Genomic DNA, 142,567 nt, shown 5'->3' with positions numbered 1-142,567 from the left:
GTGGTTGGTGGTATAGTGGTTAAATGAGTTACCTACCGCACACTGAGACCTGAGTTCAATTCCCAGCCCAGCCTGGGTTCAATTCCCAGCCACGGTATGTAAGCTGACTTTTGAAATACTACAATTTCCATCAGGGAGATTCCTGATCTCATAAAGCAATGTAGGCCTGCAATTGAATTCAATAAGATTTCTGACCTTAAAACACTGCTTTGTATTAAATCCAGATTTTTTCCTGGGACTTTTGATGTGTATATTACTCAACCATGTCTTCCTTCAGGTATTAGACACCATGAAACATCTTTTCTATCATTTTTCCAGTCAGCAGAAATTTTTTAAAGTTCGCCTCCCCATTGTAGTCTATTGCAGTTCGCGAAAGTTCGCGAACAGTGTTCGCAAACCGAAAATCGGAGGTTCGGCCCGTCTCTAATGAGGGGCAGTGATGATGCATGTGGCCAGTAATATATGAGGCATAATGTATGGGGTACTATAAGCTCTGCAGCACAGTCATAATACACCATCTGGTTTTGCAGCATTATTTGTTTGGCCCTGGCTCAGTGCGGATGTTGATGAATGTTTTAAATTAAGCAGGTTGGCGTTTCTTCACAGGATCCTTGGAGAGACGTACACACAGCCACAAGCTTTGTACACACACATGGCTTGCTGCTGTGCACACATGATCTGTCAGGAGCTATTACAGTAGATGCCTCACTGCAGCCACCAGTCCAGCAGGAGTGGCAAGACGTGGATGGGAGGGTGGGGAGATGCCACGTCGTGCATACGCGGTGTCAGAAAATTACTGTCTGAAACATGGGCGTCCGCAGAACATTTTCCAGGGGGGGGGGGGGGAGGAAAAAGGACCGAAAATTTGGGGTGGTGTTGTGGCGCCAAAAAATGGGGGTGTGGTCATGAACCAAAATGTGGGTGTGGTCGTGGGTGGAGACAAGTTTACATGAAGTAAGCAATGGTGGGACATTAGATTAGGACAGTGGTGGCGAACCTTTTGGAGGTCGAGTGTCCAAACTGCAAAGTCACTTTACTATCACAAAGTGCCAACAGCAATTTAAACTACGGTAAATATAAACGTTTTAACTCATACATGAACATTATGGAAAATCCAAGTTGAAAATAAACTGTGAAGATAAACAATTTCATACATCCTACTCCTGAAAAATGTATTCATTTTTTTAGAACCTCACAGTTTCATTTCCTGTTTTAAAAAGCGGAAAAAGTAGGTTTAATGCTATTGTCTCATATGATAAGGATTCAGCTTTTCCCATAGTCTCGCAGCTGGCAATCATGTGACCCCCAACAAGACAAATTCAGCAAACATGAGCCCCCCCCCCCCCCCCCCCCCCATCAAGACAAATTCAGCAATCATGAGGCCCCCAACATGACCAACTCAGCAATCATGAGGCCCCCAACAAGACAAATTCAGCAATTATGAGGCCCCCAATAAGACAAATTCAGCAATCATGAGGCCCCCCATCAAGACAAATTCAGCAATCATGAGGCCCCCAACATGACCAATTTAGCAATCATGGGGCCCCCAACAAGACAAATTCAACAATCATGAGGCCCCCAACAAGGCAAATTCAGCAATCTTGAGGCCCCCAACAAATCATGAGGCCCCCAACAAGACAAATTCAGCAGTCATGAGGCACATAAATAGACAGTATTTCACATAAATAGGCAGAATGCCCCCTTAATATGGTAGCACAATACCATAATAACACTCAATCTGACAGCAGTGGTTCCCCAAAAATAGGTAGCCCCAGGTCTATAGGTGTCCCCATAATAGGTGGCACTGGCCAGGGGTATAGATGTCCCCAGAACTGGTAGCCAGGGGTATATGTGCCCAGTATATGTAGCCAGAGGTATATGTGCCCAGTATATGTAGGCAGGGGTATATGTGCCCAGTATATGTAGGCAGGGGTATATGTGCTCAGTATATGTAGTCAGGGGTATATCTGCCCAGTATATGTAGTCAGGGGTATATGTGCCCAGTATATGTAGTCAGGGGTATATGTGCCCAGTATATGTAGTCAGGGGTATATGTGCCCAGTATATGTAGTCAGGGGTATATGTGCCCAGTATATGTAGTCAGGGGTATATGTGCCCAGTATATGTAGTCAGGGGTATATGTCCCCAGTATATGTAGCCAGGGGTATATGTCCCCAGTATATGTAGCCAGGGGTATATGTCCCCAGTATATGTAGCCAGAGGTATAGATGACCCCAGTATATGTAGTCAGGGGTATATGTGCCCAGTATATGTAGCCAGGGGTATATGTGCCCAGTATATGTAGTCAAGGGTATATGTGCCCAGTATATGTAGTCAAGGGTATATGTGCCCAGTATATGTAGCCAGAGGTATATGTGCCCAGTATATGTAGGCAGGGGTATATGTGCCCAGTATATATAGTCAGGGGTATATGTGCCCAGTATATGTAGTCAGGGGGGATATGTGCCCAGTTTATGTAGCCAGGTGTATATGTCCCAGTATATGTAGGCAGGTGTATATGTCCCCAGTATATGTAGGCAGGTGTATATGTCCCAGTATATGTAGGCAGGTGTATATGTCCCAGTATATGTAGGCAGGTGTATATGTCCCAGTATATGTAGGCAGGGGAATATATCCCAGTATATATAGCCAGGGGTATATGTGCCCAGTACATGTGGTCAGGAGTATATGTGCCCAGTATATGTAGGCAGGGGTATATGTGCCAGTATATGTAGGCAGGGGTATATGTGCCCAGTATATGTAGGCAGGGGTATATGTTCCCAGTATATGTAGCCAGGGGTATATGTTCCCAGTATATGTAGCCAGGGGTATATGTGCCCAGTATATGTAGGCAGGGGTATATGTGCCCAGTATATGTAGGCAGGGGTATATGTGCACAGTATATGTAGTCAAGAGTATATGTGCCCAGTATATGCAGTCAAGGGTATATGTGCCCAGTATATGTAGCCAGAGGTATATGTGCCCAGTATATGTAGGCAGGGGTATATGTGCCCAGTATATATAGCCAGGGGTATATGTGCCCAGTATATGTAGGCAGGGGTATATGTGCCCAGTATATGTAGGCAGGGGTATATGTGCCCAGTATATGTAGGCAGGGGTATATGTGCCCAGTATATGTAGGCAGGGGTATATGTGCCCAGTATATGTAGTCAAGAGTATATGTGCCCAGTATATGCAGTCAAGGGTATATGTGCCCAGTATATGTAGCCAGAGGTATATGTGCCCAGTATATGTAGCCAGAGGTATATGTGCCCAGTATATGTAGGCAGGGGTATATGTGCCCAGTATATATAGTCAGGGGTATATGTGCCCAGTATATGTAGTCAGGGGTATATGTCCCCAGTATATGTAGCCAGGGGTATATGTCCCCATTATATGTAGCCAGAGGTATAGATAACCCCAGTATATGTAGTCAGGGGTATATGTGCCCAGTATATGTAGCCAGGGGTATATGTGCCCAGTATATGTAGTCAAGGGTATATGTGCCCAGTATATGTAGTCAAGGGTATATGTGCCCAGTATATGTAGCCAGAGGTATATGTGCCCAGTATATGTAGGCAGAGGTATATGTGCCAAGTATATATAGTCAGGGGTATATGTGCCCAGTATATGTAGTCAGGGGGGATATGTGCCCAGTTTATGTAGCCAGGTGTATATGTCCCAGTATATGTAGGCAGGTGTATATGTCCCCAGTACATGTAGGCAGGTGTATATGTCCCAGTATATGTAGGCAGGTGTATATGTCCCAGTATATGTAGGCAGGGGAATATATCCCAGTATATATAGCCAGGGGTATATGTGCCCAGTATATGTGGTCAGGAGTATATGTGCCCAGTATATGTAGGCAGGGGTATATGTGCCAGTATATGTAGGCCGGGGTATATGTGGCCAGTATATGTAGGCAGAGGTATATGTGCCCAGTATATATAGCCAGGGGTATATGTGCCCAGTATATGTAGTCAGGAGTATATGTGCCCAGTATATGTAGTCAGGGGTATATGTCCCCAGTATATGTAGCCAGGGGTATATGTCCCCAGTATATGTAGCCAGAGGTATAGATAACCCCAGTATATGTAGTCAGGGGTATATGTGCCCAGTATATGTAGCCAGGGGTATATGTGCCCAGTATATGTAGTCAAGGGTATATGTGCCCAGTATATGTAGTCAAGGGTATATGTGCCCAGTATATGTAGCCAGAGGTATATGTGCCCAGTATATGTAGGCAGAGGTATATGTGCCAAGTATATATAGTCAGGGGTATATGTGCCCAGTATATGTAGTCAGGGGGGATATGTGCCCAGTTTATGTAGCCAGGTGTATATGTCCCAGTATATGTAGGCAGGTGTATATGTCCCCAGTATATGTAGGCAGGTGTATATGTCCCAGTATATGTAGGCAGGTGTATATGTCCCAGTATATGTAGGCAGGGGAATATATCCCAGTATATATAGCCAGGGGTATATGTGCCCAGTATATGTGGTCAGGAGTATATGTGCCCAGTATATGTAGGCAGGGGTATATGTGGCCAGTATATGTAGGCAGGGGTATATGTGCCCAGTATATGTAGGCAGGGGTATATGTGCCCAGTATATGTAGCCAGGGGTATATGTGCCCAGTATATGTAGGCAGGAGTATATGTGCCCAGTATATGTAGGCAGGGGTATATGTGCCCAGTATATGTAGTCAGGGGTATATGTGCCCAGTATATGTAGTCAGGGGTATATGTGCCCAGTATATGTAGTCAGGGGTATATGTGCCCAGAATATGTAGCCAGGGGTATATGTGCCCAGTATATGTAGTCAAGGGTATATGTGCCCAGTATATGTAGCCAGAGGTATATGTGCCCAGTATATGTAGGCAGGGGTATGTGTGCCCAGTATATATAGTCAGGGGTATGTGTGCCCAGTATATGTAGTCAGGGGGGATATGTGCCCAGTTTATGTAGCCAGGTGTATATGTCCCAGTATATGTAGGCAGGTGTATATGTCCCAGTATATGTAGGCAGGTGTATATGTCCCCAGTATATGTAGGCAGGTGTATATGTCCCAGTATGCAGGTGTATTTGTCCCAGTATATGTAGGCAGGTGTATATGTCCCAGTATATGTAGGCAAGGGAATATATCCCAGTATATATAGCCAGGGGTATATGTGCCCAGTATATGTGGTCAGGGGTATATGTGCCCAGTATATGTAGGCAGAGGTATATGTGCCAGTATATGTAGGCAGGGGTATATGTGGCCAGTATATGTAGGCAGGGGTATATGTGGCCAGTATATGTAGGCAGGGGTATATGTGCCCAGTATATATAGCCAGGGGTATATGTGCCCAGTATATGTAGGCAGGGGTATATGTGCCTAGTATATGTAGGCAGGGGTATATGTGCCCAGTATATGTAGGCAGGGGTATATGTGCCCAGTATATGTAGGCAGGGGTATATGTGCCCAGTATATGTAGGCAGGGGTATATGTGCCCAGTATATGTAGGCAGGGGTATATGTGCCCAGAATAAGTAGCCAGGTGTATATGTCCCAGTATATGTAGGCAGGGGTATATGTCCCCAGAATAAGTAGCCAGGTGTGCCCCAGCAGGAGGGGAGCAGCGCAGAGAAGAGGGAAAGCTATGTGCGGACAGCGGGGAAGGGTGGACGTCTCCCCCCCCCCCCCTTCCCTCACCTTAGGGGGCTTTCCCTCCCTCGCTCTCCCCTCCGGAGTCCAGAACGAAGTGTGCAGCTGCTGGGCAGCGGGCGGAACTTACCTCGTCTCGCTCCTGCGCCGGAAGTTCTGGTGCCGCACTCTGGTCTGGATCAGACCAGAGTAGCGGCTAATCCATCCGGCGCCTGCGACGAGATGAGGTAAGTTCCGCCCGCTGCCCAGCAGCTGCACACTTCGTTCTGGACTCCGGAGGGGAGAGCCAGGGAGGGAAAGCCCCCTAAGGTGAGGGAAGGGGGGGGGGGAGACGTCCGCCCTTCCCCACTGTGCCCATAGCTTTCCCTCTTCTCTGTGCTGTTCCCCTCCTGCTGGCTGCACGGGCATGTGGCCAGGGGGGGTAGCGGGCGGCTAGGGTCGGGCAGATGCCCGGTTTTGCCATATGTGCGGACGCCCATGGTCTGAAATGGAGAACTCTAACAATCCACTAAATAAAATTAGCCACGTGTGTTTGTATTGCTGGATGTCCTGATTGTACAGAGTTCTGAACCTCTCAAGTATCTATGCTCCCCACTAATTGTGTTGTATTTTGTGCCGCGCACCAGTGATAAGCGAAAAATGCCAATATTCTTTTTTGCATTAATTTTCACAAAAATAATGTAAAATCTGATTTTCAAGCAAAAAATTCCATTGAAAAAAGTTTTTATTTTTTGCGTTTTTCACGGTAAAATATAGTTTTCGCTGAAAAATAGCCATGGCCAGGGCTGGGTTTACCATAAGGCACTAGAGGCACGTGCCTACAGGCGCCTGATGAGGGAAAGGCGGCTCACTCCCTCCTTCCCTATGCAGAGTCCTGATGAGAGTGTAAATGAGAGGTTACTCTACCTGCTCTCAGCATTCCACTGATGAGGTCTTTCTTCAGTCAGGGGCACCTCTAGCTACTTAATACTGAGGTTCCTCTAGCTACCTTTGGGGACACCTGTAGCTACGTATGACAGACAAGAGAATTAACGAAGAAGTGACAGATGGGCCAGCCAGCACACTTGCGGTATGGTTCAGCATCAGCAGGGGGTTTGCAGGTTCATGGAGGGGGAAGTCTAGGGTGCCAGGACATCTGTGCCTATAGGCTCCTGTGATGTAAATCCGGGCTTAGAGTTGTCTCGAACCTCCAATTTTGGTTCGCGAACCTCAAAAGCCAACATGCGAAAAAGGGTCACAAACCAGCGAAATTTTGAACCGCCATAGACTTCAATGGGCAGGCGAACTTTCAAAACTACAAACACTAATTCTGTCCACTAAAGTGATGGAAAAGATGTTTCAAGGGGTCTAACACCTAGAGTGGGAAAGACGCCAAAAGTCCAGGGAAAAAAATCCGGATCTGACACAAAGCAGCGTTTAAGGGCAGACATCACATTTTATTGCTAAATTGGAGGCCTAAAGTGCTTTAAAACATCTTGCATGGTATGCATCAATCAGGGAGTGTAATTAGAATACTGCTTCACACTGACAGACTAAACTCCCTGTGTAACGCACCGCAAACAGCTGTTTGCGTAGTGATGGCCGTGCTGGACTGGTGCGCACCGTGGCGAGAGTGCAGGTGATGGCGGTTTTCAAGCCCATATGGTCGAGGTGAGGTAGCTGAATGACAGAACAGTGACTGAGTGTCCAGCTGATCGAATTTGGTCTGTCCACAATGAAGCAACGACTTTATTATCTTCTTTGATCAGATGTGCCCCCCAACCCCAACACACTCATATAGCCGGCGGTCATTGCTTCATTGTGATACGCAAGCCCCTTCACCGCGGCAAGATAATGATCACGAAGGGGAATTGGCACATGTACATGCCTTTTGTTTTGTTGTTGCAGCCGCAGTGCAGCCAGAAAAATTAGGCAGGCATGTGCACGCACCAGAAAAATTATTGTAGCGGCCGCTGCTAGCAGCGGCCTTAAAAATTCAGGAATCCACATGAAGTCCTGGACCCTGTTGGTGGTGGCGGAGAAGGCAGTCAAGCGGCCTGCAGGCAGAGATGCTGTGTGGGGATTAGTCTTGGGGCAGGCAGTCACACGGTGTGCAGGCAGAGATGCTGTGTGTGGGGACTGTCTTGGGGCAGGCCTGACCGTGCTTTTCAGACCAGGCATCCGTGGTCAGATGGACCCTTGGCCCAACGCTGTGTGCCAGAGATGACACCACTTGCCTTTCAACATCATGGTACAGTTTGGGTATCTCCTTTTTGATAAAAAAATTGTGTGATGGTATCTTACACTGCAGTGTGTGGCTTTGCTTTTGTGTGCTGCTTTTCCTCAGGTGGTCATCCCATTGCAGTTTGTACTTTGTAATCATGTGCCTTCGTAAGGTAGTTGTCCCTACGCGGGTCTTGGTCTTTCCACGGCTCAATTTTCGGTGACAGAGAGTACAGATGGCATTGCTCTCATCTGAGGCAGACACCCAAAAAAATTTCCACACCGCTGAGCCCCAGGATGATGGCACTTTGGTGATGGCTCCTGACGAAGTGCTAAGTGAGGTGCCAAAATCGGAGGAGGAAGATATGTCATGTTTCCGTGCGGAAGCTGAGGTGTTCTGTGTTAAATAGTCAACTACGTCCTGACAATATTGGAGGTTGATGGCACGTGCCTTCTTCTGAACACTGTACTTTGGTTGAGATCCGCACGAAATCACGACAGTGCGACCTCGAACAGACCTGCCGGGTGGCCTGCCTCTGGCTCTGCCACTTGTTTTGTCCATATTGGGGGGATGAAGTGAAAGGTATGCACTGACTTGACTAATATGATGTGCGGTTACACAGTTGCAGTGAAAAGGTTGCAGTGACTGCTGGTACAACAATGTGTGGTCACACAGGTGCAGTGAAAAGGTGACTGCTGGTACAACAATGTGCGAATACACAGATGCAGTGAACAGTTATGCAGTGACTGGTATATAACACTGCGTGCAGTCACACAGGTGCAGTGAACATGAACAGGTATGCATGGTCGGACTGGTATTACAAATGTGCAGCTGTCACACACAGGTGCAGTGAAAAGGTATACACTGAATGTGTTGGGCCTGGCACAGTATAGCAGCAATTAGCAAGGGCCAGCTGTGACACACAGGGCTGTATAATACACTGTCAGTGACACACACACACACACACACACACACACACACACACACACACACACACACACACACACACACACACACACACACACACACACACACACACACACACACACACACACACACACACACACACACACACACACACACACACACACACACACACACACACACACACACACACACACACACACACACACACACACACACACACACACACACACACACACACACACAACACTTCACAAGAACATTAGATCTGAAAAGAGCTCTTTTTGTAGCGCTTTTCAAAAACAAATATTAGGTAGGAGCAATCTAACAAGACCTAACTAAGCTTTCCCTATCTCTGCAGCAGGTTCCTCTCCCTTCTCTCACTACTGCAGCCAGGGTCGGACTGGGACACTGGGGGCCCACCAAAGAAATTTCAACCTGGGGCCCACACATCCCATGATTGTGGTGAAAAAAGGGCGTGACCATGCACCGGAAGGTGGGCGTGGTCATGATGTAGTATGGACAGGGCCAAATGTACATGATCTTAGCAGCATTGTAATTCAGAGACACTGCTGCCCAGCAAAACTTTGCATAGAGTCCCCTCCTTCAATATAAAGTAATGGCCTACTTTGCAGAGGTTGCGACCACAGAGGTTGTAGAGGTTGCGACCGCATCGGGCCCCTTGGGCCAAAGGGGCCCTCCCCCAACTACAGTATTACCTCTCTATTGGTCCTTTGCTCATAATAATCACTTCTATAGATACTTTGAACTGTGGTAATCATTAACGAGCTATTTCCCATCCCCTTCTTGCACCTCTGACACGGTAGTTGCCATTGGCAGGTTTTGGTGCGTCGTATCAATTGTTATGTATAGAGTGCTTGGGGGGCCCCATTGTAAAATTTACTTCGGGGCGCCCAGATCCTTCGCTACGCAACTGCTCTCAGCATGAGTGATTACAGCACTGAGAAGAGTATTTTTGTGCTGCAGGCAGCAATTGGAGCTCTGTCAGACAAGGAGAGGGGGCCCACCAGTGACCTGGAGGCGGGCCCACCGAGGGAAAAAACTGTACTACTGTGGCCCAGAGCCGGATTAAGGCCAAATGGGGCCCTAAGCAAAATGGCAGATCTGGGCCCCCCTCAAACCACCTCATGTTCCCCTCTTTTCCCCCATGCCATCTCTTGTCCCCATGTCCCCTCTGTGCATCCCCTTGTGCCCCTCTGTTCTCGCTGTGCCACCTCTTGTGCCTCTCTGTTCCACTTGTGCCACTCTGTTCCCCTCATTTCCCCTCATGTCCCCTCTGTACCACCTTGTAGCCCCTGTGTCACACCGCCACAACACACAGAGACACTGTGTAAGGATCGGTGTCAGCAAACAGAGAGAATCTGATTATTGGTGATCTGCAGTATCGCCAATAATACAGATGTCACCTGATTATGGATGATCTGCAGAATCACCAATAATACAAGTGTAACTAACCTCCGGACACCTAATACAGTAAATGACAATAACGACAGTAATAATACACAAGATCGTGGAAATATCCACCACACGGCAATTCCTCAGAAGTGTGGTTACCTCTGAATGGGAACCCCGTGTGTGAGATCCTCAAACCAGGCAAAGAGAGGAATCTCAGCCCCAGGCAGTAATCGTCTGCTAGGGCAGGCGTCTCGGAGAGGCAAGCCTCAGAGATAACCCTACAGTGGGAGACGTTCCACTGAAGGGAGAAAGGTCAGACAAGCAGAGGTTCGGCAACAGAGAAGGCGGCAGCAGTACAGAGACGGAGGGCTGATTCAGAGTCGGTAAACAGGCAGGGTCGGCAACTTGAATCAGATAGGCAGAAGTACAAGAGCGATTAGAGTAAAGAGTAGTCAGGGATAGCCAGAGTCAAAACACAGGTAAGTATACAAATACAATCCTAATCTAAGATGTGACGTCCTTGGTATCAACACCTAGGAAACTGGACTAAGGTCTGAGCACTAACACGAATGTATTCACGACAGCAGACAAGGAGCAACTGACATCCAGCTCCTTATATGCTGAGAGTCACTCAGCCAGCCCGCCCAGAAGCCCAGCCAATCCGGAGACCTCCTGAGGTCAGCTGACTGGAGAGTCAGCTGACCTTCCTACGTAGGAGGTAAAAGTCCTGCCGCCTCGCGCGCGCATGACCCTCTGCCTCTGTTTACCAGAGAGGCCAGGCCCCAGGTCAGCGCACGAACGCGCACTGAAGTCCGCAGGCTGGGTTGCGGGACCCACCGCCATGTCGCCAGCCACGGCGGCGGTTTCCCCTCTGCTCTGTGCCACCAGCTCCGCATGTGTGGCAGAAACCGCCGGCTGGGAAGCGGAGACCGCCGCCATGCTGCCCAGCGCGGCGGCGGTGCCTCCGCTAAACCTTAAACACTGCCTGTCCCACCACAACATGCAAAGACACTGCCTGTCTCACCACAACACACACAGACACTGCCTGTCACACCACAACGCACACAGACACTGCCTGTCCCACCACAACGCACACAGACACTGCCTGTTTCACCACAACGCACACAGACACTGCCTGTTTCACCACAACGCACACAGACACTGCCTGTCCCACCACAAGACACACAGACACTGCCTGTCCCACCACAACACACACACACAGACACTGCCTGTCCCACCACAACGCACACAGACACTGCCTGTCCCACCACAACGCACACAGACACTGCCTGTCCCACCACAACGCACACAGACACTGCCTGTCCCACCACAACACACACAGACACTGCCTGTCCCACCACAACACACACAGACACTGCCTGTCCCACCACAACACACACAGACACTGCCTGTCCCACCACAACACACATACAGACACTGCCTGTCCCACCACAACACACATACAGACACTGCCTGTCCCACCACAACACACACACACACACTGCCTGTCCCACCACAACACACACCGACACTGCCTGTCCCACCACAACACACACCGACACTGCCTTTCCCACCACAACACACACCGACACTGCCTGCCACACCACAACACACACCAACACATACAGACTGCAAGTTAGGTCAAGAGAAAAGCTTTGTGAAATAATCCAATCATATTTTCAGTGCTCTGAAACTGAAAGTCACAACTTTCTTTACCGCTGCCTGCTGTCCTTCTCACCATCTATGCCTTGCAGATGTCTGATGACTGGGAGCAGTGGGAGATCTCTGCCATCTAGCTGCCTGGGACTGATGATACAGGGAGGAGGTGGCTCATGCAGGGAGGGGTGACATGAGAGGGTGTCAGACGGCCCTTTGAAAAGACACTGGAAATGCCTGCTCTGGAAATGCCTGCTCACCTCTCCTGATTCTTCATGCTGAAGCTTATATTCCTGCTGGGATGGGAGGAGAGGGCATAAAGGGTGGGGAAACAGCCAGAGCAGACACAGACAATTCAATGCTGCAGGAAGCATGGGCTGCTTCCGTTAGAGCAGAACCCGGCTTCCTGCTGTTGCCTGGCAACATACAGCCACAGCTCAGCAGCGTCTGAGGGCTAAACTATTAACTGAAGGGGGGGGAGAGAAGAACTTTAGCAGTTAAAACTGTTAGCAGCTCTGTTCTCCAGCGTCCTCCCTCCCCTCTGCAGCAGGAGCACATGAGCCTTGCGGTTTTTATGAGACAGCAGCTAGGATACCAGGGCCAGATTACATGCTGATGGGACCCCTTAGACTCTGCTGGGGCCCCAATCAGGTGATTGGAATGATTAGTGTGATAATCCGGCCCTGCTGTGGCCCAGTCCGACCCTGACTGCAGCAACACCGAGTGAGATGATGGCCGTCGCAGCTGCCTAATATAGGGGGGGGGGGGGGGGAGGGGGGCTCCAGGAGGGAGTGCAGACTGATTGGCTGTCATGTGTCTGCTGACTGTGATGTAGAAGGTCAAAGTTTAGCCCAATGATGTAGTATAGGGTCGGGTCAAACTCGCCATAAAGTTCGCGTTTGGACGCGAACGCAAACCACCGATGTTCGTGCAAATAAGTTCGCGGCTGAACAGTTCGGGACAACTCTATCCGGGCTTGGTCACGGTAAAAATATTGGGGTTTTTGTGGTAAAATATTGATTTTCCGTGTATTTGCTGTAAACAATTCTGGTTTTCTATTCACAAGAACGCGAAAATTCAAGCACTTTTTGCAAAAATGTTCTTGAATCGAAAATATGATTTTCGATACAAAAATGACTGGTGAAAATTGGCAAGCAACATTGCCGCGCACCTGATCAAGCATGTCTGCCCTACACCGGATGAAGCATGTATTGATTTTCGTGCCGGGAAGTGGGGGGAGTGGCTCCAGGAGGGAGTGTAGCCTGATTGGCTACAATGTGCCTGCTGACTGTGATGTAGAGGGTCAAAGTTGACCCTAATGGTGCACTATGGGGGCGAACCGAACTTCCGGAAAAATTTGCGGTTCTCCGTGATCGCGAAAGCCGGGAAGTTCGCGGGAACAGTTCGCCGGCCAACCGTTCAGACCATCTCTAGCCACCAATCTTAGCCCAAAATTGGTCGCATTGATGATCAGGTATGCTCTAGGTGGCACCGATTTTTATACTATCCGAGTATAATGATTGAATCGGATGGTCGATCGGCCGCCTGGTGCATGGCCACCTTAATTCTGAGCTGGGTTAAAAACAAAAAAAAAGAAAAGGGAAGTGATGTCACTTTTGACTTCACAGAGAAACAGTAAAATGGAAACCAGCAGAAATATTATTTTCTTTTTCATATCACATTTCTCACTAATCTGACAGTAAACACTAAAAACAATATGATAGGCAAGCTATATAAGTCATTTCTTATTGGATGATTTATTTTAATTTTTTCAGTTAATATGGAGTTTCATTGCACTTTAAAGGAAACCAGAGATGAACGCTTTGGCACAAAATAAACATATCCCCTAATAGATTTTTCAAAATAAATACTATACCTGGTGTTTTCGCCGCTCTGGTGTGCTTCTTTTTGTGTTTTTTTTTGTTTTACTATAACTCCACGCAAAACACAGTTCATCAGAAAAGCATATTATTTAGCGGGATGTGTGCAAAATGAAAACAGCATTTCTAAAAACCTCTTATGACTAACGAATATAGATTAAAAAAAAAAAAAAACCTTTTTCAATATTCCCTTTACAGCTCCTCCCATCTCATCACTGCTCTCTGTGATGCTTTGAATATACAGAACAAGAAAGCAGAGCCAGAAGGGGGCAGGCTTGGGCTTGAAAAGACATCAGAGAAGACAGACTCAGCTATAATGATTCCTGAGCAAAGCCAGACTGAGTGCTCAGTCAGGGATTTTATCAGGGCTGATAACAAGCAGGCTGAGCAGTGAAGGATGAAACAGAGAGCAGGGTAGGTGTTTTCTCTAATGTTCCCACTGATCTATATGGTAAATACATGGTGGTGCTTCGTCTCTGGTTCACTTTAAGGTGCCCAATACAGTGTGATTTTAAGCAAGCAATCATATTTTTGATAAGATCGTTCAGATCAGAAGTAAAGATTGTATTTAATCGATCCACAGCATTAAAGAAAACCAAAGTGTCAGGTTCTATACTTGCCTGGGCTTCCTACAGCCCTCTTGAGGCTGCTCCTGTCCCCCACCGGATGGCTAGCTATTTGCGCTAATCGTGCTTTGTCATGCAGTACTGCGCAGGCGCAGATCACTCCCAGCGATGTGCGTACCTGGCCCATCCAATAGGGGAACAGGAGCGGCGAGACGGCAAGGGACGGAGCAGCCTCAAGAGGCTGGAGGAAGCCGAGGCAAGTACAAAACCTGACACTTCTTTTGTCTCAGGTGGACCTTAAAGGGGAACTGAAGTAAGAGGTATACGGAGGCTGCCATATTTATATCCTTTTAATCAATACCAGTTGCCTGGCAGCCCTGCTGGTCTATTTCTCTGCAGTAGTATCTGAATAACACCAGAAACAAGCATGCAGCTAGTCTTGTCAGATCTGACTTTAAAGTCTGAAACACCTGATCTGCTGCATGCTTGTTCAGGGGCTATGGCTAATCGTATTAGAGGCAGAGGATCAGCAGGACAGCCCGGCAACTGGTATTGCTTAAAAGAAAACAAACATGGCAGCCTCCATATACCTCTCTCTTCAGTTCCCCTTTAATGAATTCATCCTACAATCATATTTCTGATCGTATCTATTATTTATAAAGCGTCAACATCTTCTACAGCGCTGTACAGAGTATATGGTCTTGTCACTTAACTGTGCCTCAGAGGGGCTCACAATCTAATCCTACTATAGTCACATGTCTATGTATGTATCGTGTACACTGTATGTATTGTAGTCTAGGGCCAATTTAGGGGGAAGCCAATTAACCTATCTGTATATTTTTGGGATGTGGGAGGAAACCGGAGTGCCTGAAGGAAACCCACACAGAGAAAGGGGGAACATACAAACTCCTTGCAGATGATGCCCTGGCTGCGATTAGAGCCAGGGACCCAGTGCTGCAAGGCGAGAGCGCTATCCACAACACCACCCTGCTGCCATATGAAAAAAAAAAAAAAAACCCGCCATGCTAATTGACCATTTCATCCAGGCGGCCATTCACAATACCATTTTAGTGAACGTTCGACCTTCCAAACTGATAATTGTCATCGTAAGGAAACTAACAATTGGCTGTCCCATACATTAGATGACAAAAATCTAACCAATCCGATAAATTAAAATGGAATTGATCTGCAAAATGGAATGATGAAAAAAAAAAAAAAATCGATAAATCGGTCTTTTGTTGTCTATTGGCTTCATCAACACCATTCGATTTGATAGATTCAGAAAGGCTGTTAGTTTGCTAAATTGTATCTTTTTAAAGAGACACTTAAGCCAGAAAAAAAAATAGTTTTACTCACCTGGGGCTTCTACCAGCCCCCTGCAGCAGTCCTGTGCCCTCGCAGCCCCTCACTAATCCTCTGGTCCCCCGCTGCCAGCTAGTTTCGTTTTTGCTTACAGGCCCGTCAGGACTGGCCACGCGTAGCTTTTTCCGCATTCCCGACTGTAATTAGCGCTATTGCGGGCAAAAATACGCCTTGCTGCATTACGAACGCATAGATATGCGGCAACGTGTATTTTTGTACGCGTTACGGTCCGCAATAGCGCTAATTGCAGTCGGGAATGCGGAAAAAGCTACGCGCACGGCCGGCGCTACCATAGAGGCAAAGGGGGCAATTGTCCCAGGGCCCCAGAGCTTGTAGGGGCCCCCAGTGGCTACAAGAGGAAAAAATAATTTTTCAAATCGACCTTATAGTTTTTGAGAAAATCGAAAGGGGAAAAAAAAAATACACATTTAAAAACCCGCTGACTTTAATGGTTAATAGCAAATCCACCTTAAATGATAGAAACCCTAAATTTGCAGGATATGTTAAGAAGATCATTGGAAATAAGAGGAAACATTTTATTTTCAAAAAGACCTTATAGTTTTTGAGAAAATCGATTTTAAAGTTTCAAAGGAAAAAAGTATACTTTTAAATGCGGTAAATATCACTTTTAGTAGCAAACCTAACGGTAGTGTAATTTTACATGCATCAAACGAAAGCGCAATAAATTTCCTGACGGGGTTTCCAGGGGGTCCATATGCAGCCGCAGCGCTTTGGTCAGGGATTGCGATACAGCCGCAATATGGCTGCATGAAGATCCCTGGCATTTTTTTTTTTATGTTTAGAGTGTGGGAATTTTTTTTTTTTTTTTTTAATTATGTGGGGTCCCCCCTCCTGAAACTTTTTAACCGCTTGTCCCCCATGCAGGCTGGGGTAGCCAGAATGTGGAGCTCCAACCGATTGGGACTTCACACCCTGACTATACCAGCTGCAAAAAAAGGTCCCGTAATGCCGATTTTTGTTTCGGGGTATCTGTTGGGGGGCCCTATTGTTGCTTAAACCGGCCCTGGCTACGCGTGGCCAGTCCTGACGGGCCTGTCAGCAAAAACGAAACTAGCTGGCAGCGAGGGACCAGAGGATTAGTGAGTGGCTCCGAGGGCACAGGACTGCTGCAGGGGGATGGTAGAAGCCCCAGGTGAGTAAAACTCTTTTTTTTTCAGGACTTAAGGTTCACTTTAAGGAAACCATCAGTAATGGGATTATTCAGGATCGATTGGACAGACAAGCTTTGTTTTCATGCAATAATACAATCAGAATAATTTGATCGCAAATACAATTATTCATTAAAAACTGTACCGATAATGGGTACCTTTTAGATAGTAAGCTGGAAAGGGCAGAGCTCTTTCGTCTATTGAGATCTATATATCTATCTGCCCATAATTATTCATACCCCTGGCAAATTTTGACTTAAAGTTACTTTTATTCAACCAGCAAGTCATTTTTTGACAGGAAAGGAGACACGTGTCTTCCAAACGATAATAAGACGATGTACAACAAGAGGCATTATTGTGGGAAAAAAAAACAAAAAATGTCAGCTTTTATTTACATTTGAGAAAAAAGTATCCAGTCCAAAATTATTCATACCCTTCTCAATAATCATTAGAAAAGCCTTTATTGGCTATTACAGGCTACAGCAATCAAACACTTCCTATAATTGCAGACCAGCTTTTTGCATGTCTCCACAGACATTCATCTTTAGCAATGAGCTCCAAATCTTTCAGGTTGGAGGGTCTTCTTGCCGTCACCCTGATCTTTAGCTCCCTCCACAGATTCACAATTGGATTCAAGTCAGGACTCTGGATGGGCCACTCCAAAACGTTAATGTTATGGGTCCTTGCCATGCTGAAATGTCCACTGGTGCCCAAGGCCAAGTTTCTCTGCAGACTGCCTGATGCTGTCGTTGAGAATCCTCATGTATTGCTCTTTTTTCATGGTGCCATTTACTGTGGTTAGGTTCCCTGGTCCATTGGCTGAAAAACACCCCCAAAGCATTAGGTTTGATCTGTAATGCTTGGTACACACTATGCAATTTCCTGTCAGACGGGTCAAATTGATTATTTCCGACAGGTCAGATCTGATTTTGAATCATTTTTCTGGTCGATTTTGTATAGGCATGAACGGAAAATCGATCAGAAAGATGATTGGAAATCAGATTGGACCTGTCAGAAATAATTGATTCGACCCGCCTATCTTACGAGAAATTGCATGTTGTGTACCAGGCATTACAGCTATGTTTATCTGTCGCTGTGCATTATCTGTCGCTGCTAAGGCTCCTTTCACATCTAACAACGCGTGCAGGAGCCGTTCTCCTGCACGCATTGACTAGCCTGCGGCTGTCGTCGGGAATCTGCGGTGCGACGCTTAGTAGCGGCGGTAGTATTAATTAACCCGACGGGAAAACGCCGATTCCCGACAAGAAACAGCTCCCGGGTGCGTCATACCGCAACGCACAAAAACGCAGCGTTCTATGTGAAAGCTAAAATGAAAATCTATGGACTTTCATTTTACCTTGGGTAACGCAAACTTTAGCCGTTGCGTCAAAACTTTCAAAATCTGCGCAGATGTGAAAGAGCCCTAAGTGTTTATGTCTATTACACATCTCTGACAGATGTCGTCCGTCAGGGACCTGATCCCCGAGGGGTGATATGACTGGTTCTGGCTGAACAGACATGAGTCAGGTGTGCAGCTGATGATGCGTTGTGTTGCCATGCGGGGAGGCGGAGGGCGATGTCATGCAGCAGGCGGGGGAGCGGCGTAGACTAAGAAATTGCCCGTTGCGGGGGTGAGTTGATCCAGCGAGCGGATTGCCTGCGGGTTGGGGGTCGCTGCACACACACCTGATTATTGGCTATTATCGGCTGCCTCACCTGACTTTAGTTAAGTATATGTACAAGCCTTTATACAGCACCATGGACAATGCGGAAACTATATAACTCAATAATATTATTCACACAGCCAAGATGTAGAAAGAGAACATAACAAAAGCATAGAATTTCGTTGACCTGACCTGCCCTTCCTCTGATCCCAGCTCTTCCCTGGAACTCTGCTGCCATCTTGTGGTCAGACTGTGCACTGCAGCCTGTGGTTTCCCATTCCTGCAGTGTGTGATGAGTCACAGCTGTTGCTGGGCTGTTAATAAATGAGGGGCTGCTGAAGCATTTCTCTGGGATGGGGGGTCCCTGGAGGACGTCAGAGATGGGGCTGAGAAGCACAGGATTGGGGAACGTGGGAAAGTGAAGTGCGGGATGTGAGACAGTGCTGATCCCCTGAGACTGCAGGAACTCAGGGTTAACCCTTACCCCACCAGTGGCCTATGTAAAAACCCAGCGAGGTGATTGCAGGTCGGCAGAGTCGCTCGTCCCTCAAATCCGATATTTACTACCACAGTTATTTCATTACATTCTGAAACTTGTTTTCTAAGTCCTCTTCTATGAATGTCCCCCCCTTCCTCCTGCCTGACACTCATTTCTGCTATTGTCCTATCTGAAATGTCTTCTGAAAATGTACCCGAGATGGTACACTGGCCCTTATTTATACTTACCCGGGGCAGTTGTGGGCTTCTGCGCATGCTCGTCTTGGTCACGCGTGCTCCCGCAGCGCTCCAGTCCCTTGAAGCGTTCATCACCTGTGCAGAACTACAGTGCAGGTGCAGAACACTCCAGGCTGCAGGAGCACGATGAGGGGTATGTGCACACCCAAGCTGCACACGTGCAGAAGCCCACAACTGCCCAGCAGAACAGAGGGGCCGAAGAGGATGACGAGGGAGACCATGGTCCTCATGGGGCTGGAGGAAGTCCCAGGTGAGTATAAATAAGGGCCAGTGTACCATTTCAGGTACATTTTAACAGCAACCCTGACGTGAGAAATAGAAGTTACTTACCTTGGTGGAGGAAGCCTGTGAACAGTCCAGAGGCTTCCTGGAGCCTTATAGAGCCCACCGATCCAGTGCAGGGTCCATTATTCACACTCCTTTCTTCCCCTGTGCAGGAGTAGCTGCGCGCTACTGGGCATTCCTGGACCGTACTCGCACATGCCCAGAACGGATGCCTCTGAGTAGAATAGGCATAGAAGGATCCTGCGCTCATATGGTGGGCTGCAGGACCATCCACAGGCCACCTCCCCTTAGTCTTACATGTCCCTCAGTTTCCTCCTGATCCTCTGCATTAGGCCTGGTTCCCATTAGTGTTTCAAGCCAGGCGGATCCGATCTCCGCTTCACCGGATGCAGATGGCTCTGTGCACACTGCAAATTGGAAGGTGAAAACGGATCTGATCAATGCTTGGTCGGATCAGTTTTCACTCAGTTTCACCGGCAAATACATACCTAATGTTCTGTAGCAGCCAGTGGTAAAGGCTTCTTCTTCTTCCGCTTTAAATACACCGCGCGTCATGTGACTAGTCACATGGCACGTCATGTAGTCACATGACGCGGAAGAAGATGGAAGCCTCTACCGCTGGCTGCTATAGAACATTAGGTGTATTTTACTCTACCTCCCATCGCTCAGGTTCGCGTCGGCCCATGCCCCAACCCCCGTGAAACGGTCCGTTTCTTCACTGCTGTGAAGAAACGTTCCGTTTTCCATTGCCCCCAATGCTGCAGTATTTTTTGTCCGGATCTGTTCCGCTGGGCAGAACGATTAGGGCCTGCAGCAATATTTCGATCCGGAGATCGGAACGTATCCGTACCAACGGACGCATGTTAATGGATCCATAGGTTGTACAGTATACATTCCGTTTGCGTTCCGCAAAAAAACACTAATGTGAACCAGTCCTTAGGCTGCTGTCCCTCTCTAAACAATGGTTCGTCACAGGCTACTGCGCATACATGGCCCATGCCTCCTCGATCACGCTCCCATGGCGGTAATGTGAAGCATGCATCTGGCCAGAGCTGTGTGATTGAGGAGGCGTGCATGAGCAATAGCCAGTCACTGGTTTTGTAGGCCACAACGGCAAAACAAAGTGAAAACCGAGGAACTTACTGGTGGGGGGATGAAGCCCAGGTAAGTAAAATAGATCTTGTTCCCCCGTCTCAGGTACACTTTGACAGTAGACAGTGAAATTAAAGGGAACCTGAGTAGGACGCGGTAAATGAGATACAATTAATTTCAAGTTGTCACAGCATTATGCAGATTTTGTATGTAAATTTATGCAGCTATAAGTGTGACTGGATTAGCTGCATGCTTGTTTCTGGTGTGATTCAGACACTACTGCAGCCAAATAGATCAGCAGGACTGCCAGGCAACTGGTATGGTTTAAAAGAAAATAAATATGTGTCGTGTCACAGGAGGATCAGCGCCCTGTCTCAGGAGGATCAGCGCCCTGTCTCAGGAGGATCAGCGACCTGTCTCAGGAGGATCAGCGACCTGTCTCAGGAGGATCAGCGACCTGTCTCAGGAGGATCAGCGACCTGTCTCAGGAGGATCAGCGACCTGTCTCAGGAGGATCAGCGACCTGTCTCAGGAGGATCAGCGACCTGTCTCAGGAGGATCAGCGACCTGTCTCAGGAGGATCAGCGACCTGTCTCAGGAGGATCAGCGACCTGTCTCAGGAGGATCAGCGACCTGTCTCAGGAGGATCAGCGCCCTGCCTCAGGAGGATCAGCGCCCTGCCTCAGGAGGATCAGCGCCCTGTCTCAGGAGGATCAGCGACCTGTCTCAGGAGGATCAGCGACCTGTCTCAGGAGGATCAGCGACCTGTCTCAGGAGGATCAGCGACCTGTCTCAGGAGGATCAGCGACCTGTCTCAGGAGGATCAGCGACCTGTCTCAGGAGGATCAGCGACCTGTCTCAGGAGGATCAGCGACCTGTCTCAGGAGGATCAGCGACCTGTCTCAGGAGGATCAGCGACCTGTCTCAGGAGGATCAGCGACCTGTCTCAGGAGGATCAGCGCCCTGCCTCAGGAGGATCAGCGCCCTGCCTCAGGAGGATCAGCGCCCTGCCTCAGGAGGATCAGCGCCCTGCCTCAGGAGGATCAGCGCCCTGCCTCAGGAGGATCAGCGCCCTGCCTCAGGAGGATCAGCGCCCTGCCTCAGGAGGATCAGCGCCCTGCCTCAGGAGGATCAGCGCCCTGCCTCAGGAGGATCAGCGCCCTGCCTCAGGAGGATCAGCGCCCTGCCTCAGGAGGATCAGCGCCCTGCCTCAGGAGGATCAGCGCCCTGCCTCAGGAGGATCAGCGCCCTGCCTCAGGAGGATCAGCGTCCTGCCTCAGGAGGATCAGCGTCCTGCCTCAGGAGGATCAGCGTCCTGCCTCAGGAGGATCAGCGTCGTGTCACAGGAGGATCAGCGTCGTGTCTCAGGAGGATCAATGATGTGTCACAGGAGGATTAGCGTCATGTCACAGGAGGATCAATGATGTGTAACAGTAGGATCAGTGTCGTGTCACAGGAGGATCAGTGATGTGTCACAGGAGGATCAGTGTCGTGTCACAGGAGGATTAGTGTCGTGTCACGGGGATTAGTGTCGTGTCACAGGGGGATTAGTGTCGTGTCCCTGGAGGATCAGTGTCGTGTCCCTGGAGGATCAGTGTCATGTCACAGGAGGATCAATGATGTGTCACAGGAGGATCAGTGATGTGTCACAAGAGGATCCAGGCTGTGTCACAGGAGGATCGCTGTGACCAATTTGCCCATTTCTTCACAGACAAAGTCTCCACTATAACATACCTCCCAAATTTTTGAGATGAGAAAAAGGGACACTTAAGCCACGCCCCTGTCACACCCCTGACCACGCCCTCACCACGCCTCTAGTCACGCATACCATAAAGATTTCATAAGAAACCTATGTTGTTTTATAATTCAAACCACACTGATCCTTTCTATCCTGGTTCATTTTCCTTCATAGTAACATTTTAAAATTAGTAACATATCAATTTAAAGGTTGGGAATAAAGTTTAGAGTCAATCAAACACATTTTTAGTATTGAAATATATATATATTTACATAGCTAGAGGGACAAAGTCCTGAAAAAGGGACAAATGAGGGTGAAAGAGGGACAGAGGAACAGGGCTCCCAAAAAGGGACTGTCCCTCTGAAAAAGGGACAGTTGGGAGCTATGACTATAAGGTCCGCCATCCAACTTACAGCATCTGAGCCTAATATAGCGCCGAAGACCATTAGCAGAGACAACGTAACACCTTGGTCAAACTTCAAAGAAATTGATGAAGAAGTCACATCAAGCATCCTCCTTCACCTCCGCCTAACTACAGTCTTTCCGCTAAAGTAGGACATCCTCCTAAAGTAAGGCCTAGTACATATTTCCAGCTTGCTCGAAATATCAGACCTACTCTTAAAATAAGCCCTAGTGGCTGAGGACGTCCCGTCCGTCTGAAAGTCCCCCCACCAGTTTGGCCCGCTCCCACTGTACCTCCTGCCTACCCCTCCAGAAAGCTGCACTGCCCGCTGACGTACAGGTACCTCTACTGCAGATCAGCGATGTAAACTGCTGATTCCCCCGCTGCCGCTTCTGGCTCCGTTCTGCCCTGCCTGCAGGCATTATTTTCAAACCGCAGATCAGCGGTAAAGTTTGGTTACGAAAGCTAGTTACACTGTAACAGCGCTTCCGCGTACAGGAAGTGACATCTGTTTACTTCCTGTACACGGAAGCGCTGGTACAGTGTAACAAGCTCTTTTCCCCACACTTTACCGATGATCTGCGGTTTGAAAGTTATGCCGGCAGGCAGGGCAGAACGGGCCAGAAGCAGCGGTGGGGGAATCAGCAGTTTACATCGCTGATCTGCAGTAGAGGTATGTTGGTGGGCAGTGCGACTTTCTGTAGGAGGGGGTCGGCAGAAGGTAAAGTGGACGTGGGGGTATCGGGGAGCACAAGAGGCAAATATATTTAAGACCTCCCCGAAAATAAGACATAGGACAAGTTTTGAGGGAAAAAAAAGAATATAAGACAGTGTCTTATTTTCTGGGGAAAGACGGTACCTGTGACCTGGATCCTGGCCCAACACAGTTCATGTTGAACTGCCCCGACCTGTTCGTACCGGTATTCCTCAAAATTGTTAACTGTTCCTTACAATCAGGGATATTTCCTGATTTAGGCCTCGTTCACATCAGGGCCGTTTCTGTGCGCTTTTTACAGCGCACTGCCCTGTGCGATCAGCAAGGTATTTATTTTCCCATGTAACTAAATGTAGCTGGTTCACATCTATGCGCTGCGCTGAGCAACGTTACAGAAACGTAGGGTTGTATGCATTTCTGTGCGTTGAGCTGGAAAGCGCACATCAATGCAAGTGAATGGGTGCGCTTTTTTAGCGCATAGAAGCGCGTACAAGCGCATGCGTTTTTTACTCCTAATTGGAGAAAAAAATACATTTACATACAAAAACAAAGTTTTATTGACAACTGCTGCTGGTACAACAAACAAAACGTGTTTTAAAGAAGCGCAGCGCAGCGCACAGAAACGCACACTAAAGCATGCGCAAAAGCGCATGCGTTTTTTACCACGCACTTTCACACGTTTTTCAGAGCAGCAGATGTGAACAAGGCCTCACTGAAGGAAGCAATCATCAGGCCTCTCCTCAAAAAACCCTCCCTAGACCCAGATGCAATGACCAGCTACAGACCTGTCTCTAACCTCCCCTTTCTGGGCAAGCTAATTGAAAAAGCTGCTTACCTCCAGCTAGAAGTCCTACAAAACAACAGTTATGACCCATTCCAGTCTGGCTTCAGGAAACACCACAGCACTGAAACTGCCCTCATCCAAATATGCAACCACCTGCTCATGGCAAGAGACAGAGGAGAGTGCTCGATCCTCAAACTGCTAGACCTTTCTGCTGCCTTTGATACAGTTGACCATGACATCTTGATAAACAGGCTACAGGAATACTGCGGCATTGATGGCATAGTTCTTCAGTGGTTCCAATCCTTCTTGAGTGGCAGAACCCACAAAGTGTCTACGCGGCCCTTCCTGTCCACCCCTGTATCACTTAAGTATGGGGTGCCCCAGGGCTCAATCCTCTCTCCTCTGCTTTTCACAATTTACATGTTACTGCTTGGAAAACTACTCCAAAAACATGGCCTGACATACCACTGCTATGCAGACGACACCCAACTATATCTTTCCTTCAAGCCTGGTGTGACAGACCCAACTCTAACTATAAACGCCTGCTTACGTGAACTACAGCAATGGATGAATGACAACTGTCTGAAACTAAATGCAGACAAAACTGAAGTCCTTCTAATTGGAGGGCAGAGCATGATAACAAAACAACTCAACTTGCAGTCTTCACCACTGGGATTAGGAGGCACGGATCTACGCAGCTCTGATCATGTGCATAGCCTGGGAGTTCTAATTGATGGAGAGTTAAACTTCAGAACTCAAATCTCTGCTTTGGTGAAATCATCCTATTTTCACCTGAAGAACATTGCAAAAATCAAGCACCTCATCCCCCCAGAAGATCTGTCAACCTTAGTCCATGCCTTCATCACATCCCGACTGGACTACTGCAATGCTCTACACTGGCCTTCCAAAAAAGGTCTTGCACCGCCTACAGCTGATACAGAATACTGCTGCCAGACTGCTAACCAACTCCGTCATTGCCACATAACGCCAGTCCTGCACTCCCTTCACTGGCTACCTATAGAATGGAGGGTCCTATTCAAGATCGGCCTACTGACATTTAAATCCCTGAATAATCTAGGCCCTGGATACATGAAAGATATGTTGCAGCTACGTAGCAATCCCCGCATTCTCAGATCCACAGGTTCTAATAATCTAGTCATACCCAGAGTCCACTTGGAATCTTTTGGTCCCAGAGCCTTCTGTCATGCTGCCCCTACGTTTTGGAACTCCTTACCTCAACAGATCAGGACAGCTCCATCCCTGGACGTGTTTAAATCCAGACTAAAAACCCACCTGTTCAGTTTGGCATTTGCAGAAATATAACTTTTGTTGTGTGAATAATTCATCCTACTACCAATTACTGAATCTGAGAGAGCCTAAGCACTTTGAGTCCTATGGGAGAAAAGTGCTATAGAAATGTTATTGTATTGTATATTGTATATCGTGTCACAGGAGGATCACCGCAGTATCACAGGAGGATCAGTGATGTGTCACAAGAGGATCCAGGCTGTGTTACAGGAGGATCAGTGTCGTGTCACAGGAGGATCAGTGTCGTGTCACAGGAGGATCAGTGTCGTGTCACAGGAGGATCAGTGTCGTGTCACAGGAGGATCAGTGATGTGTCACAGGAGGATCAGTGATGTGTCACAGGAGGATCAGTGATGTGTCACAGGAGGATCAGTGATGTGTCACAGGAGGATCAGTGATGTGTCACAGGAGGATCAGTGATGTGTCACAGGAGGATCAGTGATGTGTCACAGGAGGATCAGTGATGTGTCACAGGAGGATCAGTGTCGTGTTACAAGAGGATACAGGCTGTGTCACAGGAGGATTAGAGTCGTGTCACAGGATGCTCAGCGCAGTGTCACAGGATGCTCAGCGCAGTGTCACAGGAGGATCAGCGCAGTGTCACAGGAGGATCAGCGCAGTGTCACAGGAGGATCAGCGCAGTGTCACAGGAGGATCAGCGCAGTGTCACAGGAGGATCAGTGATGTGTCACAGGAGGATCAGTGATGTGTCACAAGAGGATACAGGCTGTGTCACAGGAGGATTAGAGTCGTGTCACAGGAGGATTAGAGTCGTGTCACAGGAGGATTAGAGTCGTGTCACAGGATGCTCAGCGCAGTGTCACAGGAGGATCAGCGCAGTGTCACAGGAGGATCAGCGCAGTGTCACAGGAGGATCAGCGCAGTGTCACAGGAGGATCAGCGCAGTGTCACAGGAGGATCAGCGCAGTGTCACAGGAGGATCAGCGCAGTGTCACAGGTGGATCAGCGCAGTGTTACAGGAGGATCAGCGCAGTGTTACAGGAGGATCAGTGTCGTGTCACAGGAGGATCAGTGATGTGTCACAGGAGGATCAGTGTCGTGTCACAGGAGGATCAGTGTCGTGTCACAGGAGGATCAGTGTCGTGTCACAGGAGGATCAGTGTCGTGTCACAGGAGGATCAGTGTCGTGTCACAGGAGGATCAGCGCAGTGTCACAGGAGGATCAGCGCAGTGTCACAGGAGGATCAGCGCAGTGTCACAGGAGGATCAGCGCAGTGTCACAGGAGGATCAGCGCAGTGCTACAGGAGGATCAGTGATGTGTCACAGGAGGATCAGTGTCGTGTCACAGGAGGATCAGTGTCATGTCACAGGAGGATCAGTGTCGTGTCACAGGAGGATCAGTGTCGTGTCACAGGAGGATCAGCGCAGTGTCACAGGAGGATCAGCGCAGTGTCACAGGAGGATCAGCGCAGTGTCACAGGAGGATCAGCGCAGTGTTACAGGAGGATCAGCGCAGTGTCACAGGAGGATCAGTGTCGTGTTACAGGAGGATCAGCGCAGTGTTACAGGAGGATCAGTGATGTGTCACAGGAGGATCAGTGTCGTGTCACAGGAGGATCAGCGCAGTGTCACAGGAGGATCAGCGCAGTGTCACAGGAGGATCAGCGCAGTGTCACAGGAGGATCAGCGCAGTGTCACAGGAGGATCAGCGCAGTGTCACAGGAGGATCAGCGCAGTGTCACAGGAGGATCAGCGCAGTGTCACAGGAGGATCAGCGCAGTGTTACAGGAGGATCAGCGCAGTGTTACAGGAGGATCAGTGATGTGTCACAGGAGGATCAGTGTCGTGTCACAGGAGGATCAGTGTCGTGTCACAGGAGGATCAGCGCAGTGTCACAGGAGGATCAGCGCAGTGTCACAGGAGGATCAGCGCAGTGTCACAGGAGGATCAGCGCAGTGTTACAGGAGGATCAGCGCAGTGTTACAGGAGGATCAGTGATGTGTCACAGGAGGATCAGTGTCATGTCACAGGAGGATCAGTGTCGTGTCACAGGAGGATCAGTGTCGTGTCACAGGAGGATCAGTGTCGTGTCACAGGAGGATCAGTGTCGTGTCACAGGAGGATCAGTGTCGTGTCACAGGAGGATCAGGGCAGTGTCACAGGAGGATCAGCGCAGTGTCACAGGAGGATCAGCGCAGTGTCACAGGAGGATCAGCGCAGTGTTACAGGAAGATCAATATAGGAAACAGACAAATAGTGGCTTCTACACATTTATTTACAACTATTTTTATACAGAAATAAAATGATCTATTTCCATAGCTGTAGCTTCCTTTTATCTTTGTACATATCACTATACAAACATTCATATCCAAAAATCAATCCCAGCAGGCTCTACGCCTGAGCCCCGGTAACAGCAGGTTCCCGACGCTGCGCTCCCGGAATATCTGAGCGATTGTGAGCTCCCAGGCCCAGAGTGTGAACGTCAGCCACAACCAGCGAGTGTCCCCCCTCCTGCACTGCAGCACGGTGAGAGCCCCCTGCTGGGTGCCTTCTCGCACTGCAGCTTGGCGAGGGCAGGTCTATGGGGGGCGTAGAGAGGATTGCAGCCCCGAGCACACACAAGCGCTCAGTGTAAGCCAGGAGAGAGTGTCAGACCTTAAAGAAGAGCTCCGAACAAAAAACACAAATTTATTTCTTAAAGTGTGCTGCATTATTGGGCAGGGCAAAATGGAGGCTTACTAACCTAACACTCTAAATCCGAACCCAAGACATTCCTGAGCTACTATTTATTCCGCTATTCAGCCATGTATTGATTACTGAGGTGGACCATTCAGTCAGACTCCTAACATTTCTGTCTTGCATGCAGTTTTCTTGCAAATTGTATGCACCTTAGAACTGAGCCAATCAAAACACTTCCTGCTATTCTGAGTGGCTCAGCTCCACGCCGAATGCATTTTGTATTAAATACAATTAGCCATTATTAGCATCTCAGCGACCATCATTGAGTCATTCGCGGCATCACGTCTTCGATGGCTTTTGGCGTGCAAAATGAGACTAGACGCCTTTGTGGTAGAAGCACGTCTTCGGGGATACGGGAGGCTGAAATCTGATCGCTAGCTTTTCTACCAAACAAAACTACATACGCAGGAGCCTATAATGACTGCTCAGTGCCGAACTCTGCGTTTCGCCTTCAGCTGGGACTTGTAGTCCGCCCGCCCAAGCCTGCCGCAGACATTTGAGTTTATTTAACATATTTAGCTTTACTAAATTCCTTTATAAACAAACAAAAAACAACGAAAAAGAACACTAAATAAACTAAAGTCAGAAAATTCTCAGAAAAAAAAAAAAATCCAGATTTTTCTCTTAGGTGATGTCACCTCTTAAAGGAACAGAAAGTCCATCAGGAAGTGAAGGTCTATAGCACCCTCACTATTGCCTACATCCAAATTGTACACAGGCTAGGCGTATATACATAGGGTGGGGGGTGGGTTATTTGTGTGTCTGTCCGCCTGTTTCTTCTGCATTGTGCTGGAGTAGGAAGGGGATTGGGGGTGTATTGGGTGATAGGTGGGATTGGAATGTTGGTGCTGGTGGTTGGGATTATTCGGTTGTCCGACCGCCTGTTTCTTCTGGGTTGTGCTCGGGGGGATGCAGAGAGATTGGGCAACTCAGTATTTTGGCACTTTGGTGTAGTCCTCGTTTTGGATATTTCGGCAGAGGCAAATAGACAGGATCAGCCCCATCAGCTGCGGAGGAAGAAGGAGAACGTTAAGGGTAAAGACACAAATCCATCGAGTTCAGCCAAAACCTTGCAAGGGCAATTTGTAGACACGCAAGTGATGGGTAAGATCAGATGATGAGTCACTCTCTGATTGGTTGGCCACACTCATGTGATCATACCTCACTTCTGCTGCCTGCACAGGCTTAAAGGACAGCCGAAGCAAGAGGGATACGGAGGCTGCCATATTTATTTCCCTTTAAAGCAAACCTCAAGTGAAAATAAACATATGAGATAATGAATGGTATGTGTAGTACAGCTAAGAAATAGAACATTAGTAGCAAAGAAAAGTCTCATATTGTTTTCCAGTACAGGAAGAGTTAAAAAAGAACTTCAGTTATCTATGCAAAAGAGCTTCTCTGAGGGCTCGTTCACATCTAGGGCGTTTTCAGCCTTTTTTCAAAGCAGTCGATTTTAAAAATCACCCACAAAATGCTTGTGCAATGATTCTCTATGAGAAGGTTCAAATCAGCGCGTTTCGTCCGCTTTGCGCTCCGCAAAGTGGCGCCTGTACCATTTTTGGGAAGATTTTGGTCCAATGGAAGGTATAGGAAGAGGGCTAAAGGCTCACAAAATCACTTTGTGTGGCAATTGCGTTCACAATTTTATCAATACATTGTACTTATTCTTTTCCGGGTCAAAGAGTTCACTTTCTGACTTGCGTCAGGGAGTGAATTACAAAATAGCTCTGCAAAAGTACTTTAGAAAAGCGCTTTTAAAAAAAAGCAGCGTGCAGGCAAGCACCAGAAGGTGCTTAAAGGGAACCAGAGATGAAGCACCCTCATGTATTTTACCATATATATCAGTGGGGACATTAGAGAAAACACCTACCCTGCTCTCTGTTTCATCCTCACTGCTCAGCCTGCTTGTTATCAGCCCTGATAAAATACCCGACTGAGCATTCAGTCTGGCTTTGCTCATGAATATTTATAGCTCAGTCTGTGTTCTCTGGTGTCTTTTCAAGCCCAAGCCTGCCCCCTTGTGGCTCTGCTCAGGAATCATTATAGCAAAGCAAGACTGAATGCTCAGTCAGGGATTTTATCAGGGCTGATAAGAAGCAGGCTGAACAGTTAAAAATGAAACAGACAACAGGGTAAGTGTTTTCTCTAATGTTCCCACTGATATATATGGTAAAGTACATGAGGGTGCTTCGTCTCTGGTTCTCTTTAAAAAAAATAGCGCAAAAATGCGATTTTAGATGTGAACAGAGCCTGAGATATTTGACCCAACTTGGGTGGAAGACAGTCCTGTTTTCTAAAGCATTTAAAAAGCCAAGAAACAGTGAAAGACAGCTTGATCTAATGTTTTACTGCAGGAATATTCAAAGGGTCATTATTACTGCTTTGATTTATAGCTTAAAAGTCAGAGTGTGGATTCTAAACTGCAACTGTGACAGTATGATGCAATGTTATAAAAAAAATGCCAAATACAGAAAATAAAAATATGAGACTATTTTCTTTGCTACTAATGTTCTATTCATTATCCATACTACAATAAGTTCTTTTTTTCCGCTTCAGGTTTGCTTTAAACAATGCACATTGCCTGGCTGTCCTGCCGATCCTGTGTCTCTAATACTTTTAGCCATAGCCCCTGAACAAGCATGCAGATCAGGTGCTGTGACTGAGGTGTGACTGGATTAGCTGCATGCTTGTTTCCGGTGTGTGATTCAGCCACTACTGCAGCCAAAGACATCAGCAGGACTGTCAGGCAACTAGCATGGTTTAATAGGAAATAAATATGGCAGCTTCCATATACCTCACACTTCAGGTGTCCTATAACAGAGAGGAGGAAGAAGAGAGGCATGATCACATGATCGAGGCCCGAGATGGCCAATGAGCTATGAATAACTCTAGCATGCATGCAAATACAATGCAAACTGGAGGCAGATTGGAACTGTGTCAAATCTACATTAAGAGGAAGTTTCATTTGTTTGTCACAATTCAACCTGCATACAATTTGTATGCAAATCATGGCTATCAGCATGTCATTAAAGCGGACCTGAACTCAGAACTTCCTCTCTGCTCTAAAAGGTAAGCATCAGCATAATAACCTTTAAAGGAAAACATTTCTTTGTTACAGCCGATACAAATCCTGCAATAAATCTGCAGTGTTTCTACTTCCTGCTTTCATGGAAGCAGACATATTGTTATCCTGTGTTTATAGATTAGCTGCTCTGCAGAGGCTGCCAGCTGATCGATCAAATTACAGTGGTGACTAGTCACAGATGAGGGGGGATTAGACAGGCTAAACTCTCTAAATACATACAGGGTGGATTTCTCTCAGTTTTCCTTCTGTCCTGTGCAAGAGTTCAGGTCCACTTTAACAGCATTCAATTCACTGAGCACAATAGCCAAGCATTTCGTGGGACAACTCACACTTCCTCAGGCATCAGTGCCTTTACAGCTGGCCATATAGGATTTTTACATTATAATAACCTTTCAAGCATAACAATAAATACAATAAAGCTGCAGTGTGTCTACTTCCTGATTTTATGGAAGCAGATATAGGGTTAACATCCTGTGTTTACAGATTAGCTGATCTGCAGAGGCTGCCAGCTGACACAGCTGAGAGATCAAATTACAGTTGTGATTAGTCACAGATGAAGGTTAACTAAACAGACTAAACTCTCTAAATACATACAGGGTACATCTCTCTCTGTTTTCCTTCTGTCCTGTGCAAGAGTTCAGACTACCCATCTTGCCCCCGTCCTGACCATTCATTACTACTCTCCCCACAGTTCCCTTTCCCCTCCTACATTGTGTCACCCAAAAGGATAGTGATTGTTTTAGGTGACTATCTGTAGTAATATTTAAGTGGGCACTGTAGTATCAGGGCTGCCATTGAGGGGTGCAGGTGGTACTCCAGGCCCAGGTGGAGTATAAGCCCTGAAGTGTACCTACCAGGGAGCCCCAGAGGTGAACCATGTATACAACATACAGATGTATTTATGCCATGTGTTATACATCTGACATGAACTTCTAATTTCCAGTCAAGCGGAAAAAAACAACAACAAAAAAACTGAGGCTAGCCTGCTAATCATCCTTCCTCCAGTAGATGGCGCTCTCAGCTCTGCTATCTGTAACATGTGGCCATTGTGAAAGTCAAAGAGCAGCGTCTACTAATCTGCATGTAAAGAGTACCTCCCCCACAGATGGGACTGTAACACTTTCCACGTGGCCAGGCTGGGATCCATCTTCATTACAACACAGTACTGTGAACAGCCCCATAGCATTGTATGGGCAGTGAGTTGACAAGCAGAATTATAACTGAGCACTGTGTACTAGGCCTTACAGTGCACAGCAGGGGTTGGGAACCTATGGCTCGGGAGCCGGATGTGGCTCTTTTGATAACTACATCTGGCTCACGGATGAATCAGTAGGGGTTGATTCATTAAGCTGCACTGTTCAAGCAGCACAGCTTAGTGTGGCAGCACAAGTAACATTTTCAAAGTACTGTAGTGCACACTACTGCTGTAGCATGTATTACTAACTGACTCACGCTACCCCCAAAACTAACAGCTGCTCCACTTGTCCCACTCTGGCGGGCCAGTAAAAAAGGGCGCATATAGCTAATGGACAAAAAGGGCGCCGCCATAGACTGCAATGCAAAATATCAGCTATTGGGCGCCCGACAGGAAAAAAGGGCGCCCGAGAAATAGCGTTTGCAGGGATCGTATTAACAAAAGTTTTCGTTTACAGAATAAGGTTTATTACAAATATCGTTTACAAGTTAGTTTTAACTTTGTGGTTTACTTATTTTTCCGTTTTTAAATTTCGCTTATAGGAGCTTTTATTTATTTTTCCATTTTTAAATTTCGCTTTCAGGGCTGTAACAAGTACATTTTCGCTTACACTTATTTTATCATTTAAAATTCGTTTTCATACATATAATGCATAAATATCGTTTTCAACCTTGTTCTATTGGAAATACGGCGCTTTTGGTATTAACTTTGTTTTTTCCACTTATAATGCGTTGATTATAGTTTGCTAATATATCGCTTTTAATATTACCGTTATTTTAAGATTTTTAATGCGTACGTGATTGCAAGGCTGTCTATTCTAATATATATATATACACACACACACACACACACACACACACATTCCTTTTTCTATTTATCTATTTATAATATTATTAATGTGTACATGATTTTAACGCTAATTATTCTATTACAAATATATACATTATTCTATTCATGTTATTTATACTTCACTATGTTATTTATAGTGAAGTATTTTAAGGATTAAATATATTATTGTTTATGTGTGTGCAAGGGTGTTTGTGCAGTGGGGAAGGTTAGGGTTAGGCACGACCAGGGGGATGGTTAGGGTTAGGCACCACCAGGGGAGATTTAGGAGAGATTTAGGGTTAGGCACCACCAAGGAGGTTTTAGGATTAGGCACCACCAGGGAGGTTTTAGGATTAGGCACCACCAGGGGGAGTCTTAGGGTTAGGCACCACCAGGAGGGGCGTTAAGCACCACCAGGGGGGGTGGTTAGGGTTAGGCAACCCCAGGGCCGTGGTTAGGGTTAGGCACCACCAGGGGGGTGGTTAGGGATAGGTACAGGGAGGGTTCAGTGTGAGAGTAGGGATAGGTATAGTTACAATACAATATTTGTAATATACACAATTAAATTATGTATATTTACACAAGGGGGGGGGGGGGTCTAGGGGTTAGGGATGGGGAGAGCCTACAGTTGGGTATAATTGCAGTAAAATACCTGTAAAATCTACCATTGCATTACTATGCTTAATACAAGTGTAAATATTGTTTTTGTTATAGACGCTATTTGACGTTTCATTTCCGAATTAGTTTGTTATAGACGGTATTTTGCCGTTTCATTTCTGTTTATTGAACCGATTTAGCACTATATTTTCGTTAATAAGCTATAAACGAAAAATATTGTTTTACATTACAACCTATAATTTCGGCTATATCCCGTGCCCTTTTTTCCAGGCGCCATTTTTTGATACACACCCACTCTGGACCCTGTCTGGTCCAGTGACTTTGTAGGATGAGATCCCTGCACTTTGACTGGCCCAATAGGCTGTCTGTCACTTGACAGGCAGCCTATTGGGCCAAAGTGCGGGGATCTCATCCTACAAAGTGAATCAACCCCCAAGTCAGCTAGCTAATTGTACAAGTTGTTAGTCGGTATTTCTCCTGTCTGGCTCCCGGGGAAATTGCTGATGTTGCTGAAACCCAAGAGAAGCTGAAGACGTGTCGGACACTTCCGCTGCCCGGTGGATCAACTCTCTACATATCACCATGGCAACAGGGACGTGAGCCCTACTGCCCCAGTTTAAAACATTGTATGGCTCTCACTGAATTACATTTTAAAATATGTTGCGTTTATGACTCTCTCAGCCAAAAAGGTTCCTGACCCCTGATGTACAAATTACTGTATAAGTGGCCTCTCTCCTCCTGCCTGACCTCAGTGCTAACTTCCTGTAGGACGCCTCAGGAGTGCGTCAATATAGAGGTCTCTGTCATAACTGACTGAACGTGCTGCATGCTGGTCCCAGTGATGGAACTAAGTAAAGGCAAACATTAGCGTGATGGACAGAACCGTGGAGCTTTTATTAAAAGGAAATAAATATAGCAGACCCTGTATTCCCCTCAGTACAAGTATCATTTATATTCCATTTCCAGGACTATATCCCTCCCACTCCATCAAGCTCCTCCTATTCACCTACCATACAAGGGAGGAGGGGCAAGTAGTGGGCTGGATCCTCCACCTTGTGCTGCTCCCCAGAATACTGCAATCACCCCCCTCAGCTCACATACTCCGGTTAATCCATGTCTCCTGCTATCCAATGGGAGGAGGTTATTAATGTCAGAAACAGCCACGCCCCTTACAGTGGGTGGAGAAGTGAGGATGCGGGCACGGGATATACCACTACTCCTTCTATATGGGGGTGGGTGTGGCTATGACACGCAGCTCTCCTCCAGGTCCATTTGGGACGCCTGGAGAGAATTCCAGAGATGGGATGGAGGGAGACGGAAGAGGAAAAATACACTAAATCATGTTGATAAACTTTAAGAAATTCGTTCAAATGTGAGCCAAGTCTTTTTTATACAATGAACGTAGAACATAATTCGAGTAACCATGTAAACATGGGTGGTCTTACCTCGATAACTGCCACGCCAACGCACACGCCCAGGATGATGCCCAGGTTGTCCTGCAGCCAGCCCTCCACCTGAGTCTCGCAGCCCTGAGAGGAGAGAGAGGCAATTAGTCAGGCGTGGTGGTTGCAAATCCATCAGCTGATCAAACTGAACACATGGTTCTCCAGGAGATCTCCTAGACATGACCATCACTACATAAGAGAAGAGATAATGCCCCTCTCATACATGCGACCGCAGCCCCTGAGGGGGCTCACACAAGCATCCACAACACAATGCTGTCCGAGTCAGACTATGCTGCATCTATCGCTGACACACCCATGCTGGGCAGATCAACTCACATTGGGGTAGAGGGCGGAGGTGGTGGCGGTGCAGAAACCGTAGGTGTCGTTTGAATTCTGGACACAGGAGCAGGGGTAGTAGTCTGTACGGTTGCCCACATTGTTGTTCTGAGTCCAGTTCTGGTAGCCGGTCCAACCACAGCAGTGCAGCTGCAAGCAAAATGCAAAGACAAGAATGAGAAACAAATTCAACAAACCACTGTATACATCCTACAGCGCCCCCCCCCCCCCCCCCCCGCCGACTAAAAGTGCCCATATATCTAGTGGCGCCTCTAGGGTCGGGGCTGTCTTTATTGATTGTGGCAAGGCATTTCGAAGGGTAGGGGCAGCATGACAGAAGGCTCTGGCTCCAAATGTCCTGAGTTGAACTCTGGGGGAGATTAAGTTATTGGATGCTTTTGATCTGAGGTTGTGGGAGTTGTGATGGAGTTGTATGGGCAGATCAACCAAGAGAAGATCTCTCGGAATCATTGAGTGCTCTATGGACTGTGGGGTAGACAGTGGTGCAGGCCAATCACCCGTGTCTGTTTCATGCCATTTCATATAAGATTTAGATACTGTTGGAAGAAGGACACATCTACGGCTATATATCTACAGATTGCTGATTGAGAAGTTTCAGCACTTGCAACACTCACTTGGTGCTGGATGTAGTCCCATGTCGTCTCTGCACTGGTGTTCTTGTCGTCCATCGGATCGTAGGTGACAATCAAGTCATTAATGATGGTTGACATCTCTTTTTTTAGCTGAAAGGAAACCGCAAAAAAAATAAATAAATCAGATATCACTAACAACAAAACATTTGTAAAGCGCTTTTCTCCCGTAGGACCCAATGTGCATAAGCTTGTCTCAGATCAGTACATAGTAATGTCTACAGGGGGGAAAGTTACGTGATTATATATACAAGACTAAACAGGTGGCTTCTCCGTTTCTATTTAAATGCCTCCAGGGTCAGAGCGGTCTTGATTGGGTGTGGCAAGGCATTCCAAAGGCTAGGGGCAGCATGACAGAAAGCTCTGGTTTAAAAGGTTTTAGTTGGACTTTGGAGATGGTCAAGTTAATGGATCCTGTTGATCTGAGGTTTTGGGAGGTGTGTCACAGTTGCAACAAATCCTTTAGGTATCCGGGGTCTAGGTCATGTAGGGATTTGAATGCCAATTTTGAAGAGGATTCTCCATTTTATGGGTAGCCAGTGTAGTGAGGAAATGATTGGTGTTATGTGGCAATGGCGGTTGGCTTGGTAACAGGCTTGTGGCAGCATTCTGTACTAGCTGCAGGCGGTGTAGGTGTTTAATTGGAAGGCCTGCATAGAGGGCATTGCAATAGTCCAGCCATGATTCGATGAAGGAAGGAACTAAAGTTGGAAGATCCTCTGAAGGAATGAGGTGCTTAATCCTTCCAATATTCCTTAGGTGAAAGAAGGAATGTTTCACAACAGCTGAAATCTGATTTCTGAAGTTTCATGTCACAATGGAACTGTGCACAGTCTGTGGCTATGCACAGAACAATCCAAGGTACGGAAGATATAACTGCAAACACAAGAACAGACACCCGGACACCGGGAGCCCGCTCTGGTGTGATATCGTCTTAAAAAGGTTTCTGGTGAAAAAGATCTAGTAGAAATATACTCACAAAGGTGGGTTGCTCAAACGAGGCAACCACTCGTATGTGCAGGTGAGGAAGTACCATCCCCACTCGGCCTTTACCACGATGTTCTTGGTCGCAACTCCAAAATGAAAATATACTCGATTCGCCTAAACGTGAGGCGTCGAAACCCTACTAAATAGGGTGTATCAGATAAATTTAGAAGACAGGAGGCGCCCAATTTGGAAAATAGCAGTACAGATTGACTAGGCTATTATAAGACAAACAAAAATGATAGTAAGCCAATTATAAAAATATAGTTTCATTTATTGGAAATGATCAGCACAGTGACAGCGCGTTTCTCGGCGTAAGCCGCTTCCTCAGGTCAAGTGTGTGCCGTCTGTGCGGCTATCGATAGGCGCTCCTGGATACAGATACCGCACAGCCGGCACACACTTGACCTGAGGAAGCGGCTTACGCCGAGAAACGCGTGGTCACTGTGCTGATCATTTCCAATAAATGAAACTATATTTTTATAATTGGCTTACTATCATTTTTATTGGTCTTATAATAGACTAGTCAATCTGTACTGCTATTTTCCAAATTGGGCGCCTCCTGTCTTCTAAATTTATCTAAGGAATGGAATTTAAGGAGGAGGAGGGATTATGGAATAATGATGGGGGAAAACAATAATTCCTCTATAGCTACTTTAAAGGATACCCGAGGTGACATGTGACATGATAAGATAGACATGTGTATGTACAGTGCCAATCACACAAATAACTATGCTGTGTTCCTTTTCTTCTCTCTCTGTCTGAAAGAGTTAAATATCAGGTATGTAAGTGACTGACTTAGTCCTGACTCAGACAGGAAGTGGCTACAGTGTGACCCTCATCGATAAGAAATTCCAACTATAAAACACTTTCCTAGCAGAAAATGGCATCTGAGAGCAGGACAGAGATAAAATGGGTCAATAGTTCATAGATTTTAGATTTTAGCTCTGGCATACCTTAATGAATGTGTCATTGAGCAAAAACAATAAAACAGTTAAAACTTAAAAAGTAGATTTAAACATAAAACAAAACTGGAATATCTTAAAAAGTCATTTTTAGGAGAAGGAAGACAGATACAATAGTTTATTTCATTAGTTTATTTTCTCCTCGGGTGTCCTTTAAGGGAGGCCCCCCGACAATCTCTAAAGATGACTATTGTAGAGAATAGCCTCTTCAATAAACAATCTCTCAATTCTTGTGTAAAGGACTTGATGCATTCTTTTTTTAATAAATAATGAAATATTTGTGTTCCTCTTTATTACTTTAGCTTACTAAATCATTTCAGAAGCGGTTTCCCTTCAGAATGTCCCGTTCCACGAGATTGCGTCACAGTGCACAGCGTTCTCCCATAGGGGGACATAAACCAACCATTGTGTGACACAAGGAAGTGACTTACATTCTGACAAAGGTGATATTGTCTCATGTGGAACTTTCAGAAAGTACATTAACAACAAGTGGAAGTATAAACTTCTGCCTCCGCTACAGGGGATGATTTATCAAACTTATTTTTGACTACAAAGGAACTATAACTCAGGACAGAACTTCATCACTATCAGTAGCTGATACCCCCTTTCCCAAGAGGAACCATTACCTTTTCTTGAATAGATCATCAGGGGGGTCTGTGTGGCTGATATTGTCATGAAATCCCTCCCACAGTGTGATGTCAGGGCCATGGCCATCAGTTTCCGGTCTGTGAACCTCGTTGCCTTGTGGGAAATAACTGCTGTCTGTGTGTGTATATAGGCCTATCACATTGCTTGTGGGTGTGTTTATAGATAATGAATGGCGCTGTATGCTTTTTTTCATGCCTGCCAGCAGTAAAGATCATTACCTGCAGGCTCAGGGTGGGTCAAGCAACATCAACCATTTACTTAGCGGGATTCAATAATTTCTTCATCTAGCTTCTATTTTGTAACTTTTCACATCGCAATGTATCGATTTATTTTTTACCCCTTCTACTATATTCCATTAAGGATCCTCAAAGAGGAGCTGTCAGCCATACTATCTCAGAACCCCCCCCCCCCCCCTATATAAGTAGATAAATACTTGATCTACATACATAACATATGTATTGCACTGTCCACTTTTTGATTTTAATGATTTTTCTATACTAAAAAAAAGAGAAAATGCTTCTTAGGATTCTCCATTTTAACTGTGTCTATCTTGAAGCCAATCCTGGTGTCATTTCCTCCCTTACTCTCTTCTGCCTGATTGTGTATGCATTGCCCGCCCTCCTCCCAGTCTTCAGACACTCCCACCCAGCTCTGCAATAAAAAGTGCATTGTCTCAGTATGAGAGATATTAGCCAATCAGAGAGGAACAGAGGTGTGGGAGGGGAAACCAGCAGGGGAAGAGGCTTCAGCCAATCAGGCTGCATTAGTTAAAGTGGAATTGTCACCATAAAAATCAAATTTCAACAGCAACTGGTCTAAGTGTATTAAAGGGGAACTGAAGAGAGAGGTATACAGAGGCTGCCATATTTATTTCCTTTTAATCAATACCAGTTGCCTGGCAGCCCTGCTGGTCTATTTCTCTGCAGTAGTATCTGATTAAAACCAGAAACAAGCATGCAGCTAGTCTTGTCAGATCAGACTTATAAGTCTGAAACACCTGATCTGCTGCATGCTTGTTCAGGGGCTATGGCTAATAGTATTAGAGGCATAGGATCAGCAGGGCTGCCAGGCAACTGGATTTGTCTAAAAGGAAATAAACATGACAGCCTCCATATACCTCTCGCTTCAGTTCCCCTTTAAGTGATAAAGATGCTAATCCTGCTGTTATGGTTTGGAGTTATCACATAACCAGGAGTACTGGCCCTTTAATTGCCATTGCTAAACAGTTGCATGCTGGGGGTCTTTTTTCCTATAATATATTCCTCCTCTTCCCTTTATTTCCCCCTGCTTCTAATGACATAAGACAGTGCACTTCCTAGTATAGACCTCAGTGGGAGTGTCTGAAGACTCTGGGAGGAGGGCGGATAACGAATACACAATTAGCAAGAGGAAAAGAAAAAAAAGAGTGAGGGAGGAAAGGATGTCAGGAGGTCAAATGTGACAAAGATGGAAACTGCCTAGAATAGGATTCTCTGCTTTTCCTTCATAAAATTAACAGGAATCATAATGTGGGCAGTGCAATACATCTGTTATGTAAGTAGAACTAGTATTTATCTACTTATAAATGTGTTTTTTATTTCTAGGTTAGCATGGGTGTCGCTTGTTCTTTAAGCCTGAGGGGAAAGTAAAGAAGTAAAAAAAAACAACCCAGCATGCCCTGTAACTTCGTTTGTGCGGCAACGTACCAAATAAGAGTCAAACTGGGGAATGATAATTTATCAACAAGAAAAGTAATAGTGATTTTAACTTTGGGATTGACTGGTTAGCATCCTTATTACTTGTTTACCAGATAAAAATAATTGATTTTGATGTTATGTCCGACAGTTACACTTTAAAGTACACCCAGTGGCGTCGCTGTCACTAGGCAACAATAAATTTTGGCCTAGAGCGCCGTGTGTGGCCGTGGGCGCTCTCTCGCCGCGTTGTGTGTGTTATTTTTTTTTTTTTTTTTAATTATCAGGTTGCGCAGCCGGCTGTGACAGGCAGCTCAGCCTGTCTCACCTACTGATCCGCCCCCTCCCTCTTCCAGGGCGAGCAGCCGCACGCTAGTCAGCTTTTACGTGCGGTGCCGCCGCCTACTGGTCCGCCCCCTCTTCCTCTCCAGCAGAGCGAGCGGCCGCACGCTAGTTTGTTTATACGTGCGGCGCCGCCCCTAACTCCGCCCCCCGCCTGTCACATATTCTGGAACGCATCGTGTGACCGAGAGTATACGAGTGTGTGTGACGGCGCACCAGGACCAGTGCCACCGCCGGCTGCGCTACACTGTGCAAACACACTATCTGCAGAGGCGACACCTCACAGTGAGTGCCCTCTGCTCTTGATAATTTCTTATATGCCCCCCTGGTTGGCCCTGAGTCCCCCCCCCCACCACCACCGCCAATAACACTTGGCAGGCAGTGGCTCCTCTAGGCTGCATACGCTGGCCAGCCTGGCCACATACGATTATTTCCCGGGTGAATGCTGGCCACATACGATTATTTCCTGGGGAACGCTACCACATTGAGAATATCTCCTGGTGAACGCTGGCCACATTGCGAATATTTCCTGGTGAACGCTGGCCACATTACGATTATTTCCCGGGTGAATGCTGGCCACATATGATTATTTCCTGGGGAACGCTGGCCACATACGATTATTTCCTGGGTAACGCTGCCACATACGATTATTTCCTGGTGAACGCTGGCCACATTACGATTATTTCCTGGTGAATGCTGGCCACATACGATTATTTCCTGGGGAACGCTGCCACATACGATTATTTCCTGGGGAACGCTGGCCGCATTACGATTATTTCCCCGGTGAACGCTGGCCACATACGATTATTTCCTGGTGAATGCTGGCCACATTACGATTATTTCCCGGGTGAATGCTGGCCACATATGATTATTTCCTGGGGAACGCTGGCCACATACGATTATTTCCTGGGTAACGCTGCCACATACGATTATTTCCTGGTGAACGCTGGCCACATTACGATTATTTCCTGGTGAATGCTGGCCACATACGATTATTTCCTGGGGAACGCTGCCACATACGATTATTTCCTGGGGAACGCTGGCCGCATTACGATTATTTCCCCGGTGAACGCTGGCCACATACGATTATTTCCTGGGGAACGCTGGCCACATATGATTATTTCCCCGGTGAACGCTGGCCACATACGATTATTTCCTGGTGAACGCTGGCCACATACGATTATTTCCTGGGGAACGCTGGCCACATACAATTATTTCCTGGGGAACGCTGCCACATACGATTATTTCCTGGTGAACGCTGGCCACATATGATTATTTCCCCGGTGAACGCTGGCCACATACGATTATTTCCTGGTGAACGCTGGCCACATACGATTATTTCCTGGGGAACGCTGGCCACATACGATTATTTCCTGGGGAACGCTGGCCACATACGATTATTTCCCCGGTGAACGCTGGCCACATACAATTATTTCCTGGGGAACGCTGGCCACATATGATTATTTCCCCGGTGAACGCTGGCCACATACGATTATTTCCTGGTGAATGCGGGCCACATTATGATTATTTCCTGGTGAACGCTGGCCACATACGATTATTTGCTGGGGAACGCTGCCACATACGATTATTTCCTGGGGAACGCTGGCCACATTACGATTATTTCCTGGGGAACGCTGCCACATACGATTATTTCCTGGTGAATGCTGGCCACATTATGATTATTTCCCGGGTGAATACGGGCCACATTATGATTATTTCCTGGTGAAAGCTGGCCACATACGATTATTTCCTGGGGAACGCTGCCACATACGATTATTTCCTGGGGAACGCTGGCCACATTACGATTATTTCCTGGGGAACGCTGCCACATACGATTATTTCCTGGGGAACGCTGCCACATACGATTATTTCCTGGGGAACGCTGCCACATACGATTATTTCCTGGGGAACGCTGCCACATACGATTATTTCCTGGTGAATGCTGGCCACATTACGATTCTTTCCTGGGGAAAGCTGGCCACATTACGATTATTTCCTGGTGAACGCTGGCCACATTACGATTATTTCCTGGTGAACGCTGGCCACATACAATTATTTCCTGGTGAACGCTGGCCACATTACGATTATTTCCTAGGGAACGCTGGCCACATACGATTATTTCCTGGTGAACGCTGGCCACATACAATTATTTCCTGGTGAACGCTGGCCACATTACGATTATTTCCTGGGGAACGCTGGCCACATTACGATTATTTCCTGGTGAATGCTGCCCACATGCGGTTATTTCCTGGTGAATGCTGCCCACATGCGGTTATTTCCTGGTGAACGCTGGCCACATTACGATTATTTCCTGGTGAACGCTGGCCACATACGATTATTTCCTGGTGAATGCTGCCCACATGCGGTTATTTCCTGGTGAACGCTGGCCACATTACGATTATTTCCTGGGGAACGCTGGCCACATACGATTATTTCTTGGGGAACGCTGGCCACATTACGATTATTTTATGGGGAACGCTGCCGCATTACAATTATTTTATGGGGAACGCTGGCCACATTACGATTATTTTATGGTGAATCATTGCTGCGTTATAATTATTTTATGGTGAATCATTGCTGCGTTATAATTATTTTATGGTGAATCATTGCTGCGTTATAATTATTTTATGGTGAATCATTGCTGCGTTATAATTATTTTATGGTGAATCATTGCTGCGTTATAATTATTTTATGGTGAATCATTGCTGCGTTATAATTATTTTATGGTGAATCATTGCTGCGTTATAATTATTTTATGGTGAATCATTGCTGCGTTATGATTATTTTATGGTGAATCATTACTGCGTTATGATTATTTTATGGTAAATCATTGCTGCGTTATGATTATTTTATGGTGAATCATTGCTGCGTTATGTTTATTTTATGGTGAATCATTGCTGCGTAATAATTATTTTATGGTGAATCATTGCTGCGTTATGATTATTTTATGGTGAATCATTGCTGCGTTATGATTATTTTATAGTGAATCATTGCTGCATTATGATTATTTTATGGTGAATCATTGCTGCGTTATGATTATTTTATGGTGAAAGATTGCCGCATTACATTTATCTTATGGCAGGCATGGGCAAACTCGGCCCTCCAGCTGTTACGGAACTACAAGTCCCACAATGCATTTGCCTTTATGAGTCATGACTGTGGCTATCAGACTCCTGCAATGCATTCTGGGACTTGTATTTCCGTAACAGCTGGAGGGCCGAGTTTGCCCATGCCTGTCTTATGGTGAAACATTGCTGCATTACGATTATTTTCATCAGGGGGGCACCACAGGTTTTCTCGCCTAGAGTGACAAAATGGCTAGAGACGCCCCTGAGTACACCTGAACTGAGAGAGAGATATGGAAGCTGCCATATTTATTTCCATTGAAAGAATACCAGTTGCCTGGCAGCCCTGCTGATCTTTCATACATCTGTAGTGTCTGAATTCCACACATACCGTATAAGAAGCATGCAGCTAATGCAGTCACACTTCAGTCAGTCACTCCCACATGAACAACCCTCAGCCCCTCCCTACTAGTGACTCATGCTGTCTCCTCTCCACCCAGACAGCATAAGTCATGAGGAGGGGGGAGAAATTCAATTTTCACATGGCTTGATAAGGAAGCATATATTCCATAGGCTGGGATTAACTACAAATGGCTGTTTTACACTCTAACAGCTGCACGCCACATTTGCTGCGGCAGTAACAGTTGGCGCGCGACATCACACTTACCGCGTCTCTCTGGAAGTAGATGAAGACGCCGATGACCACTTGGGCGATCAGAATGAGCAGCACGAAGGTGAAATACTGCGATAGAGAAAAACAAGGTGAGGATAAAAACCGTGAGATCTGCCTAAAACGAGCATTTATAGCGCTGTCAACCACTGCGCACGTTTTCAGGCTCCGCCCTCCATACTCACCAGCCCCAAGAGGCAGCGCACTTCATTCACAGCGCCAATGCAGCCCAGGAAGCCCATAATCATGGTGAGCCCGCCCACTGCGATCAGGATGTACGAGCCGATGTTTAGGGAGGAGGAGGAGCTCTCTGTACGCAATAGAAAAACAATCAGTCAAACCACTGCGCCCCCTGCTGGAAACAACCAAATTCAGGAAAGCAATGCCTTCCAAGGATAAAGCTGGATATTATAAACACAAAAGGGCTATGCATGGTCATTTTATTCTACATATGCTCTCCTACAGGAGAAATCACAGACAAGCATGACATCATTTTATCACATGACCTATCTGCAAGTCTATGATCATGTGATCTGCTCTTGCTAAACCCACCAGAAGCAGTAAGTGAGACAGGATCAGTCACGTGACCCCCACGGAGTCTCCCTGAGGAGTAATTAAATCATATATCATCTCGATATTGCTCGCTGTTACCGCCGTGCACCCGACTGACTATGACGGCAAGACAACTTTCAGCATGTCTGATTGATTTGTGCAACCAATTTCAGCCTGAAATTGGTCACATCATCGATCGGGCATGCACTTGGCGGCAGCGATTTTCATCTGATTATAATATGAATATTGAATCGGATGGTCGATCGGCCGCCAAGTCGCCTGATGTAGGCCCAGCTTAATTCACTGGAAAGAAATGCTACTGTGGGTGGAGCTGTGAAATGCCGCAATGTGTACGTTAGATCTGATCCCCTTCACAGTGAAAGTTCAGCTCTGGAAATGACGAGTCACTAGCTGTCACATGATGCGCCCGACGCCGTTAGGTCCCGCCCGATTCATGGGAAGATCTGGATTTGCGAGACACGAGTAGGTGGCCGAGTCATTCAGGAAGTTTCAGGGGCATCTGACTAACTGATCTTGTGCAACTTTCACATCTCACAGCAGAAATGTCACCACACGAGGGCGAGTATATAAGCCTTACTTTCCACAAGACACAACCAATTCAAGAGGAACTGTGGTGGAAATAACAATGAATAAAACTGCTTATTCATCTATAGATTATTTAGTCAGTGTTTGCCACTTGTAAAATCTTTCCTCTCCCTGATTTACATTCTGAAATGCATCAGTGGTGGTGACATCTTTAGTCCTGTCAGGTGCATAACTGAGGAGTGTTTCTGAGAATTCCGAAGCCAGTGAAAACATCTGGTCTCCCAGAATGCTCTGAGAGGAGAATTCTGCATAGCTAAACAGCCTATGCTGTGACATCACTTTGAGGGTGGGGCTATATTCAACATACAGCAATATACAGATATAGGAAGGGTTTCTGATGCTGAAACTAGGATAATTACCATAAAAGTGGGTATCGTGAATAATTTACTACATTCTACTCTATGTTATTACAGTGCCTCTTTAAAGTGGACCTGAACTCTGAACTTCCTCTCTGCTCTAAAAGATAAGCAACAGCATAACCACCTTTAAAGAAAAACATTTGTTACAGCTGATACAAATCCTGCAATAAATCTGCAGTGTGTCTACTTCCTGCTTTCATGGAAGCAGACAAGGGGTTAACATCCTGTGTTTACCACGTAGCTCTATGCCAAGGCAGACAGCTGACACAGCTGAGAGATCAAATTACAACTTGTGATTAGACACAGATGAGGTGGAATTAGACAGGCTAAACTCTCTAAATACATCCATGGTGCACTTCTCTCCGGTTTCCTTCTGTCCTGTCAGTGCCTTTAAAGCTGGCCATATATGATCTTTACTGGCAGATTCAATCGCCCTGGTCAAATCTGATATCAATGACAAAACATGCTGCATTGATCGTAATTACAATCGCTTCACTGAAAATGTCAAAGTTACGATCGGACCGGATGGTAAATTTCAATTGATTGGACAGGTAGATCAGCGGCCCATAGTGTTGCAGTGCATTGAACAGTGTGCCGTTGCAGTTCCATAGATTTTCAATAGATTTCATGGTCATATATTCCGATCGGAGATGGACTAACCTCCCTGGCGGTTTATTAAAATCCGCCAGGGGGCAGCAAATACGTTTTTTTTAAAAAAAAAAATTCTTTTTCATGTAGCGAGACATTGGGCAGCACGGTGGCGTAGTGGTTAGCTCTCTCGCCTTGCAGCGCTGGGTCCCTGGTTCGAATCCCAGCCAGGGCACTATCTGCAAAGAGTTTGTATGTTCTCTCCGTGTCTGCGTGGGTTTCCTCCGGGCACTCCGGTTTCCTCCCACATTCCAAAAACATACGGATAAGTTAATTGGATCCCCCTAAAAATTGGCCCTAGACTACAGTACTTACACTACATAATATATAGACACATGGCAATGGTAGGGATTAGATTGTGAGCTCCTTTGAGGGACAGTTAGTGACAAGATATATATATACATTGTACAGCGCTGCGTAATATGTCGGCGCTATATAAATACTAAATAATAATAATAATAATAATAATACGATAGCCGCTGCCGAGCGGCATCCCCCCAGCTCCTCCGATCGCCTTCGGCGATCAGAGATCAAGAGATCCCGTTCAAGGAACGGGATCTCTTGGAGGGCTTCCCCCATCGCCATGGCGACGGGGCGGGATGACGTCATCGACGTCGTGACGTCAAAGGGGAATCCGATCCACCCCACGGCGCTGCCTGGCACTGATTGGCCAGGCAGCGCACGGGGTCTGGGGGGGCGGATCGGCGGCGATCGGAGGTTACACGCAGCTAGCAAAGTGCTAGCTGCGTGTAACAAAAAAAAAATTATGCAAATCGGCCCAGCGGGGCCTGAGCGGTGCCTCCCGGCGGCATAGCCCGAACTCAGTTCGGGCTTACCGCCGGGGAGGTTAAAGGACCGCAATTTCAAAAAAAGTAGGCAGTTAAAATCTGTCAGAACTGACAGGTTTTGGGCCAGTCTATCTCCTCGTGGGGGATTCTTAGGGTTTTCCTTATTTTTATCAGCATTTCCTAAACAGCAGTTGCAAAGTCGAACTGACAAAATAGTGTGCAAGTGATTAGGGAGGCTGGCTGGTGTCTTACTATTTTGGCAGTTACACTTCTGTTCAGGAAATGCTATTGAAAACAAAGAAAACCCTGAGAATCCCCCATGAGATGGACTGGCCCAAAACCAGTCAGTTCTGTCAGATTTTAAAGAGGAACTCCAGTGGAAATAATGTAATAAAAAAGTGCTTCATTTTTACAATAATTATGTATAAATGATTTAGTCAGTGTTTGCTCATTGTAAAATCTTTCCTCGCCCCGATTTACATTCTGACAGGTATTACATGGTGACATTGTTACTGTGGGCAGGTTATGTAGCTGCTGCTAGCTGTCTTGGCTGTTAGAGGCAGCTGTAAACAGCCATTTCCTGTCTGTGAACCTTGTTACATTGTGGCAGACTGTCAAAAGTACCGCGGTACTCAGAGCTTCTTGTGGGAGGGGTTTCACCACAATATCAGCCATACAGCGCCCCCTGATGGTCTGTTTGTGAAAAGCAATAGATTTCTCATGTAAAAGGGGGTATGAGCTACTGATTGGGATAAAGTTCAATTCTCGGTTGGAGTTTCTCTTTAACTGCCTATGTTTTTTCACGATAGTGTTCCTTTAAACGATCTGAACGCATACGGTCTTGGGAGCTTACAATCGTTTAGATTGTTCATGGTTTTCATTTTGTTGTTCATTTCATAGTTTACACTCTGCTACACATTTTATTCATCATGTTACATCTGTCATTGTGACCACCAGTTCTGTATTCTGTACCGATGTCCATATTTGATGAATAGCATTGTCTGTATCATTATGTACCCCTTGTTTGTTTTCCGTCGTTGTACAGCGCCACGGAATAGGTTGGCGCTTTATAAATCAATAATAATAATAATGTCAGCTTTAGGAGCACAAAAACCCCTTCAGGACATAGTTTAGAAGCAGATCAGGCTAGAACTTAATAACTTCCATGCAGCCAGTGATTATAAAATCACTAGCCAATACATTTTGGATTGAAATTGTGACGTTCCACTGCATCCCAGCAGGAGTCAGGAAAGAGGGAGTGGGGTACGCTGTGATTGGTCAGACATTCCCAAACAACATACTTACGCAAAACTGCTATGAAGCTGGTCTTGTCCACCAGGATCCATATTCCGAATCCGAGGATCACGGCTCCCAGGATCTGCAGAGAGAAGATTGTTACAATCAGATTTGTTTGCGCTGAGTCCAGAGTTTTCTCTTGTCTATTAAGGAAGGCGAAACATGACAAAAAATGAGTTATAAACTGTTGGCGGCCCGAGGAGTTGATTGCACGACCTCTATGTGGGAGTGTCCTCTTACCTTTCTCCCTCTCTCTCTCTTACTGACTGCTACGTTTGCTGTAACCTCAGGAGGCCGTCTCTCAGGCTCAGCCAATCAGAGGCCGAGGAGTGGATAAGGTTGTTTAGGAGGGGGTGGTACGTTTTAGGCACTTGAAGGCGGAGTTAGTGAGAATGGGTGGCAGGTAAGTGCACAGTAAAGTATCAGTAATGTTTTACTTGCAGCTCTGCCTGACAGCCAACATGTACTCAGTGAGGAGGTTGTTCACATGCAAGGGTGCCCTCCTCTGACCTGACCTGCGTTCCATGGAACCCCAGCAGTCTGGAGAGTCGTTCTCAGGGCTCCGGCGAGTTACATTTTCTGTGACATTCATGTTTTATTGGTGTGCTTTGAACGCAGTGATTTTATGTGCAACTAATGCATGGTTCATGTTGTGCATAAATAAAATACAATATAATCTTGTTACAGTAAACTCTGATAAAGTAAATATTCAGGTATAGTAAACTAATGTCCACGTCCCTGCCAATCCCCATAACAGCCTGGATATAATAGATCTGTGATAGTAACCCTGTTTTTTGGCCCCTGTGGTATTCTGTATCTGGCTATAGTGGAAAGTGGGTGGGATCATGCATCATATGTCAGTCGGAGACCCATAAGCCGTGGGCAGGGCTGGCAGCCACTTGTAGCCTGCTCGCTATCTGCACACTACTCTGGGCCTGAGTGGATTACTTCAAATAGCTCCAGCTGGTGAGACCTGCGCTTCCTGTGTAAGCTGCTGCCTGATTACTGAGGGAATTGCTTATCTGTCACTTGCTTGTGCACGGCTGCAATGCTAGAGCATCATCCAGGCTGCACAGAAATGTGGACAGAGGAGCACTCAAGTACTGTACCTGCATTAACTGGTGAGACATATGCTTCCTGTGTAAGCTGTTGCCTGACTACTGAGGGAATTGCCTGTCATCTGTGACTTGCTTGTGCACGGCTGCAATGCTACAGCATCATCCAGGCTGCACAGAAATGTGGACAGAGGAGCACTCTAGTACTGTACCTGCATTAACTGGTGAGGCCTATGCTTCCTGTGTAAGCTGTTGCCTGACTACTGAGGAAATAGCCTATCGTCTGTGACTTGCTTATGCATGGCTGTAATGCTACAGTATCATCCATGGTGCACAGACATGTGGACAGAGGAGCACACTGTCAGTACTGTACCTGCAGTAACTGGTGAGGCCTATGCTTCCTGTGTAAGCTGTTGCATGACTACTGAGGGAATTGCCTGTCATCTGTGACTTGCTTGTGCATGGCTGCAATGCTACAGCATCATTCAGGCTGCACATACATGTGGGCAGGAGCACACTATCAGTACTGTATCTGCATTAACTGGTGAGGCCTATGCTTCCTGTGTAAGCTGCTGCCTGATTATTGCATGCAAATGCCTGCATACTGAACCCTGTGCATTGTGATCTAGCATAGACACTGTCTGTGCTCGCTTGCTGAATCTTTGAAAAGAAAAAAAAAAGACTCCCAAATATTGACTGAATTAAGATACAGTGCAAAAGTATACTTAGGGCTGGTTCAGACGGGCGTTTTTGTGGCGTTTAACGCAGCGTTTCAGACGCAGCGTTTTTTGGGATCTACTGCCATCCCATGCAAGTGAATGGGAGCGTTTAGAGCTGGCTTTTGCAGGCTTTCATGAAAGCCTGGCGGTAGATCCCGGCGTTGCGTCTAGTCTCGAAAGCAAAATGTTGCTTTCAGAGGCGGTAAACGCCAGGAAACTATAGCAGAGACCAGAACTGCTAGCCTTGAACGCTTCCCAAAAGCCTTCAAAAGCTGGCGTTTAAACGCGACGCCAAGCAAAAGCTCAGCAGACGCCCGTGTGAACCAGCCCTTAGGGCTGGTTCAGACGGACGTTCAAAGGTGTTGCGTTCGTTGGCGTCGCGGTGGTGATGCGTTCGAGCTTTCAGCAGCGTTCGCGTTGCGTTCGGATGCGGTCGCGTTTTTTCTTCCCCTAGGGGGACATAACCCACCGCGGTTAACCTCCCCTGGAAGCTACATGTAGCTTCCAGGGGCTCCTTGAACGCCAGGGAAAATCGGGACCCGAACGACACGTTTGTGTAAACGCGCGTAAAAGCTTGGTACAAACGCTCCCATTCACTTGAATGGGAGCGTTTAACGCCAAGCCCCGAACGCTGGCAGTAAACAAGCGTCCGTCTGAACCAGCCCTTAATGTGCTTGAGTATGATCTGATCTAGTAAACTTCTGATATAGTAAACTACTTTCCACAGTCCCGTGGAGTTTACTATAAAGGGATTCTACTGTCTGTTTTGAATTTGAAAAAAAAAAAAAAAAAAAAAATTATATATATGTGTGTGTGTGTGTGTGTGTGTATGTGTGTATGTGTGTATGTGTGTATGTGTGTATGTGTGTATGTGTGTATGTGTGTGTGTGTGTGTGTGTGTGTGTGTGTGTGTGTGTGTGTGTGTGTGTGTGTGTGTGTGTGTGTGTGTGTGTGTGTGTGTGTGTGTGTGTGTGTGTGTGTGTGTGTGTGTGTGTGTGTGTGTGTGTGTGTGTGTGTGTGTATGTGTGTATGTGTGTATGTGTGTATGTGTGTATGTATGTATATATATATATATATGTATATATATATATATATATATATATATATATATATATATATATATATATACACACACACACACACACACACACACACACACACACACACACATATATATATATATACACACACACACACACACACACACACACACACACACACACACACACATATATATATATATATATATATATATATATATATATATATATATATATATATATATATATATACACACACACACACACATATATATATATATATATATATATATATATATATACACACACACACACACACACATATATATATATATATATATATATATATATATATACACACACACACACATATATATATATATATACACACACACACATATATATATATATATATACACACACATATATATATATATATATATATATATATATATATGTATATATATATATATATATATATATATATATATATATATATATATATATATATATATATATATATATATATATACATTTTTCCAACTATGAAGGGTTTAGTGAATGCAGGTATGAAACTTGCTGGGTTTATAGTAGGAGGAGTCTCTTATGAAGGTATGGAGAACATACATACATACTCCATGCAGATCACATGGAGACTATACAGACTCCATGCAGCTCACATGGAGATCATACACTCTCCATGTAGATACACATCTCTCTGGGGAAGCGAGACCAGAACTTCAGCACTGTCACCTGTAGTAATCACTCATGCGTCATCGCTGCTGTGTGCACAGCGCTCCTGGTTATGTCATTTTATTCAGCACTTCGCTGTAACTTGTGTCTTTGTGTCTCTTATTTTCCTGCAGTCACCCGTCACATGAGGTCATCCGACCAGGGAAACTATTGCAGATCGCAGACCGGCCCAACCCGTTCAACCAGATGACACAGGACGAGGGGGGAGGGGACTCCGCAAGAAAGAAACTCAGCGAAATCCCATAACTGAGGCTTAAAGCGACAGCGCACCATTACGGAAAACAGCGGCAAAGGCTTTGGAATCTGTGCCTCTGGTGCTGCTGGAGAACCTTGTCCTGGCTCTGACTGTCACCCAGTCTCCTTCTCCGGGACGGACACTGACACTTGTGCAGATACCGGTATGCGCCTCGATCTCTCCAGTCGCGTCATGCATGGCTATGGGGATTTGGATGCCAAGGGTATGATTGTTTTTCTCTATGCACACAAATCAGAAGAAGCCTGATGATTTCACAGGCTGGGAATCGCAGCGTTTCCTCGTACTTCCGTTTTGTGCTAGGAAACGCTGCAAATCACATCTAGTGGTAGCGAGCCCTTAAAGCGGATCCGAGATGAAAAACTAACTATAACAAGTAACTTGTCTATATAGGTTATCTAAAGTTTAGATAGTTTACACAGCAAATCTAGCAGCAAACAGCTTCAACAGAATATGATTATTTATTCCTGTGATACAATGAGGGCAGCCATGTTCTGCTTGTCACGCTGTCACAGGCTGAGTTGGAGTGACTATCAGCTTGCCTGTCTGTAAATTCAGTCCCCTCTCCTCCTCCCCTCTGCCTCTGAAATCTCTGGCTAGTAACACCTCCCCCTCCTCCTGCCCAGGATGAGCTCCCATAAGCCCTTGCTACTATCTGAAAATGCCAAGGCACTGTAAAAAGCTGTGGGCAAGGCTTGTTTAGTTTATAGGGAATTCGAGTATTAAAACAAAACAAAAAAAAGTATTTGGCTTGAGAAATTCAAGGAATTATAAACTATATGAAAGGAACATAATTATGCAATGAGTAAAAGTTTATCTCGGACATCTGAGGTGAAAATAAACGAATGAAATAAAAAATTGTATCTATCCTCCTTCTTCTAAAAATGGCTTTTTAAGATATTTCATCGTTATATTTTATATTTACATCTACTTTTGAAGTTTTTACTGTTTATTGTTTTTGCTCAATGACACATTCATTGAAGTAATCCAGAGCTAAAATCTAAGAACTATTGAACCTTTTTATCGCTTTCCTGCTCTCAGAAGCCATTTTCTGCTAGGAAAGTGTTTTATGGTTGTCATTTCTTATCCATGAGGGTTACACTATAGTCTGACACAGGACTGAGTCAGCCACTTGCATACCTGATATTTAACTCTTTCAGGCAGGAAAAGAAAATAAGGACCGCAGCATAGTTATCTGTGTGCTAGGCACTGTACATACACATGTCCATCTCATCATGTCACACGTCACCTCGGGTGTCCTTTAATGCATGATCTCCCGTTCCAGATTTTCCTCAGTGGAACAAGTAAATACAGTAGAAGACTACAATAGACCAGGGTGACACAACAACACATGACAATAAAAATGCACAGTGCCATCTTGTAGGCAATAGGCATGCAAGCAGTCTGAGCATCCCTGCTTGAATGACGGAGCTCCGCCTCGCTGCTAGGAGACTGTTAGCCATCTAATTAGTCTGTACAGCGCTGCGATCCAGCGCTCCCCCTGGGGAAGACAGAAGCGATCCGCTGTCATAGGCTGGAGCCTATGACAGCCGATCTCACTAATTGGCTGGCTGTGGGAGGGAGGATTAGTAAAATAATAACAAAATAGGTTTATTTATATAACCAATTTCGGACGGACGCAGTACAAATCTACGTCGGGCGGGTGGCGCTGCGGTTCTGACCGGACGTAAGCTCTAGGTCCTAGTCACCTCTCTACCTGCCGCAATGTGCTGCCCTGCCGCCTCTATGACGGCAGAGCACTGGAAGCCGGGCAGGAGCCGTTTTCATTGTCTCCTGGCCCTGTCAGCTTGGCTTACATGGAGTGACAGGGTTAGGAGCCAATGAAAGAGGCTCCTGACCGGCGCACAGCGCTCTGCCGTCATAGACACGGCAGAGAGAGCAGCCTGCGCCGGAAACTTGCGCCTGCGCAGTAGAGCAGACCCGACGGCGATCGGGTATTTCCGCCTACTTGGGCGCCGAGAGGCATCAGAGCGCCTGCGCAGGAGCCAGGAAGGTAAATATTGCGTCACGGCTGTACGGAGGGCTGCAGCGAGACCCCCGAGGGACGCAGGACGGCGTGGGAAGCCTCATTAGGATCCTGAGGCTTCCCCCACCCGAGGTGAGTACCCCCCAGGGGCCGTTTTGTCGTTACAGTTCCTCTTTAAGTAGTTAAGCAATACCAATTGTCTGGCTGCCCTGCTGATGCTCTGCCTCTAATACTTAAAACAGAAGGTATTTGCATTCCAGCGGTTCTGGAGGTGTGGCTAGCTTACAGGGACATCAAAGGATGATTTGCATATTCAGCAGTGAAGCATTGTGGGAGACATATGCTCACTCCAACCTGAATAATCGCAAATACTTTGTTTTAACAAGGCAAACTTTTGTTCTGCATAACGTTTTAGTAAGAGGGATGCTTTAGTCCGCTGTAGGCTCTTACACACTCCGTGGAGTTCTGGTTCACCATGAGCTTACTGGGTAGTCTGTAACAAGAAAATAAATATGGCAGCCTGCATATTCTTCTCACTTCAGTTGTCCTTTAATGTACATGGGGGGTCTGTGCAGCCGTCACTACTGCATCTTCTGCCTGATGACAGACGTGTGATGTCACTGCCAGGCACCTGGGTATAGAGGTGGTTATAGAATGATCAGTTTTTTCTGATATGTGAGGGCGAATGCCCCTTCATACAAAGCCCAGCAATGAGTATTTACAACCACATTCGCAGAGGCAGAGATAGTTTTCCATCACAAGATTTATTCCCCAGAGGAAATACATTCCCGAAATTCCCAGAACAGTTCCAGCTGTGCTCAGATGTGGAGAGGAGAGATTCTGACAGCTGCTTCTTATCCAGCAAGCCCTTCCCCCCTATATACTGCAAGGATTTTATCCAGCACCCCCCTCAGACACTGTCAAACATTATTTAACAGAGGCCTTGACCAGTATTACTGTAGTGTTCCTAATAAAAGGGAGACCCTACCCAGTATTAGTATAGTGTTCCTAATAAAGGGAGGCTCTACCCAGTATTAGTATAGTGTTCCTAATAAAGGCAGACCCTACCCAGTATTAGTATAGTGTTCCTAATAAAGGGAGACCCTACCCAGTATTAGTATAGTGTTCCTAATAAAGGGAGACCCTACCCAGTATTAGTATAGTGTTCCTAATAAAGGGAGACCCTACCCAGGATTAGTATAGTGTTCCTAATAAAGGCAGACCCTACCCAGTATTAGTATAGTGTTCCTAATAAAGGGAGACCCTACCCAGTATTAGTATAGTGTTCCTAATAAAGGGAGACCCTACCCAGTATTAGTATAGTGTTCCTAATAAAGGGAGGCCCTACCCAGTATTAGTATAGTGTTCCTAATAAAGGGAGACCCTACCCAGTATTAGTATAGTGTTCCTAATAAAGGGAGGCCCTACCCAGAATTAGTATAGTGTTCCTTATAAAGGGAGACCCTACCCAGTATTAGTATAGTGTTCCTAATAAAGGGAGACCCTACCCAGTATTAGTATAGTGTTCCTAATAAAGGGAGGCCCTACCCAGAATTAGTATAGTGTTCCTAATAAAGGGAGACCCTACCCAGTATTAGTATAGTGTTCCTAATAAAGGGAGGCTCTACCCAGTATTAGTATAGTGTTCCTAATAAAGGGAGGCCCTGCCCAGTATTAGTATAGTGTTCCTAATAAAGGGAGACCCTACCCAGTATTAGTATAGTGTTCCTAATAAAGGGGGGCCCTACCCAGTATCACTATAGTGTTTCTAATAAAGTGAGGCCCTACCCGGTATTAGTATAGTGTTCCTAATAAAGGGAGGCCCTACCCAGAATTAGTATAGTGTTCCTAATAAAGGGAGACCCTACCCAGAATTAGTATAGTGTTCCTAATAAAGGGAGACCCTACCCAGTATTAGTATAGTGTTCCTAATAAAGGGAGACCCTACCCAGGATTAGTATAGTGTTCCTAATAAAGGGAGACCTTACCCAGTATTAGTATAGTGTTCCTAATAAAGGGAGGCCCTACCCAGTATTAGTATAGTGTTCCTAATAAAGGGAGACCCTGCACAGTATTAGTATAGTGTCCCTAATAAAGGGAGACCCTACCCAGAATTAGTATAGTGTTCCTAATAAAGGGAGGCCCTACCCAGAATTAGTATAGTGTTCCTTATAAAGGGAGACCCTACCCAGTATTAGTATAGTGTTCCTAATAAAGGGAGACCCTACCCAGTATTAGTATAGTGTTCCTAATAAAGGGAGGCCCTACCCAGAATTAGTATAGTGTTCCTAATAAAGGGAGACCCTACCCAGTATTAGTATAGTGTTCCTAATAAAGGGAGGCTCTACCCAGTATTAGTATAGTGTTCCTAATAAAGGGAGGCCCTGCCCAGTATTAGTATAGTGTTCCTAATAAAGGGAGACCCTACCCAGTATTAGTATAGTGTTCCTAATAAAGGGGGGCCCTACCCAGTATCACTATAGTGTTTCTAATAAAGTGAGGCCCTACCCGGTATTAGTATAGTGTTCCTAATAAAGGGAGGCCCTACCCAGAATTAGTATAGTGTTCCTAATAAAGGGAGACCCTACCCAGAATTAGTATAGTGTTCCTAATAAAGGGAGACCCTACCCAGTATTAGTATAGTGTTCCTAATAAAGGGAGACCCTACCCAGGATTAGTATAGTGTTCCTAATAAAGGGAGACCCTACCCAGTATTAGTATAGTGTTCCTAATAAAGGGAGGCCCTACCCAGTATTAGTATAGTGTTCCTAATAAAGGGAGACCCTGCACAGTATTAGTATAGTGTCCCTAATAAAGGGAGACCCTACCCAGAATTAGTATAGTGTTCCTAATAAAGGGAGGCCCTACCCAGAATTAGTATAGTGTTCCTAATAAAGGGAGACCCTACCCAGTATTAGTATAGTGTTCCTAATAAAGGGAGGCCCTACCCAGAATTAGTATAGTGTTCCTAATAAAGGGAGACCCTACCCAGTATTAGTATAGTGTTCCTAATAAAGGGGGGCCCTACCCAGTTTCACTATAGTGTTCCTAATAAAGTGAGGCCCTACCCGGTATTAGTATAGTGTTCCTAATAAAGGGAGGCCCTACCCAGAATTAGTATAGTGTTCCTAATGAAGGGAGACCCTACCCAGTATTAGTATAGTGTTCCTAATTAAGGGAGGCCCTGCCCAGTATTAGTATAGTGTTCCTAATAAAGGGAGACCCTACCCAGTATTAGTATAGTGTTCCTAATAAAGGGAGGCCCTACCCAGTATTAGTATAGTGTTCCTAATAAAGGGAGACCCTACCCAGGATTAGTATAGTGTTCCTAATAAAGGGAGACCCTACCCAGTATTAGTATAGTGTTCCTAATAAAGGGGGGCACTACCCAGTATCACTATAGTGTTCCTAATAAAGTGAGGCCCTACCCAGTATCAGTATAGTGTTCCTAATAAAGGGAGGCCCTACCCGGTATTAGTATAGTGTTCCTAATAAGGGGAGGCCCTACCCGGTATTAGTATAGTGTTCCTAATAAAGGGAGGCCCTACCCAGAATTAGTATAGTGTTCCTAATAAAGGGAGGCCCTACCCAGTATTAGTATAGTGTTCCTAATAAAGGGAGGCCCTGCCCAGTATTAGTATAGTGTTCCTAATAAAGGGGGGTCCTACCCAGTATCACTATAGTGTTCCTAATAAAGTGAGGCCCTACCCGGTATTAGTATAGTGTTCCTAATAAAGGGAGGCCCTACCCAGTATTAGTATAGCATTCCTAATAAAGGGAGGCCCTAACCAGTATTAGTATAGTGTTCCTAATAAAGGGGGGCCCTGCCCAGTATTAGTATAGTGTTCCTAATAAAGGGAGACCCTGCCCAGTATTAGTATAGTGTTCCTAATAAAGGGAGACCCTACCCAGTATTAGTATAGTGTTCCTAATAAAGGGGGCCCTGCCCAGTATTAGTATAGTATTCCTAATAAAGGGAGACCCTACCCAGTATTAGTATAGTGTTCCTAATAAAGGGGGCCCTGCCCAGTATTAGTATAGTGTTCCTAATAAAGGGAGGCCCTACCCAGTATTAGTATAGTGTTCCTAATAAAGGGAGGTCCTACCCGGTATTAGAATAGTGTCCTTAATAAAGGGAGGCCCTGCCCAGTATTAGTATAGTGTTCCTAATAAAGGGAGGCCCTACCCAGGATTAGTATAGTGTTCCTAATAAAGGGAGGTCCTACCTGGTATTAGAATAGTGTCCTTAATAAAGGGAGGCCCTAACCAGTATTAATATGGCTGGTGGCTGGATGGTGTAATGGTTAAGGGCTCTGCCTCTGACACAGGAGACCAGGCTTCGAATCTCGGCTCTGCCTGTTCAGTAAGCCACCACCTATTCAGTCGGAGACCTTAGGCAAGTCTCTCTAACACTGCTACTGATTATAGAGTGCGTCCTAGTGGCTGCTGCTCTGGCACTTTGAGTCCGCCAGGAGAAAAGCGCGATATAAATGTTTGACTTTGTCTTCTTTTTATTAGTGTTCCTAATAAAGGGGGACCCTGCCCAGTATTAGTATAGTATTCCTAATAAAGGGTGGTCCTCCCCAGTATTAGTATAGTGTTCCTAATAAAGGGAGACCCTATCCAGTATTAGTATAGTGTTCCTAATAAAGGGAGACCCTGCCCAGTATTAGTATAGTGTTCCTAATAAAGGGAGACCCTGCCCAGTATTAGTATAGTGTTCCTAATAAAGGGAGGCTCTACCCAGAATTAGTATAGTGTTCCTAATAAAGGGAGGCCCTACCCAATATTAGTATAGTGTCCCTAATAAAGGGAAACCCCACCCGGTATTAGTATAGTGTTCCTAATAAAGGGGGCCCTGCCCAGTATTAGTATAGTGTTCCTTATAAAGGGGGCCCTGCCCAGTATTAGTATAGTGTTCCTTATAAAGGGAGGCTCTACCCGGTATTAGTATAGTGTTCCTAATAAAGGGAGGCCCTACCCAGAATTAGTATAGTGTTCCTAATAAAGGGAGGCCCTACCCAGAATTAGTATAGTGTTCCTAATAAAGGGAGGCCCTACCCAGAATTAGTATAGTGATCCTAATAAAGGGAGGCTCTACTCAGTATTAGTATAGTGTTCCTAATAAAGGGAGGCTCTACCCAGTATTAGTATAGTGTTCCTAATAAAGGGAGGCTCTACACAGTATTAGTATAGTGTTCCTAATAAAGGGAGGCCCTTCCCAGTATTAGTATAGTGTTCCTAATAAAGGGAGGCTCTACCCAGTATTAGTATAGTGTTCCTAATAAAGGGAGGCCCTACCCAGAATTAGTATAGTGTTCCTAATAAAGGGAGGCTCTACACAGTATTAGTATAGTGTTCCTAATAAAGGGAGGCCCTTCCCAGTATTAGTATAGTGTTCCTAATAAAGGGAGGCTCTACCCAGTATTAGTATAGTGTTCCTAATAAAGGGGGCCCTGCCCAGTATTAGTATAGTGTTCCTTATAAAGGGGGCCCTGCCCAGTATTAGTATAGTGTTCCTTATAAAGGGAGGCTCTACCCGGTATTAGTATAGTGTTCCTAATAAAGGGAGGCCCTACCCAGAATTAGTATAGTGTTCCTAATAAAGGGAGGCCCTACCCAGAATTAGTATAGTGTTCCTAATAAAGGGAGGCCCTACCCAGAATTAGTATAGTGATCCTAATAAAGGGAGGCTCTACTCAGTATTAGTATAGTGTTCCTAATAAAGGGAGGCTCTACCCAGTATTAGTATAGTGTTCCTAATAAAGGGAGGCTCTACACAGTATTAGTATAGTGTTCCTAATAAAGGGAGGCCCTTCCCAGTATTAGTATAGTGTTCCTAATAAAGGGAGGCTCTACCCAGTATTAGTATAGTGTTCCTAATAAAGGGAGGCCCTACCCAGAATTAGTATAGTGATCCTAATAAAGGGAGGCTCTACCCAGTATTAGTATAGTGTTCCTAATAAAGGGAGGCCCTACCCAGAATTAGTATAGTGTTCCTAATAAAGGGAGGCTCTACCCAGTATTAGTATAGTGTTCCTAATAAAGGGAGGCTCTACACAGTATTAGTATAGTGTTCCTAATAAAGGGAGGCCCTTCCCAGTATTAGTATAGTGTTCCTAATAAAGGGAGGCTCTACCCAGTATTAGTATAGTGTTCCTAATAAAGGGGGACCCTGCCCAGTATTAGTATAGTATTCCTAATAAAGGGTGGTCCTCCCCAGTATTAGTATAGTGTTCCTAATAAAGGGAGACCCTACCCAGTATTAGTATAGTGCTCCTAATAAAGGGAGGCCCTACCCAGAATTAGTATAGTGTTCCTAATAAAGGGAGACCCTATCCAGTATTAGTATAGTGTTCCTAATAAAGGGAGACCCTGCCCAGTATTAGTATAGTGTTCCTAATAAAGGGAGACCCTGCCCAGTATCAGTATAGTGTTCCTAATAAAGGGAGGCTCTACCCAGAATTAGTATAGTGTTCCTAATAAAGGGAGGCCCTACCCAATATTAGTATAGTGTCCCTAATAAAGGGAAACCCTACCCGGTATTAGTATAGTGTTCCTAATAAAGGGGGCCCTGCCCAGTATTAGTATAGTGTTCCTTATAAAGGGGGCCCTGCCCAGTATTAGTATAGTGTTCCTAATAAAGGGAGGCCCTACCCAGAATTAGTATAGTGATCCTAATAAAGGGAGGCTCTACTCAGTATTAGTATAGTGTTCCTAATAAAGGGAGGCTCTACCCAGTATTAGTATAGTGTTCCTAATAAAGGGAGGCTCTACCCAGTATTAGTATAGTGTTCCTAATAAAGGGAGGCTCTACACAGTATTAGTATAGTGTTCCTAATAAAGGGAGGCCCTTCCCAGTATTAGTATAATGTTCCTAATAAAGGGAGGCTCTACCCAGTATTAGTATAGTGTTCCTAATAAAGGGGGGCCCTGCCCAGGATTAGTATAGTGTTCCTAATAAAGGGAGGCCCTGCCCAGTTTTAGTATAGTGTTCCTAATAAAGGGAGGCCCTGCCCAGTATTAGTATAGTGTTCCTAATAAAGGGAGGCCCTGCCCAGTATTAGTATAGTGTTCCTAGTAAAGGGAGGCCCTACCCAGTATTAGTATAGTGTTCCTAATAAAGGGAGGCCCTGCCCAGTATTAGTATAGTGTTCCTAATAAAGGGAGGCCCTGCCCAGTATTAGTATAGTGTTCCTAGTAAAGGGAGGCCCTACCCAGTATTAGTATAGTGTTCCTAATAAAGGGAGGCTCTACCCAGTATTAGTATAGTGTTCCTAATAAAGGGAGGCCCTTCTTAGTATTAGTATAGTGTTCCTAATAAAGGGAGGCTCTACCCAGTATTAGTATAGTGTCCCTAATAAAGGGGGGGGCCTGCCCAGGATTAGTATAGTGTTCCTAATAAAGGGAGACCCTACCCAGTATTAGTATAGTGTTCCTAATAAAGGGGGGCCCTACCCAGTATTAGTATAGTGTTCCTAATAAAGGGAGATCCTACCCAGTATTAGTATAGTGTTCTCAAGAAAGGGAGACCCCATCCAGTTTTAGTATAGTGCCCAGTGAGGCCACATGGTGCTGTTCCTGGCTCTCCTGTCCTCATTAGTGCATGGTACAGATATCTGTGCTTGTAGGGGGAGATGTTTGGTATGCGGCGTTGCACAATAGGCCTGTTTTAGCTGTAACTCGTGTTGTCCGGGTTTCTTGCGTGTAAATACACACACACACACGCAGTATCAATAGTCATGTGTCAGAAGAAGCGTGATGTGTTCGGAGCTCGCAGCTTATTTTTGGCCATCGGCCGCCTCAGTCAGGCCAGAGCTCGGATTTTGCTGCACAGATAATGTGAGAAATGTTTAGAAACAGGAAAGCAGAGATCTCAGACGTTATCGCTTCCTCGCTTTGTCAAAACACAGATATGGCCGTGTCACCAAAACATCAGGAAACTGTTGCAAGTTCCTATTGCAATCTATCTCCGCGATATGACTTGTCAGACGAAAAACCAGGCCAAGATCTGTTCCAGCCGTACAGAGAGCGTCCCAAAACTGAGAACCAGAACCAGCAGGGCTATTATGCACACAGCCCAAAACCAGAACCAGCAGGGCCATTATACACACAGCCCACACCAGAACCAGCAGGGCCATTATGCACACATAGCCAAACCAGAACCTGCAGGGCCCTTATACACACCGCCCGAACCAGAACCAGCAGGGCCATTATACACACAGCCCGAACCAAAACCAGCAGGGCCCTTATACACACAGCCCGAACCAGAACCTGCATGGCCATTATACACACAGCCCGAACCAGAACCAGCAGGGCCATTATACACACAGCCCGAACCAAAACCAGCAGGGCCATTATACACACAGCCCGAACCAAAACCAGCAGGGCCCTTATACACACAGCCCGAAACCAGGACCAGCATGGCCATTATACACACCGCCCGAACCAGAACCAGCAGGGCCATTATACACACATAGCCAAACCAGAACCAGCAGGGCCATTATAAACACAGCTCAAACCAGAACCTGCAGGGCCATTATACACACAGCCCAAACCAGAACCTGCAGGGCCATTATACACACAGCTCAAACCAGAACCTGCAGGGCCATTATACACACAGCCCAAACCAGAACCTGCAGGGCCATTATACACACAGCCCGACCCAGAACCAGCAGGGCCATTATACACACAGCCCGAACCAGAACCAGTAGGGCCATAATCCACACAGCCCAAAACCAGAACCTGCAGGATCATTATACACACAGCCCGAAACCAGAACCTGCAGGGCCATTATACACACAGGCCGAAACCAGAACCTGCAGGGCCATTATACACACAGCCCGAACCAGAACAAGCAGGGCCATTATACACACAGCCCAAACCAGAACCAGCAGGGCCCTTATACACACAGCCCGAAACCAGAACCAGCATGGCCATTATACACACCGCCCGAACCAGAACCAGCAGGGTCATTATACACACAGCCCGAAACCAAAACCAGCATGGCCATTATGCACACCGCCCGAACCAAAACCAGCAGGGTCATTATACACCCAGCCCGAACCAGAACCAGCAGGGCCATTATACACACAGCCTGAAACCAGAGCCAGCAGGGCCATTATACACACAGCCTGAAACCAGAACCAGCAGGGCCATTATACACACAGCCTGAAACCAGAACCAGCAGGGCCATTATACACACAGCCTGAAACCAGAACCAGCAGGGCCTTTATACACACAGCCTGAAACCAGAACCAGCAGGGCCATTATACACACAGCCTGAAACCAGAACCAGCAGGGCCATTATACACCCAGCCCGAACCAGAACCAGCAGGGCCATTATACACCCAGCCCGAAACCAGAACCAGCAGGGCCATTATACACACAGCCTGAAACCAGAACCAGCAGGGCCATTATACACACAGCCTGAAACCAGAACCTGCAGGGCCATTATACACACAGCCCGAACCAGAACCAGCAGGGCCATTATCCACACAGCCCAAAACCAGAACCTGCAGGATCATTGTACACACAGCCCGAAACCAGAACCTGCAGGGCCATTATACACAGCCCAAAAACCCCATCACTACAGCAACACACATAACAATCCCACATTCCTAAAGCATGTACTGATAGTAAACTGGCTGCAGCGTGTACTGATCTCTGCTACCTCCAATATAAGCTGTTACTCTGTGCCTGTACTGATAGTAAACTAGCTGCAGTGTGTGCTGATCTCTGCTGCATCCAGTGTGTACAGTATAAGCTGTTACTCTGTGCCAGTACTGATAGTAAACTAGCTGCAGCATGTGCTGATCTCTGCTACCTTCAGTATATACAGTATAAGCTGTTACTCTGTGTCTGTACTTATAGTAAACTAGCTGCAGTGTCTGCTGATCTTTGCTACTCCCAGTATGTGCAGTATAATTACTCTGTGCATGTACTGATTAGTAAACTAGCTGCAGCGTGTGCTGATCTCTACTACCTAAAGTATATACAGTATAAGCTGTTACTCTGTGCTTGTACTGATAGTAAACTAGCTGCAGGCTGTACTGATCTCTGATACCTCCACTATGTACAGTATAAGCTGTTACTCTGTGCCTGTGCTGATAGTAAACAAGCTGCAGTGTGTACTGATCTCTGCTACCTCCAGTATGTACAGTATAAGCTGTTACTCTGTGCCTGTACTGACAGTAAACAAGCTGCAGTGTGTACTGATCTCTGCTACCTCCAGCATGTAAAGAATAAACTTTTACGCTGTGCGTGTACTGACAGTAAACTGGCTGTAGTTTGTGCTGATCTCTGCTAACCCCAGAATGTGCAGTATAGGCTGTTACTCTGTGCCTGTACCTATAGTAAACTAGCTGCAGTATGTGCCGTATAAGCTATTACTCTGTGCCTGTAATGATAGTAATGTAGCTGCCGTGTGTGCCATCCCTGCTGCCCACAGTATGTACAGAATAACCTGTTACTCTGTGCTTGTACTGATAGTAAACACTGCAGCGTGTGCTGATCTTTACTGCTGCTCCCAGTATGTACAGTGTAAGCTGTTACTCTGCCTGTACTGATAGTAAACTAGCTGCAGTGTGTGCTGATCTCTTCTACCTCCAGTATGGTACAGTATAAGCGGTTACTCTGCACCTCTACTGATAGTAAACAAGCTGCAGCTTGTACTGATCTCTGCTTCCTCTAGTACAGGGGTCGGGAACCTATGGCTCGCGAGCCATATATGGCTCTTTTCATGCCTGCGTATGGCTCTCTGGCTCGCTAAAAGACGGGTGACAGAGCGGCCAGAGAGCCTGTGTTTAGTAATCTGCCCCGCTGTAATCTGCGCCGCCGCCCCGCCCCCCTCCTCCATGCCGGTAATCTGCGCCGCCGCCCCGCCCCCCTCCTCCATGCCGGGTGTTTGTAATTGCGCTGATGCTGGCGCTGCCTGTGTGATGTCACACGTTACGTGTGACACATCGGCGCAGCCGGCGGGAACTGAGGCAGCTTGGCGGGGGGAGGAGCCGACCCCACGACGTGCGACCCGGAGGCAGCCGCACCCATAGGTACTGCTCCGGAGCGCACAAGCCAGCAGCAGCCGTCGCCGCCGCCGCAGGAGCCGCCGCAGTCACTCCAGGACAGGTCCAGGAGGTCACTCCAGTCTGGTAAATTCATTTGTGGGGAAATCGTCTGCCAATGAGATAGGATAGGCATTTGTGGGGAAATCGTCTGCCAATGAGATTGCATTTGTAGGGAAATTGTCTGCCAATGAGATTGCATTTGTGGGGAAATAGTCTGCCAATTGAGATTGCATTTGTGGGGAAAGCGTCTGCCAATGAGATTGCATTTGTGGGGAAATCGTCTGCCAATGAGATTGCACTTGTGGGGAAATTGTCTGCTAATGAGATTGTACTTGTGGGGAAATCGTCTGCCAATGAGATTGCACTTGTGGGGAAATTGTCTGCCAATGAGATTGCATTTGTGGGGAAATCGTCTGCCAATGAGATTGCATCTGCCAATGAAATTGCATTTGTGGGGAAATAGTTTGCCAATGAGATTGCATTTGTGGGGAAATTGTCTGTCAATGAGATTGCACTTGTGGGGAAATCATCTGCCAATGAGATTGCACTTGTGGGGAAATTGTCTGCCAATGAGATTGCATTTGTGGGGAAATCGTCTGCCAATGAGATTGCACTTGTGGGGAAATCGTCTGCCAATGAGATTGCACTTGTGGGGAAAACGTCTGCCAATGAGATTGCACTTGTGGGGAAATAGTCTGCCAATGAGATTGCACTTGTGGGGAAATTGTCTGCCAATGAGATTGCATTTGTGGGGAAATTGTCTGCCAATGAGATTGCATTTGTGGGGAAATTGTCTGCCAATGAGATTGCACTTGTGGGGAAAACGTCTGCCAATGAGATTGCACTTGTGGGGAAAACGTCTGCCAATGAGATTGCACTTGTGGGGAAATAGTCTGCCAATGAGATTGCACTTGTGGGGAAATTGTCTGCCAATGAGATTGCATTTGTGGGGAAATTGTCTGCCAATGAGATTGCATTTGTGGGGAAATCGTCTGCCAATGAGATTGCATTTTGTGGCCAGCCGGCCCTCCACCATGTGGACTATTGTGCACCTCATCTGTCCACCCACCAAGCAATATCACCTGCCCACCCAGCACCTTGACCTACCTCTCCGCACCCTGACCTGCCGCTCCCATTATTTACTGGTGAATGCTGGCCAGTGTACGATTATTTTATGGTGAAATGCTCCCCACTTTACGATTAATTTCTGGTGAAACATTGCTGCATTAGAATTACTTTATGGCGAACCGCTGCCCCATTATGATTATTTGGCACCTATGGGGGAGCCCCATCCACATTTTCGCAGGGGGGGCCCAGTGATTTCTAGTTTCGCCCCTGTCCCCTGACCGGCCTTCCCAACCCACCACCCCTAGCCATCTCCCCCTGCCCAGGAGTTCACAACCTAATCCTAACCATTAGCAACTGCATAACAACGTTATTAAAGAATGCAGACACTTATTGTACTTTAAAAAGTGTTTGTTTTGCATAAAATGTACACATTACCTTGTATTTAGTTTTAAACATATTGTATGGCTCTCACAGAATTTCATTTTAAAATATGTCGTGTTTATGGCTCTCTCGGCCAAAAAGGTTCCCTACCCCTGCTCTAGTATGTACAGTATAAGCTGTTACTAAGCACCTGTACGGATAGTAAACAAGCTGCAGCGTGTGGTGATCTCTGCTACCTCCAATATGCACAGTATAAGCGGTTACTCTGTCCCTGTACTGATAGTAAATTAGATGCCGTTACACATTTCAGTCAAACAATCATGGGGCTCGATTCACTATGCGGTGCTAAGTGTTAGCGCCGCAGTGAAAAGCCCATTAGCGCATGTAAAGTAGCTTTGCGCGCACTAATACTCGCGCAAAGCTACATCGCACCGAAAACATTGCACTGTGCGCGATGCGACGACAACGTTGCATGCGGTGCGACGAAGACGAGGCATATGGTGCCCCTGAAACCTCATCATCGTGTGACAATCCAGCCCCGCAATCCCGTCGAGATCTGCTCCCATTAGCGTACGCAGAAAGTACGGTGAGCAGATGGACAACGAGACTGGTTGCTGGATCGTCAGAGGGAGAAAGAAAAGGTTAAGGCGACAGAGCGTGCCAATCCCGTCTAATCTGCTCCCGTTAGCATACGCAGGAAGTACGGTGAACAGACTGACAATAAAGATTGAAAATCTATTAACCCTTCGCACTCTCACATGCAAATGTTCAAACAAATGCATTCACAGATTCACTCATCCAGGCACAACTGTTATCCCTACAGCTAAGTTAAAAGCCGGGGTTTTAGTTCACAGAAGAATGTATTCTTATGCTTAGTCACCTATACTGCGCAGAAGTACCCAGGTAAACATAGGTGTCCTAACTCTGGCCCTGCAACATGCATAGTGCAGACATGCAAACACATTCATTGCATCAAACCTATCAATGGATTAGGAGCACACATCCTGACGTCCTCTCCTGGGAAAGACAGTGCATCTTACCAATCGCACAAGGTAGCTAACGTAATGTATCCATGTGCACTATGCACATACACCAGCATAAGCTGTGTGCATGCTGACAAACACATACAGGGGAAGGAGGGAGTGCACTGGATTAGACCCTAGCCACAAGGGTCAGTAACAAGAAAAAAAAAAAAAAGTGAGTGAATCTGTGAATGCATTTGTTTGAACATTTGCATGCGAGTGTGCGAAAGGTTAATAGATTTTTGCTGTTTTCTAGCCACACCCCCTTCAGCACCCACCTTTCCTTAATAACTTATTTAATGTCCTAACTAGATGCGATGTGCCTGGATATATATATATTTTTTTCTTGTTACTGACCCCTGTGGCTAGGGTCTAATTCAGTGCACTCCCTCCTTCCCCTGTATGTGTTTGTCAGCATGCACACAGCTTATGCTGGTGTATGTGCATGGTGCACATGGACACATAACATTAGCTTCCTTGTGCGATTTGTAAGATGCACTGTCTGTCCCAGGAGAGGATGTCAGGATGTGTGCTCCTAATCCATTGATAGGTTTGATGCAATTAATGTGTTTGCATGTCTGCACTATGCATGTTACAGGGCCAGAGTTAGGACACCTATGTTTTCCTGGGTACTTCTGCGCAGAAAACACACCTGATTTTAAATACAACACACAAGTACCCTTTCCAAAGAGGACTGAAGATTAAGACTTAACTTTTATTAATATGTATTAAAAAAGACCTATTTGTTAAACACATAGAAAGTGACCAATTGGTAGGGGGGTATTATCGGTGGTAACAAATTACCGTCCTCCCCTTTTCCAATATCTAACCAGTAACTCTACACATAACTCGACATGTTTCATTTCCTAAAGTGGAAATTTCGTCAGGAGTGAAGGTGCTCGGTGCTAGAGTGCCATATTGCTAAAACAAGTTACATTAATTACAAATCACATATCTGGTGTAACAAAATAACAGAGTAACGGCCGTAAAAAAACAGCCTGCTAGAGTTCATCATGGTGGCTGCCTTTTTATAGTGTGTAGTCAGGCCCATAGGTTGCTGGGTAGGGCGGGAGCCGACTCCTCCTCTCCGGGGGGAGTATCCCCTTATCCAATAGGCCACAGATAGAGTCCATCAATCACAATATCCAATCAGCCCATTCCCCATACTCACTAATATAGTTGAAAAAGTCTGTAGTCATCCGCTACCAAGATCCCCTTTCCCCACTATCCAATCCTCCATTGTAGATAGAAGCTATAGCACTGAGAAGCAGTGTAGCGGCAAAGCACTATATCTCCATAAAGGAGAAATACGTATTCCGCGCCCTCTGATTGGTCCAGGAAAGGGCGCTGGGGGCGTGGTCCGGCATAGCGCTCGGAGGCCTACGTCAGAGCTGTGTAACCAATAGGACGCCGCTCAACCTCCGTCAACGCTCGCTCCAGTCCGCATATGCGCATGGAAGGTACGCTTATGGACGTCAACACGTCCCATTGCGTTACCATAGTAATCCCAGGCGCATCTAGTCTGCGCTGGTAAGAGCAGGCTGCGTGCCAGTAGTCATGGCAACGCATAAACAAGACCCGGATACAACCATAATAAGCACCGCATCTGCATCACAATAAGCGGACAGTGGACATTTATAAAACAGGGGGGGCTGAGAGGATAAAAGGAGGCTAATAATAGGGTCCATAGAGGATTGATAATGAATAATGTATATAGGAGAAGGGGAGAAAACCCATTTAGCAACCTAAAGAATAAATATAGACCTGATCAAACACACAGGTAAAGAGGCACAGAGGGAAGACAAAAGAATCCCTCTGGCCCACAATAGAGTAGAAAATACATTCCAAATACTCATCCTATAGAGCCCATTGATGAACTATAAAAGGTACATATTCACATGAGGGACAAATATTATTCCAGTCCCCATCAATTACCAATATTTACAAAAAGGGAGAAAAAGTAAAACCCTCATTAAGTCCCAAAGGGCTGAGAGTGCCCAGTCTATATATCCAACGGGCCTCCAATCAGAGGCTGCGGCAATTGGAGGCCCGTTGGATATATAGACTGGGCACTCTCAGCCCTTTGGGACTTAATGAGGGTTTTACTTTTTCTCCCTTTTTGTAAATATTGGTAATTGATGGGGACTGGAATAATATTTGTCCCTCATGTGAATATGTACCTTTTATAGTTCATCAATGGGCTCTATAGGATGAGTATTTGGAATGTATTTTCTACTCTATTGTGGGCCAGAGGGATTCTTTTGTCTTCCCTCTGTGCCTCTTTACCTGTGTGTTTGATCAGGTCTATATTTATTCTTTAGGTTGCTAAATGGGTTTTCTCCCCTTCTCCTATATACATTATTCATTATCAATCCTCTATGGACCCTATTATTAGCCTCCTTTTATCCTCTCAGCCCCCCCTGTTTTATAAATGTCCACTGTCCGCTTATTGTGATGCAGATGCGGTGCTTATTATGGTTGTATCCGGGTCTTGTTTATGCGTTGCCATGACTACTGGCACGCAGCCTGCTCTTACCAGCGCAGACTAGATGCGCCTGGGATTACTATGGTAACGCAATGGGACGTGTTGACGTCCATAAGCGTACCTTCCATGCGCATATGCGGACTGGAGCGAGCGTTGACGGAGGTTGAGCGGCGTCCTATTGGTTACACAGCTCTGACGTAGGCCTCCGAGCGCTATGCCGGACCACGCCCCCAGCGCCCTTTCCTGGACCAATCAGAGGGCGCGGAATACGTATTTCTCCTTTATGGAGATATAGTGCTTTGCCGCTACACTGCTTCTCAGTGCTATAGCTTCTATCTACAATGGAGGATTGGATAGTGGGGAAAGGGGATCTTGGTAGCGGATGACTACAGACTTTTTCAACTATATTAGTGAGTATGGGGAATGGGCTGATTGGATATTGTGATTGATGGACTCTATCTGTGGCCTATTGGATAAGGGGATACTCCCCCCGGAGAGGAGGAGTCGGCTCCCGCCCTACCCAGCAACCTATGGGCCTGACTACACACTATAAAAAGGCAGCCACCATGATGAACTCTAGCAGGCTGTTTTTTTACGGCCGTTACTCTGTTATTTTGTTACACCAGATATGTGATTTGTAATTAATGTAACTTGTTTTAGCAATATGGCACTCTAGCACCGAGCACCTTCACTCCTGACGAAATTTCCACTTTAGGAAATGAAACATGTCGAGTTATGTGTAGAGTTACTGGTTAGATATTGGAAAAGGGGAGGACGGTAATTTGTTACCACCGATAATACCCCCCTACCAATTGGTCACTTTCTATGTGTTTAACAAATAGGTCTTTTTTAATACATATTAATAAACGTTAAGTCTTAATCTTCAGTCCTCTTTGGAAAGGGTACTTGTGTGTTGTACTTCTGCGCAGTATAGGTGACTAAGCATAAGAATGCATTCTTCTGTGAACTAAGACTCCGGCTTTTAACTTAGCTGTAGGGATAACAGTTGTGCCTGGATGAGTGAATCTGTGAATGCATTTGTTTGAACATTTGCATGTGAGAGTGCAAAGGGTTAATTAGATTTTTGCTGTTTTCTAGCCACACCCCCTTCAGCACTCACCTTTCCTTAATAATTTATTTAATGTCCTAACTAGAGGCGATGTGCCTGGATATATGTATTTTTTTTGACAATAAAGATTGGTCGCGCAGCTGCCGACAATATGTAATGGGACAAACATTCACCAATCCTGTATTACTAGGCAACCGTTGCCATGCAGGTCTCATGCACTAGAGACTGCTGGAGGCAAATTCACAGTGTGCGTAGTAAACGGTTAAGATTGGTTGGAGGTGCCCATACATCTAGAATCCTGATTGTGTATACAATCTGTAAACTAAAAAGTATCAATTTTGTGCTGGAAATCGGGTAAATACACTGCCACCACTCCCCGACTGATAGGGCGAGGAGACCCCAACGCTATAATACGGTAGCCACCCCAATCACGTTCGACATGCTCCAGTCACCATTCGGGGAATAGTCACTTCCGAAGGCTTAAAGCTTGTGAGCAATGTGACGTTTAAAGAAAGGTTACTGGGTCCATATATGATGCAATCTCGAATTGTATTTACAATCGAGAAACTAAAGTTATCGATTTCGCACAGGAAATCTGGTACTAGCTAATCCTAAAAGGAAGAAACGGTTATTTACAACCTAGCTAGCAAATCAACAATTTATAAGCAAATAATAAACCAATGCGGTAGTATGACTGACTCTTCAGAGGACAGATTCGTTATAGCAGCAATCAGATGACCAGAACAGGCACAAGACTGAACGATAAAAATCATTAGTTTTATTCTAAAACTACATACACACAGCTTATTTTAGAACAGATCGATTTGATAGAGAGCAGAGACGAAAAGAAACAGAATGTCTTAATATACAGTTCAAATACCGTTATTGGTAGTCCATGCGGTAATCGCAAGTCTTTGTTGAAAAGTCCAAGATGGCGGTTTTGCCATGCGGCCAGAGTCCTGCTGGCCTGTCAGATGTTATAGACAATGATTCCAGATGATGGACTTGGACACCCAGAGCTTTCTGGGCTCTCTGTGGTTATAGTTATGTTAAATCTAGTAACATTTTTAGGTTTGTCAGAATTTATCAAGAACGTTGATACCAAACTTGGGGGATCAGACCCCTGGGGTATTAGAGGGTTATTTGAAAACAGTCTTACGCTAGATCTGGCAGTCCGATTGGTCCGTAAACCTGTCAGAACCAGCGTCCTGCGGAATCCCACAACCTGTGCCGATTTCATGGGCATAGAGATTTGCTATGCCATGAATTATGAAGAAAATGTGAAGGAAATATGGATATTGGGATTCCTGAGGTCACAGTAGGTCAGCTGCTTACAGAGAGAAGTGATAACATCTGTACATTTTCTAGCTCTGTGTGGAGGTGAGAATGCTAGAGACACCATTTTCCCAGAAACTTGGGATTTACGATTTATGTCAGCCTTATCTGTGATGGATGGGCTGTATAACTCCTCAGCAAGGCTAGGTGACAAATTCCACACAGAACTGCCAGGGCTTGCTAGGAGCCCAGGAAGGAGAGAAAAAAAGTGGATTTTAAACCAACAAATGTCATTTTGGTTGGTTTGCAAAGAAACTGGCGTTCGTGACTCCATGACGCATTTGATATGTCATATCGCCGGCGTCACACATCGCATGACGTTTTCGGCGCACCACAGTACCGCACGCAGTGAGATGTTTTCGACACACACAGTCGTTTGTGCTGCAGTTTGGACGTCTTAACCTTTAAGACGTCCAAACTGCCATACTCCTGCTTTGTGAATTGAGCCCATGGAGTGGATGCTCGGAACATGGCAACGGTTTATCCAGGAAACTAAGGATTAGATTGTGAGCTCCTCTGCAGACTGGAAGCGACATGAATATGTACTCTATAAAATGCTGCATGCAAGCGTAATACAACTTATATATGGCTAGGAAATGCGTGAAAAATGCAGGAAGGTTGTAACACTGTGGCAATTCTATTTTGCATTAAATTTCTATGCAAGTGTAAATATTGGCATGTAATTAATCTCTCGTCACACGCTCATCCGCCGACCGTGGTAGGAATGTTTATAATTACAGATTATGCTCCTGGGTGTAGCTGTGGAAGTGAGAAGGATTTGGTTACGCAGGTTCGGGGGCAGCTAACCGATGATTACGTGACTTTATTACCCTTCGCCACATTTATAGCGCTCGGATTATCTTGAGGGTCACATAAATCCTGGGGGGTGCGGCGTTGAAATCACGCGTCTTCTCTACGTCGGAAGGTGTGATTGCCATAAAGCGAGGATGATAATATACATGTGCGGAACATACACCCGACAGTATAATAAACAGGAGGAAACGCTCAGATTCCAGGGTCAGGAGGCGTTTTATTGGGGCCGCATATTACAGGGAGAGCAAGAAAAATCCAGCGGAATAGCCAGGAATTTTACGAGAAAGGGACATACCATTCCTCCAACACAAACACTCATAAAAGCTGCTGCGAGCATCTCACTACAGCATAACACTATGTATACACAGGTCACAGGAACAGGACGGTACAGCTATCCATGGGGCCAGGCTGACACGCAACAGCCTATTACTAGGATTACATACTGATTTCAGTGACACGACTATGTACTCTGTAAAGTGCTGCAGGAGATGTCAGTGCGATATAAATACATAATAGCAATATGGTAGGACAATAGACTGTGACTATGGTAGGATTAGATTGCGAGCTCCTCTGAGGACAGTCAGTGACATGGCTATGTACTCTGTAATGTGCTGCAGATGTCAGTGCTACACAAATACATAATAATAGGGTAGGACATTAGACATACAATGGTAGGATTGGATTGTGAGCTCCTCTGAGGACAGTCAGTGACATGACTATGTACTCTGTAATGTGCTGTAGAAGATGTCAGTGCTATATAAATACATAATAATAATATGGTAGGACATTAGACTAGGACTATGGTAGGATTAGATTGTGAGCTCCTCTGAGGACAGTCAGTGACATGGCTATGTACTCTGTAATGTGCTGCAGAGGTCAGTGCTATATAAATACATAATAATAACAATATGGTAGGGCAATAGACTGACTATGGAAGGGATTAGATTGTGAGCTCCTCTGAGGACAGTCAGTGACATGGCTATGCAATCAGTGAAGGTTACAGGAAACAAGATAGGAGTACACTCCCACACAGAAGCTCTGATCACTGATGGACAATGTAGCTGGAAGCAAGAGTGATGGTCTCTAGAGGTTTAGAAACTCTTCCTTTCGGCGGTTACTTACAAAGAACAGGAGGTTAAACAGGAACAGGAAGTATTTGGTCACTTTCATGCATCCTCCGGTTGCCATTGTCTCTGATTTTCAGATCTGTGGAGAAGGGAAGTAATAGAAATGTAAATATTGTGTCAAATTTCATTTAATAAACATATTTTTATAAACATAAAGTCTGCTGCACTGTCTGAACATTAGTCAAGGTTTTTGTTTAAAGGGAACCTGAAGGGAGAAGGATATAGAGGCAGCCATATTTAGTTCCTTTTAGGCAATACTAGTTACCAGGCTATCCTGCTGATCCTTTTTTCATTATTTTAGCCATAGCCCCTGAACAAGCATGCAGCAGATCAGGTGTCTCTGACATTGTCAGATCTGACAAGATTAGCTGCATGCTTGTTTCTGGTGTTATTCTGAAACTACGGCAGCCAAACAGATCAGCAGGGCTGCCAGGCAACTGGTATTGCTTAAAAGGTAATAAATATGGCAGCCTCCATATTCTTCTCACTACAGTTGTCCTTTAAATGCAGCAAAGCTGTTTTTCTTGCTTTTAAACCCATTAGCAACTTCAATAAAGTTATTTCATTTGAGAGAAGTGCTCTGCTTTTGACCTCAGCTGGCAGAACTCGTTGTGCTGTAAATTCTTGGAATGCTTTGATGTCTCTCTGATAGCAGAAAATATAGAAACTAAAAGCAGAAGTCCACTGTTACTGTCTCACACTGCCTCCTAGTGACAAGTGGCCATAAGTACACATTACAGCAATACTTATTAGAAGTGGGGAAATGTAACAAAGAAGAAATAAAAAAAAAATGCTAAAATAAATTGGCCTGGAGCACTTGCACGCCTCTAAATAAATTGGCCGCTAAAGGGTTAAATGCCAATACAGAGGATGTTGGTTGTCTGACGCTGGGCACTCCGCGAGGTTGGGATTAAGCAAGCAAGGATGTTTGTCGTCTGACGCTGCGCACTCAGTAAGGAAGGGGTTTAGGGGAAGAGGATGTTGGTCGTCTGACGCGGCGCACTCAGTAAGGTAGGGGTTAAGTGAGCGAGGATGCCGGCCATCTAACGCGGTGGCGAGGAATGGGTGAAGAGAGCAAAGATGACATCATCTGACGTGGCGCACTCAGTGAGGTAGGGGTTAAGCGAGCGAGGATGTCGGTCGTCTGACGCGGCACACTCAGTGGGGAAGGGGTTAAGCGAGCGAGAATGTCATCATCTGGCGCACTCAGTGAGGAAGGGGTTCAGTGAGTATGTCGGTCGCCTGACGCAGCGCACTCGGTGAGATGGGAGTTAAGCGAGTGAGGATTTCGGTCACCTGATGCGGCGCACTCGGTGAGATGGGAGTTAAGCAAGCGAGGACTTCGGTCACCTGATGCGGCACACTCGGGGAGGGGTTAAGCAAGCGAAGATGTCATCTGACGCAGACGCAGCGCACTCAATGAGAAAGGGGTTAAGCGAGCCAGGATGTTGTCATCTGATGCAGCGCACTCAGTGAGGAAGGGGTTAAGCGAGCCAGGATGTCTGCCTTCTGACAGGGCGCGCTCAGTGAGGAAGGGGTTAAGTGAGCGAGCATTTCGGTCGCGTGACGTGGCAGTGAGGAATGGGTTAAGCGAGCGAGGATGTCGGTCGGACGCGGCGGTGAGGAAGGGGTTAAGCGAGCCTCGCTTGGCCCAGCCGGCAGTGTCACAGTTGTTCAGGCATGATATTATTAAGCAGTAACTGCAGGACAAGATCAGACAGCTCTCCGCCTGGGGAGGCCGCGGCTTGTTCGCTGCGCAGGTCGGGATTTCCCGATTATTACTGACTCAACATCGATGCCTAGATTCCCCTACCGGTGGTCACAATGCAGAGTTCCCATTGGCTGAGAGCCAGGGGTAGACCAGGATTATCTACACACCTACGTGCTGCTCGGAATCCCCCTTTAAACCCCAACCGTGCAGTCACTTCCCCCCAAATTCCCCAGAATATTATTCCTCAATTGTACTTACATAATGCTGACATTTTCTGCACACAGAACATTTAACATTTCTCACGATTTCACAATGAATGACGGCCGGAAAGTCAACTTCAGAGGCCAGTTTCCACCAACTTAAAACCGAGCCAATAAATCTCAGGAGCTGCTAATCGAAACGAAGGAACATGTTCAGCTAACTGTGCTTGGCTGGATTAAGCCTGGCACACACCTTCAATTTTGTTTGGCCAATTGCTGGCCAATGTTATCACCTCCAAGTAGTATACAAGTAGTAGGAGGGTCAACAGATGTTGAACACTAAGCAGATTGTGTAGATAAACCCTTATACTACATAGAGGTGGTAAGATTGGTCAGTGAATCTCAAACAGATAGACTGAACATCCCCCATCACAGAATCGGGATAATCGGTGGGCATAGTGGTGTGTGGGGGAAAACGACGCAAACACGGGGTGAACATGCAAACTTCATGCAGATAGCATCCTGCGCTGGGACTCCGGCACAGTAATGCTACTTATGGTTGTCAGATTCGTGTGACCCTGGATGATGATCTGTGATCACTTCAGGTGAAAATATAGCGTCAGTACGGGTGTCCAAAAACACCACGACCACAGATCACTAAATTACTGATATGAACGCCCTGTGCTCACCGCCCCCCCCCCCTCCCTCTACACAGAACAGGCTGCTCATCTGTCTCCAAGCAGCATGTCTGTACAGTGACCGCTACTACAGCAGTCAGGCTAATCTACTCCTCCCACCGCTCCGTCTCCACGACTCCCCTACGCAAATCCCTCCACTGGCTCCCGATCCGCTTCAGAATCCGCTTCAACATCTTATGTCAGGACTACAAATCTATACGCCAGCCCTGCCCGACCTACATCTCTGACCTGGTCAGCAGAAACACACCTAGCTGCTCAACAAGCTTCTCCCATCTCACACTCCCATGCACTACAACAGGACTTCACTAGAGCTGCACCCATCCTGTGGAACTCTCTCCCACTGTCCATCAGGCTTGCCAACTCCTGCAACACCTTCAAACAAGCCCTCAAAACTCACCTCTTCAAGGAAACCTTCCCCACTTCGAAGCTGCCCTAACTCTCTGTGCCGAGAACCTCTTGATGCAGAACCCCCCCCCCCCCCCCCTCCTTTCATGTCACCACCCCCTCCCTCTAGATTGTAAGCCTTTGGCAGGGCCCTCTCTCCTTGTGTATCATACCTGATTGTGCTCTCTACCCAGAATTAGGTAAATTCGTAGTGGGACAACTACTCCCAGAAAAAGCATACGGACTACATTGACCCTCAGTGGCTTCTGTTTAAAGTGATTTTCCACTCTAAGAGACATATTTACAGACGTTCAGTAGCTTATTGCCGGTTAGGGAGATCTCACCGCACTTATCCAAGCATTTATCCCGGCGCTGATAAAAACCACAATTCGAGAAACATTAGCAGCATTAGGATGGATGAAAGACAAATAGAGGCAACTCCGCAGTACAGACAGTCCGTGAGACGGTAGAAATTACATGCAAAACCAATCTAATGCAGAGTGCATGCAATCAAAATCAGCAGGTAGTAAATGTGAATGGCCAATTCCAAGCTCCGTATACAGCTAGTCCCCGGTTAACGAATGAGATAGGGACTGCAGGTTTGTTCTTAACCTGACTCTGTTCTTAAGTCGGAACACTGTGCATCTCTGTCCCCTGTACTTCCTCTGTGCCTCCAGTGTCCTCCTCTGTGTCACCTCTGTCCTCTGTACTTCCTCTGTGCCCCCCTGTGCCTCCAGTGTCCCCCTCTGTGTCACCTCTGTCCTCTGTACCTCCTCTGTGCCTCCAGTGTCCTCCTCTGTGTCACCTCTGTCCCCTGTACCTCCTCTGTGCCCCCATGTGCCTCCAGTGTCCCCCTCTGTGCCATCTCTGTCCTCTGTACCTCCTCTGTGCCTCCAGTGCCCTCCTCTGTGTCACCTCTGTCCTCTGTACTTCCTCTGTGCCCCCCTGTGCCTCCAGTGTCCCCCTCTGTGTCACCTCTGTCCTCTGTACCTCCTCTGTGCCCCCCTGTACCTCCAGTGTCCTCCTCTGTGTCACCTCTGTACCTCCCTGTGCCTCCTGTGTCCTCCTCTGTGTCACCTCTGTCCTCTGTACCTGCTTATACAAGTTTAAAAGCCATTTTTTCTTTGGATTTTTTAAAATAAATTTTCTCAAAAACTACAAGTCCAATTTGAATTTTTTTTTTACTTGTTCTCATGGAAACAGAAAATCCATGCAGTTTGTATCGGCGGGACATTCGTAAGTCGGGGACTACCTGTAATTTCATTAGAAGCTGGAAGGATGCGTGTCAAACTGGAAGGTCAACTGTACTGAGAGGGATATGGAGGCTGCCATATTTATTGCCTCTTAAACAATACCAGTTGCCTGGCAGCCCTGCTGCTCTATTTGGCTGCAGTAATGTCTGAATAATACCAGAAACAAGCATGCAGCTAATCTAATCAGATCTGACAATGTTAGAAAAGCCTGATCTGCTGCATGCTCGTTCAGGGGCTATGGCTAAAACTATTAGAGGCAGAGGATCAGCTGGTCAGCCAGGCAACTGGTATTTCTTAAAAGGAAATAGATATGGCAGCCTCCATATACCTTTAAGCGGCCATATATAAAAATGTGCAGAAGGATCAAAACTACCATATAATATAATATTCACTAGGTTGACCTAAGCCCGTCTTTTCATGCGCCACCGCTGCCAGTCAGTGTGCGCGCACCTGCCCATCCGCCCTGCTCTCTGGCCCGTCCTCCTGTCCCAACGCACATGCGTAGTACAAAAAAGCACAGACACACAGACAGGGAGAGAGGATTACGCAGGGACAGTTAGGTTTTATTGTATAGGATATGTAGGAGGCTCCTGGGGCGGGAGGATGATTGACCAGGGCCGCACAGGGCAGTGGCCATTGACTGGCCAGTCGCTCTGAACTGAAACGGAGCTGCTGCGGCGGGGGACCAGAGGATCATTGAGTGACGGTGTGGGCACAGGGCGGCTGAAGGGGGCTGGTAGGAGCCCCAGGTAAATTAAACGCTTTTTTTAAAAAAAATCTTCGGTTTAGGTTCACTTTAACCAGTCAAGAAACAGTGAGAGAGAGCTTATAATAAGGTTTTTGTGCAGGAACGTTCAAAGGGTCATTATTTCCGCTTTGTTTTCTAGTTTTAAAAGACAGAGGCCCATATGCAATTAGTTTTTCCCTCTGAGTTTTCTCATACAGTAGGTAATATGTTCAAACGTGTCAAAAAAATGTCTTAAATCTACAGCAGGCAAAAAACTATTTGAAATAGTTTTGACAGAACTTTTTCACCTACTTTTTGGTTCTTTTTCAATTGCAAAGTGCTGAAAAGTTATTCTAATGGTGGCCACTAATGATCCAATCTTTTTCATCCAATCTTACCATTTCTATGTAATATAAGGGAACTGCCTAAAGCATCCATTCAATATATTCACTCAATTTACTCTTATACTACATAGATTTGGTCAAATTGGATGAAAAAGATTGGATCATTAGTGGCCACCTTAAATAGAAGGTGAAAAATGATCTCTTAGGAGAACTCTGGAGAAAAAGTGAATTGCATATGGCCCCGGGTGTGATATCTAAACTGCAAATATGACAGAATAATGCAATGTTATAAATAAAGCTGTATAACTGAAAATAAAAATAGGAGACCATTTACTTTGCTACTAATGTTCCAGTCATTATCCGTACTACAACATACAATCCATTATCTCATAAGTTTATTTTGCCTTTCAGGTTTGCTTTATCTTTGGGTGAGAAAGTAAAAAGGTTCATCTTCAAACCACAAGTAATCCTGGTTAGCCGGTGGTTAACCGACACGGTAGCAACAAACACGTCAAACCGGCGGAAAGGAAAACAAACGTCTATAAAAGCGAGTAGTGATAATAAACCGCAATAATAATAATAAGTAACAGTGATGATTGAGCTGCAGAGGAGCAGGCAGCGGGGATGGCTTACAAATTAGAAGTGTCATTGTCACGGGGAGAGATGGGTGGGGGGGTTGCCCATGTGGCAGAGGGGTGGTGGGATTCCCCCAATGATTGCGGGTCACACAGGAGCCTCTGTCAGGCCTGAATGGAGATGGGACGAGTGGAGGGCAGCTTTGTGTGACGGCGAGCCCAGCCTGAGAGAGAAGAGGACCTGTCCATCGTCTGTCGCCGTGTTATTCTACGTATTGTGCCAGAGACGGGGCTCTTACGCAGGCAGAACAATGCCCCCTCTGTCTCCCTGCCCCGCATGAATGAACTAGCCACAGGGGCTGGCAACAAAAGGCCGAGGAGAGCCCAGCCTGGCAGCTGGAGGGGCGATGTCCGCATCTGACCCGCCGAGTCCGTGCCCCCATTGTGTCTATGGAAATGAAGTTAACCAAAGCCCAGTTCCCAGGCCTGGGCGCTCTTCCCCGCCAGACAGAGGGCCCTTTAAGAGAATGTATAGGCTTTGTCGCTACGCAGGGCGAGACGTCCCCAAGTAAACACAGTGATAGTGAAAGGGGAATTGGTCAGAGCGGATAATCTGATTACCAGCGACACACCCAGGCTGAGGGACTTGTGGAGAGACAGCGCACCCCAAAGATTCATGGACAGCTTTATTAACTACGGCCGCAAACGCAAAGTTCTGGGGCCGCTGTCACGTCATGCGGGCGGAAGTATACCTCACTGTCCACTTCAGAGTTATTCATTGCCCAGCAAGCTCATGGCCAACACCCCAACTGCTAGGAGTGTGTAATTGGCTGTTTTAACGGACAACTGAAGTGAGAGGGAAATGGGGGCTGCCATATTTATTTCCTTCTAAACAATACCGGTTGCCTGGCTGCCCTGCTGATCTACTGTATTTGGCTGCAATCACACACCAGAAACAAGCATGCAGCTAATCTAGTCAGATCTGACAATAATGTCAGAAACACCTGATCTGCTGCATGCTTGTTCAGGGGCTATGGCTAAAAGTATTAGAGCAGAGCATCAGCAGGATAGCCAGGCAACTGGTATTGCTTAAAAAGAAATAAATATGGCAGCCTCCATCAGATCAGACTTGTTGGAAATAATCGATTTGACCAGTCTATCTGACGGCAAATTGCATGGTGTGTACCAGGCATTACACGCCTAGGAGTTCTGGCTCACCAGGAGCTTGCTGGGAAATCTGTAACTCTGGGTGTTTCAAGTCCTACTCCATAGAGCCACATTAATTCATGCCATGCACTGATGAGGATCAACCAGTCTAAAACAATCTGTATGCATGTTGGATTATTGTGGCTCTGTACAAATTAACATGCTGACACATTTCAGCAGTTCTGGAGGTGTGGCAAATTTCTGTTGTCCACTTCAGCACAGGAATACATAATAAAATCTGCCGACCACAACTTGCAGGCTGCTTGGTGAATAAAACTCTAAAGGGCCCTTTCACACTTAATCAGTTGGTACGCGTTAGTGTGCGTTGGTACACGTTTTTTCCATAGCAGTGCATTTGTGAAAAAGATTTCAGTTAAAACGCATATAAGGCTTGATTCACAAAACTGTGCTAACTGTTAGCTCAGCTTTTTGCGCGTTTTAGCCTGTTTTCGCGTGAAAAAATGGGTTTCACAGGAAAACCTGGTTATCGCGCAAAAAAAAAAAAAAAAAAAAATTGCGTTCACACGATAACGTTAACACAAAATTTTGCGTGCGATAACCATTATCACGTGAAATTTCGCGCGAACCACTTTCACAGCGTGCTAACAGCACCGTTTTATGATTCAAGCCCATAGTGTGAACTGAGCCATAGGAAAATATGGACATTACTTTGAAAATCAGTTTTCTTTCAGTTATAATTGAGAGTATAAACGGGGCTTCACGGGTACTCCAAGGATCCCAGAAGGGCAGTCGCATACTGGCCTGATGTTTCGTGAACCACATTCACTTCCTCAGGGACAATAAAATCTAACACGAAGGCCGTGCTGCTGTGCACATTTCGGCAGCGCATGGTGTGCGACGCACAAGAATGTTTGACGTGCATAGACAGCACTTCTGACGTTCAGACTGTAATGAATGGAATCAGCAGCGCATGACAACGCGTTCCGAACACACGGCCATCTGCATTGCCTAATGTGAATGAGGCCTTAGAATTAGTGTTGTGCACCAAGAGTAGCTACATGTACGTAGCTACTTCTAACGAAATTTAAATTAGACAGCACTGCCCCTAGGAGAGGGGGTGTTCGCTTACCCATGCCGCTGCTTTAGCCGATGCGCTCCTCGCGGTCCACGTAACGCTACTACTTCCTCTTTCATCCCGGAAGAAGGAAGCATGGTAGCGACATGGAACGTGATTAGAGTGCATCGGCTAAGGTGGTGGTAATTTAACCTCCCTTTGCCGCGAGCAGTGATATCTAATTTAAATTTTGATTATGAGTAGCTACGTACTCGTAGTGCACAGCACTACTTAGGATAATAAGTGAATATAAACAGTGTGTTTCCACTGCAGCTTCCTCTCCTCTCTGGATTCAGCGGGTGGATGGGTCAATAAGGTGAGACTACACGACAGAAGAGCAGCTCCGGCTGGAATGTACACCTGAGCCAGGTAATGTCTGTAATGCAAACCCATCCCCTGCCCCAAACCTACCACCCAGCGTGCTGGAGAGATCTGACCACTTACCCGACCTGCACCCCAACTCGACCACATCCCTACCTGACCCGCATCCCTACTACCCGACCTGCACCCCAACTCGACCACATCCCTACCTGAACCACATCCCTACCACCCGACCTGCACCCCAACCTGACCCGCATTCCTACTACCTGACCTGCACCCCAATTCAACCACATCCCTACCTGACCCGCATCCCAACCACCCGACCTGCACCCCAACCTGACCCGCACTTCTACTACCTGACCTGCACCCCAATTCAACCACATCCCTACCTGACCCGCATCCCTACCACCCAACCTGCATCCCAACCTGACCCGCATTCCTACTACCCGACCTGCACCCCAATTCAACCACATCCCTACCTGACCCGCATCCCTACCACCCGACCTGCACCCCAACCTGACCCGCATTCCTACTACCCGACCTGCACCCCAATTCAACCACATCCATACCACATCCCTACCTGACATGCATCCCTACCACCCGACCTGCACCCCAACCTGACCCGCATTCCTACTACCCGACCTGCACCCCAATTCAACCACATCCCTACCTGACCCGCATCCCTACCACCCGACCTGCACCCCAACTCGACCACATCCCAACCTGACCCGCATCCCTACCACCTCCCTACCACCCGACCTGCACCCCAACTCGACCACATCCCTACCTGACCCGCATCCCTACTACCCGACCTGCACCCCAACTCGACCACATCCCTACCTGACCCGCATCCCTACTACCCGACCTGCACCCCAACTCGACCACATCCCTACCTGACCCGCATCCCTACCACCCGACCTGCACCCAAACTCAACCACATCCTTACCTGGCCCACATTCCTACTACCCGACCTGCACCTCAACTCAACCACATCCTTACCTGGCCCACATTCCTACTACCCGACCTGCACCTCAACTCAACCCCATCCTTACCTGGCCCACATTCCTACTCCCCGACCTGCAGCCCAACTCGACCACATCCCTACTACCCGACCTGCACCCCAACTCGACCACATCCCTACTACCCGACCTGCACCCCAACTCGACAAAATCCCTACCTGACCTGCACTCCAACTTGACCAAATCCCTACCTGACCAGCAACGCTACTACCCGACCTGCACTCCAACTCGACCACATCCTTACCTGGCCCACATTCCTACTACCCGACCTGCACCTCAACTCAACCACATCCCTACCTGACCCGCATCCCTACTACCCGACCTGCACCCCAACTCGACCACATCCCTACCTGACCCGCATCCCTACTACCCGACCTGCACCCCAACTCGACCACATCCCTACCTGACCCGCATCCCTACTACCCGACCTGCACTCCAACTCGACCACATCCTTACCTGGCCCACATTCCTACTACCCGACCTGCACCTCAACTCAACCACATCCTTACCTGGCCCACATTCCTACTACCCGACCTGCACCTCAACTCAACCCCATCCTTACCTGGCCCACATTCCTACTCCCCGACCTGCAGCCCAACTCGACCACATCCCTACTACCCGACCTGCACCCCAACTCGACCACATCCCTACTACCCGACCTGCACCCCAACTCGACAAAATCCCTACCTGACCTGCACTCCAACTTGACCAAATCCCTACCTGACCAGCAACGCTACTACCCGACCTGCACTCCAACTCGACCACATCCCTACCTGACCCGCATCCCTACTACCCGACCTGCACTCCAACTCGACCACATCCTTACCTGGCCCACATTCCTACTACCCGACCTGCACCTCAACTCAACCACATCCTTACCTGGCCCACATTCCTACTACCCGACCTGCACCTCAACTCAACCCCATCCTTACCTGGCCCACATTCCTACTCCCCGACCTGCAGCCCAACTCGACCACATCCCTACTACCCGACCTGCACCCCAACTCGACCACATCCCTACTACCCGACCTGCACCCCAACTCGACAAAATCCCTACCTGACCTGCACTCCAACTTGACCAAATCCCTACCTGACCAGCAACGCTACTACCCGACCTGCACTCCAACTCGACCACATCCCTACCTGACCCGCATCCCTACTACCCGACCTGCACTCCAACTCGACCACATCCTTACCTGGCCGCATTCCTACTACCCGACCTGCACCTCAACTCGACCACATCCCTACGTGACCTGCAAACCCTACTACCCGACCTACACCCCAAATCGCCAATCAGAGCGCACGCCTTCTGATATTCTAAGCGCGGCCGCGCACATTACCCAGCGTCCACAGGATATAATAGACTTACACGCAGCTTAGCATAGTAGCCTCCTCAGAAGCAGCAGGGAGCTGCGACCGCACAAGGCGATTTCCCGGGACCTCTGCCATGTTCCCACTGGGTAAGCAGGACTACCTTGTCTCACTATACGGTACATGACTTGTACCTGCACATTATAGCACTTTAAGGATAACGCTCTAGAGGCGCTCTACTTAGGATTTATTACACTGATTATTGGATTTTATTTGGATTGTTGTATGTTTATTATTGCGTTTTTTTGTACAGCTTGGACGTGGGCCCTTAGTGTGCACGCTGGCCCCCACTGCTTTCTGGGTGGGGGTGGGCATGCACACACTTGCCTGATTGTATTGTTGGCCTTATTTTAGCACTTTATTGCTTTCTATTGCACAATTGACACAGTACATGTGTATATGCGCAAGCCTCCTATTGTTCGTGGGGGCGCGGGCATGCACACATCTTCTTCAAAACTGTATATGCACGTAGCACTTTATTTTGTGGAGTTGTGGAGTGATATATCCACATAATTGTTTGGTAATATATATTATTACTCACTGTAGCCTGCATTATCCAGGTGGATGATTTATGGATTCATGTATCTGTTATGAAATAATTATAGATGGCAGAGGGTTACACCGATTACATTCGGTGTGTTCTGGGAGACCTTTTGAAGTTTTAATTGTTTTTAATGGATTTAACTTGTGTCTAATAAAGATACTTTGTTTCACGAAATGCCTGAGTTTTTATAGATAAATATGAAAAATTGGCCCTGATTGGCTTTGTCTTTTTTTTGGTTGTGTCTACACCCCAACTCGACCACATCCCTACCTGACCAGCATCCCTACTACCCGACCTGCACCCCAACTCCACCACATCCCTACCTGACCAGCATCCCTACTACCCAACCTACACCCCAACTCGACCACATCCCTACCTGACCAGCATCCCTACTACCCAACCTGCATCCCAACTCGACCACATCCCTACCTGACCAGCATCCCTACTACCCAACCTGCACCCCAACTCGACCACATCCCTACCTGACCAGCATCCCTACTACCCAACCTGCACCCCAACTCGACCACATCCCTACCTGACCAGCATCCCTACTACCCAACCTGCATCCCAACTCGACCACATCCCTACCTGACCCACATCCCTACTACCCAACCTGCACCCCAACTCGACCACATCCCTACCTGACCAGCATCCCTACTACCCAACCTGCACCCCAACTCGACCACATCCCTACCTGACCAGCATCCCTACTACCCAACCTGCATCATAGTTACATAGTTACATATCGCTACTACAAATACCCAACCTGACCTGCACACCAACCCGATCCCATCCCTACTACCCGACACAACCTGCACCCTTACTACAAATACCAGACCCGGTGTGTATTATATACCACAAGTGGGGCTTGCACTCTTTTGCAGGTAGGCACTTGCCTGTTTTTAAGTAGCGCTGCTCATTTCCTTGCTATGTACTAATTTGATTCGTTTTTGGTCAGCTGCTCCCACTTAACAGCCATGCTTTTGGTGTATATGCAGAGCTTCTGTTTAGGTTCAAGGTGCGTTTGTAGTTCCTGGGGGGGCTCAGCGCATCTCTGATGGAGGCCATTCGGAGGCGGTCTGGTGTTGCGCTGATCCACCTTTTGCGCAATTTTCAATTTTACTTGATTAGCCGCCCCCAGGCTATGCATATACATAGGTTAGGATTTAGTTAGTGTTAGGCCCCTCCCATGGAGGACTGACTTCTTCGCAGTGGGAGGGACGAGTACTTAATAGGTTGCATGCAAGCTGTTACAGGAAACCAACATCCTCCAGTGGTAGACAGGTCATGTGTATGCTCGGTGTGTATTATATCCCACAAGTGGGGCTTGCACTCTTTTGCAGGTAGGCACTTGCCTGTTTTTAAGTAGCGCTGTTCATTTCCTTGCTAAATACCTGACCTGACCTGCATCCCTACCAGACCCATATCTCTGCCCGACCCACAACCCTACCCAACCCTACTACAAAATACCCAACCCAACTTGCATCCCTACTTGACCCGCAACTCTACTACCCGACCTGCACCCCCAACTCTACCAGCTCTGCATCCCTACTACCCGACGCAACCTGCATCCCTAACAGACCTATATCTCTACCCGACCAGCATCCCTACTACAAATACCTAACCCGACCCGCATTCCTACACGATCCGCATCCCTACCAGACCTAACCCAAATCCCAACCAGACCCATATCTCTGCCCGGCCTACAACCCTACCCAACCAGCATCCCTACCCAACCAGCATCCCTACCCGACCTGCATCCCTACCCGACCTGCATCCCTACCAGACCTAACCCAAATCCCAACCAGATCCGTATCTCTTCCCGGCCTACAACCCTACCTGACCAGCATCCTGACTCAACCTACATCCTTACCAGACTTAACTCCAAATCCCTAGCCAACTGGACCCACATCCCTGCCCAACTCAACCTGCATCCTACCAGAACCAGATTATACTCTTTGGAAATATCCTACCAGAAGGCTGATAAATGGGCTACCGGTGGAAATAACCATCAGTACAGAAACAATGCCACAGAGATGTGTTGATTCGCAACCTTTCCAATGCTGGGCACACACACACAGATCTGATCTGTCAGATATCGTGCAGACTGCAGAATTTACAACCCTGAAGGAGGTGTGCAGCGATGAGCATTTTACTGCAATAATTCCAAACGTGCGTTTAGGAGCATTAAAAATCTGATTTTATTCTCCACACTTTATTGGTTATTTGAAATCAACAGCATGAAGCCATATTCTACATTCCCCTCAGAAAACCAACAGCATGGGTTGTAATTTCGGTGATCTGGCAGATATCTGTCAATGTGCAGCCAGCATTACGCATTGCACACATGCTAGGCCATGTCTGGGCAGTCATTAGCGTGTGTACATCGGCCTCATACCCTTCATGAGGCGTCGCCAAGACATCTGGACAGCCCAGGCCGCTGTTCCCTACAGAGACAGCAGCCTGGGCTGTCCAGATGTCTTGGCGACGCCTCATGAAGGGAATGAGGCCGCTGTTCTACTTTGTTACCCCACCCACTCTGTTGTGCATCGTGCATTGTCCCTTCTCCATAGCAACAGAACGAGTCGCTAGCCTTAAGGCTAACAATGTGTCTGTACAGCAATCAGCCCTGATCTATATGGGTGACAGTACTTGAGCATGTGTGGAAGTCATATACTAAGTATAGCGGGTTAATGAGATGCGGTAGCTGTTATTTTGTCTATACACTGTATGATGTGTATTGCTCACTAATATGCGTTGCTAAAATCATCCCTTAATAAACGATGGTCGCGGCTAAACTGGTATACAGTATACGATACGTGGCGATGATCGGCTGTAACAACGCAAACCTCAGACTGTATCTCACCCCTTTATTTATACACAATGCAATACACAAAAAGAGAAGGAAAAACGCAGAGAAATGCATCCTGTATGTATTTAGAGAGTTTAGCCTGTCTAATCCCCCCTCATCTGTGACTAATCACAAGTTGTAATTTCATCTCTCAGCTGTGTCAGCTCAGCAACCTCCTCTGCCACGGCAGAGCACCCAATTTGTAAACACAGGATGTTAACCCTATGCCTGCTTCCATGACAGCAGGAAGTAGACACTCTGCAGATTTATTGCAGGATTTGTATCAGCTGTAACCAATAAATGTTTTTCTTGAAAAGTTACTGTGCTGTTGCTTATCTTTTAGAGCAGAGAGAAAGTTCTGAATTCGGGTCCGCTTCAACAGCTCTGCAGGATTCCACTCTCACCTAATAAAGCGCTGATAGGACATTCTTTGGGACCGCGCCTGGAAATTCGACTCATTCCTTCCAGCGTTCGGCGTTTCATCATAAAACCAAACGGCAATTTTCTCAGGAATGTTAACAAAGCTGAGTGCGTCGAGAGAGACAAGAAACCTCATCTACTGCAAAAACTATGCGACGCTCTGTCTATTACTGCGACTGGCCTGAGCAGAGATAAGCCCCTCCCACAGCACAATGCCTGCTGGGTGTGTCAGAATGCTGATTACTGCAGGTGTGAACTCCACAGACACAATGCCCCCTGCTATGTGCAGACCCACCCAGAAATAGGCAAATTACTAGGTTGTTAGTGATGTGAGAGGCCTAGTGCACACCAAAACCGCTAGCAGATCCGCAAAACGCTAGAGGTTTTTGGAGCAGATTTCAGGGTGATTCTAGGCATGTTTAGAGACGTTTTCTAACCCCATGCCTAGCGTTTTTGGGAGCATTTTTGTGTAGCAGATTACAAATATTGTTACAGTAAGGCCCCATTCACACTTACAAAATGCTGGCGACTTTTGCAGGAGTGATTTTTCCGCGATTTTCCGCGGAAAAATCACTGAACACTGTGGCGATTTTGCACTGAAACGCTACAGCACTGAAACGCGATCGCCGGGAAATCGCCTGAAAATGGTGCAGGCACTGTTTGCGTTTCGTGTTTTGGGGCGATTTGAGGCGATTAGCGCAAATCACCCGAATAAGAATGGGTCCATAGGGTTTCATTACACTATAGCTTTTAAAAAGCGCTATCGTTTGAGTGTTTTGCCAAAATCTCGGCAAAACGCTCTAGTATGAATGGGGCCTAAAAGCGGTTTCTGAACAGCTTCTGTAACAAAAGCGCCTGGAAAACCGCTCTGATCTAGCATTTTCCAGAGCGGTTTGCGTTTTTTCCTATACTTTACATTGAGGCAGAATCGCTTCTGCAAACCGCAAAAGTGCAGCAGGAGGCACGTTTGCGGTTTGCTAAAAACCTAAAACTGCTGGTGTGCACCATCCCATTCAAATACATTAGCCAAGCTATTTCACAGGCAGATGCGGTTGGCGGATCGCTGCTAAAACCGCTCGGTGTGCACCGGGCCTTACTGGGGAGTTACTGGCAAATTTTTGTGGCGTTACTAGGGTGTTACTGAGTTACTGGGGTGTTACTGGGGAATTACTGGTGAGTTATTGGGGTGTTACTGGCAAGTTATAGGGGAGTTACTAGGGTGTTGGGGCCGGTTTCCACTAGCCGTGGTGCCCTGTGATTATCGCATCATCCGAACGCAACCAATTCAAGTCAATGGAGCAGTTTCCATTGCTTGCAGATTTTGTGTTGCGATTCGTTGCGACCCGGGAAAAGAATCGGGATGCATGCTGCAGGTTATCGCGGCACCCATCCAATTCCCGTAGGCAAGAACTGACGACCGCATCGGACTTCCCGAAAGTACCTACTGCACGATGATTGCATCCCATCCTATCGCCGGTGGAAAAGGGCCCTTAGAAGGGTGATAACTGCGGAGTTACTGAGGTTTTACTGGGTAGTTTGTTCTGTTGATATCCAAGGTGGCTGACAGAGATGGAAAGAGTATTTCTAGGAACGAACTCGCATAGTCTTTAAAGGAATACTGTAGGGGGGTCAGGGGAAGAAAAAAAAAAAAAAAAAAAAAAAAAGCTTACCTGGGGCTTCTAATGGTCCCCCGCAGACGCCCAGTACAGTCTGTGCCTGCACAATACACTGCTGGTGACGTCAGCAGGAGGGAGGGCGTGGCCACGCGGGCGCAGTGGTTTGCAACTTTAAAGTTGGAAATCTTAGAAGTGAACCGGAGGCGAGGCTGGAGCATCGGTGAGTGGCTGCGCGGGCACAGGATGTCTGCGGGGACCATTAGAAGCCCCAGGTAAGTTCAACTAATTTTCCCCCGACCCCCCTACAGTATCCCTTTAAATGAAGGTGTAATATCAGTGGAAGGGCGCAGTCACATGATCGTATCACTCTGGCATTGAGTTTTGCACAAATGCTCAGCACCTGCATTGCTCTCAGTTGCAGCACAGACCCCGTACACTGAGCCACAGCAGATACAAAATGCACAGAAGCATTCTGAACACACACACCATTAGTGGGCTCATATTTTCTACTGTTATGCAGGGATGCTGGGAAATGCAGTTTTGCATATTGTTCTTCCTGCTTTGTGTGTCACATGATCACATGACAGATCCACCCACCAGCTTCATGCAGAAGGAAAAGGAAGGGAGCTGCAGTGAAGTTTGACAATCACATCTGGCCTATGAAACTGGATTCTGTCCTCTTCTTTTACATAGTTCAGATTAGGGAAACGACCACCTTGCATCAATTCACCAGGAATGCGTCTGAACACCGATTAGCTTTGTACTACCAGATATGTACATTTTATTTTAGATGAATTCTGCCATCTATTAAAGCACACATGTGAGTGGAATTTGGAGGCTGACATATTTATTTCCCTTTAAAGTATGCACATTGCCTGGCTGTCCTGCTGATTCTCTGCATCTAATACATTTAGCCACTGCCCCTGAACAAGCATGCAGCAGATCAGGTGCTTTGACTGAAGTGTGACTAGATTAGCTGCATGCTTGTTTCAGGGTTGTGATTCACACACTGCTGCAGCCAGAGAGATCATCAGGACAGCCAGGCAACTGGTATTGTTGAAAAGAAATCAATATGACAGCCTCCATATGTCTCTCCCTTTAAGTGTCCTTTAACCCTCATACCACGGAATAAGTGGGTGCTTAATAATGCAATAATAATAATACTGGTAAAGTTACAGCAAATATCAAATAATTTATCAAAAAGCCATCACAAGGCAATGTGGTAAATTTTCCTTGAAGAGGAACTTCAGTGAAAATAATGTAATAAAAAAAGTGCTCGATTTTTACAATAATTATGTGTAAATGATTTAGTCAGTGTTTTCCCATTGTAAATCTTTTAAATCCCTGATTTACATTCTGACACTTATCACATGGTGACATTTTTACTGTTGGCAGGTGATGTAGATGCTGCGTGGTTTTTGGCAGTTGGAAACAGCTGTAAACAGTAATTTCCCACAATGCAACAGGGTTCACAGACAGGAAACTGCCAAGAGTACGTGTTCAGAATTTCTTTGTGGGAGGCGTTTCACCACAATATCAGCAATACAGCGCCCCCTGATGGTCTGTTTGTGAAAAGGAATAGATTTCTCATGTAAAAGGGAGGAGTATCAGCTACTGATTGGGATAAAGTTCAATTCTTGGTCGGAGTTTCTCTTTAAAGGACAACTATAATAAGAGGTAAATGGCGGCTGCCATATTTATTTCCTTTTAAACAATGCCCTGCTGATCTATTTGGCTGCAGTAGTATTTGGATCACACCAGAAACAAGCATGCAGCTAATCTTGTCAGATTCGCCAATGTCAGAAACACCCGATTTGCTGCATGCTTGTTCAGGGGCTATGGCTAAACGTACTAGAGGCTGAGGATCAGCAGGGCTGCCAGGCAACTGGTATTGCTTAAAAGGAAATAAATATGGCAGCCTCCATATTCTCACTTCAGGTGTCCTTTAACCCTCATACTCCTGGTACATTTACAGTCCATATCAAATCATTTATCAAAAAGCCATCACAAGGCAATCATGTAAATTTTCCCTAATAATAGATCTGGAGACCTCTCAATATGCAAAATGCCCACACAGAAGTCAGAGGCACTAGATTATTGCAGAAGATATACAGTATTTATCATCAGATGCCCGGACGCGAGATTGGCCCGGTGACCACACAGAGACAGGAATAACCGCAGTGTGGTGAAATCACACTTCTGCAAATCAGGAGGCGGGCTCGCTGCAGAACGACGCAGTGTCTCCATGTGGTGGGAGTCATGTGACCTGCATGGCTGTCCGGCCGGTCACCAGGCAGAAGGGGAGTGATAGCAGAAGTCACAGCAGAATTTCTTGGTCAGCTGATTGTCATATCCTCGTAACTTCTGCATCCGCAGCAAATCTATTTCAAGAGTTCAGTCACACAACATCATTATGTGGTAATACTTGTCCGTATAATGCCTGCACTGTAATGCAGCGTACAGACAGGCCACCCACTGTAATAAAGCATTCACATACCTATATTGATTGATAATCAGTCTGGTCACATGATCTCACTTCTCCTATTCATTCATATGAGGCCATCTCGAATGAGGGGAATGTGTGCGCAGCCAACAGACAGCTCCTGCATCTGCTTCAGGCTGGGAATGGGACAGGGATTTCAGTCTGCTGCTTACTGCCAATCATACATTTGGCATTTGCATGGAGAGGTCAAGCTCTGGTTCTTAAGAAACCACCCACTGATCTCTAAATACACTTCTCCCATTATACCCTGCACTTTAACAACACTAAGACCTCAGACACCTCCCTACTAAATATAGCAGCCACTAATTACTGGTGTCAGAAGTCCAGAGGGAGGTTAGGTAACCGCTGAGACACTGGAGGGGAATCTTCATCAAATGGTTACTCAGATGTTAGTAGTACTGTACAGAACAAATGTACGTTTCACACATTTTAAGTGCTGTGTTCAGCAATGGCTGCCTCTGTGCGCAGCATTAGCGGATTGGTCACTGACTACAGATTCCTCCCTGTCCCCTGACCATGTATTACGATTAGCATCAGTCAATTTTGATGCTAATGCTTCCAAACGGATGCAATTGTTATGGCCATTTCATGCAGTTTGCAAACATGCTGAAATCTAATAAATCAGTGAGAAGTTTATTTACTTTAAGGGCCCTTTTCCACTTGGAAGCACAACCGCAAATGCGTTTGCGCTTGCAAAAGCTTCTTTTTCCACTTGACGCGATTGCGACATTCACAGTCGGGAGCGAAACACAATTGCGCCAATAATCTCACAGAACTAGGATTGCGCTCGGGGAAGAAACGAAACGCTCTGATGTAAAAAGTGCACCGCGATTTACATGTAAAATCACGGTGCACCAGCGATCAGCAAAACGCTGGCGATCAGCTTCTTCAAGCGGATCGCGGCTAGTGGAAAAATGGCCCTACGGCCCCGTTCACACTGACGATCGCAAAACACTATCGCTTATCGCTAACATTTTGCGTAATGTCCAACGTGTCGGGGGGTTGGGGGATTTTGGCTTTGAGGGAGGGGCACATTGGACAATAGTGGGACAGTGATGCGCCGACGAGGCAGAGAATGTGGCGTCGCAAGGGCGTTTCCCGAGAAACCTCATGCTGAAATTGATCGGAAATGGGCCTGCGGTGTATGGGCGGAGTCTAATCAAATTCGATCAAAGAGACCTGTCTCTTGATGTATGGCCACCTTTAAGCTACTTTCACAGTGGGACGTTGCGTTTTGATGCGACGTTAAAGTCACAACGCAAACTAACGACGCAACGTCCCATAAAATGTCACAACGCAACTCTATGCCCCGTTATCGTCGCATACAGTACAGCCTACAGGCAATGAAAAGTATGCTTCCGGACCATTACTGAGCATGTGCAAACAGTCCAACACAGCTAATAACGTGTACAACGCACAGCATGCTGCACTGTCTAATAATGCTACACGTAACCCACAAACACAACGTGTGCACTGTGAATGTCGCACAGACTTAGCATTGGTGTGCGTTAGTCCACGGTAAAACATTTTCTAACGTGCAAAAGAGGCCTTATGATAAACGTTAGAGCTGCAGTATAAAGTCGGCAGAAGTTGGAGGCGGATGGGGGGGGGAGGGGGGACCCATCGTGAAATTTCCATAAACTGAGACTATTTCTCTCGCTGCTCCGCTTGCAGCCGATTGTTGTGAAACCGATCCGCTCTGCTTATAAGGCAGCTTATACAATGTGGGGTTACGTAATCGGCTGACACACGGCTTAATCACCAGTTATTATCACCATTCATAGGAATGTAAAGCTTGTCACCCTCTATACATTCACAGAGCGGGGACACACCTACTCCTGCCTCATCATTATATATACATATAAATATATACACATATATATAGCTACACATAAACATGCAGGCCTGGGAAACACTTTCATAAAGTACACATCACAAATGATTGAGCCAGAGAAGAATTGCCCACAGGGCATGTTAGGCGAGTGCCCAGGGCATGGTGGTTGTTGGTGGTCCCGATTGCCACCTCTTCTACTCCCACTCACTTTGTCAACAAATATCTGTTTATACAGTACCTTATGTATTTTTATTATTTAGTATTTATTTACATTGTCTTTTCACTTAAAGAGAATCTGTATTGTTAAAATCGCACAAAAGTAAACATACCAGTGCGTTAGGGGACATCTCCTATTACCCTCTGTCACAATTTCGCCGCTCCTCGCCGCATTAAAAGTGGTTAAAAACAGTTTTAAAAAGTTTGTTTATAAACAAACAAAATGGCCACCAAAACAGGAAGTAGGTTGATGTACAGTATGTCCATACATAGAAAATACATCCATACACAAGCAGGCTGTATACAGCCTTCCTTTTGAATCTCAAGAGATCATTTGTGTGTTTCTTTCCCCCTGTTCTCATGCACTGAAGTTTCAGGCTGCTCGTTTCTTCCTGCAAACAGCTTTGCCCTTGTCTGTAATTCTTCAGTATGTGAAAGCCCAGCCAGCTCAGAGGACGATTTATCCAGCTTGTAAAAGATAAGAGAGAAGAGAGAAGCTGCTCTAATCCTAAATAACACACAGGCAGTGTGCATAGAGGGGCCTGGAAGGGGGAGTTCATAGCAGAACCACAACACTGAAGAACTTGGCAGCCTTCGAGACACAGGCCGACAAGTCTGACAAGAGAGAGATAAGTTGATTTATTACAGAGACAGTGATAGTATAAAGTGCTGCAGTAAGCCAGAACACATTAGAATAGCTTTTTGAACATTTAGGATGATAAAAAACAGGATGCAATTTTTGTTACGGAGTCTCTTTAAAGGACAACTGCAACAAGAGGGATATGGAGGCTGCCATATTAAGTTGTAAACAATACCAGTTGCCTGGCAGTGCTGCTAATCTATTTAGCAGCAGTAGTGACTGTATACAGTAGCACCAGAAACAAGCATGCAGCTAATCTTGTCAGATCTGACAATGTCAGAAATACCTGATCTGCTGCATGCTTGTTCAGGGGCTCTGGCTAAATGTATTAGAGGCAGAGGATCAGCAGGGCAGCCGGGCAACTAGTATTCCTTTAAAGGAAATAAATACGGCAGCCTCCATATACCTCTCACTTTAGGTGTCCTTTAACTATCCCTCAGAGGAGCTCACAATCTAATCCCTACCATAGTCATATGTCTATGGGCCAGTGCGTACCAAAAAGCGCTAGCATAATCGCCAACGTTCAGCGCTTTTTGAAGTGATTGTAATAGGCATGTGCCTAGCGATTTTCTAATCATGCCTAGCAATTTTTGGAGTGTTTTGGTGTAGCGTTTATTTTTTTGTTACAGTAGAGCTGAACTTAACAGCTTCTGTAACAAAAACACTTGGGAAATCGCTCTGATCTAGTGCTTTTCAGAGTGCTTTTCCACTTTCCTATACTTAACATTGAGCTGAATCACCTCAGAAATTATGTATAAATGATTTAGTCAGTGTTTGCCCATTGTAAAATCTTTCCTCTCCCTGATTTACATTCTGACATTTATTACATGGTGACATTTTTACTGTTGGCAGGTGATGTAGCTGCTGCATGCTTTTTTGGCAGTTGGAAACAGCTGTAAACAGCTATTTCCCACAATGCAGCAAAGTACACAGACAGGAAACTGCCAGGAGTACCACGGTCCTCAGAGCTTCTTGTGGGAGGGGTTTCACCACAATATCAGCCATACAGCGCCCCCTGATGGTCTGTTTGTGAAAAGGAATAGATTTCTCATGTAAAAGGGGGTATCAGCTACTGATTGGGATAAAGTTCAATTCTTGGTCGGAGTTTCTCTTTAACAGCGCTCGGTGTGCACCAGCCCTATATATGTATTATGTATCGTGTATCGTGTATTGTATGTATCATAGTCTAGGGCCAATTTAGGATGAAGCTAATTAATTTATCTGTATGTTTTTGGGATGTGGGAGGAAAATGGAGTAGCCAGAGGAAACCCACACAGACACGGGAAGAACATACAAACTTAATGCAGATAGTTCCCTGGCTGGGATTAGCACGGGGACCCAGCGCTGCAAGGCGAGAGCGCTTACTACTAAACCACTGTGTATGCACATGTGCCCCTTTAAAGGGGAACTGAAGAGAGAGGTATATGGAGGCTGTCATGTTTATTTCCTTTTAATCAATACCAGTTACCTGGCGGCTCTGCTGGTCTATTTCTCTGCAGTAGTATCTGATTAAAACCAGAAACAAGCATGCAGCTAGTCTTGTCAGATCAGACTTATAAGTCTGAACCACTGAAACACCTGATCTGCTGCATGCTTGTTCAGGGGCTATGGCTAATAGTATTAGAGGCAGAGGATCAGCAGGGCTGCCAGGCAACTGGTATTGTCTAAAAGGAAATAAACATGACAGCCTCCATATACCTCTCTCTTCAGTTCCCCTTTAAGCACACCTCCTTTCAAAGCCCCCAGAAGGCACTATGGGAGGGGCTGGGCTGTGACGATGAGGCATCACTTCACCAGTGGGAGACTTTGGGGTTCCGGCCAGGCGCACCAGTGTGATGTCATCAATGCAGGTTAAGGGTTTTTTTTTTATATATTTGGGGAGGGCGCTCCTCAAGTGGAGAAAGTCAGAAAAGTATTCCTGGGCATCAGCTGTAAATGCCACACAGCCCGTGTAATCTACACTGCGTATAGCCAAACAATGCCCCTCGTGTACCGGAAACTGCCATTTCCTGCTGCCACCGGCGTCCGCACAATGATTATCTGCCATCAGCTCCCAGCATACAAGAGAACAATACAGAGAATGCTAAATTCCCAGTCTCAGGAATGATAAAAGCCCCTCACCAGCTGTGATTAAACACGCCTTTCCCATGTATCCGTCCCCCATCTCAGCCGCTCTCCACCGGCCTCAGCTCTGCTCCCCCAAATCTTAGAGGAACTGTAACCCAGGATTTAACCTCATCCCAGTCAGTAGCTGATACCCCCTTTCCCATGAGAAATATTTACCTCTTCTCTAATAGATCATCAGGGGGTCTGTATGGCTGATATTGTGGTGAAACCACTCCCACAGTGTGATGTCATGACCATGGCCCTGACAGTTTGCGGTCTGTGAACCTCACTGCATTGTGGGAAATAACGGCTTTTTCCAACAGCCACGCAACCAGTATCTCCCTCTGTACAGAACTCTCAGTAATGAATGTTCCGTACACATCACCTGGCAGGACTAGAGATGTCACCGCCGGTGATACATTTCAGAATGTAAATCAGAGAGAGGAAATATTTTACAATAGGCAAACACTGACTACATGTTATGTTCACTTTAATACCTCCTGATTTTTTTTCGGGACTGCCCCAGTTAAGAGGTATGGTCCAGTTTCCCACGCAGCTCCGTGTCCCAGTGAGTGCCCCCCTCCTGTGTATAAATGCAGGGTGACGTGCAGTGGAAGCCTTCCTCCCTCTAGTGCCCAGCATCTCCCCCTGCACCACATAGAAGTAGATAGAGATGCCAGGCACTAGAGGTGGAGGTGACCGCAGGATTCACAGTGATGGAGAGGCAAGAGATGCAAAGATTCCCCTGTGTGATACTCTGCATTTATACTGCTAGGTGCGACCTGTTTAGGGGTCGGAGGTAGGACCACAAGACACCAAGGAACTGTATATGGGGCACGGCACATGCAAAATAGGGGCGTGGCAAAAGGTGTGGTAGAGGCGGGTCTTAGTGTCTCCTTTTCCTGCCTCCAATACTCCAGAGGTATGGCTGTTTTCAGCTGCACTCCCACCAGTCCCAGCCGCGCTCCCAGCCTCAGAGGGGAAACATTTCTCTCATCTCATCTCACTGGAAAATTGTAAAAAGTACAAAGCTATTTCCCAGCATCCCGCAGGAAGGCATGCAATGTTTTGGCCTCCCGATACGCCTTGCTCAGGAATTCTCTCCCCCATCATCTCCCCCTGATTATCTACCAGAATCAGCAGCAACAAATTCCACTCCTGAGAGATAAATCATGAATACAAATCCTATTAACAAAGAAGAATATTGGTAACACTAAGTGATATTCTAAATCAGTGGTTCTCAACATTTTTTCAGCACATGTACTCCTTTGTGGGTCATCCCTAAGCAGATGTACCCCTTACTGAAGAAAGTTCGCGCATGGCGGCGGAAAAGTGGGTGTGACCATTACATGATGTGGGTGGCGCCAAATACTAGCGAAATACAGGTAGTCCCCGGTTGACAAATGAGATAGAGACTGTGTCCATGCTTAACCTGAATTCATTCTCTTTTGTCCCCCTCTGTTCTCCCTATGTCTGTTTTGTCCCCCTGAGTCACCTCAGTTTGTGCCTCATTTGCCCACTCTGTGCCACCTAATTTACCCCTATTATCTCTGTTCTCCTTGTGCCTCTTTTGTCCCCGTCTATGTCCCCCGGTGTCACCTCTTGTTCCAGCTAGGTATAGGTGCCACCCGTATAGGTGCCCATGCATAGGAGCCCCTGTATAGGTATCCAGTCATAGATGCCCCCAATATAGGTTAGCAAGGTACAGGTAAGCGAGCTATAGGTGCCCCAGTGTAGGTAGCCAGGTAGAGGTGCCACAATGTAGGTAGCAAGCTATAGGTGCCCCAGTGTAGGTAGCCAGGTAGAGGTGCCACAATGTAGGTAGCGAGCTATAGGTGCCCCAGTGTAGGTAGCCAGGTAGAGGTGCCACAATGTAGGTAGCAAGCTATAGGTGCCCCAGAATAGATAGCCAGGTACAGGTGGTGCCTCAGTGTAGGTAGCGAGCTATAGGTGTCCCAGAATAGATAGCCAGGTACAGGTGGTGCCCCAGTGCAGGTAGCCAGGTACAGGTGGTGCCCCAGTGCAGGTAGCGAGCTATAGGTGTCCCAGAATAGATAGCCAGGTACAGGTGGTGCCCCAGTGTAGGTAGCGAGCTATAGGTGTCCCAGAATAGATAGCCAGGTACAGGTGGTGCCCCAGTGCAGGTAGCCAGGTACAGGTGGTGCCCCAGTGCAGGTAGCGAGCTATAGGTGTCCCAGAATAGATAGCCAGGTACAGGTGGTGCCCCAGTGTAGGTAGCGAGCTATAGCTGTCCCAGAATAGATAGCCAGGTACAGGTGGTGCCCCAGTGTAGGTAGCGAGCTATAGGTGCCCAGAATAGATAGCCAGGTACAGGTGGTGCCCCAGTGTAGGTAGCGAGCTATAGGTGCTCCAGTATAGATAGCCAGGTACAGGTGGTGCCCCAGTGTAGGTAGCAAGCTATAGGTGCCCCAGTATAGATAGCCAGGTACAGGTGGTGCCCCAGTGTAGGTAGCGAGCTATAGGTGCTCCAGTATAGATAGCCAGGTACAGGTGGTGCCCCAGTGTAGGTAGCGAGCTATAGGTGCTCCAGTATAGATAGCCAGGTACAGGTGGTGCCCCAGTGTAGGTAGCGAGCTATAGGTGCCCAGAATAGATAGCCAGGTACAGGTGGTGCCCCAGTGTAGGTAGCGAGCTATAGGTGCCCAGAATAGATAGCCAGGTACAGGTGGTGCCCCAGTGCAGGTAGCGAGCTATAGGTGCCCAGAATAGATAGCCAGGTACAGGTGGTGACCCAGTGTAGGTAGCGAGCTATAGGTGCCCAGAATAGATAGCCAGGTACAGGTGGTGCCCCAGTGTAGGTAGCGAGCTATAGGTGCCCAGAATAGATAGCCAGGTACAGGTGGTGCCCCAGTGCAGGTAGCGAGCTATAGGTGCCCAGAATAGATAGCCAGGTACAGGTGGTGACCCAGTGTAGGTAGCGAGCTATAGGTGCCCAGAATAGATAGCCAGGTACAGGTGGTGCCCCAGTGTAGGTAGCGAGCTATAGGTGCTCCAGTATAGATAGCCAGATAGTGCCTCAGTACAATCTTACTTAGCCCGGTTCCCATCTCCTTTGCTGGGTTTTCCTCCTCTCTTCGCGCTCTACTCTTCTCGCTGCATCCTCCTGCTATGGTTACTTCTGGCAGCACCTCTGACGTCATGAGAGGCCGCCAGTTAACCATGGCGGCAGGAGGAGAGCCTGGCGAGAGGAGTCCACGCAGGAACGGGGCTGTGTAAGTTACACTGCCTGCATGCCACTTCTCTCCCGGGGGGTGAGATCTGCCATTTTGTCTGCGGGCCCCCTGGGTGACCCCGACAGGTGCTGATGGGCAGACCCCAGGTTTAGAAACACTGTTCTTAATGATGGACAGAAGCTCGGCCCACTGTGATTTTTTTGGAGAGCTGTGGAGTCAGAGCAACTTTTGGGTTCCTGAGTCAAGAGAGTCTAAGGGCCCATTCACACCAGGGCGATTAGCCGGCGATTCCCGCTAACCGCCAAAGCTCTAGCACTTTTTAAACCCTAACCTATGGCAGTGTTCTCACTGCTGCAATTGACACAGATCATGGGCGTTTTGCGATTAGCAACGATCGCAAAACGCATTACCTGCAGCATTTTTGCCGCGATTCTGGATTCGTGGTACAGTGCTTAATAATGTGCTGATCGCGTTCGCTCTGAATCACGGAAGGGTCCAGTGACTTTACCGCGCTAATCGCGGTAAAATCACTTGCACTTATCGCTAGCGTTTTGCGCTTTTCAGATATGAACAGGGCCTAAATGCCCATTTTACACTTGCATCGTAAACCTGCGTTGCATTACCCTATTTTACCGCAGGGGAATGCAACAGCTATGCAATGCGGCCTGGCACACAACGCGTTGCGTCGCAAGTGCTCGATCTGCCGCCGAACCGCCGCGGGGACAACAGCGTATTACCGATGGACGTAATATAAGTCAATGGGCAGCGTATAGGTTTTAAAAAGGTTGGCGCCGGCGTCTGCCGTAGGGTTACATGTTTGTGATTTTGCGGTCGGATGGGGCGGGGCATCGCTTTGTAAATACACATCTGAAGTGTAAAAACGAGCCGTAAAAAAAAGAAAGCACAGACTCCGAATAAATTTAAACCGTAATTAAAAGAAAAAATATGCTAAAAATGTTATTTTTCTCAGATAATAGTCATCGTTAATAACTTCTATATACACAGTGATAGCAGTGCTTAGTCCACAAGAATCTCTGCTGTAGAATCTGCCTCTAAAGGATGTCACCCAGCAGGACCTGATCCCCTTGGGTGACATCGCTGGACCGGGCTGCGCACACACGTCAGCTGTGTAGCGGACAACGAGCTCTGTTACTATACGGGGGACAACAAGTGGCGCATGAGTGAAGGGGGGGGGGGGGGGGGGTTCTGTGCAAAGAACTTGGATGAGTAGTTGTGCCACTAGTAGGGATGGTCAGGGATTAGGTGCAAATACTTATGTGTTGATGCAGGTTTATGCACATTTTGTATGCAAATGTATGCAAATTGAAAATAGACCAATCGAATTCCACCTCTGCAGGATTTGAATGGTCCATTTTCAAGCTGTATACATTTTCATAAAAAAAAGGGTGTATAATCCTGCATCAACACAGAATTATTTTCATCTCCTTGACCCTCTCTAGTCGTGTGACATCCAGCTGAATTATGATGCAAACTGACATTCATAGATCAATTCAATATGTATTTTATTTTAGTGCACTACAAGAGTAATCATTTTATATGAGCTGTTATTTGTGTCACAGTTGGCAGAGTGAGAGGAAGCAGCCTGGCTGAAAGAGTAAACGGCAGGTTCTGTAAGCTGGCTGCCTGGCACAGCATAGCATCGTGTAGTTTAGACTATGAGGGGAATAAGCGTGAGCGGTGCGGTGAGAAGAATCCCAGCCTGTAGCTTTGGAGGTCTCCTGGCCGGTCGCTGCTGCTGGACGAGGCGCAGGTAGAGGGCTGGGGACACGCTGGCTGTATAGCTGTAACCCTGACGTTGCAGCACTGATGTCAGGGACGCACTAGCAGGCGTGGGACCCGAGTGTTGTGAAATGTGAGCCGCTTTCTCCCGCAGTCAAACATGCTGCTGTAACGTGCAGTAATTACCGCTGCTGGGAACGGGATATCCTGGATCTGGGAGCTCTTCCAACTCTCCTCAATTACAGCTTTCAGCGAGTCACAACGCGGTGTGCAGAGCTGGCAGCTACGCGACATTCCCAGATACTAAAGGGCCTCATTCACATCCGCGCACAGACAGTGGCGGCTTCAGATATTTTTGGGGGTAAAGGGAGCACAATGGCTGGCAGGTGGGGCCCATTTGGGTGCTGAAAATCGATGTTTGTTTGGCGAGCTTTGGATATTTTTTGCCTAACTCAGGTGATAAAATTAAGGCTAGCTAGTTTAACAATGAGGAGAACCAAATGTAAACATCACAAACAGAACTCAGAGGCTTTTCAGCAGAGCAGATTGTCCAAATGATGGTGCTATTATGGAAGAAAAGTTACGATACCTACAGGTGTACTTACTATAGCTAGTTTGCTGGCGTGTTTTAACCCTTTACTTTGATCTAGATGATGTGTGGGCAGATCAACCAAGAGATTTCTCTCCGATGGAATCTGATCCGAGACAGATCTGTTGCATGCCCATATACCACAGGCCTATTCTCAATCAATTCCACGCTGAAATCAATCAGGAATCAGCCTCGCCGGCTCAACGCTGCCCCACCCTCAATATCAAATGTGCCTCCCCCCGATGCAGTACACTTTACCTGTTCTAACGCCATCTGCTTACACGCGCGTGACATCACACACTCGCTCATGTATATGCTGGCAACCACATGGGGCATGTGCATGTGGATGTGGATTGCTGCAGAGCCCGGTGCTAGAGGCAGACAGGTAAAGTATACAATTATAAAGTACTAGTAAAAGGCCCGCCCATTAAAAAACGGGTGCTAGGTCACAGCTGCTACCCCCTGCAATGTGCGCACATACGCGTCCCGCTTGCCCGGCCCCCACCACTGTCTGCAGTATATGCACACAGGGCGCTGCTTACTTGGCAGCTGGAAAAAGCTGTTATTTCCCACAATGCAATGAGAACCTCTGTGAAACACACACAGTAAACTGTCAGATCCGGCCCGGTGTCCTAACTGCCCTGGCTGCGCACATGCTCAGTACAAAAAAGCCAGGACACACAACCATTCAGTTGATGACGCAGGGACACTTGCATTTCATTGTATAGGATAAAATTAACATTAGGGGGGACAGCGCCGGGAGGTTCGTCTCGTTTGTCGCTCAACCCCGATATCGTTCATCATTACCGCAGTCCACCCGATCGACCACGACGGCCCAACATCTTGCAGCATATCCGATTGACATGCTCGGACCGACGCATTGTCGATTGGCCATGCACTTGGCGGCACTGATTTTCATCTGATTCTGCAATAATTATCGAATTGGATGGTTGATCGGATGCCAACTTGCTAGATGTATGGGTACCTGCAATGATGCAATCTTAAATGTACAATCTTACAACTTCTATGTAATATGAGGGAAGACCAAACATGTCCATTCAAAGTACACTCAGGTTACCCTTCAGCTACGCAGATTTGGTAAGATTGCACAATTAAAATTGTATCATTAGTGGGCACCTTTAAAGTGAACCTGAACCAAGTACAATTATTAAAATAAACACACTCTGTACCTGTAAATGAATATTACGTACTTACCTCGCCGTCAGTGCCTCTCAGAAGCTCAACAATTACGACAATTCCTTCCAGTTCTGTAAAGATCTTGCCAGAATTGAAATATATCAGTTGCTGTCAGTTATATATCATTTTATGTCAGTTATAACTGAAGGGACAGCTTATGTGCAAGGTAATGCCCATGTTTCTCTATGGCTCAAGTAGGAGATATTACAGTTTAACAGTTTGCTGACCAGGAAGCTGTTACAGGGTCATTGCCATTTTCAAAATGGAGGACTGAGAATTACCCTGATCAGAGTGGACAAACAGGACGAAGGGCAGATTGAGGAGTAGACTACATGGGAGGTAAGTATGACCTGTGCATGTTTATTTTGACTTTTGTCAGTTAAGGTTTGCTTTAAAGAGAAACTCTGGCCAAGAATTGAACATCCCAATCAGTAGCTGATACCCCCTTTTACATGAGAAATCGATTCCTTTTCACAAAAAGACCATCAGGGGGCACTGTATGACTGATATTGTGGTGAAACCTATCTTACAAATAAATTCTGAGTACGTACACTTGGCAGTTTCCTGTCTGTGAACCTTGCTGCCTTGTGGGAAATAGCTGTTTACAGCTGTTCCCAACTGCCAAAACAGCAAGCAGCAGCTACATCACATGCCAGCAGTAAAAATGTCACCATGTAATAAATGTCAGAATGTAAATCAGGGATTTAAAAGATTTTACAATGGGCAAACACTGACTCAATCATTTATACATAATTATTGTAAAAATGAAGCACTTTTTTATCACATTATTTTCACTGGAGTTCCTCTATAAGTCTACACAGCTTCAAGTAATTGAGAATACCATGTGACAAGTACCCTCCAGCGGCATACACACACACACGGTACACACACACGGTACACACACACACGGTACACACACACACGGTACACACACACACACACACACACACACACACGGTACACACACACACACGGTACACACACACACACGGTACACACACACACACGGTACACACACACACACACACACACACACACACACACACACACACACACACACACACACACGGTACACACACACACACACACACACACACACGGTACACACACACACACACACACACACACGGTACACACACACACACGGTACACACACACACACACGGTACACACACACACACACACACACGGTACACACACACACACACACACACACACACACACACTGTCGCCCTCATGGAACAGGACACAATTCCTCAGGCTGACAGTTTCAGTGCTGTACTGGCATGTTGCTAGCCTACGGGTTAGGAATGTATACGGTTGCTAAGGAGAGGGGAGGCGGGATAACATGGAGCGCATGTAGTACAGAGAAAGCATTTGGCGAAAAAGGGCGCTTTGGTAATTTGGCATCTGGGTGAAGCCACTGGTAGAATATCAGTAGCATTACAGACATTCTAGACAAAAAAAGACAAATAACATTTATATTGCGCTTTTCTCCTTGCGGACTCAAAGCGCCAGAGCAGAGCAGCAGCCACTAGGGCGCGCTCTATTGGCAGTAGCAGTGTAAGGGAGACTTGCCAAAGGTCTCCTACTGAATAGGTGCTGGCTTACTGAACAGGCAGAGCCGAGATTCGAACCCTGGTCTCCCATGTCAGAGGCAGAGCCCTTAACCATTACACCATCAGCCAACTGCTGCTTCTAGTAGTGGGCACAGGCTAATGCCAATATAAGAATATTGGAATTGTTACAGATTTTCTACAATCACTTTGCCTAACCCTCTTCTTACACTAATCCTACCCTTACCACCTCCTAACACTTACCTGTCCCCCCCACTGATATATGCACCGCTATCTCCACCATTCTGCCACCACCAGTTGCCAAGAAATATCGCCAATCGCGCAAAACCAAAGTCCAGCGCTTAAATGAATCACTGGGTGCTGCTACTGTACAGCCACAATAAACATCGCTGTCCTGCTGGGTCCCCCATTTCTTATGAATTAGTGGACGTGACCAAAGTGGTCCTGGGTCACTCAGCTACACTAGCTCCTAAAGAAGAACTTTAACAAAGGATTGAACTGCATCCCAATCAGTAGCTGATAACCCCTTTCCCATGAGAATTCTTTAGGGCCCGTTTCCACTAGCCGCCGCGGGTATGCAGATGAATCGCAGAACCTGCGCCATGCACGGCTATGGGATTCACTGCGTACTGCACGAAAAAGTACAGCAATGTAGGACGAATCGCTAAGGCAAGCGATTCGGATGGCGGCAGCATTATTCCCTATGGCGGAGTGTCCCCACGCGATTTGCTTGCGGGGAAACTCTGCGGATTCGGCCCGATTTCCGTAGCAGTGGAAACGGGCCCTTACCTTTTCCCTAATAGTGCATTAGGGATGTCTGTGCGGCTGATATGGTGGAGAAACTCCTCCCACAGTGTGATGGCAGGGCCATGGCTCCTCCCGCAGTGTGATGGCAGGGCCATGGCTCCTCCCGCAGTGTGATGGCTCCTCCCACAGTGTGATGGCAGGGCCATGGCTCCTCCCACAGTGTGATGGCAGGGCCATGGCTCCTCCCACAGTGTGATGGCAGGGCCATGGCTCCTCCCACAGTGTGATGGCAGGGCCATGGCCCCGACAGTTTCCTGTGGATCAAGCAACATAATAAATTACACAGTGAGTATCAATCATTCGTTGATCTATCTTCTTTTTATTTTCTCACTTTGCAGCATCTGGATTTATTTTTTCCCCTAGTTGCCCGACCATCACGCTATCTGCTCTGATTTTGTATGTTCTGCGCTTGCATAGATTTCATCCTGGTGACTCAGTTTCCTCCCACATCACCGAAATTATAGTAATGGTTACCTTACTTCCCTCCAAATCATCTGTAGACTGCCCCAGGCATTAGATTGTGAGCTTTGTGGATCAGTATTCTGTATGGTTATGCAGAAAACGAGTCTGCGCTATATAAATATATATAATTGGGCATACATAATAAATGGGCAGCACGGTGGTATAGTGGTTAGCGCTCTCGCCTTGCAGCGCTGGGTCCCTGGTTTCGATTCCCAGCCAGGGTACTATCTGCATGGAGTTTGTATGTTCTCCCCATGTCTGTGTGGGTTTCCTCCGGGTACTCGGGTTTCCTCCCACTTTCAAAAAATACAAGTTCATTGGCTCCCCCCCTAAATTGGCCCTAGACTATGACACATACACAACAGGATACACACATGGACATAGGACTATGGTAGGAATTAGATTGTGAGCTCCTCTGAGGGACAGTTAAGTGACAAGACAATATATTCTGTACAGCGCTATAAAAATACTAAATAATAATATATACCGTATATTCCGGCGTATAAGACGACCCCCCAACTTTTCCAGATAAAATATAGAGTTTGGGATATACTCGCCGTATAAGATGACCCCTCTTCCAACGCACACCAAATAAAAATTGAAAAAACATCATATACTGGTGCTATGCTATGTATGAACAGATACTGGTGCTGTAATGTATGTGGTACCCAGTATACAACAGTATATAGGCAATTGACTGGTTGGATTGGTCAACTCTCCCTCTCCCTAAGTGGATTGGTCAGCTCTCCCTGTCTCCCTGTTTATCAGAGAAGTATGGAAGAATAGATCATGCTGTGCCCATAAAACACGCCTCTTTCACCCTTCTGGCCCCGCCCTTGTATCCTAGTTACCACCTCCTCTGCCTCTCAGATCTCACACATGTGCGCCTGCGCCGCTTCACTACAGTCCACAGCAGCGAGATCTGAGAGGCGGTAACAGGATAGGGCGTATCACCCGGCATCAATGACACCCGGCGTATAAGACGACCTCTGACTTTTCAGAAGATTTTCATGGGTTAAAAAGTAGTCTTATATGCCAGAATATACAGTAATTACCATCTTGCAGACATGGAGGAGAGTGGATCCTGACAGCGTAAAACGGAATATATGATGGGACGAATGAACATCTTATCAGCGCTATGCAAATACAACGCCAGACACTATGCAAATATAACTCGTCGCATACTGCTCGCCCTGAACGCAGTCTACGCTTTGCTGGATATATGGAGGAAGTTTATAAACCATAAAACTGTCCACATGGAAAAAAAACACATTTCTGCCCCCCTTTATTTATATAAAGCTGGCCATACACTTATAGATTGCCAAACAATGTGGCAAATCGATCGATTCCTCTCTGGAAGGAATAAAGTCAGGGAGGAATCGATTGCTACCACACACGGCACATCTAGCAGGAAATCTATACATAAAAATTGATCATACTGTAGGGTTGCACCGTTTGATGCGCTGCAACACTATGTCTTATCGAGTGACTACCGCTCCTGCCGGCAGGAATTAGATTGTGAGCCGCTCTGAGGGACAGTTAGTGACAAGACAATATACTCTGTACAGCTCTGCGGAGGATGTCGGCGCTATATAAATACTAAATAATAATAATAATAATTTCTTTTGCCCTCAATTTGGAAAAGAAGATGAGGGCAGAAGAAGATGAGGACGACAGAGGCTAAGATGGATAGACAGCATATGTGACGCTATGAATATGCCTATGCAACAGCCGAAAGAAGCCGTGATTGACAGACACATCTGGGGTGAAAAACTACATATGGTCAGGAAGAGGCGGAGTTGCCTGACCGAATGAGGGAGGTAAGTAGATTTTTGTTTCCTTAGACCTTCACTTTGAATATTAAGGGAGCACAGCGTCAGTTTGGCGAGGCATCGGATGCAACTTCACAAAGTTGATTCCTGATCGATCGGTCTGCGGTATATGGGCAGCCGACACATCTCTCTCTAATTAGATTCAACCAGAGAGATTTGTCTCTTGATCATATCTGCCCATCATCGCTAAATGTATGGCTACCATTACAGTCACATTTTCCATATATAAATTGGAGATGGCCTCATAGACTGCAGTGAAGGAAAGACAGTCGGCAATCAGCCGCTCGTCTCGTGACCAGTCAGGGACAGAAACAGGACGTTAGAGTTTCGTGAAATGCTTTTCCCAAGTTGACATGTGACTTTTGCACCCGACATACAAAACTTCTGACACTTCATGATCCTGCCACAGATATCATCATCAGTGCGACCGCTAGCAGATCAGCACCTGCAGCTGGCAGATGTTCGTATTCATAAATGAAAGGTGACCACTATTGGCCGTGGGAAGAAGGCTGGCAAACACACGGGTCACCTGGTACGGCAGGAAGGCAGTCACATGGGTCACCTGGTACGGCAGGAAGGCAGTCATACAGGTCACCTGGTACGGCAGGCAGGCTGGCAGTCACACCGGTCACCTGGTACAGCGGGCAGGCAGACACACGGGTCTCCAGATATGGCAAGCAGGCTGGCAGTCACACTGGTCACCTGGTACGGCAGGCAGACACACTGGTCACCTGGTACAGCGGGCAGACAGACACACGGGTCTCCGGATACGGCAGGCAGGCTGGCTGGCAGTCACACCGGTCACCTGGTACGGCAGGCAGGCAGACACACTGGTCTCCGGATACGGCAGGCCGGCTGGCAGTCACACGGGTCACCTGGTACAGCAGACAGGCTGGCAGTCACACGGGTCACCTGGTACAGCAGAGAGGCTGGCAGTCACATGGGTCACCTGGTACAGCAGGGAGGCTGGCAGTCACATGGGTCACCTGGTACAGCAGGGAGGCTGGCAGTCACATGGGTTACCTGGTACAGCGGGGAGGCTAGCAGTCACATTGGTCACCTGGTACGGCAGGGAGGCAGGCAGTCACATGGGTCACCTGGTACAGCAGGCAGTCACACTGGTCACCTGGTACGGCAGGCAGGCAGGCTGACACACTGGTCACCTGGTACAGCGGGCAGGCAGACACACGGGTCTCCGGATACGGCAGGCAGTCACACTGGTCTCCGGATACGGCAGGCCGGCTGGCAGTCACACGGGTCATCTGGTACAGCAGACAGGCTGGCAGTCACACGGGTCACCTGGTACAGCAGGGAGGCTGGCAGTCACACTGGTCACCTGGTACGGCAGGGAGGCAGGCAGTCACATGGGTCACCTGGTACAGCAGGCAGTCACACTGGTCACCTGGTACGGCAGGCCGGCTGGCAGTCGCACCGGTCACCTGGTACGGCGGGTCGGCTGGCAGTCACATGGGTCACCTGGTACAACAGACAGGCTGGCAGTCACACGGGTCACCTGGTACAGCAGGGAGGCCGGCAGTCACACTGGTCACCTGGTACGGCAGGGAGGCAGGCAGTCACATGGGTCACCTGGTACAGCAGGCAGTCACACTGGTCACCTGGTACGGCAGGCCGGCTGGCAGTCGCACCGGTCACCTGGTACGGTGGGCCGGCTGGCAGTCACATGGGTCACCTGGTACAACAGACAGGCGGGCAGTCACACGGGTCACCTGGTACAGCAGGGAGGCAGGCAGTCACACGGGTCACCTGGCACGGCAGGCAGTCACACGGGTCACCTGGTACGGCAGGCAGTCACACGGGTCACCTGGTATGGCAGGCAGTCACATGGGTCACCTTGTACGGTGGAAAGGGAACGCAGATTTCTCACCAACAAGCGTGTTCTGACACTTTGCAGCGTGTAATTATTATTATTTTTTATCGTTTCTTTGTAGCGCCAGGTACAACGTGATAATTTACCGCTGGCGGTTCCCTCTGATCCCGATCCAGGGAATTTTATAATTACGCCTCGACCTTCCCAGAAGTTCAGCTTTTTAACCCTTGATCCCAGCGCAGAGGGCGCCTCCATTCTGCAAATGCTGTTTGGCTATTCGGAAGACACTGGTCACCTAGGACTCCTGGGGGATACTTCCCTCGGGAGGGTGAAGCCTCTGGATCCTACTGAGGCTTCCCCCGTCCTGGCAATCCAGCGCTGGAAGCTCCCGGACATCAGAGAGGTAAATATTTACCTACTGCGATCGAGCTCAAGGCGGACCTGATCGGGGCTCAGGCAGAAATAGGCGAGCCCGATCAGCTAGTCGCCTGTGCAGTCCGCTCCGGCCCACGTGGCGGTGATTGACCTCGAGGTCGCTCTGACGTCATCGCCGGGGACTGGGTCGGAGCTCCGGCTGGCTGCAGAACTGCGGCAAATGGCTGTGGGGAGAGCTGTGGCGAGGGACATCCTGGGAGCTTGGAGCTGGAGGAAGCCCCCGGTAAGTACCACTCATTTTGTAACATGTTGCCTGATGACTCCTTTAAGCCTGGTATACACCTTCAATTTTGACAGGCCAATCACTGAACAATTTTACAGAATACCAGTGAAATTGCCACCGGGAGACTTGAGCGCAGGATACAGCCGGTATGGCTTATCCTGCTGCTGCACAAGTCCCGGCCGTGCTAAATACTATTCCCCCTCCAGGTCCACATGGATGGTGGGGAATTATGTCATTTGGCTTCCAGCTATTGCTGACGGCCAAATGACAGTGTTTTAAAAGTACCTTCAGCTCGGTCACTGTGTGCCGCTATAGCCGTAATTCCTATTGCGGTCTATGGTGGCGCCGGCTGCACCCAAATCTCCTGCGTTGGATACAATGTGTTCTAATGTTACCACCTCCCCGAGGGTTTACCAGAAAGAAATGCGAGTTCTGGCCGCCCTGCCAATATGGTCAGCAGGCACAAGGGTCAGTCGGCCATCGCACCAGCAGACTCATCACATCTCCTCCTATAGTACTGACCAGCCCACTAAGGCCCCGGGCACACTCAGCAACGCAAAACACAATCGCCTTGCTATTGCTATTTAGCATTGCAGTATTCCACGATTATGCAAATCTGATTCCAGTGAATGAGAATCGCAATGCAATCGGCAGGACAATGCTGCATGCAGCACATTTGCGATCGTCAGAAATCATAAACACGCCGCAATCACAGTCAAGAAACGCCCGAGTGTGAATGAGGCCTAAAGCTGGCCATTATTATTATTATTATTATTTATTGTATTTATAAAGCACCAACATATTACGCAGCGCTGGACATTAGTTTAGGATACAGACAATATTTAGGGGTGACATACAGCAATATATGGCAATACAGGAATACAAGAAAGATCAGATCACACAGCACAGTATGAGTACAAGGTAATGCTTAGTCAGTCACTGGAGGGGAGCATGGAGATTAGGCAAGTTAGGTTCACTCAGATGCATAGCATGGGTGCACAGTTAAGGTGCCCATACACTCGTCAGATTGGCAGCAGATAGATAAGAAATGCATCTGATGATCTATCTGATGCGTTTTTAGAACATTTTTTACCAGGATAGAATTCCAATAGATTTCAGTTTGAAATCTATTGAAATTCGATCTGATGGCTTTTTTTGCCATCAGATTTCCATTAAGGCCAATGCAAACTGATAAGCAATCTCATCAGATTGACCAAAATTTTCCACCCTGCCAGTTCGATGGAAATCCATTGAAATCGATTGAAAACGGCCATTGATCGGCCAACCGATTTGCATTCGATCGATCGGTCGGCCAGAAAATCGGCTGAGTGTATGTGCCCCTTAATGAAGGTGCATGATCAGGTAGGACACAAAAGGAGGAGGACCCTGCCCAAAGGCTTACAATCTAGAGGGAGAGGTAGGGACGCGAGAGGTAGGGGACCAGAGTCCAGCTGTAGGTTTAGAGCACTTGTGAGGGGTGGTAGGCCAGAGTGAAAAGGTGAGTTTTGAGGGCTTTCTTGAAGATGTTAAAGGAGGGGGCTGCCCTAATGGGTGGAGGTAGGGAGTTCCATAGTGTTGGAGCAGCTCTTGAGAAGTCCTGGAGGCGTGCATGGGACTGGGTGATTCGGGGGGCGGTTAGGCGAAGTTCATTGGAAGAGCGGAGTGAGCGGCTAGGTGTGTACCTCTGAGTAAGATCGGAAATGTAGGTTGGACAGGTTTTGTGGACAGATTTGTAGGTCAGACACAGTATCTTGAATCTGATTCTGGACTGGATAGGAAGCCAGTGGAGGGATTCAAGGAGGGGATCCGCCATTGTGGTGGAGCGATGGGAGGAGTGGATAATTTTGGCTGCCGCATTCATGATGGACTAACGATATAATTCACTGAATAATCAATCGCTTTCTATTGTTCATATGATCGACCGTAAAAACGATCATTCTGGACCACTAACGGAGGAAAATCTCCCTAGAAATGTAATCAGAATGAAGGGGTCGATTTTTACTAATCCAATCAGATTGGCTAGGAGCTTTTCATCAATTAGTGCTCCTGAACGATCGTTTCCGATTGATCATATGACTGGCAAATTGTATCGTTAGTGGCCACCTATGGTACCATTTCACTGTAATTATCCTGGTGTCAGCATCAGAAACACTTCCTATATCTATATACAGGTGTTGCTGTATAAGGGTATGTAACCCCACCCTCTTAGTGATGTCACAGCCTAAGGTGATTAGCTATGTGGAATTCTCCTTCCAGAGCATTCTGAGAGACCAGGTATATTTTCTACTGGCTTCAGAATTCTCAGAAACAAAACATTCCGCAGAGCTGAACCTGACAGGACTTAAGAGGTCACCACCTGTGATTGTCACCAGCACATTTCAGAATGTAAATCAGGGAGAGGAAAGTTTTTACAATGGGAAAACACTGACTGATAAATCATTTTTCAATATTGTATAAAATAAGCAATTCTATTCATGACGTAATTTATACTACAGGTCCTCTTTATTGCTGGATCCACACCATGCACTTTTTTGGCAGATTTACCTGCCAGATCGATTATTTCCAGCATGTCCGATCTGAGGATCGATCGATTTTACGAGCGAGTTTCTGATGAATTTTTGTTCGTTTCTATGGGAAAAAAAAAAGCGATCCTCAGATCAGACATGCTGGAAATAATCTATCTGGCAGGCAAATCTGCCCAAAAAAATTGTATGGTGTGAATCCAGCATATGGACGAGCACAAGGATACTTTAAAATTTTGTGCAAATTAAAATACATGAAAGCACATAAATAAAAAGCATACTTCCCCTAATTAAAATGTGCTTTAAATTACTTTTCTCCTATACCGATGTAACTTACAGTAGGAGGTAGTAGAAATCTGACAGTTCATCTCCTCATGGGGGGGTGGGCTTCTCAGGGTTTATTTTCAAAAGCACTTGGTGAATAGCAGTTGCTCCTTCTAACTGCCAGCATAGTGTACACACACGTGTGTGTGTGTGTGTGTGTGTGTGTGTGTGTGTGTGTGTGTGTGTGTGTGTGTGGTGTGTGGTGTGTGGTGTGTGTGGTGTGTGTGTGTGGTGTGTGTGTGGTGTGTGGTGTGTGTGTGTGGTGTGTGTGTGTGTGTGTGGTGTGTGTGTGTGTGGTGTGTGTGTGTGTGTGTGGTGTGTGTGTGTGTGGTGTGTGTGTGTGGTGTGTGTGTGTGTGTGGTGTGTGTGTGTGTGTGTGTGTGTGTGTGGTGTGTGTGTGTGTGTGTGTGGTGTGTGTGGTGTGTGTGGTGTGGTGTGTGTGTGTGTGGTGTGGTGTGTGTCTGTGTGTGGTGTGTGTCTGTGTGTGGTGTGTGTCTGTGTGTGGTGTGTGTCTGTGTGTGGTGTGTGTCTGTGTGTGGTGTGTGTCTGTGTGTGGTGTGTGTCTGTGTGTGGTGTGTGTCTGTGTGTGGTGTGTGTCTGTGTGTGGTGTGTGTCTGTGTGTGGTGTGTGTCTGTGTGTGGTGTGTGTCTGTGTGTGGTGTGTGTGTGTGGTGTGTGTCTGTGTGTGTGTGGTGTGTGTGTGTGTGTGGTGTGTGGTGTGTATGGTGTGGTGTGTGTATGGTGTGTGTGTTTATGGTGTGTGTGGTGTGTCTGTGTGTGTCTGTGTGTGTGGTGTGTGTGTGTGTGTGTGTGTGTGTGTGTGTGTGTGTGTGTGTGTGTGTGTGTGTGTGTGTGTGTGTGTGTGTGTCCATAGATCCTTTCCAGGGAGCCCTTTTGTAAAGCATAAATGATATACTGAGAACCCACCATGAGGAGATTGGCTACTCCAAAACCTGTCGGTTCTGTCAGATTTCTACTACCTACTGTGACAGCAACATAGGACAAAAGCAATTTATAAAACTCATTTTACTCTGGAAGAAACATACTTCTTATTCATAGGTGTGTACATGGATTTTACATTTTACATTTTTTATGATAGTGGTCCTTTAAGTGGCGTTTTCTGAAGATGGAAATAGTTGTAGGCGAGCCCTGGGGGAAGAGAGGCGAATCAGTAACTTTTGTGGGACTTTGGTAACTTGTGGGAAGCGTCGCTGGGGAAGATGGTTTGTGTGAGATCAGATTCCAGCTAAAAATAGATCCTTTTTTCCCCGACTTGTAATGAAAATCGCGATGCGTGACTAACATGTCCCCATTGCGGTGACACAGCAGGATCTGGACAAAGCTAGCCCCCCCCCCCCCCCCCAGGCTACAGAGATCCAGTGTGTGTTCAGGCAGAGGACTGCGCTCTACCAGCAACTTGAGGCAGATAATGCGGGATTGCACGTTACCCGCTGAGCCCCCCCGCCCCCCCGCGCTCCTCGCCTCTGACAGCCATTGTCTGGCCTAAGCCCCCTTTTATCCTCCGCTCCCCGTCCGAAGATCTGGTTCCCAGGCTGCCCCAATACTGGGGAATGGGGGCTGGGCAGACCCCAGCGTGTGAATAGAACTCGTCCAATCTTCTCTGGTCTGTAGCCGGAGTGTCACCACAGCTGTACACCAAGCCAATACCGAGAAACTATCACCCAAAACGCTCACGCCTGCTCATCCTGTGCCAATAGCTCATGGCTCTCTGCAGCAGATAAGGAGAAACAGTAGTATGGTTTCGGCTGGTTGATACTGTATTCCCTCTCAGCTGGACTCCTCTCCATAGCACAGAAAATGGCAGAGCAATTATGGTGGCCATACACGTTTAGATTTTTTTCCCCAATGTGACAGATTGATTCCTCTGTTCTGAATCTGATCCTAGAGTCATCGATTCACCCCCATACACGGCACACAGAGATTCAATAGATTTCACTTTGAAATCGAAAGCTTGTTGAGATGTAGAGTTGGAGTGTTCAATACAGCCCATACCAGCCCAGCTAGGGAAAGAGAAGTAGGCACACAAGCCAGGTGTGCAGCAAATCGGGGATGTCTGTGAGGACAGACCAGTAGTTATGTATTTATATATCGCTGACATCTTCTGCAGCACTTCACAGAGTACATAGTCATGTCACTGACTGTCCTCAGAGCTCATAATCTTATCCTACCATAGCCATAGTTTAATGTCCTACCATATTATTATGTATTTATATAGCACTGCCATCTTCTGCAGCACTTTATAGAGTACATAGTCATGTCACTGACTGTCCTCAGAGGAGCTCACAGGCTAATCCTACCATAGTCATAGTCTAATGTCCTACCATATTATTATTATGTATTTATATAGCACTGATATCTTCTGCAGCACATTACAGAGTACATAGTCATGTCACTGACTGTCCTCAGAGGAGCTCACAGGCTAATCCTACCATAATCATGTGTCCATCGTAGTCTAGGGCTAATGTTGCGGGGAAGCCAGTTATCTGATCTGTATGTTTTGCTGAGAGGAGCTGGGAGTCAGGAGGAAGCGTTTGTATCCTGACCCCAGTGGACAATATTACAGAGAATAATACATCACAGAACTGTCGGTAAACAGAGGCGTGGCCAGCGCACGATCCGGATAATTATACTGCGCTGCAATTTCCTGCACTTCTCATAAGTGGAGAATTCTTCTCGGACGGACGCCAGAATGCACTTTATTCCTGACTGATTAATAATACAAGCGTGCTCACTGTCTATACCACGGAGGTCGGACTATTACCGACTATTCACGCAATGCCCAGAAACTCGGTCGCTGAATTTTTAACGGATCCACACACGCACCGATTGTCCCAGCACATACAATCACTCTAGTGGGAATCCATTGCCCCAAATTGGCTCATCGACTGGATTTCGATCTACTGTGATCTAAAATCGATTAAAAGTGTTGACCAGACAGGACCAAAGATTTCCATAGACTGAGGCAGGAGTAGGGACATAGAATTACATTACTATTATTTAGTATTTATATAGCGCTGACATCTTCTGCAGCAATGCACAGAGTATATAGTCTTGTCACTGACTGTCCTCAGAGGAGCTCACAATCTAATCCCTACAATATGCAGGCCAAACATCAGCCGGCCATCCAATTTGATCATTATAATCGAAGTGGATGAAAATTGGTGCTGCCAAGTGCATGCCCGACCGACAAAGCGACCAATTTCGGGACATAAAATGGCCGCACAGTCGATCGCACATGCTGGAAGAGGTCGGCCCGAAATTGGTTGGTCAGGTGTGCGACGGTACGGCGGCCAAATTGCGAACGAGCGACGAAGTAGTGTAGTGCATTTATACATTACCTGTCCGGTGTCAACCTCCGCTGACGTCAGACGCTATGCGCTGCTAGCGTGTATGCGGCTGTTACCCGGTGAGATGGACGGACACCGTGCGGAAGCTGCTACAGGACAGGTAATGTATAAAGGCACTACACTGCATACAGTTATACATTTTGGGGGCAGCGGCCGGGCGGACGCGGCGGGCTCATCTGATTCCCTGGTGATTTCACGCTGAAATCGGACGGGAATCGGCCTGTAGAGTATGGGCAGATTCGACTATGAGATAAATTTAATCAGATGCGATTAGAGATAAATTTGTCTCTTGGTCGAATCTGCCCATAATCTTCTAATGTCTGGCTACTTTCTGTTTTATTTTCTGTAAAGTACTGGTAGAGACTGGTCATTATCTCTGGTGCATTGTCTTCTGGTTATCGCCTGCTGAGCAGAACAATGCCTAATTGCTCGGCAGATAGATGGTTAGATAGATAACATGTTGGAAATGATCTATCTGGCAGGCAAAATTGTATGGTGTGTACTACTATGTCTATCTATGTATCGTGCAGTGTATGTATGGTAGTCTAGGGGCAATTTAGGGGGAAACCAGTTAACTTACCTGTATGTTTTTGGGACGTGGGAGGAAACCGGAGTGCCCAGAGGAAACCCACATAGACACAAGACGAACATACAAACTCCGTGCAGATAGCGCCCTGTCGGGGATTTGAACCGAGGATACAGCGCTGCAAGGCGAGATCGCTACCCACTATGCCACCATGCTGCCCACATTGCATTGAACGGGGCAACCTTGCGATTCAATCGATTCTCAATAGAATTCCTGCTGGAAACTATTGAAAAAAAAAAAAATCAAAAATCGATGTGCTGTGTGTGGAAGGAATCGATGGAATTAGCTAGGTGGAGTCAGGAATGACAGGATTCGGTGGCGGCAGTCGGGGGGTGGGGGGGTGGATTTGCAGGCTTGTTTTGCACGGCGATAGGATGAGATCTGTGCAGTCGGTGTGCCGTAAGGAAACTCAGCACCTTTGGTCTCCCCACCCGATATTTGTGGCTGCGATCCGGCTGCAGAGTCTCACCCCTGCAGTGGAATGGAAAGAGGGTCAGCCAAGCCCACCAGGAGCGATAAGAGTTCATGAAACATGCGAGCGCTCTTCCTGTGACCTCACTGCGGCAATGAAGGGCCAAAACATGACAAATACAGCGTGGGGCTCATTCACATGTAAGAGGATTGCAATACTGCGTACACGAGCGTCCCCAACACACAGGCCGTCAGTGTCCCTGCTGGATGGCGGGAAAACTGACACAGAGAGTCTCGCAGCTCGACGATTGTAAATAAATCTTCTAGAGAACATGGTAAGTTGAAATCACACACTAAATGTTCACTGGTCATTTTTCCCAGCGTTTCAGACTTTGGTGGATTAATGCTGCGCGCTTGTTCCGGGCGAGACTCCGCTGGCTGCGCGCTTGTTCCAGGCGAGACTTCGCTGGCTGCGCGCTTGTTCCAGGCGAGACTCCGCTGGCTGCGCGCTTGTTGCAGGGCGAGACTCCGCTGGCTGCGCGCTTGTTGCAGGGCGAGACTCCGCTGGCTGCGCGCTTGTTGCAGGGCGAGACTCCGCTGGCTGCGCGCTTGTTGCAGGGCGAGACTCCGCTGGCTGCGCGCTTGTTGCAGGGCGAGACTCCGCTGGCTGCGCGCTTGTTGCAGGGCGAGACTCCGCTGGCTGCGCGCTTGTTGCAGGGCGAGACTCCGCTGGCTGCGCGCTTGTTGCAGGGCGAGACTCCGCTGGCTGCGCGCTTGTTGCAGGGCGAGACTCCGCTGGCTGCGCGCTTTTTGCAGGGCGAGACTCCGCTGGCTGCGCGCTTTTTGCAGGGCGAGACTCCGCTGGCTGCGCGCTTGTTCCAGGGCGAGACTCCGCTGGCTGCGCGCTTGTTCCAGGGCGAGACTCCGCTGGCTGCGCGCTTGTTCCAGGGCGAGACTCCGCTGGCTGCGCGCTTGTTCCAGGGCGAGACTCCGCTGGCTGCGCGCTTGTTCCAGGGCGAGACTCCGCTGGCTGCGCGCTTGTTCCAGGGCGAGACTCCGCTGGCTGCGCGCTTGTTCCAGGGCGAGACTCCGCTGGCTGCGCGCTTGTTCCAGGGCGAGACTCCGCTGGCTGCGCGCTTGTTCCAGGGCGAGACTCCGCTGGCTGCGCGCTTGTTCCAGGGCGAGACTCCGCTGGCTGCGCGCTTGTTCCAGGGCGAGACTCCGCTGGCTGCGCGCTTGTTCCAGGCGAGACTCCGCTGGCTGCGCGCTTGTTCCAGGCGAGACTCCGCTGGCTGCGCGCTTGTTCCAGGCGAGACTCCGCTGGCTGCGCGCTTGTTCCAGGCGAGACTTCGCTGGCTGCGCGCTTGTTCCAGGCGAGACTCCGCTGGCTGCATGCTTGTTCCAGGTGTGACTCCGCTGGCTGCATGCTGGTTCCAGGTGAGACTCCGCTGGCTGCATGCTGGTTCCAGGTGAGACTCCGCTGGCTGCATGCTGGTTCCAGGTGAGACTCCGCTGGCTGCATGCTGGTTCCAGGTGAGACTCCGCTGGCTGCATGCTTGTTCCAGGTGAGACTCCGCTGGCTGCATGCTTGTTCCAGGTGAGACTCCGCTGGCTGCATGCTTGTTCCAGGCGAGACTCCGCTGGCTGCATGCTTGTTCCAGGCGAGACTCCGCTGGCTGCATGCTTGTTCCAGGAACAATTTCTATTGAAGATCAAGCCTTCACCTGGACAAGATACATAATCGTGTAAGAAAACAATCCTCCCTTTCTGTGCATCACTTCCTGAGGATCGTCTGTACAACGTGACAGAAACACGCCTGGAATATGAACCATCTGGGCAGATAGCGAGGGGCGGAGCTTGTGCTGAGAAACAACCAGGAAACCCCCCCGAGAATAATCAGATCGCTAAGTAACATATTCACAAACACACATTTATTACGCAACCCCTGGGCTCGCCACAGCCTTAAAGAGCACCTGTCCCTAAAATCAGACGCCTATGAGCCGTGATGTCACACATGGGAGGAGCCGGCCTCAGCATCTGATTTACAAACACTGGTAAATAAAGCACACCTGACGTGAGAGTGATATGGAGGCTGCCATGCTTATTTCCTGTTAAATAATACCAGCTGCCTGGCAGTCCTGCTGATCCTCTAATACCTTTAGCTATAGCCCCTTAACAAGCACGCAGATCAGGAGCTCTGCCTGAAGTGTGACTGGATTAGCTGCATGCTTGTTTCAGGGTTGTGATTCAGACACTACTGCAGCCAACGAGATCAGCGGGGCTTCCAGGCAACTGGTATTGTTTAACAGGAAATAATTATGGCAGCCTCCATATCCCACTCACTTCAGAATCCATTTAAAGCGGGCCTGAACTCAAAACTTCCTCTCTGCTGCAAAAAGATAAGCAATAGCATAATAACACTTAAAGAAAAAGCATTTATTTGTTACAGCTGATACAAATCCTGCAATAAATCTGGAGTTTGTCTACTTCCTACTTTTGTGGAGCAGACATAGGGTTAACATCCTGTGTTTACAAATAAGCTGCTCTGCTGAGACAGCCAGCTGAAACAGCTGAGAGACCAAATTGCGGTTGTGATTAGTCACTCACAGATGAGGGGGAATTAGACAGGCTAAACTTTCCCTTCTGTCCTGTGCAAGAGTTCAGCTAAGAGAGTACAAAATAGTAAAAAGGTTTGTTGCACAGCTCTGTATTCTGCAGTTGCAGCATTATTGTTAGCCCCGCCTCCTCTCTTCTGTGCTATATCAGAGACTCGTAAGCCCGGGAGACGTGAGATAAACCCGCAGCCATTTCAGACCAGCGAATAGTCACTTTCGCGATCGGTAAAGCAATGAAACACTACGCTCACATGATAATCAAGCAAGCTCCTGTATAAACTGACCAGCAATCTGCGTAATGAAACCAATCACTATCTACCAGCGCATCCCACGCCAAAAAGTGATGGTTTATCAATCGTTCCTGATTGGGCAGCAGCACAATTCACCTTTGGAGGCAGAGCTGTGGAGTCGGAGTTGGAGTCGGAGTCGTTGATTTCATAAACTGAGGAGTCGGGAGTCGGATGATTTTTGTACAAAATCCACAGCCCTGTTAACTATTAGACTAAGGAATCGGAGTCGAGGAGTCGGGGCCATTTTGAGTACCCGGAGTTGGAGTTTCATAAACTGAGGAGTCGGAGTTGGAGTCGGAAGATTTTTGTATCGACTCCACAGCCCTGTTTGGAGGATGAGCGATTTGATCAGACCGTTGGTCAGTTAGGCGTGAATACCAGCCCTGACAGGAAAATATTAACTCTTTAGAGACACACACACACACACACACACACACACACACACACATATATATTGCAGGCACTGGACCCTTGCTGCCACTATGCGCTCACGAGGGTCGGGGCGACTCTCCTGGTAACGGCGGTGGTTTCCACATTACATCAATTTCCTGTAAACACTTTCACTCACTTTTTCTCACAATGGACTTTTACCACAGTGAGTCAGTTTCTCCGCACAGAACGCTCAGCCACAATACACAACACGTTTGTACAGCGCTGCGGAAGACGTCAGCGATATATAAATACTAAATAATAATTTGTAAAGCGCTTTGCTCCTGTTATGCTGGGTACCCACAATCCGTTTTTCCGCTCAATTTTCCACCCGATCGTTTTTTCCCCTCAATTCTGCAGCCGATTATCTTCTGCTCATTTTTCTTATCTTTTTCCATTCACTTCTAGGAGAAATCAAGCGCAGAATTGATCGGAAGGAATATCGGACATGTTGGGAATTATCTATCGGATCTATCTATCGAGCGGAAAACCGTATCGTGTGTACCCAGCGTAAGACCCAAAGCGCATAAGTCTCAGATCACTACATGGTAATGTGTACAGGGAAACAGTTATGTGATCATAAATGCCAGACTAAGGGCCTGTTTCCACTACACGCAGATTCTGCATGCAGAAAACTGACTCCAATGAATGCCTATGGGAAATCTGCATCAGAAAAATTGCGTTCAGTGGAAACAGGCCCATAGACATTCATTGGAGTCAGTTTTCTGCATGCAGAATCTGCGTGTAGTGGAAACAGGCCCTAAACAGGTGGCTTCTCAGTTTAATTTAAACGTGTCTAGGGTTGGAGCTGTCTTGATTAAGTTTGGCAAGGTATTCTACAGGGTAGGGGCAGCATGACAGAAGGCTCTGGTTACAAAGGTTTTCAGTTGGCTTCTGGGGGTGGTCAAGTTATTGGATCCTGTTGATCTGAGGTTGTGGAAGGTGTGATGCAGTTGCAACAAATCCATCCGGTATCCAGGGCCTAGGTGGTGTATAGGGATTTGAATGCTTGCATGCCAATTTTGATTGGTGTAATGTGGCAATGGCGGGGTTGGCTTGTAAACAGTCTTGCGGCAGCATTCTGTACTAGCTGCAGGTGGTGTATACATCACAGCAGAGAGATTATATTGCCTTTTTAGCTCCAGCGACATTCGGCGTAATGCAGGCAAAAGCAGGACAGTTACTGCCCCCCAACATAAACATCATTCAGGTTGACATACTCTCTGACCAACTAATATTAAATGTGAAAAATAATAACATCTTTACTTTCTTTAAGACCGACTTCTAACATAACTCACCACCAACCAAACCAAACTGCTGGAGAAAAAAAGCAATCCCCCAATCCAGAGGTCCCCACTCCCCAAACGCCTACAGTGAGAAGCCAACATACCCAACAATAAAAACTCACCCCAAAATCCTCGGCAGCGAGATTCCCCAAACCTCGCCCCTAACTGACACTGACCGCTGTGTCACCACGGCGACTGCAGCATTATCAATGGCGGACAATCTGGCATGGCAGTTTTAGTACGAAGTGTATAGAGCGCTCACTCCCAGAATTAGATGCTGATAATTTCGAGTTGGTGCAAAATTTAGGCAGATTTTTTGAAAACTTCAGCAGCTTGGAAATGAACCAATCAACACGCAGCAACTGGGGCAAGTGATTGGTTTATTCCCAATCTGTCTATTTCTGAATAATATTTGCACAGACTCAGAACAATTAGCACCTCCCTTAGCACCCCTACCTAGAATCAGCAGCAAACCCCCTCAGTGCTGGGACTAACTGCTTCATAAACCGTGTGGACAGTTTCCATGGTTCCTTGCAAGACCCCCCCCCACCCCTTAATGATGGTCAGGAGAAGGAAAGGCATTGGAGGTGGTAAGAAAATTCTCCCACAATGCAAATCTCCAATAACTCAGGTTCAGGTTCATAAGTTCAGGTCATGCCAGCAAATGAAGGCCACTGGCTGCCAATCAATCATCCATCAACGGACTGACACAGGGCCAGGTGATTGGTCAGCCATGAAGGAACACCTCCTGATGAGCTGCTGGGAAAGTTGTGAGAAGATCTTGTACAGCATTTTGGGATCTGCATAGAAGTTCACTGGCATGATCTGTGTCAATATAGGCAATGTAACCAGTCCATCTGGTTAGACCGCACTCCGGGATCAGTAAGGACTTGCCGAGGCCACAACTTCGAGTACCGTCAGCTCCACAATATCAAGACTTCTCCACTCTACCAGCACCATAGAACAATGAATCATTACTATATTAAAGCAAACCTTAAAGGAAATATAAAGGCAAAAATCCATCCATCCTCCTGTGCCCGTGCCGTCCGAGACCCTCCAGCCAGCAGCAGTGACCTCCACAAAGCTGGCGGGCTAGGCACCTTCTTACCGTGTCCCTGTTGCTGGGAGCATTGTGCGCATGTGCAGTACATGAAAATCCCCACTGCACATGCGCAGAATGCTCCTGGCAATGGGGGTGTGAACACCCAGCCAGCTTTGTGGGGGGGTCGAGGAAGGACAGCGTGGGCACAGGATGACTCCAGGGGGTTGCAAGAAGCCCCAGGTAAGTTAAATGATTTTATTGTATTTTTGGACTTTAGTAACCCTTTAAGTTACAAAAGCCATTTCAGGTCAGATACATACAGTAGTCAGTAGTTTGTAGAGGAAAAGATCTGGATCTCATAGAGCTTTCCAAGTCTTCGATGCGAAGTGATGTCCCCTGCTGAAGTTCTGCGACTGGCTGTGTCTTTGGGGCTCATCAGAAGGTTTCAGAAGTACTCGCATCCACGAGTGATTTGAAAGACGGGCACATCTGTACTGCACATGTGCACACTGTGGATGCGCTTGTCTTAGGAAGCACTCGGGGACGAGAGTACTCGAGAAGGATTGTTGAAGAGGTATTCGACCTAGCTGGTAAAAATAACTTCAAACGGGGGATATCGCTGGAACAATGGGATGGGCCAAGGACCACAAATGCTCTATGGTACTCAGAGCGCTCCATCTACTTGTATATACTTAATGTATTTAAAACCAAATTGAGTGTCCTCACTTTAGGTTCACTTTAAGTTTTCATAAAATCCCATAAAGTGCAAACAAACAAACAAAAAAGTTTCTCATCAAAGAGTCCAAGATACTGCCAAAAAGTTATGACTCCATAGTACAGAGCAAAACACGGCTTTTCAGAGACCCACCGGACGTGGAGAAGAGATGCGCCTCCAATAAGAGACCATGGACCACTTTCCAGTGAGATAGGAAGATATGCAGAAGACAGGGAGTCCCTTAACACCTAAACATGACAGTGTCTGGAGGAGCAGATCATGGACAGCAGTGTCAGATGCAGAGGACAGCTGAAGGAGGATGAGAATGGGGTAATGGCCTTTGGATTTGGCTGTTAGGAAGCCATTAGCCACTTTGGTTAGGGCGGTTTCCGGGGAGGGATTGGAGCACCACTGGTGATGATCGAGCGCTGAGCTAAAGGAAAAGTAATTAGTTAATTCTGCATGGACATGGTGTTCCATGGAAGTGGAGGAGAAGGGGAGAAGTGACACAGGGCGGTAGCTGGGGCATGGCTATGGGATCCAGAGATGTTTTAAGTGATGTGACATGACAAGCTTTCTGAATGAGGATGCCAATGAAAAGAGAGATATTAGAATAGGAGAGCTGCGGAATGAGGTAGAGGGGGAAGCAGGAAATTTGGGCGTCCGCTAGTGGGGGAAGTTTGGGAGCCGCCTTAGGGGCTCATTGCGTTATCAGTAAAATACATTTTTACTCTTTAATTCAATAGACTCATATGGCAGCGCCGGAGAATTACCGTTTTGCGTATTTTTTTTATGGAGGCGGTTAAGGTTAGCCTTGGGAGGTGGGTGGTGGTGAAGATTAATAATTTAGGTTTAATAATTTACTATTTTTTTCCGTTTTAATAGTAGAATATCTGTAAAATTACAGATATTCTACTATCGGCTTTTCTGGGCACCCAAATATCCAGGCGCCTTTTTTTATTTACGCGTGGAGGAAGTACTGTGGTATGAAGTGGCGGGAAATATAATTATCCCTTTGGCCTTCTCAAGATTTAGTTGCTGCTTCCACAACCCTCCTGCCTCCATCCTAAATAGGTCACAAAAAAGCAGATGTTTTTGTGTTGAGCAGACTTTTCTTACAGTACGAGCCTTCTAATACATTGCTGAATAGCTCTCGGCCAAGGAGGTCCCCAATCCTTCCCAGTGCACTGGTGAGAGATCCAGGTAGCTGGATATTGTTCTCCCAGGACAGGTGTTTGGCTGAGCCCAACAACCTTTGCAAAGGGGTGGTGGGACCTCGGAGCCTCCTAACCCATAAAATATACAGAAAATATGGAAATTATTAATTCTTGTTTAGAGGGAATCATCAGATAAGATCAGTTGCTCTTCAGCAAGGTGTGAATAATTCCCCTTAAACTAAGGCCAACAGAGACACAGTGCCTGAAAAGGGGAACTTATATGGAACGTTGTCAACCTTAATCTGAGATGAGCTGAGATGGATGACTACTTAACCAGGCAGGGGGTACTAGGAAAGCCAGGAAGAATTGTACCCTCGTCCTGTGAGTCCTAGCTGCAGAGTTTAATATTTGTGTTGGGATGTGTGACTGAGGGGATTTTATGATTTTGTAATAGATCGCAAAGGTGTTACACTCCCCCTCCCACCTCTATCATGAGTGCATCATCCCTCCCAACCATAGCAACAGCGCACTTCACTATCCTGGTGGCCCATCGTGTGAGAGAAGTTGCCCGTGTGTGAGCAAACCATTATGTGGACAGTTGGGTCTTTGCCAAGTGTTTTTAAAAAGTGTAATTTGTTTGTTTTCCGTTTTTGCCCCAGTACATTGTAAGTCTACATGATCTGGGCAAAAATTAAGTGAACTTCAAGCAGACTTGATGGTATTGAAGGTCCAACTAAAAACCAGCAGAGAAGATCTGGGAGCTGTGACTTCTAATCTCTCACTCAGCTCAGTCACCGCTCAGGAAAACAAGAGAGGAGTGAGATTTCGCTGGACTGAACAGCTTAGACTGAATCCAGCTGCACCTGTGTAACTAGACCCAGCATAGCCACAGTGCACAGAGGAGAGAGCCAAAGATCAGGTGAGAAGGGAGAGGGCCAGGGATCAGATGATGGACCCCAGCAGGGAGGAGAGTGCCAGGGATCAGATGATGGTCCCCTAGCAGGGAGGAGAGGGCCAGGGATCAGATGATGGTCCCCTAGCAGGGAGGAGAGGGCCAGGGATCAGATGATGGACCCCAGCAGGGAGGAGAGTGCCAGGGATCAGATGATGGTCCCCTAGCAGGGAGGAGAGGGCCAGGGATCAGATGATGGTCCCCTAGCAGGGAGGAGAGGGCCAGGGATCAGATGATGGACCCCAGCAGGGAGGAGAGTGCTGGGGATCAGATGATGGTCCCCCAGCAGGGAGGAGAGTGCTGGGGATCAGATGATGGACCCCAGCAGGGAGGAGAGTGCTGGGGATCAGATGATGGTCCCCCAGCAGGGAGGAGAGGGCCGGAAATCAGGTGAGCATCTCCCAGCTTGGAGGAGAGGCCAGGCCAGGTGCGCGTCAGGAACAGAGGACACAAGGTCAGCCAGGAAACTCGAGCAGAGAAAGTGACTGGAAGGAAGACGCATGTGCGGCATTCTAAAAGGAACAACCAGGAAGTAAACTTCTAAAATAAAAACAAGAGTAATTACTTTTGCAAATGATTAACTGCGATTTCTCCTTGGAATGTGTTGAGCAGCTAATGTCAGCATCGGGGTTACCCACCACTCCAGGCTAGGAAGGCCATGTGGGTTCAGGCACTAAGCGTGGACTCATGTTTGAGAGGTTGCACCATTGCGTAGGATGTAGTGCAAGAGGGCATTGTGGGGTGCCGCTAATATGCGCGAGAATTTGTTTGTCTTCAGGTTTCATTGTCAAAAGCTCCCTCATAACCACAGGGGGACCCCCACTCAGTGCTCAGGTGCTGCAGCTAGCTGGTGTGCCTGACCTCTGACTGACTGCCTGACCTGTAAAGGCTAGGTCCACACTGGTCCATTGCAGATCGGATCCGTTTCTGTGTCACAGCATGTGGGTGGGGAGAAGGCCGCCATGCTGGAGGGGGCAACTGCCAGGACAGGGTTGGGCAGCGGTCGGCGGGGAGGGTCACCCCCTGCTCCCTCACCTGGGTCCCCTGTCCTCGCTTCCCTCCAGCTACTTGCGCAAAATTGGTTAAAATATGAAGTATGCGGTGAGCGGGTAAGCTTATCTTCTCTCTACTTCCTCCGCTCGCCGCGTCACTGCTTGCAATGCCGCCCTCTATACTTCGGAGGGCGGCATTGCAGGAAGTGACGCTGCGAGCTGAGGAAGTAGAGAGAAGATAAGCTCCCTGCTCGCCACATACTTTACATTTTAACCAATTTTGCGGAAGTAGCTGGAAGGGGAGCAGGGATGGGGGACCAATATAAGGAAGGACCCCCCCTCCCCGCCGACCGCTGCTCCCCCGTCCTGGCTGCTATACCCCTCCAGCATGGCGGCCCCCTCTCCCCCCCACAGGTTGTGACACAGAAACTGATCCATTTCTGTGTCCAAATCTGCCTGTGTAGAGGGGGATCCGTTTTCCTATTGCCTGCCACCACCCCTCCGTGTATCAGGATACAGATGCGTTGAGGGAAAATACAGCAGATCCGGACCGTCCATTCAGGTTTTAAAAAAACGGGTCCCTGCAATCGCAGATGGATCTGTTTTTCGTTTGGTTCAAGACTGCCATTCTTAACATTGCGATCCGTGGCTCCGGTTGTCATCACGTTTTAAAAACAGAGCCACAGATACTATTAGCTCATAGCGCGGCCGTGATAGCGTTTTCGCGCTCAATTGCTGAAGCACAATTGCGCGATAAAATTTGTGATTCCGCGCGCAAAATGGCCGTGCTATGAATTAGCACAGTTTAGTGAATTAAGCCTCTAGTGTGAACCTACTCTTACTGAGTTTGCCTGAACAACTACCTAATGTGTTGCTGCATCCTGCTCGCCTGACTGCCCAACCGGCTAGTGACCTCGGCCTGGCCAACTACCCCCAGCTTCGCAGTCTACCTGATTATTATTATTACTGGATGTATAAAGCGCCAACATATTCCATTGCACCGTACAAAGTAAGGGGTACACATGGGGTACATAATACAGTATACAGGCAATGGAGTGCACCAATATACAGAATTGGTACAAAATACAGAATTGGTAATCGCAGAGACAAAAGTAACATGAATAAAATATGTAACAAATTCCCAGACACAAAAGGGAGAGAGAGAGCCCTGATCTTGCAAGCTTACAATCTAAAGGAATGGGGGGTGGGGGTGGTAATGCACAGTATTCATACCTAGAGGCAGTGCGTTTTAGGTTATCTATTAGTAGTACAACTTGACCAGAAGTCGAAGGGGGGATGGCTTAAGGTAGCGTGTAAGCTTGTCGGAAAACGTGAGTTTTGAGGGAGTGTTTAAAGATATCAAAGGTTGGAGAGTGACAGATGTGCTATGGTAGAGCATTCCAGAGGAGGAGTGAGGAACGGGAGAATTCTTGTATACATGAATGCGAGCAGGTGATTCTAGAAGAGGACAAAAGAAGGTCATGTGCAGAAATGAGATTGCGGTTGGGTTGGTATCTGGAAACTAGTGAGCAGATGTACGGGGGAGGAGGGATTGCGGAGAACTTTGTAGGTTAGGGTTAAGAGTTTGAACTGGATCCTCTGGTCAGTCTGATTGGCAACCACAGGAGCGTTAGACTTTCCCAAGTGGTCCCGCCCTGCCCCTCTGTGCCGCAACTCCAGACATCAAGTGGCAAGAAGAGCGGACCTCACCGTAAAGTCACAGCGTCACCTGGTACGCAATCCTAACCGCTGGTCTCCAATGGTTACTGGCCGCCTAGCTGTAACCCGTTGACTGCCGTAGACAGCCTCCATTCGGTTTACAAAAGATCGTCTCATGAAGAGGAACAGGCCGGGAACTGTACCTGGCGGACCGTGCGAGTGTGAAGCTGCCATTAGCGTGTTTTGTAAAGTTGATTTAACTTTCTGGAATCTTGTCGTGTTATTAAAATAAACAGAGTTTTATGAAGCCAGGCAGCTCCGGGACCGCAGTGTGTTTACTATGCCTGGGGGATGGTGCTTGCGGACAGAGTCGCGAGGCATGGCGAGGAATCCGTACTATGCGCCGCCGATGGCTCCCACCATTGTATTTATCCTCCTACTCCTTAAAAAATGACTTTTTTAGGCATTTCAGGACCTTATTTTATATTTTAACATTTAGAAAGTAGATTGAATGTTTTGTTGTCTCTGCTCAGTTGCAGTCTATTAAGTGTTCCTAAATGAAAATACATGAACTATATTGACCCTCTCTCTCTCTGCTCTCAGAAATATGTAGAAAAATGTATTCTGCCAGAAAAAATTTTATGACTGTAATTTGCTTATCAGTGATGTTTACTATATTCCCAACGGGGTACCGACAAGACAGAAGCTGTCACTTCCATGCCTTAAAAATTAACTCTTTCAGGCAGCAAAATAAAACAAGTAAAACAGCCTGGTTTTTAATAGGTTTTGCACTGTACACACACATGTTTATCTCATCATGTCACCTCGGGTACACTTTAAAAATAGAAAGTAGAGGTGGTTTACCTCAATAATGACAAGTTAATATTAATATAAATTTTAATAAGCACAGGCAACGCATTTCGTGGGTCAGCAACCTCTTCCTCGGGATAAATACAGTGCCAAAGGTGTATGAAGAGCCAAGAATGGAGCTCCTCTCACATGTGACCAGTAACGTCATGCACAGGCCGGTGTCCTACGGAAGTGGTACCGGCTGCAGCGTCACTTAGCCTATTTCTCCACTTGAGGCAAAAACAGACTTTTTGTCCATTTTACTGCATTGGAAAACTGACAGAGAACGGCTCCTGTTTTATAACTACACACTTGTCAGCCTGCAGATCTGTTGCATCCATTGCGGTAAGCGGGCCGCACTTCTGCGCCGTCTGCAATAGTCACCGATAGTCGGATGCGTTCCCCATATAGCCTACGGGGGAGGGGGGTAATGCATCCGCCCCACGCTACAGCCGGACCACAGCGGGCCATCGGAGCGCACACTCCACTGTGCAAGCCTTACACTCAGTAACGGGCAGCAGCGGTCAGTGAGAAGCTTGCATGCAGATATAATGCAAATTGTATGCAGTTTGAAAGTGAGCCAACACTTCCTGTTGGTTTTGAATGGCCTAGTTCCGTATAGAACATAAAGTTGCATGCAAGTTGGGTTTATTAGCATGTCACTGGCCGTCTCTATACATCCAAGGATAGCGCAGTGAGCGAGGAGGGATGAACCTCCGCGATCTGGAGGTGGTCACCTCTACAGATAACCTCTGTACCTCGGGGGGGGGGTCTTTCTGGTGCAGTAGCACCTCCAAAATTTTCATTAGCACCCTTATAGCACTGCACTTCCACCCGCCACTGTGCTACCTATACTGGGGGCACCTAAGCCTGGTTACCTATTCTGGGGACGCCTATGCCTGGCTACCTATACTGGGGGCGCCTATGCCTGGCTACCTATACTGGGGGCGCCTATGCCTGGCTACCTATACTGGGGGCGCCTATGCCTGGCTACCTATACTGGGGGCGCCTATGCCTGGCTACCTATACTGGGGGCGCCTATGCCTGGCTACCTATACTGGGGGCGCCTATGCCTGGCTACCTATACTGGGGGCGCCTATGCCTGGCTACCTATACTGGGGGCGCCTATGCCTGGCTACCTATACTGGGGGCGCCTATGCCTGGCTACCTATACTGGGGGCGCCTATGCCTGGCTACCTATACTGGGGGCGCCTATGCCTGGCTACCTATACTGGGGGCGCCTATGCCTGGCTACCTATACTGGGGGCGCCTATGCCTGGCTACCTATACTGGGGGCGCCTATGCCTGGCTACCTATACTGGGGGCGCCTATGCCTGGCTACCTATACTGGGGGCGCCTATGCCTGGCTACCTATACTGGGGGCGCCTATGCCTGGCTACCTATACTGGGGGCGCCTATGCCTGGCTACCTATACTGGGGGCGCCTATGCCTGGCTACCTATACTGGGGGCGCCTATGCCTGGCTACCTATACTGGGGGCGCCTATGCCTGGCTACCTATACTGGGGGCGCCTATGCCTGGCTACCTATACTGGGGGCGCCTATGCCTGGCTACCTATACTGGGGGCGCCTATGCCTGGCTACCTATACTGGGGGCGCCTAAGCCTGGCTACCTATACTGGGGGCGCCTAAGCCTGGCTACCTATACTGGGGGCGCCTAAGCCTGGCTACCTATACTGGGGGCGCCTAAGCCTGGCTACCTATACTGGGGGCGCCTATGCCTGGCTACCTATACTGGGGGCGCCTATGCCTGGCTACCTATACTGGGGGCGCCTATGCCTGGCTACCTATACTGGGGGCGCCTATGCCTGGCTACCTATACTGGGGGCGCCTATGCCTGGCTACCTATACTGGGGGCGCCTATGCCTGGCTACCTATACTGGGGGCGCCTATGCCTGGCTACCTATACTGGGGGCGCCTATGCCTGGCTACCTATACTGGGGGCGCCTATGCCTGGCTACCTATACTGGGGGCGCCTATGCCTGGCTACCTATACTGGGGACGCCTATGCCTGGCTACCTATACTGGGGACGCCTATGCCTGGCTACCTATACTGGGGACGCCTATGCCTGGCTACCTATACTGGGGACGCCTATGCCTGGCTACCTATACTGGGGACGCCTATGCCTGGCTACCTATACTGGGGACGCCTATGCCTGGCTACCTATACTGGGGACGCCTATGCCTGGCTACCTATACTGGGGACGCCTATGCCTGGCTACCTATACTGGGGGCGCCTATGCCTGGCTACCTATACTGGGGGCGCCTATGCCTGGCTACCTATACTGGGGACGCCTATGCCTGGCTACCTATACTGGGGACGCCTATGCCTGGCTACCTATACTGGGGACGCCTATGCCTGGCTACCTATACTGGGGACGCCTATGCCTGGCTACCTATACTGGGGACGCCTATGCCTGGCTACCTATACTGGGGACGCCTATGCCTGGCTACCTATACTGGGGACGCCTATGCCTGGCTACCTATACTGGGGGCGCCTATGCCTGGCTACCTATACTGGGGGCGCCTATGCCTGGCTACCTATACTGGGGGCGCCTATGCCTGGCTACCTATACTGGGGGCACCTATGCCTGGCTACCTATACTGGGGGCACCTATGCCTGGCTACCTATACTGGGGGCACCTATGCCTGGCTACCTATACTGGGGGCACCTATGCCTGGCTACCTATACTGGGGGCACCTATGCCTGGCTACCTATACTGGGGGCACCTATGCCTGGCTACCTATACTGGGGGCACCTATGCCTGGCTACCTATACTGGGGACGCCTATGCCTGGCTACCTATACTGGGGACGCCTATGCCTGACTACCTATACTGGGGGTACCTATGCCTGGCTACCTATACTGGGGGTACCTATGCCTGGCTACCTATACTGGGGGTACCTATGCCTGGCTACCTATACTGGGGGTACCTATGCCTGGCTACCTATACTGGGGGTACCTATGCCTGGCTACCTATACTGGGGGTACCTATGCCTGGCTACCTATACTGGGGGTACCTATGCCTGGCTACCTATACTGGGGGTACCTATGCCTGGCTACCTATACTGGGGGTAGCTATGCCTGGCTACCTATACTGGGGGTACCTATAACCGGCTACCTATACTGGGGGAACCTATACCTGGCTACCTATACTGGGGACGCCTATGCCTGGCTACCTATACTGGGGACGCCTATGCCTTGCTACCTATACTGGGGACGCCTATGCCTGGCTACCTATACTGGGGGTACCTATGCCTGGCTACCTATCCTGGCGGCACATTTAGTCACCAATCCTAGGGAAGGGGTATACACTTATGGGACATCTGGCTACATATACTAGGGCCGGGGGTGGCTGCATAGTGCTGTTCATGTCCACTGTCTGTGAATTACACAGCTGCTAAATTCATGTAAATTTAGCCCTGCCCATAACCCATCATTACCACGCCCACTTTCCAGTGCATGGACATGCCTATTTTTTGCCTCAGGTCAGCAGCTACCCCAGCACTGTTTCCAGCACTTGCATAGCACCCTCAGTAGAAAAAAGAATTCAGGAGCCGACCCTGCAGGTGTGATGAAAGTATTGTCCGATGTCTGTCTCTCTCGCTCCTAGCAGGATATGGGAAAGTTGCCCTGTGTACACATCACATGGGCAGGCGGGGAGCAGGACTGCTGGCATTTCCAGGGTCGGATAATCAGGGTGATAAGAGAGACCCCCACTGGTGTCAGGATGGCCGGGGGTCGGAGCGAAAGAACCGGGTGCGGGTGAGGTCTATGCTGCCAGAATTATCCCTGTTTCACACCAGAAAGCACCAGCAATTATAGAGCTTTTTAGCATTTCATAGTGATTTGTACAGCGCTTTTGCCTTCCTAAACTTTTTACGTAACCGCAATCGCTTCAGAAACGCTACCTGCAGCACTTCTGTGAATCTTACTAACCCCATAGGAATATATTACCCGGCCACTATTCAAAACGCGAGTGATCGGAAATGTGGTGAAAAATCGCTGTCGGTGTGTAATAACCCTGATAAACGTATATAGACCGGAGCAGAACGAGCAGCGCTGTATAAGGTAACACAGCCTAGACGGGCATCAGTAAGCCACGTGTGTCCAACACCCACCAATCACCGGTCTCCTGTCTTTGCATCACGTCTGGTAGTTGCATGGCAGGGACACCCCACAACACTGCTAACCCACTCATCACAGATTGTGCCTCAACATAGACTATCAGACTCCAATCTTTACCAATCTTCTTCCTAATTCCACCATCAGTGTCACAGCATACTCAGTACAAAGTATGCAGGATATACAGAGCAGGTATGTGAGGATACAGAATACAGACACACCACATGGTATTCAGTATGCATACAGCAGGTCTGTGGTTATACAGTATACACAATGTTAGAGTATAATATAACTGCGTAATATGTTGGTGCTTTATAAATACAATATATATATATATATAACTGACAGACACACACACACACGCACGCACGCACACAGTACACCAGGCATATAGAGTGACATGCATACACATATATACACACACACACACACACATACACACACACAAAACACAGGTATACAGTACACCACGCATATAGAGTGACATGCATACGCATGCATGCATACATACATACACACACACACACACACACACACACACACACACACACACACACACACACACAGGTATACAGTACACCAGGCATAAAGAGTGACACACACGCCACAGGTGTACAGTACACCAGGCATATAGAGTGACATGCATACACACACACACACACACACACACACACACACACACAACACAGGTATACAGTACACCACGCATATAGACTGACAGACAGACAGACAGACACACACACACACACACACACACACACACACACACACACACACACACACACACACACACAGGTATACAGTACACCAGGCATACAGAGTGGCACACACGCCACAGGTGTACAGTACACCAGGCATATAGAGTGACATGCATACACACACACACACACACACACACACACAAAACACAGGTATACAGTACACCACGCATATAGAGTGACATGCATACGCATGCATGCATACATACACATACACACACACACACACACACACACACACACACAGGTATACAGTACACCAGGCATACAGAGTGACACACGCCACAGGTGTACAGTACACCAGGCATATAGAGTGACATGCATACACACACACACACACACACACACACACACAAACAACACAGGTATACAGTACACCACGCATATAGACTGACAGACAGACAGACACACACACACAGGTATACAGTACACCAGGCATATAGAGTGACATACACACACACACACACACACACACACACACACACACACACACACACACAGGTATACAGTACACCAGGCATACAGAGTGACACACGCCACAGGTGTACAGTACACCAGGCATATAGAGTGACATGCATACACACACACACACACACACACACACACAAACAACACAGGTATACAGTACACCACGCATATAGACAGACAGACAGACAGACACACACACAGGTATACAGTACACCAGGCATATAGAGTGACATACACACACACACACACACACACACACACACACACAGGTATACAGTACACCAGGCATATAGAGTGACATGCATACATACACACACACAGAACACAGGTATACAGTACACCAGGCATATAGCGTGACAATACACCATATATAGATATACAGTATATATACACAGGGCATACAGGATCAAGATCACCACACAGGGTATACAGATATACACAGTACAGGGCATACAGCACTGTGTATACAGTGTCACAGCATACACAGCAGGTATGTAGATTCACAGCACATGGTATATAGGTTACGTATATAGTATACACTGCAGAAGGTATAGAACTGTATATACAAAGTTTGACAGAATACAGGGTATATAGTATATACTCAGTACAGGGTACACAGTACAGGCAGCATGTGGGTATACAGTATATATACACAGCACAGGGTATAGAGTGCTGTGTATATATATATATATATATATATATATATATATATATATATATATATATATATATATATCGGTGTGACAGTATATAGAGTACAGTACAGGCATATTGATAGTATAAAGTATATATAGACAGTACAGGGTATACAGAGAACAGGGGGATACAGCATCGCAGAGCACTGTATATATGGTGACAGTATATGCTCAGCACAGGCATATGGGTAGACAGTATACACACAGCACGGGGTATACATACAGCAGGTATGTGGATATATAGTATACACAGCACAGGGTATAGAGCACTGTACATACATAGTGTGACAGTATACAGGGTGTACAGTATATACACAGCACAGGCACACAGGTAGACAGTATACAGCACACACAGAGAGGCAGCGGAGTGCAGACGTGTCCCCCGGACCCCCCTCTGCTCCCCGAGGGGCGGCGCTGCTCTCAGTGCTTCCCATAGACTGTAACGTACAGACACCCCCGTACCTGACACTGCGCTCCGCTCCGGTCTATGCTGCGAGAGATCCCCCGATCCGTCCCGATCACTCCCGGCAGCTGCTCCAACTACCAAACTTTCCCCGACTGAGATTCCGCCTCCTCCGTGCCGAGAGCTCTGCTGCCACCTGGCGGCCACCCGGGGGAACTGCGCCTCCTCCACACTACCTCTACCACTGCTACTACTGTGCTCTGCTGTCACCTGGCGGCCACCCGGGGGAACTGCGCCTCTTTTACACTACACCTACCACTGCTGCTACTGTGCTCTGCTGCGACCTGGCGGCCACCAGGAGGAATTGCGCCTCCTCCACACTACACCTACCACTGCTACTACTGTGCTCTGCTGCCACCTGGCGGCCACCAGGGAGAACTGCGCCTCCTCTACACTACACCTACCACTGCTACTACTGTCCTCTGCAGCCACCTGGCGGCCAGCAGGAGGAACTGCGCCTCCTCCACACTAAACCTATTACTGCTACTACTGTGCTCTGCTGCCACTTGGCGGCCACCTGGGGGAACTGCGCCTCCAACACACTACACCTACCACTGCTACTACTGTGCTCTGCGGCCACCAGGGGGAACTGCGCCTCTTTCATACTACAGCTACTACTGTGCTCTGCTGCCACCTGGCGGCCACGAGGAGGAACTGCGCCTCCTCCGCACTACAGCTACCACTGTGCTCTGCTGCCACCTGGCGGCCACCCGGGGGGACTGCGCCTCCTCTACACTACTGCTACCACTGTGCTCTGCTGCCACTTGGCAGCCACCCAGGGGGACTGCGCCTCCACTACACTACACCTACCACTGCTACTTCTGTGTTCTGCTGTCATCTGGCGGCCACCCGGGGGGACTGTGCCTCCTCTACACTACACCTACCACTACTACTTGTGTTCTGCTGCCATCTGGCGGTCACCAAGTGGAACTGCGCCTCCTCTACACTACTGCGCTCTGCTGTTATCTGGCGGACACCCTGTGGAACTGCGCCTCCTTTACACTGCTGCTACTACTGTGCTCTGCTGCCACCAGGAGGACACTACAGCTACTACTGTGCTCTGCTGCCATTTGGCGGCAACCAGGAGGAACAGCGCCTCCTTTACACTACACCTACCACTGCTACTACTGTGCTCTGCTGCCATCTGGCGATTACCAGGAGGAACTGCGCCTCCTCCACACTGCAGCTACTACTGTGCTCTGTTACCATCTGCCGGCCACCCGGGGGGACTCCGCCTCCTCTACACTACAGCTACTACTGTGCTCTGCTGCCATTTGGCGGCCACCAGGAGGAACCGCGCCTCCTTCACACTACACTTACCACTGCTACTACTGTGCTCTGCTGCCATCTGGCGGCCACCAGGAGGAACTGCGCCTCCTTCACACTACAGCTACTACTGTGCTCTGTTACCACCTGCCGGCCACCCGGGGGGACTCCGCCTCCTCTACACTACAGCTACTACTGTGCTCTGCTGCCATTTGGCGGCCACCAGGAGGAACCACGCCTCCTTCACACTACAGCTACTACTGTGCTGTGCTACTAGCTGGCAGCCACCCGGGCGGGGGGGACTGTGCCTCCTCTACACTACACATACCACTACACATACCACTGCTACTACTGTGCTCTGCTGCCATCTGGCGGCCACCAGGAGGAACTGCGCCTCCTCCACACTGCAGCTACTACTGTGCTCTGTTACCACCTGGCGGCCACCCGGGGGGACTCTGCCTCCTCTACACTACAGCTACTACTGTGCTCTGCTGCCATTTGGCGGCCACCAGGAGGAACCGCGCCTCCTTCCTACTACAGCTACTACTGTGCTCTGTTACCACCTGCCGGCCACCTGGGGGGACTCCGCCTCCTCTACACTACAGCTACTACTGTGCTCTGCTGCCATTTGGCGGCCACCAGGAGGAACCACGCCTCCTTCACACTACAGCTACTACTGTGCTGTGCTACTAGCTGGCAGCCACCCGGGCGGGGGGGACTGTGCCTTCTCTACACTACACATACCACTGCTACTACTGTGCTCTGCTGCCATCTGGCGGCCACCAGGTGGAACTGCGCTACCTTCACACTACAGCTACTACTGTGCTCTGTTACCACCTGGCGGCCACCCGGGGGGACTCCGCCTCCTCTACACTACAGCTACTATGTGCTCTGCTGCCATTTGGCGGCCACCAGGAGGAACCGTGCCTCCTTCACACTACAGCTACTACTGTGCTCTGTTACCACCTGCCGGCCACCCGGGGGGAATCCGCCTCCTCTACACTACAGCTACTACTGTGCTCTGCTGCCATTTAGCGGCCACCAGGAGGAACCGCGCCTCCTTCACACTACAGCTACTACTGTGCTGTGCTGTTAGCTGGCATCCACTCGGGGGGGGGGGGGGGGGGGGGGGACTGTGCCTCCTCTACACTACACCTACCACTGCTACTACTGTGCTCAGCTGCCATCTGGTGGCCACCAGGAGGAACTGCGCCTCCTTCCCACTACAGCTACTACTGTGCTCTGTTACCACCTGGCAGCCACCCGTGGGGGGGGGGGGAGGACTGCCCCTCCTCTACACTACACCTACCACTGTTACTACTGTACATGGCAAGGAAATGAACAGCGCTACTTAAAAACAGGCAAGTGCCTACCTGCAAGAGAGTGCAAGCCCCACTTGTGGGATATAATACACACCGAGCATACACATAACCTGTCTACTACCACTGGAGGATGTTGGTTTCCTGTAACAGCTTGCATGCAACTTGTTAAGTACTCGTCCCTCCCACTGCGAAGAAGTCATCCTTGAGGGGAGGGGACCTAACACTAACTAAATCCTAACCTACGCATAGCCTGGCCGCACCACCAAGTAAAATTAAAAATTGAAAAATTCGCAAAAGGTGGATCCCCAGAAACTGCAAACGCACCTTGAACCCAAATAGAAGCTCTGCATATACACCAAAAGCGAAGCTGTTAAGTGGGAGCAGCTGAACAAAAATGAATTAAATTAGTACATGGCAAGGAAATGAACAACGCTACTTAAAGGGGAACTGAAGAGAGAGGTATATGGAGGCTGTCATGTTTATTTCCTTTTAATCAATACCAGTTGCCTGGCAGCCCTGCTGGTCTATTTCTCTGCAGTAGTATCTGATTAAAACCAGAAACAAGCATGCAGCTAGTCTTGTCAGATCAGACTTATAAGTCTGAACCACTGAAACACCTGATCTGCTGCATGCTTGTTCAGGGGCTATGGCTAATAGTATTAGAGGCAGAGGATCAGCAGGGCTGCCAGGCAACTGGTATTGTCTAAAAGGAAATAAACATGACAGCCTCCATATACCTCTCTCTTCAGTTCCCCTTTAAGAACAGATAAGTGCCTACCTGCAAGAGAGTGCTAGCCCCACTTGTGGGATAAAACTGTTACTACTGTGCTCTGCTGCCATCTGGTGGATACCTGGAGGGCTGCGCCTCGTCTACTCTGCAGCTTCTACCTATACTACTACTACTGTGCTCTGCTGTCACCTGGTGGCCACTAGAAGGAACTGCGCCTCTTCTACACTAAGCCTACCACTGCGACTACTGTGTTCTGCTGCTACCTGGCGGCCACCAGGAGGAACTGCGCCCCCTCCACACTACAGCTACTACTGCTGCTACTGTGTTCTGCTGCCATCTGGTGGATACCTGGGGGGACTGCTCCTCCTCTACACTGCATCTACTAGCGATACTACTGTGCTCTCCTGCCACCTGGCGGCCACCAGAAGGAACTGCGCCTCGTCTACAATACTGCTACTACTGTGCTCTGCTGCCATCTGGTGGCCACCCGGGGGGACTACGCCTCCTCTACACTACACCTACCATTGTAACTACTGTACACTTCCTTCGGCTATCTGATGGCCACTTGGTGGAACTGCTGTACTTTCGCTAATCTGTGCTCTGCTGCCATCGAGATGGTACCCGGGGTAACTTTCACTCCTCCTATACACTGTGCCTACCATTGCTACTACTACTACTACTATGAGCTCTGCTGACACCCAACGGCCACCCGGGGGAATTGCTGTGCCTCTTGTACACTACTGATTCTACTAGGTACTGCTGCTGCTACTACTACTACTACTACTACTACTACTAGTACTCTGCGCTCTGCTCCCACCCAGCGGACACCTGGGGAATTGCTCCTCCTGCTCTACAC

General features: G+C 47.5%; 1 protein-coding gene across 1 annotated transcript; it reads right to left on the bottom strand.

Annotated features, from left to right (window-relative positions):
• Window positions 1-27,763: 27,763 nt before the first annotated feature.
• On the bottom strand, window positions 27,764-138,512 carry CD82 (CD82 molecule). The gene is made up of 9 exons (XM_068259674.1): window positions 138,393-138,512; window positions 75,167-75,250; window positions 49,008-49,080; window positions 44,935-45,059; window positions 44,747-44,821; window positions 36,388-36,495; window positions 35,753-35,902; window positions 35,417-35,500; window positions 27,764-29,252 (listed from the first exon to the last, which is right to left on the bottom strand). Exons 2-9 carry the CDS (start codon window positions 75,230-75,232, stop codon window positions 29,175-29,177), a joined length of 759 nt encoding a protein of 252 aa, XP_068115775.1. The 5' UTR covers window positions 75,233-75,250; window positions 138,393-138,512; the 3' UTR covers window positions 27,764-29,174.
• Window positions 138,513-142,567: the final 4,055 nt, after the last annotated feature.

This window comes from Hyperolius riggenbachi, chromosome 11, assembly GCF_040937935.1.
Source record: "Hyperolius riggenbachi isolate aHypRig1 chromosome 11, aHypRig1.pri, whole genome shotgun sequence".
In the NCBI taxonomy this organism is placed as follows: Eukaryota; Metazoa; Chordata; class Amphibia; order Anura; family Hyperoliidae; genus Hyperolius; species Hyperolius riggenbachi.
The sequence above is the reverse complement of the archived record's forward strand: the minus strand, read 5'-3'. Positions and strand labels throughout refer to the sequence as shown.

What these genes read in the sequence shown, in the direction of transcription:
- CD82 (XM_068259674.1), bottom strand. Translation starts at nt 75,232, where the DNA reads ATGGCAACCGGAGGATGCATGAAAGTGACCAAATACTTCCTGTTCCTG. An exon ending in TGCGCTGCCTCTTGGGGCTG is followed by an intron (nt 44,822 to 44,934) that starts GTGAGTATGGAG and finishes TCTCTATCGCAG; the next exon opens with TATTTCACCTTCGTGCTGCT. An exon ending in GGGACTACATCCAGCACCAA is followed by an intron (nt 35,903 to 36,387) that starts GTGAGTGTTGCA and finishes TTTTGCTTGCAG; the next exon opens with CTGCACTGCTGTGGTTGGAC.